Source organism: Sorex fumeus, unplaced genomic scaffold (assembly GCF_029834395.1).
Source record: "Sorex fumeus unplaced genomic scaffold, SorFum_2.1 ptg000051l, whole genome shotgun sequence".
Classification (NCBI taxonomy): Eukaryota; Metazoa; Chordata; class Mammalia; order Eulipotyphla; family Soricidae; genus Sorex; species Sorex fumeus.
Window position 1 is genome coordinate 17,255,313 of NW_026606108.1, and position 144,179 is coordinate 17,399,491.

Consider the following 144,179-nt stretch of genomic DNA (forward strand, 5'->3'; position numbering starts at 1 on the left):
ATACTCAGTACACAATTAGAACACAATCCTGCTTTCTGCTCCCTACATTGTTTCCTTAGTCTATAAAATTGAATGAACTCCTAAAATTGGCACCATTTATTTTCTTTTATCACATAAGCCCTAGCAGATAATATTATTATCTCTAACAATATTCTGCATCACTTTTTTTTAAGATGCAGAAAAAAATTTGGGATTGAAAAATCAAAGATGTAACTTTCTTGGACATGTTGAAAGCTTTCTCTCACCTGGATTTCCTCTGAAGAGCTTTGCTACTGAGGTAGTTTGAGTCAGGGAGGTGGGTATTTGCCCAGTGGCATGTGTCTGTAAACACCTCAATGCCCACCTTGTGTATTGGTAAGAGTCAGGGTTCTGCTGTCAGAATATGCTGGATAGGTGGGAACCGGCAGCCTGAAAGGGGAGTGTGTATGAAAATGAGTCCCCATCCTCCGCTTCTTGCTGTCCAAATGCCATGGAAACTGACCTGGGAGAGTTTCCTAAATCTGGCCAAGCAGTTAACGTTCTTGTCTTCTTAGGCCCTTGGAGAGGGTGTTTGGAGACAAAAGGAAGTGGTGGAAATGGCTCAGTTTACAGGAGTACTAGAAAGGTTGTTAGATTGTTCAGGGCTACAAAGATACACTATAAACTCCATCCAACCCCTGCTGTCCTCAGCTCTGTTTGCAAATTCTGTTCCTTGGAAAAAACAAGGTAGATCAGATTCAGTTGAACACTGGGTGAAGGAGAAGGAAACTATTCTGCATGTGAATTTTCAATGAACAGTCTAAATTCCCATACCTGAATTGTGCCTATAATCAATTTGTGGGTTATTCTGGTCACACTATTTTCACCTTAAATGCACATTAGGCAGAGTCTCCTGCCCCCGCGCCTGGCTGTCTTCACGGGGCCCCCTTGGAGAGGGTTGGATTGAGTTTCCCTCCCCGCCCTGAGCAGAGGTCAGGTCGCTGAAGACCTCCAGAACCACTCACAACCATGCTGAGACTACTCTCCACACACATGAAGGTACTGGCAGAGGAACAAAGGCATGCAGGTCCCGGGGCTGAGATCTCTAAACCTGCTTGGATCAGGGCTGAGCATTCTCCACCCAGGTCCTCCATCTTCCAGTAGGCAGGGGTCACAGCCACCAATTGGCCCCATGGCGCCATGTAATTTCATCAATGGCCAAGACCTAGAGACTATAAAACCCAACTCCCAGAAGCACACGGCCATGAATGTGACATCTTATTATCTCATTCTTACTTTGGACAACCTGGCAGGCTACCATATGTAACCTGCCCACACGGCAAAGTCTGACAAACTCCCCGTGGTGTACCCAATATGCCAAATACCAGTAACAATGATGGGTCTCATTCTCCTAACCCTGAAAGAGCCTTGAATATGGCACTTTTTAAAATCCCAGGGCTAGGAAGAAGGAGACATTACTGGTGCCTGCTCGAGGCAATCTATGAACAACAGGATGATCATGATCGTGATGCACATTAATCTGATTTTCATGGGCATACAATCCTCCTTTCCCTCAATGCCTAGCTTTTCTCTGCCTAGCTTACCAACTTTCTTTGGGTTTGAACACTTTTGAGCAGAGAAGCTGTGCAAAACAATGCTTAGAAGGCCCAGGGCTCCTAAGCCAACTCCCAGCTACTTATACAGAACAGATAAATGTCAGAATTTGCAGTGTGAAAAGAAACAGGGCTATTTGGTGCCTGGGTTCCAGCAGGTAACCTCTTAAGGACCTACCCCCGTCAACGTGCTGGGGTTTGAACTACAGCATGTGCCACTGACCACTGAGTTATTAACCCATCCCTTGTTTGAAAACTCTTGTTTTATTTATCTTTGTTCACAGTCGACAGTGCTCAGGAATCATTCCTAGTGGGATTCAGCAGACCATAAGGGTTACTGGGGATTGAACCCAGATCAGCCTATAAGTAGGCAAGCATCCTACTTGCTGTATCATCACTTTGGTCCCCCCACCACCTCTTTATCTATTCTGTTTTGCTTTATCATGAAACTTCTTAAATAATTCTTTTAAACTTTGTTAAGATTTTATTTTCTGTAACTTCCCCATTTGTGCACATCCAGCTCTTTATAGGTTATCACATTTATTTATTTTGCATCAAGCTACAATTAAGTCTTTGCTAATCTGATTCACTCTTGGATTTTAAATTCGCAAGGACAAGAACCATCTCTCTTATATTTTAATCCCTGTAATTATAGGATTTGTTTTCTAACAGCACTGACTAACATTTGCAATAATTTACTGGACTCAAACTTTGAAAAAAAATACTCTTAAAATTTAAATACGAATGGGAAGGTCTTCCATAATATGCAATATGACATTTATATAGTTACTCTCTTAAATATGAATTTTAATTTAGAGAAAAATTTGAGAACTTTTTTAAGCTTTATCTGTGAAAATAAAGTAAAAATAAAGTTGTATCTGTGGCATGTTGCCAGTTCATAAATATCAGCTTTACGGATTAAAGTGTGTTGGACAAAAAGAAAGACTTTATATCCTTAAGATACCTGAGAGCAACATGTCATTTAGATTCAATTTGCAAGTTACTTTGAAGAGATAAGTGGTTTCTTCAAAGGTTTATTATTATTATTATTATTACTTGTACAATCCCTACTACTAATGAATTTTGATAGGTGCCACCAGAAATTAACCTTTATTTTGCTGTCTCCAGGATGAACCAAAACTATTTACTTTTTTTAACCTGCAGAGAATGAAAGTCAGTAGCATTATTCATTATAGTGATTAACAAAGCTTACTGTCAAGACAATTTTATTTATTATTAAGCTACTCAATGTAAATATACTTTTTTTGGCTCCTGACTTCAGAAAAGAAGGAAAACTAGAAGATTACTATTCTCTGCAAATAAAATTGACATTGATTTGAAGACTATCTATAAGACTTCCTTCAAGTTTGACAGCTCAGTCCTTTTAGCCTCTAAAATGACTCATGTCATCTAATTCTTAAATTATCTTTGTAGCTGGTATCTGAAAATTATCTTGATTCTTCTATGTTATGGATTTAATGGTACTTTTTATTTTTTATTTATGAGAGGTTGTTGGTTTTCGTTTTGAGGCCACATCCAGCAATGCTCAGAGCTGACTCATTTCTGAGCTCAGGCATCATTCCTGGAGGGCCTAGGGGGACCATCTGACATTCCAGAAATAGAACCCTGCTTGGCTGATTGCAAGCCAAATTCCTTGCCTGCCACCTGATTGCTTCTGCCCTGTAATACATTTTAAAAAAATTTTATTAGTGAAACACCATGAGGTACAGTTGTAAGTAAAGTAAGTAAAGTAAAGGCCCTCCCGTTGATCGTCAATTTGCTCGAGCAGGCCCAGTAACGTCTCCATTGGAGACTTTGTTGTTACTGTGTCTGGCATATTGAATACTCTCGGTAGCTTGCCGGGCTCTCCGAGAGGGGCGGAGGAATCGAATTCGGGTCGGCCATGTTGGCCGCTTGTAAGGCGAACGCCCTACCCGGGTAGACTTACAAATTTTTGTGCTTGGGTTTCAGTTATACAATGATTGAACACCCATCCCTCCACCAGTGCCCATACTTCTCCACCACTGATCCCAGTATCCCTCCCACCCCCCATACCCCCCTCCCCACGCTGCCTCTGTGGCAGGGCATTCCCTTTTGTTCTCTCTCTCCTTTTGGGTGCTGTGGTTTGCAACAGTGGCATTGAGTGGCAATCATGTTTGGTCTATGGACTACTTTCAGTCTCCTCCCAACACCCTTTATTTGGTGCTCCCTTCTCTATCTGAGCTGCCTTTTCCCTAGCGTGTGTGGCTAGCCTCCAAGCAATGGAGTAAACCTCCTGGTATTTATCTCGGCTATTCTTGGGTGTTAGTCTCCTTTTTTGTTACTTTATGTTCCCCAGATGAATGCAATCTTTCTATGTCTGTCCCTCTCTTTCTGACTTATTTCGCTTAGAATGATAATTTCCATGTGGTACCACTTGTATATAAATTTCATGACTTCATGTTTTCTAACAGCTACATAGTACTCCATTGTGTAATTTCCAGGTGTTTGACTTGGTTCTCCGTGTCTGTGTGTGATTCACTTCTATTCTCAGTGCATTGTGCTCTGAAAAGAAGAAATCCGAATGGCTAAAAGACACATGAGAAAATGTTCCACATCATTAATCATCAGGGAGATGCATATCAAAACCACAATGATGTATCACCTCACACCACAGAGACTGGCCCATATCCACAAGAACAAAAGCAACCGGTGCTGGCGCGGATGTGGTGAGAAAGGGACACTCCTTCACTGTTGGTGGGAATGCTGACTGGTTCAGCCCTTCTGGAAAGCAGTATGGATGATTCTCAAAAAACTAGAAATTGAGCTCCCATTTGACCCAGCAATATCACTCCTGGGAATATATCCCAGAGAGTCAAAAAAGTATAGCCGAAGTGACATCTGCAATTGTCTGTTTATTGCAGCACTATTTACAATAGCCAGAATCTGGAAAAAACCTGAGTGCCCGAGAACAGATGACTGGTTGAAGAAACTCTGGCACATTTACACAATGGAGTACTATGTAGCTGTTAGGAAAGACGAAGTCATGAAGTTTACATACAAGTGGTACTACATGGAAAGTATCATGTTAAGTGAAATGACTCAGAAAGAAAGGGATAGACATAGAAAGATTGCATTCATCTGGGGAACATAAAGTAACAAAATAGGAAACTAACACCCAAGTATGGCAGAGATTAGTACCAGGAATTTTACTCAATGACCCGGAGGACAACCACACATGTTAGGGGAAGGGTGAGCTCAGAAAGAGAAGGGAACACCAAATAAAGGGTGTTGGGAGGATCCGCCCAATGATGGAAGAGCATGCTGAGGGTAGACTGACGACCAAGCATGATTGCCACTCAATGCCTCTTTTGCTGACCATGGCACTCAAAAGGAGAGAGAGGGAAATGCCCTGCCACAGAGGCAGGGTGGGATAGGGGCTGGGGGGGGAGGGGATGCTTGGATCCGAGGTGGTGGGAAATGCGCACTGGTGGAGGGATGGGTGTTTGATCATTGTATAATCGAAACCCAAGCACAATAATGTGTAAGTCTACAACTGTACCTCATGGTGCCTCACTATTAAAAAATAAATAAATAAATAAATAAGTAAATTTAAAAAAAAATCTGTTAGCAGTTGTTTAAAATATTTAGCTGTTCCCTCATTAGATCCATACACATTTAACAGTGTCATTTCTTCCTGTTGTACACATCCCTTGATGAATAGAAAATAGCCTTCGCTGTCCCTTCTAGTCTTTTTCAACTTGAAATTGATTTTTTCAAATACTAGTATGGCCACCCCAGCTTTTTTGAGGGAGCTGTTTGCTTGCAGTATTGTTTTCCACGCTTTAACTTTGAGTCTGTGTTTGCTGTGACTGTTGAGATGAGTTTCTTGTAGGCAGCAGAACGTTGGGTTCTGTCTCTGAATCACTTTGCCACTTTGTGTCTCTTTAATTGGTGAATTTAGACCGTTGACATTGAGAGAGATTATTGTTATGGGGTTTTGTGTCATCTTTTTGTAAGGGTCTGTTGTGCTTGTAGGGTTTATCTAATCTTATAGCAGCCCTTTTAGCCCTTGTTTTAGGTTTGGTTTTGATTCTGTGAAGTTCCTGCGCTGCTGTTTATCTAGAAAATGTGTATCGTTCCTTCGAGTTTGAGTGAGATTTTAGCCGGATAGAGTATTCTTGGTGAAGCACTCATTTCAGTGAGTTTTTTCACTATATCCCACTATTGCCTTGAGGCTTGAAGGGTTTCCTCTGATAGGTCTGCTGTGAATCTAAGGGGTGCTCCTTTGATTGTGATTTCCTTCTTTGCCCTTGGTCTTTGCAATATTGTGTCTATATCAGCAGCATCAATCATTCTAACCATGATGTGTCTTGGAGTGTTTTTGTTAGTGTCTCTTTTAGCTGGCACCCTTCGGGTTCCTTGAATCTGAATGGCTGCATTTTGGAGCTCTGGGAATTTTTCAGCAATGATTTGTTTAACCGTGGCTTTTCCATTGGGATTGTTTCCCTGAGCTTCTGGTACTCCTATAATTCCAATGTTGTTCCTCTTGCAATCAACTCCTAGGACTCTGATTCGCTCTCGAGCTATTTTGAGGTTTCTTGCCATTGCTTGTTGTTGCCTGTTGGCTTGGTGCAGCTGATCTTCCAGCTCACTGATTCTGTCTTCAGCTGTGGTCATTCTACTGTTGAGGGCACAGACTGGGTTTTTTATTTCATCTATGAAATCTTTCATTCAAGACATTTCTGTGCGTAGCTTTCCAATTTGTGCTCTCATTTCTTCCTGTATTTTCTTGATTGTGTGATCCATTGTTTCTTTCAAGTCCTCTTTCAATTTACTGGTTATCTGTTTGACTGTTTCATTGAGTTCATTGAACAACTTCATGACTTTATATCTGAATTCTTTGTCAGAGAGGTCCCTGAGGTGAGTAGCACCTACTGAGCCTTCTGTACTCTTTTCATTATCCTCCCCACATGGTGGGGATGTGCATTGTTTCTTCATGTTGGGGTATAGGTATGGGAACTATGATGTTACACTAGATTTCTTGGTACAGTAAACTACCTGAGGCTGCGTGAGCATTTGCAGGTTTAAAATCAGGCCACGCCCATCTCCAAGGAAGCCACGCCCATTTCAGGAGAGGCCACGCCCCCACAGGAACCTGGTGTGTGTGGGGGTAAAGGCTGGGTGGGGAAGAAGACCCGAGCAGAGTTGGGGGTGACGAGGAAGAGACTCACGTCTGCTTTTGTCCCAGGGTCCTAGAGGTCGCCTGGGGCTGTGCAGCTGTAATACTTTTTAAGTGAAGATTTCGGCACTTATTGCTTACAAAGAAAATAGCATTTTACTATTGGCAGCTTCAAGAACTTCAAAATTAACTTTATAAAGCTTTCTCCACTGGAAACTTTCATTTGTGCCAAAGATGATTAACATAAATTTGATATAAGATAATGTTTTCTGATTTCCCTTTATAAATTTATTTTTATTGTATAAAAATTAAAATGATTTTTCCACATTGACTTATATGCTGAAATTTTACTGTATTTTGGCACTATCAGTTTATTTGGTTGGAAATCTTTAGGGTTTTATGTTTATAATACCATGCCATGTGTAAAAAGCATAATTTTACTACTGTTCTGATTTTAATGTTTTCTATTACTCAAAAATTAAAAATATTTTTAATAAATTAAGATAAAGCAACATAAAGCTACAAAATACTGATAAAAATTTAATAAGACACAAAATAGTAATGTATCCTGGGTTTACGGACACATTAACATTAGGACACACTAATTGTTAAAATGTCCATATTAAAGGGTAAAGGCCCTCCCGTTGATCGTCGATTTTCTCGAGCGGGCCCAGTAACGTCTCCATTGGAGACTTTGTTGTTACTGTGTTTGGCATATCGAATACTCTCGGTAGCTTGCCGGGCTCTCCGAGAGGGGCGGAGGAATCGAACTCGGGTCGGCCATGTTGGCCGCGTGTAAGGCGAACGCCTTACACGCTGTGCTATCGCTCCAGCCCAAAATGTCCATATTACTTTAAGTAATCTATGATCTACAGATTCAGTCAGTCTTGATGAAATTTCCAGAGATAAAGAAATAGTAAGAAATAGTAATACAGAAATAGTAAGAAAAATAATGGTTCAAAATTTCATATGAGATCATGCAGGATAAAAGATAACCAAAGAGATTATGAGGAACTGAAACAACAACAACAACAAAAACCAGAAACGCAGACCATTAAAATAGAATAGCGAATCCAGAAATAAGCCTATATATATTATCAACTCATCTTTGACAAGGGTGCTAAGAACTTGCATTGATGGAGGAGTAGAGTCTTCAAATGGTGATATAGAAGTCTGCAGTCCAAATGCAAAAACTGAAAATGGACTCTCACATTAGAGACAAAAATACATATATGTCAGCTCAAAACAGTCTTAAGACTGAAATGAAGAATGGAAAACTCTTATACTTCTAGAAGAAAAAATGGGAGAAATCTTTATGACGTTAGTCTTGGCAGTGATTTCTGGAATTGATGTTAAAAGCAAATGTGAACAAGTGAGATAGCAAACTTAATTCTCTACGGCAAATTAAGTGAGTGTTAGCACCCAATACATTTAAGTAAAATATAGCTCAATAGTGATAGCACAGTGGTAGGGCGTTTGCCTTATGTGTGGCCGGCTCTGCTGAGCCAGGTTCAATTCTTCCACCCCTCTCAAAGAGCCTGGCAAGCTACTGAGAATATCTCACCCACACGGCAAAGCCTGGCAAGCTACCCGTGATGTATTCAGTATGCCAAACACAGTAACAACAAGTCTCACAGTGGAAACGTTACTGGGCCTGCTCGAGCAAAATCGACAAACAATGTTGACGAGCAACAAACACTGTATAGTTACAGTGCTATAGCTCAATAGCAAAAAAAAAAAAAAAACCCTAACTAAATAAGAGTAAAGTTTGTGAATAGACACTTATAGGAATTTTTCATCACAGAAAATGTATAAATGGCGAACAGGATTATGACCATGTAAAAAGAATAGTACATCAAGACAATGGGAATCAAAACCACAATATTGCCCATACCTTGTTAGAATGGTGATTATGAAACAGTACCAGTATAGGGGGTAATTGTTAGCAAACATGTGAAGGAATCTGATCATGGTTAGGAATCAGAATGCAAAAACGTTACTAAGGGAACAATGTATAGATTTCTCAATAAAGAATGAAAAATCGCATTATCTAGCAATCAGCCCCTAGATATTTTACTGAGTCAAAATAAGAATATCAAAAGATACTGGTTTAATTTCTACAACATTATTTAACATTAGCCAAACATAAAAAAACCTAAATATTCATACATCTATAGAACAACAGACATAGAAAATGTATTTTATAACATATGTACAATTTTGCACATGTGTATTTTGCATATACATATAGTGTTGTATATACATTGAATTTCCCTCCTGACCCCGAGCAGACCCCTGGAAGCTGAAGACCTCCGGAACCAGCCATAGCCATGCTTAAGACCATTCTCCACACATTCGAACGAGCCTCATGCATGAAGGAACCAGCAGAGGAACCCAGGTGTGTAGGACCTAAGAACCTGGTGCTGAGATCTCCAAGCCTGCTCAAATCAGGTCTGGGCCTCCTCCACCCAGATCCCCCATCTTCCAGTAGCTAGGCGTTATACCCACCAACTGCCCCCGGCACCGTGTTATCCCATCAACAGCCAAGATCCAGGGCCTATAAAACCCAGCTCCAGGAAGCACGTGACTGCAAATGCTACAGCACGACCTCTTACTGTCTAGTTCTCAATCTTGGAGAACCCGGCAGGCTACTGAGTGTGTCCTACATGCACGGCAGAATCTGGCAAGCTTCCTGTGGCATATTCGATATGCCAAAACCCAGTAACAATGATGGGTCTCATTCTCCTGACCCTGAAGGAGCCTCCAATGTGGCAGTTGCTAAAGTCTCAGGACTAGACGAATGGAGACGTTACTGGTGCCTGCTTGAGGAAATCGATGAGCAACGGGATGACAGTGATACAGTGATGTCATAATACAATTACAATGAGAGATTATTCAGTTTCAGAATGTAAGCAGATTCTTCCATGTGCAACAACATGGATGAGTCTTAAGAATATTATGTGAAGTGAAATAAGACAATTACAGAGGTAAAAAGTGCTGTTATCATTTCACTTACATAACTAACATTGTAAAACTTTGAATTTGATAGTAGAATGGTAACTGAAGTATAGCTGACCAGCAAAGAGGAAATGGGATGTTGCTAATCAACAGAATTTCAATCATGCAAGATTTGTAAATTAAGTACAAAATTGGGCCTGTGGTTAATGTTTACATTATTTGGCCTTACTGATACACCACCCGACCAGGTTAACCAAATTATTAAGAATGGTCTCTGAATTCCCTGATCATTTCTTGAGAGATGAACTCCTTCAAAAATAAGTATTGTACACTTAAAAATATATTTGATTCCAGAGGTCTGATGTTAGGTGGTCTTACAAGAGTTTTTACAAAGTACAATGAAGATTAGCCTATATGTAGTTGAGTATATCCCATTTTTGAGTGCATACGTCAATTCAGTCAATTTAACATCAGGGCTTTTATTTCCACTGTGTCTCTATGTCTTAATTCCAATGATAAGCTATTAAAACCCATCTCATTGAGTTAAGTATAATAATCAATTTGAGCTTACAAATCCAAGGATCTTGTTATAATCCAGATGTGTGGGGGAACCAACCAACCTAACTGGCTATGAAGAAGTTACTTGTTTTAGGAATGAAAATACTACAGCATAGATAACATACCAGTATCAATTTTTTTACTAACTGTCTCTGATAACCAGATCACTCTAAATCTGTACTGTGGCTCTGCCATAACCTATCACCAAGAAAACATGGCATGTAAATAGAGGGGAGTGAAGAAGTTCTACACAGTACAGGCATTACAATCATTAGATTCCCCCTTTAGAATCATACAAAAGTTGGAACTGGGTGGAGCAATAGCACAGTGGGTAACGCTTGTCTTGTACAACCTGGATTTGATTTTGATTCTTGCTACCACATTTGATTCCTGGGCCTATCAGGAGTGATTCCTAGGTGCAGAGCCTGGAGAAAGCCCTGAACATACTGTTATGACATGAGACAAAACAACAACAGCAAAAGGAATTATATTAAAGTGTATCCATTTTATTTTAACAGTTTCATTTTGCTTTCTGCGCAAACTGGTACTTGGCCAGAAAATTTCTCATCCTAGAGCACAATCACTAAAAAAGGCATTTCATTAACATTGATGTTTTACAAATGGTGCTACTCCTGCATAGTGCTTCTTAGATTTTTTCCCTCTTCCTTCTTTGTTCCTCAGAGATCACACTCCCCTCACAAAACAAGCAGTAGTTCCTTCGGTTTAATGGCATGAGGTAAATTATATGGAAAATGAAAACACCTCTATGCCTGTATGTCCCACAACCTGCACCAGCTCCAAGACCGTGATCTTATGCGAAAGGCCAAAAGTAGATAGGGGAAAGTGGAAATTAGATTGAAAAAGTAGACTAATACAATATTTTTCTCATTTTTATTCATGGAACAATGCATTAGCTCATGTGGCTCAGGTGTATATCATTATAAATCAGCATCTGTATCAATTGGAGTCATCTGTTGGCTTTTACTTGTTAGCGTCTGTTACTTGGTCTTTTTATTAGTATAGCTTCTCTTCCTTATTGTCTCAATTACACTTTCATTAGCTGGGAGTGCTACCCTGGGGCCTTACATTGTTATGAAAGAAACACTTGCCAGAAACAGATGACTTGGGAAACTGGAGGAGAAAGAAAAAAGTATTTTCAAGGCATCTTAAAAATGCCTTGTCTGTGTAAAAGGAAATTAGTCATTATTTTAGATATTTATATAGAATCTACCGATCTCTGCTACCTATTATAATATACCAATTACAAAAATAGGCTGTGAATGATTATGGGATACTTAAATAGACTGAAGCCCACAGGAAGTCAAAGAGATGCAAATACTGTTACCCCATCCCACACTAGAGTAGGGTATCTTAAACCATTTCTACTCATAACCTCTTTTTTTGCCCAAGATACTTTACATAACCCTGGGTATATAGAACTGGCATACAAATAAAAAAATTGCTAATAATCATAAATTCACTGTAAAACAAAATTTTCCCAACATCCATCTCACAGTTTCTTGATCCCAAGTCGGGTCATGACTCACAGTTTCAACATCCAGGCACTAGATGAAGCATTTCCTAACTAATGGAAGGTAGCATTGTTCCTAGTAGTTCTTCTATATTCTAGAAGTGATAATATATCATTCTAAATCTGGACAATTATTATTTCTATGGGCAATATGGAATTTCAACTGATGCTCCCTCTAACAGATGAGATTCTAGTTGATTTTACTCATACATGTGATTTATTATCCAACCATAGATTCTTTATGACTATTCCCAAATAAAAAATAAAACTCCTTTAAAAATAAAAACTACAGAAGGTGAAAAGATAGTTCAGCAGGGAGGGTGTTTGCAATGCATATGGCTAACCAGCGTTCAATCTCTGGAACCACACATGGTTCCCCAAGCTTGCCAGGACTGATCTTTGAGTTCAGAGTTAGGAAAAAGCTCTGAGCATCACTCTGTGTCGCCTCTCCACAAAAAGGAATTAAGACTACAGGACCCCAGGATGTGGAGAGTGGTAGTAGGATGGAAAGAACAATACACAAAAAGATCAGTAATCAAGGAAGAGAGGAAAAGGGTTATATAAATGCAGTATGAAAGGGACTGGAGAGGTAGTACGTACCTTTCACACGTCTGACCCTAGTTTGATCCAGGCACTTTATATGGTCCCTGATCACCACCAGGTATGGCTCAAAAAATAAATAAATAAATAAATAAATGCTGAAAGAAAAGCACAATTTTAAAAATAACTTTGTTATAATTTATATATAAAATGTAGCCATTTATAGCAGATAACTTAATGACTTTTAGTATTTATGGAATCATTTAATCATCATCTAATTTTAGAATGTTAATTACCTCAAAACAACCGCTGTAACACCTGAGAGTCATCTCAGTCACTCTGCCTGCCTAGTTCAAAGTAATTTACAGATCTCCTTTCTGTTGCTGTAGATTTGTTTATCTGGACATTTTAATGGAATCAATAAAATATCCCATCTTTTGAAACTGACTTCTTTCACCAAGTATCATGTCTGTTGAATGTATTATAAATTTTCTTGTATTTATTAAAACTTTATTCCTCTGAAATAGATGTTTTTTTCATTTCATATATATGTATATATATATATATTACATATTGTCTATCTAATCATCAGCTGATGAGTGTTAGCGTGTTTACACTTCCAGTATGCTATGAAAAATGTTGGGATCAATACTTATCTTTCTATTTTTGGTGAGCATTATTTTTATCTAGTTGAAAATGCTTACCTAAAAGTTGAATTATTTTTCCCAAGCTAATTCTAAGTTTAACAGTAAGAGAACCCACAGAAGTTTCTTTGGAGAAATACCTATTCAGGACTTTTTAATTCATTTTTATGTTGTGTGATTTGATTTTTCAATCCTTTTGCTGAGTTTTTTATATAGGCTCAGTAGTAATCCTTATCAGTGTGATGTGCTTTGCAAATGTTTTGTTACTTTGCTGATGACGATATTCCTAATTCATAAGGAATATATTTCTGCTAAAAGTGGTGACAGCTTTAAAAATATTGACATGAAATAAAAGTGGTAAATGAGAGAAAGATATATTCTGGCATAAAATCAAAAATCATTTGATATATAAGTGAGACAGGTAGAGGATATAGTGTTCAATGGTTATATCTTGATCAAAGACCATTAAAATGATTAGTTTGTGTTCTATTTTTTTAAAAAAATTAATGTTTATGCATTATACATTCGGATAATCTTTTTTATTTTCAGTTAAAATAGTTTCAGATAATGGATATAGGGAAGTTTAAGGTAAAGCATTTGAACATTATCCCAGTCTTAGTTTATAGATGTAATAAGATTCTGCCTACAATCTTTTGTTTTTCTAATGAGATTTGGTTAGCCCATTCCCTGGCAAACTAGGACAAATGTCTGTAATTAGTATCATAAATATTTATAAAAGTCTACAGTAGACACAATTATGTTTTTGAATTTTGCATAAATGCTACCTTATTCACTCTGTCAAGTATTTCCCTTGCAAATGAATTTTTTTCACGCTAGTATATTCGGAATATTGTCTCTGGAGATTTCTTCCACCTATTAAACTAGAGAAGACAAAATGCTGTCAAAATAAAATAGAAGCAGATTCCTAGTGTCAACATTTGTCTACATTTTATATAGGTTCACAGAAAAAAAGAGTCTCATCATAAAACTCTCATAAATAATGTTGGTGCAATCTGCCCTATTCTTTTATCCTGCTAGAAATGACTTACTCATTCAATTACTTTAAACAACCACAACTTTAAACTCATATCTGGTTTTAATCATCTTAATGTATAATTACATTAATTAATGTATAATTACTGACAGATAATTATTTCATTTGTGTTCTTTACATTCAGGGTGGGGGACAATTTCTCTATTGTACAAATCTCACAGTTTTTAAATATTATAAGAAGTCCTTTAGCAATCAGCCAAAAAGCATTTTATTTCATTACCTGGTTAAATATGTGGACAAATACCATAGGTTTTTTACTTCATGAAAATAATGCATGAATTCTCTTAGAATTCTAATAGTAGAGGTAATGGAGATAAGCTAGAAATAGTGCCATTTACTACTTAGAGAAACCAAGGCAACATAAATAATATTTAAGTGATTCCATTGCATACAATTACTAATTGGTCTCTTGAATTACTGTCTTTTCCCATTTAGCTAGCTTGTCTCCTACATAATTAGTCATTGTGAAGTAGATTATAAATGGTAGCGTTAAAAATATTGAGACACACTTCCATGATCTGTTATCCTTCTAGCAACAGCATTAAAGAGACTGATACATTCTAAAGAGTGACCAAAAAGAGAGAACAATAAAATAAACTGTGAATAATGTCAGTTGCCACAAGGTCATAGTAGATGAGCCTGGATGAGGCTTTGTCACAAATAAGAGTGCTAAAGAAATAAATAGATGTCAGCTTCATAGAAAGCGTGTTTCCCTCTCAAGAGAAAGCCTGCTTATTACACGAAGCTTCTAATTTAACTTAATGGGATTTGAGTCCTGCTCAGTGGAGTGCTTTGGCACATGCTTCTTTCATTGTCTTGGACCCAGCCCCTGCTGGGAGAAATCTGCTGTGGGAGATTGGCATTCCCTCCTTCTCTTCAGTTGCAGCTGCCCAGGCTCTGTGTCTCAGGCCCATGTTCATCAAAACATGATTATTTTGGACACTTGCAAAATTGTAGAAATCTCATTTGCACCTAATACGGTCTATGTGTATAATGATAATTGCTCATCTTTTAGGTAAATTGTGTAAACAGAGTCTCAGGCCCATTTGTAGGCAGGTTGGTGAAGCATTTTCAAAGTGTGCTGCATCAAGTTCTTTTTTTGTTTTTAAGATTTTGCATGGGGAGGTCTATCCACCTCCTCCAGTGCCAACCTTTTCTTCTCATTGCATACTATTCTACATAGCAAGCCAAAATTGCCCTTCTCAACTGAGTTCATTGAATATAGTTTTAATATAGGGAATTTCTGTGTTGGAGACTTACCATCAGGGAGAATATTTAGTATAATAATAGATGAGGGCATGGTACGGTAATAAAACAGTGTATGCATGTTGTATTTACGTACTTTAAGTTCAATCCATGACCAGGTTTCAGGCTAGCAAACCTTTCTAAGGTCCAGTTTCTGAAAACAAGGAGAATAATTATAACTTAAAGAATGTAATTGTCCTATGGGGGTAAACACAGCCAGTCTTGTGGAGAGTCAGCATTCAAACTGAGTCAGCCTTCAAACCCAGTGCTGGGGTCTCTGTTCTTTAGCATGTTTTACTATCATCATTCTCTTACAGCTTTTTCTGTTTCATTAGTTAGATCCTTCAGGATATAGTAAAACACAGCTATTCTCAGAGTAAATCAGGTAAAGTGTGTGGCCTGACATAATCTTGTCTGCCTGAAAAATTTTAACCCTACCATGTGTACAAAGTCTTAAAACTTTTCTGTACTATTTCACACTATTATCTTTCCCTTTGTTTTCCTTACCCCAACTCAGAAATTCTGGTGTGCAGTATGTATTGTGTGCATGGGACTGGGGAGAGAGCGGAGTAGAAGTGGGGGAAGTGGATATAAAGAATGGATCAAAAGAAATAAGATTGGACTTTTTTCTAAGTTCAAGTGTTGCTCCACATACTCTTTGAATATGAATACATGATTTTTTACAGTATTGGTGCCTCTCTCACACATTAGATCTTTTTTACTCTAATAATTGTTAGTTTAATGAAAGAGCACAATTGGAAGTACAAGTTAATGGGACGGGTTGAAGAAGAGATGGTGCAGTGCTATATAATGTCACTGAAAACTAAGCAAAAACAAGAGAGGGTTATGCAAATGGATGGAAATCTCCAGATCTGTGGGATATATTTTCTAAAATTTCCATGTGTTTTATTTTATTAAGAACTTGGAGTGAACTCTTGAACCCTGGTTGTTCTGTATACTTCATCCAAAACCATGTGATAGACTAGGTTGGCAGAAATACAATAGGTATAAACAAATCATTCTAAAAACTATACTTATATGGGGGAAGACATCAATTTTTGTATTTTGTACATACAGCACAAATGAACTTTGAAGCCTGTTGTGTCATGATAATCTGTAGATTATGACAGATAGTGGGTATCATTCACTCCATTATGACTTTTCTGCAGTGAAGAAGTGCTTGGTGGAACTCTATAGAAAAAATTTGTAGCTCTAAGAATCAGTGTTCTAGACCAGGAAACAAGAAGCAGTATTCATCAAAAGTAAAAAGGTTTTGCTAGAAGCATAAATGCCTTAGAAATTGACTTTAAAGATCACTTGCCATGCACACAATTATTTAGTAGTTGAAATTCATGCCAAGATCATAAAGAAAAATAATGGGAATTTCATTATTCAACTATGCACTGTAATTTATATACAACATAATACCAGTCACTCACTGGGGCAAGGCAAAAGTGACATAGAGAGAGAATTCTGTAGCAATATAATTGTCCTGTGCTATACAAAGGAGCTTTCATTGCAAATATTTCATTACAAATATTTATTTCCATTTTGAGGTCTACAGAGGCCTAATATTGTCAAAATGAGAATAGTGTCTGAACTGTATGGGCATTTATGGATATTTTCAAATATGTCTCTAGAGTAGTGAATGACTGGCACTCATTCCTTATTTTCATTTTTCCATGCATTTTACCAGTTCAGGAAGGATCTCATTTAATACCAATTCCATCACTGTCTGCAACTTCCTCTCAATTTTCACAGAAGTAACCTGAGCCCTGCTTCAAACACGGCTAAGCTAGTTTAAAAGTGTTGAAGACAAAGTTTTGTCATTTTTAAAAGACAGTTATTCCTTACAAAAGGAACAAGAGTCAGAGACTTAAGATGAAGTCTCTGCTACTCAGTCTCATGGGAAAATTAAATTAACCCAAAGAGGCTTTCTTTTTTCAAAGGCCAAACCATTTACCTGCCCCAGAGGTTTCAACATAAATTCATGAATACCTTTCATGAATTCAGAAATACCTTTCAATTCAAAGAAACAATGGGCCTTCTCTTAAAAGGAAAGAAAACGAGAAGCAAATAAAACCACTTATTTTTTTCCTTGTTGAAATAAGTAAACAAGTTGAAATAAATTGTTAAATTAAAAAATTTTATCAGCATGCTTGTTTCATTCAGACTCCAACCAAATATTTACTTCAGCAAACCTCTTCCAAGATAGGACTACTACCGAGAATTAGGAAATAGGTATAAATTGTCAAAGTAGTGTAAAATACACTTTCAGAAACGATCCTATAGATGAGGCAGGTAGTGCTTGTGAGATACAAATTTTACCCTAGTATTTGATCTTTGAAATTTGTATCTCATCACTTTGTGGAACTAATTCTGAGTGTCCAGAGCTTGGTTTCCAAGCTGGATGATGATAGATATTGTGCAGTTTTTTTCCCATTCAACAAAACTGTCGGTTCTTTAGAGTTTCAGTAGACAACTGCTAGTCTGTGCATATAGAAAGGTTTAAAAACACAGCCTATCCCTTGATTTTATGCACACACACATAAACGTATATAAGAAATGCCTTTATGTTAATATACAAAGCATTAATTTATACTAACTTTGCAGTAGTTGTATTCCCTCGCCCTGAGTGAGCAAATTGGTTTGTGTCATCTACAGTGTATTCTTGTCTTAATATACTTTTCATTCAATTATTAAGTAGCTATTAAACTACTTGTATATGTCAATATATTGTGTTCCACAAATGTTTTGTAAATGGCCATTATGTGCACGGAATTTTGTAATGAAATTGGGGTAGAGAAATACATGGTCTTCATTCTCTCATCTTCCTAGAGTTTATAAACTGAGAAGTAGTAAACCAAGTACTATTCACAACTAAATCTTTGTGTAATTTTAAGCCTTTCACTAGAGACACTAAAATTTATTACCAGGGAAATGCCAATCACTCATTGTAAACACTTTATTTTAGTAAATAGATGATAGCATTAAAAATATAGTTCTTACACATTTAAATTATAAACATTATGATTCCTAGTAACATTACTAATTTTTATTCCTAACATCAAAATATTTAAAAACATGTAATTAAAGTTTGTAAATTGGAGCTCTATGATGAATACCTGAATAAATGAAGAATTAATCAGCTAAAGGAAATAAATTACTGAGAATTGGAATAAATTTTGAAGTGCCTGTATTAAAGTATAATAATTAAAAACTCATATGGACTAGACAGGAGAGACAATGCAGGGGTTAAGGTGCTTGCATTGCACACAACATGCCAGATTTGATCCCAGGCACAACATACAGTTCCACAAGCACTGCCAGGAATGACACAGAGCTGGAGTAGTTCCTGAGCACCCCCATGTGCGACTCTAAAGAACAACAACAACAATAACAACAATAATAATAATAATAATAATAATTATTATTATTATTATTATAAAATTACCATGAATTTTGAGGACTTTTTCTCTTCCTTCAATCTTAACCAAAATTTTAGTTGTATTTTTTAGTGCATCTTATGGAAATAAGTCTATTTGGTTGCAATCTTGTGTTGCAATGAACAGTATAGCTACATTTGTCTCAGTCTCTCAGGTATAAAGAAGTGACTCAAGGTGTGCATGCAAGACACTTCCAATGCAAAGAGAAGCCTGGGTAAGGTCTCAATGCCCCCTACTGCAGCTCAGTAAACCCGAGAGTGTTAACTCTGTAGTTAAAGATCTAGGAGGGGGGCTGGAGCGATAGCACAGTAGGTAGGGTGTTTGCCTTGCATGCAGCCAACCTGAGTTTGATTCCCAGCATCCCATATGGTCCCCCGAGCACCGCCAAGAGTGATTCCTGAGTGAAGAGCCAGGAGTAACCCCTGTGCATCGCCAGGTATGACTCAAAAAGGCAAAAAAAAAAAAAAAATCTAGATGGGAATCTTACTACCAGTACAGTGTACATCTGACTTATTTATTTGGGATGAAGGCAATTTGGCCATATCCTGAAGTGCCAAGAAGAGTCCTAAAGAGTTGACTGCTCTTAATTCTTGCTCAAGGAGTCAGTCCTAAGGGACCTTAATTTTTATACTATCTCTCATGCTCCTATATGTATTATTTTAAAAACTATTATAGTTTAATTTAAGCTAAATTTTAAAAAATAACAAAAACTAAACAAAAAATAGTATATCTTTATCACCTACCACATGGAAATATAGAGAAAACTGAATTTATTTATTTATTTTTTTTAATTTTATTGAATCACTGTGAGAAAGTTACAAGCTTCCATAAACCTAATTTATTTTTTAAAAGGAACAACTTTTGCTCAAAGAATTTGATATCAAAATGCGAAGGGATTCACTGTGAATGGGAGAAGGACTTGCAACATCTTTAAGATAAGGGCTTACTGTCACTGTCACTGTCCTGCCGATTTTCTCAAGCGGGCCCAGGAACGTCTCCATCGGAGACTTTGTTGTTAGTGTGTCTGGCATATCGAATACATCACGGGTAGCTTGCCAGGCTCTGCGGTGCAGGCGAGATACTCTCGGTAGCTTGCTGGGCTCTCCGATGGGCTCTCCGAAAAGGGTGGAGGAATAGAACTCAGGTCGGCCATGTTGGTTGCATGCAAGGCAAACGTCCTACCGCTGTGCTATCGCTCCAGCCCAAGGGCTTACTATCCAGAATATATTAAGAATGTCAGCAACTCAATAACAAAAAGAGAGTCAACCCAATTAAAAAATTCAGTGAGACTGGATAGACATTTACAGAAAAAAAACTGCTTAAGTGACCAGTAAACATAGGGAAAATGTTCAATGTTCTTATTCATTAGTAGGTAATTAGAAATCAAAAACTGTAATGAGATAAATATTTAAACTGACTAGGAAGATGAGGAAGAGATGACAGTGTTCCATTTTGAACATACCAAGTTCTGGTGACAGAAAATAGATGAATTGGACTGAGCCATTACTAGGAGCCACCTTTTTTTTTTAAGTTTTTTTTTTTTAATTTTTATTAGGAGCCACCTTTAAGAAGGCCTAATGGTGGTGCTCCAAAAAGCAAACAGAATTTTCCACTCCTAAATATGTACTCACTGGACTACTGAAGATTCATACTTCAAAACCAGTTTTTTTTAATAGTGTTATTCACAGCATTAATGTTGGAGATAACTCAGTGTCTATCCATAAAGGAGTGGATGTACACACAATATAACATTATTCAACCATTCAGAGAAAGATGCTGTGATGTGCAGATACAGATGAATACGTAAGGGTGACTCCATAAGCCACTATACTAACTGAACTAGACCTGGCACAAAAGAACAAATACAGGATTCCATTGCTTGAAATTTCTGAAACATACAAATTTCTAGAAGCAAAGCACATTAGAAGTTACTAGGAACTAGAAGGAGAAATGGAAAATTATTGCCTAATGGTTATAGAGTCTGTCTGAAGTGATGAAAATATTTTGGAAATGATAGTTAGGTTGCACAAAGGTAGGACATAATTAATGTCACACTGATTCTCATACTTCAGTGGTAAAAAAAACTAGAATGTATATAATAACAATAATCTATTTTTTATTTCACTAAATTTATTTCATCTTAACAATCTACTTGGGTAAATATAATAACTATATAAGAAAAACAAGCTATTATCCATATTTTCCAGGATCAATTATGTCAAGACATTTTATTGAGTGTTACAATGTTCCAGGCGCTGATTTATGAACTTTATACTTATTAATTCACTTACTTCTCTAAGGACCTAATGAAGTAGACTTTGTTATTACTTTAGGCCTTTCACAGCTGAGGAAATGAAGGACAGACTCAGTCCCTCACTCAGCAAGTCCAGGCAATACTGATTCCAGAAATTTCCTAACCATTAGGTATCACTATAATGTTTTGGGTTTCATTCTTCTTTGCATTTTGGGCTCAGAATATTCATCTTAAAACGTACATTCTGGGGCCTGGAGATAGCACAGTGATAAAGTGCTTGCCTTGCTCACAGCTGAACCAGATTCCATCTCCACCACCCTAAATAGTTCCCCAAGGCAACAAGGAATGATCCCTAAATATAGACATAGATTAAGCACTGACAATAACAACAAAGGGAAGTTCTTTAAGCAGTTCCAGGTCCCAGAATGCCTACATATAAATGAAGTGAATTCTTTTCTATTGACCAATTCTCCCCAGAACAGATCTAATTGCTTCCACTGGTTAGTGATTATTAAAATGCAGCAAGTGTTTATCAGCTCTTGTTCACTGAAAATCTACATGGTACATCTCTTTTTCAGTCTGCCACTTGGAAATTGCTCTTTTGGCCCTTTCAGCTTGTACTGAGAGTGAGGGTGAAATGGGCTCTTAGAACTCAGTTTGTGTGGTTGAGTGGATTTCCCACTCTTCACTGAACTTTTTGCCACAGTGGTCTGTCAGTGTCACAGTGAAGGAGGGACCAAGTCACCTTCTTGAAATGAGACTCAAACTGTGCTCAATTCATCTGGATCCCTGGCACAGGGTGCTATGAAGTTAGGTGCTCCAGGTGCTAATGGTGCATAAGTGCATGCACAGCCTAGTGACGTTCTAGACTTGTTATTATCCCCCAATCTATTGTGTGACATCACAGACAGACGAAGAAGCTGTCTGATCCCATATACACATGTAAGTGCCCTGTTTGTGAGTGAGCTCTGTTTTGCTACAATGCAGGTGATGCTATTCTTGTACTTCATGGATTTTTCTCCATCTTGTATTCTTTTCATGGAGTATGAGTGGTCTTTTGAAGCAAAGTACAATCCTGGATGTGAGAAATAGTGAGCAGTGGGCAGCCTGGCAGAAGCACTTCCCATTTTGGTAGTATTATTGAGTGAACCTGGGCAGAGCTGACACTCAGCTTAGGACAGTGGCACCACCCCCTTTGGACACTGCACTGTAGAGGTATGACATTCTCAGATGCAATTAAAGGGGGCATTATCTGCTTAAAGAAGGTGGATTACAGGGAATTTCAAAGTAATTTTTTTCATGAAAAAGGCCAGTTAGGCCAACTATGTTTGGGCATCTTCAACATTGGGTGAAGCATGTGAAGTAGCTAAAGGTATGCATGTTGGGTTTATGTGTAGGCAGGGGACAAAATCATAACTGGACCCTGAGTGCCCCAAATATTTGTATCCTGGTGTCTCTGCTGCCCTGCATCTGAGAGAGAAAAATGGTGGTGAGGCCTGTGTGTGGATAACAGCCCTCAACACATTCTTCTCAATCCCTATGGGGCGCCAGTGCCAACTGCTCAATGCATGAAAGGATGGGGCTCACAGCCAGTGTTACCAGCATGTCCCTGAATGCCCTGGGATGTAGACCAGAAGAAAGAATGCAGCCCAGGGGCAGTCGAGTGAATGCTGAGAGGCTTAAGCTAATGCTGACTATTAAGGAGTCTTGAAATGTGAATGAATTAAGATTCTTAGGGAGCCCAAATTTCGATTATAAGCAAGCAGTGATCTGCTGTGACTGTGTTCTATGTATTCTGTACAATGAGGAAGTCAACTTCTAAAGGGTTTTGGTTCAGTATAAAGCATGACCACTAATTAAATGACACATTTATAAATTACAACAGAACAGAATTTGCTTGGTGGTGCCCACTGGTCTGATGAATGACTCACTTGGATTCCATGAGTTCCAAAGCACCAGGCAGTATCCATGCTTTCCCAGGGGCCTCTGAGCTAGCAGTCTACTGCCTATCAATCTCTCCCCACCCCAGCTTTGATGATCTTTCTATGAGTCTCAGTTGATTGGCAGAAGCTTGCAGGTGTCTCCCTGAGCCAGACTGGCTGGGCTTCTGGTGTCTGCCATGCCGTGCCCACTCTCCCAGTTGCTGAGGTGGGCTGGAGGTTCTTCCCCTTGCACTAGCAAACAGATGGAGTGGAAACCAGGTTCCAGAGCATGCACTCTGGGGCCTCAGGCTCTGGTGCTCTTTTCAGAACCTTCCACAAACTGTACTCTCCCCCTCTAGCCTGGCTATCCAGTATTTCACATAGCTCTAGCCCTGTTCCTTGTGTTTCTGAGCTAGAAATAGTCTCTTTGACTCCTTCTAAATCAGTTAATTCTGATATTTATGTGTTGGGAACCACACCTGGCAATACTCAGGGTTTACTCCTGATTTTGTACTTAGGATTCACTCCTAGTGGGATCATATAAGGTGCTGGGGATTGAACTGTGTACCAAGCAAGTACCCTGTCCGCTGTACTATCTCTATCACTTAATATTGACTATGCCTTGCAATTGCAGCTGAAAACAAATTTCCTTTTTGGAACTTTCCCTCATTTCCTAAGTTTATACTTATTAATGAACTTACTATTTTAAGGCATATCACACATGCAATGGATAGCTTGCCAGGCTCTGCTGTGCAGGCAGAATACTCTCGATAGCTTGCCAGGCTCTCCAAGATGGACAGAGGCTTTTGGGGCAGCCTCTAATCGCCCTTGTAAGCGCTCCCATGGTTCAAACCATATTTGAACCATATCAAGTATGGTCTGGCAATCCAGGAAGATGGGTATTATGTGTCTTATGATGTGTGCGGCCACGCGGTCCAGAAAGCGTCCTGGAGCATGGGGGTGGATGGGTAGTGGAGGTAGTGTAGATATGCCAGTGAGGTATCTGTCTGGTACCTGTAGAGTGGGTCTTCTGTGCATAATCCAATCCTTGGGTCACCAGTGGTTGGTGGAAACATACAGGGCAGGGTAGGGTGGGGCTCCTGGTTTTGATATGCCCAAACCGGTAATTACAACAGGTCTCATTCCCCTGACCCTGAAGGAGTCACCAACACGGCAGTGTTGAGAAGGATGAGGAAGGAGAGGCTGATAAAATCTCAAGGCCAAACTAGGCTGCTAAAATGAAGAAAGACAACAATGATTGTCTGTAGTTTCAATGCATATATGCTGGCATCAGATGCATCCATCGAGGACCTGATGGTACAAGCAGAAAGATCAAGTATGACATCATTGGTCTGACCGAGATGAGAAGGCATCAATCACATCAAGCCATTTTCGACACTGAAGAAGAACTGCGACAAAAGAGGCGTCAGTGATGTCGATGTCCTTGTCAACACAAACTTGGCCATGAACATTGGTTCATTCGAATGCCTAACAACCCAAATCAGATAATTACACTTGGATAGATGTGGCTCACTGCCAGTAGTTTCTATCTTTGTTGTCTATGCACCAACATCCAATTATGATGAAGGAGAAATTGAGAAGTTCTACACATAGCTGGAGAAGTTCTAAAGAGAAGACCACACCTTCTACAAGATCATTGTCGGTGATTTTAATGCCAAGATAGGACTGAGAAGATTAGCCCAAGAACTCCACATTGGGACCCATGGCCTAGAATGGAATGAACAGGGTGACAGACTGTCTGAGTTTAACATGTCAACCAAGACCTACCATGGTAACTCACAGTTCCAGAAGGCCAAATCTAAAAGTTGGACATGGGAGTCTCCCGGTGGACGGTTCCACAACAAAATTGACCACATCATATTCAATCACCAGTCTTGCCTGACCGAGTTGCTGTTGTCTCAAAATTCCAAACAGGATCAGACCATCATCTCCTTCGTGCAAAATTCTACTTCACAGAGTGGGGAGAAAGGAATGCAAAGTTTAAGGAAAGAACTCCCAGAACAACCCCCAACTGGTAGCTCTTTGGCACTATTGCTGCAACATGGGAAGAAGCCATTGTTGAAGACATTGACTAGGAATACGATTGACTGGTTCAGCACCTCCATGATTGTGTGAGGAAAGCCAAGAGAGAGATAGCCACAAAACAAAACAAAACAAAACAAATCAAAACAACAAAAAAACGCCTGTCTTGGAAAACTCTTGAGCTTATTCACCAACATGGTTTGGCACATGCCTCAGGCAACCGCAAGCAAATGTCCGAGCTTGCAAAGCAGTGCAGAGATGCAATCAAGGAAGACCTCAAAGAGAGAAGAGCAGCAGTGCTGGTAGATGCGGCAGAAGCCGAGAAAAGCATTCATAATGTCCTCCTGTCCTTCACCAACGACAAGACCAAGATGACAGCCCTCCAACGTCCTGATGGAAGTATCACATCTTCCAGAAGGGCAATGGAGAAAATTATCCATGATTTCTACTCAGATCTCTTTGATAGCCACGTCGACCTACCCACATACTAAATTCCGCTGGATGGATATTTTGTTCCCAACCTTCTCCGTTCCGAAATCTGACACGCCATTTCCTTGGTAAAGAAACGAAGAGCACCTGGCCCAGACAAGGTCAGACCCAAACACCTGAAGAACCTGCCGTCAGCACTTATCAATACACTGGATCGGCTCTTAACACACTACCTGTCTGAATGCAAGGTTCCATCCCAATGGGAAACCAGCAGGACTGGTACTACTGTACAAGAAGGGAGACATCCACGACATTGGCAACTATTGCCCAGTCTGCCTATTGTCTGTCATCTACAAGCTCTTCACTCTGTCATCCTGAATAGAATTGGCAGAACACTAGATGCTGGACAGCCATGCGAGCAAGCCAGGTTCTGCAAAGAATTCAGCACGATCGACCATATCCACATGATAAAAAAGCTCATTGAGGTTTCTCGGGAGTTCAAGATGTCGCCCTGTCTAATGTTCATTGATTTAAAGAAGGCCTTTGATTCTGTTGAGACTGAAGCGGTCATTGAAGCCCTAGCCAATCAGGGCGTACAAACTCAATATATCAGGATCCTCCGTGAGCTGTATTATGGATTCACTACCAGGATCTCACCATTCTACAAAGAAGTGACCATCCATGTCAAGAGAGGGAGTTCAGCAGGGTGATACCATTTCACTGAAACTCTTCAGTGTTACTCTCGAGAACGTCATGAGACAACTGGAATGGGAAGGAATGGGAGTGAAGGTAGATGGTCGGCAACTACACCACCTCCGCTTTGCTGATGACATCGTTCTAATAGCACCAAACATTAGCCAACCAGCACAAATGCTGGCCGACTTCGACCATGAGTGTGAAAAGGTCGGACTACAGCTGAATCTCACAAAGACAGTGTTTATGAGAAACAGTTTCATACTGATGTTCCATTCACTCTCAACTGAAGGACCATTTCCGAATGAAACAGTTATGTGTACCTAGGTCGAGAAGTCAACATGACAAATGATCTAGCACCTGAGTTGTGCAGGAGAAAGAGAGTGGCTTGAAACACCTTCAAGAATGTCCTACGAACAGCTAAGAGGACGAAGAACCTCCAGCTCTGGGCACATCTCTTCGATTCCATTGTTCTTCCTGTATTAACATACGCCTCAGAGACCTGGGCCCTACACAAACAGGATGAGAACTCTATTCGGGTCTCCCAAAGAGGAATAGAAAGAGCTATGCTTGGAGTATCACGTTTCACTCAAATGAGAGAAAGAATACGGAGTTTCGACCTGCGTCGACAGTCAATAATCAGGGACTGTCTCGTTTGCCAAGGCGTCAAAAATCAGATGGGCTGGACACGTAATGAGATTTGGAGACGACTGCTGGACTAGAGCCGTTACCGACTCGATTCCACGGGACATTAAAAGACTGCATGGCTGCCCACCTACAAGATGTTCAGAATTCTTCATCAAGATTCTGAACGTTTGGTTTGAGGCTCTTCTTTTTCCTAGAACAACAGACGCCATTGGGCTACACTAGCACGTGACAGTGACAAATGGAGACATTATTGGCGCCCACTCAAGCAAATCGATGATTAACGGGAAGTCAAGTGATCAGGTGACTATTTTAAGGACCTAATGAAGTAAACTTTGTTATTACTTTAGGCTTTTGACAGCTGAGAAGATGAAGGACAGGCTCAGTCCCTCACTCAGAAAGTTCAGGCAATATTGGTTCATTATTTGGGTGGTCATTATTCTTTTGCATTTTTGGTTCAGATTACTCACCTTAAAATGTATACTTTGGGTCCAGGGAGATAGCACAGTGGCAAGATGCTTGCCTTGTTCACAGATGATCCAGATTCTATCTTCACCACCCTATCTGGTTCCCTATGGTAACAAGAAGTGATTCCTAAATATAGAGCACTCATCACTCAGGTGAATTTAGGATAATTGATGCTTTCCTGATGAACTGCTGACCTCATTTGCTATTTGTGTTTGTTTCAGTTACTTTCCCACCTGTGAACAATGTGAGAGCAGTGAAAAGTTTTGACTCTATTATGGTAATCCAGGGGATAGCACAGTGCCTGAAATGTACTAAAGCACAAAGCATGTAAAGATGCAGGAGTAAGTAAATGAATCCATGGGATCAATTTAATTAACCTTTGTGGTTCACCATTGTAAATCACAAAAAATTTTCTTTATTCATATTCTTATTTGATCCTGTATCCACTAACTCTGGGAGGATTTTAAGTACTGTGTTCCATTGTAGCAACCCTTCAGCACAATAATAATATTTAAAAATAAATTCTTGTTGATTTTCTACAATAAATTCAATGACAAGGATTCAAAAGATAACCACAAACTCCTGCTTGTTCACAGAATGTATTTTCTAACCAGTTACTACTTGGCCACAAATAAGTAAGTTTGCCATCTACCTGCTTACAGCTGAAATGCAACTATTGGAGCACTTTAGAATTAGGGCTGGATATCACCATCATGCTCCTGGCTGATCTCCACAGGCTCAGATGAGCCTCATCCATAAGTAAGTCTGCTAGAAAAAAAAAAACAGGTATGTGGAACTTTTGACTGAAATCTCCAGGCTCTCCTGAGGTTGGGAATGGGTGATCTCTCCCCATCACCCTGTGTTTCTGATAGCCTGGTAATCAAGCCCAGGAACTGCCTCTGGCACCATATAAGCTCATTAACTGCCATGAACCAACCAGAACCTTATAAAAAAAATCTCTTGGAAGAAAGCAACTCAGAACCATATGCCATAGAGTTGCCTACAGACCCCAAAGTCACTGTTCAGTTAAAAAAAAATAAATTAATTAACCTCAGCTGTATATCAGTATTTAAAATATTAGAATTCCTAGAGTCTGCAGTCATAAATAGTGCTGCAAAAACATCTCATACTCTACACCACTGATGTACCAAGAGTAGCATACCACATTTGATACGGTGTAAAGTAGAAGAGTACTAGGCAAACCATTCCAGGGAGAAAAAAAATAATATATGTATGTACATAAGCACACAAGTCTCAACCTTTAACAACAATTAGTAATCTCTTTTACAAGGGTTTAATGGCTCTAGGGTAAAATACAACTATCTTCACACACTTTCCTCTAAGAAAAATTTTTTGGATCATTTTTAGTGAATTATTCATAATAAGCAATACAAAATAAAATATTTAGGTCCACTTTGTGGGCAGGGTTCAGGGGTTAGGATGGAAATATTTGAAATATGGTGGTGAATAGGTGTAGTGGTGGTGGGATTGGTGTTGAAATATTAGATATAGCAAATTATTTTGAACAATTTTATAAAAATAAAATTTAAAAAAAAATTAGGGCTGAGTAAGATTCTGAACCATAGATGCTCAACGAATATTCAGTAAACAAAGTCAGAGAGGCATTTTTTAGATATTTTTCTAAAATAGACTTTTCTAGTTAATATATCTCCAAAAAGAAGAGCCTAAGAAAAGTGTTTTTAAGGTAGCTGATTTTGGTATTCTATTCAAGTCCTGCTGCAAGGAAAGCCTTAGAGATTAAAGAGAGAATTGAGAAATAAAGAAGAGGAAATTCTTTTCCCTTGGGTTCCCTTGTGGGGACCCTGCAATAGGAGATTGCACTTGAGCTATATGAGGAGCTGTGCATATGCATCTTGGGACTGGCATGTCAGGGCAGAAATGGAGCCATTGTCAACTACTCTGCATGTTATACTGAGCAGGGATCTTCCTGTTTGCATTTCTAGGTACTCAGGCTTAGTGATTTTAATGCCTGTGACATGATGAAGAGTCAGACAAGTTCTCGGGCAGAAAGACTAAATCGATTTAGTGCTTCAGGGGGGTTGAGTTGGAGGAAGGTTAGATTTATTAAGATTCCTTGTGGAGGAACATTATATTACTGGTGTCTGGAGTAACCTTAAGTCTTAGAGATGGAAATCAGGGAGCAGAATTTCCCAACAGAGCTGGCTTATGGAATAAATACCTCACAGATAATAATAAATACCTCACCTTTAATTTTGTCTTCATAGAACCTGATTTTTCCCCCAACTCACAGCCCATGGTTCAAAATAAGAATTCACATCCTAATGTCACTTGCCCAAATTGAAATGAAAACCATTCTCAACGTGTTTTTGTTTGATCTTCATGAAGTTGAATTCTTTTCCCGAATGAGTGACCAAACTGGAGAACAAGGGTGTGGAAGTCATATGAACTTTGCTTCAGTTCCAAAACTGGACCCCTGAATGATATGGAGCCCACTCGGCTGCAGGCTGGAGGGAGGGTACCTGAGTGAGGGCTACATGTTTTACAAAGACACAAACTCCAAGTTCTATTGTTCTGTTGTGCTGAAGCAACCATTTACATAACTGTCCATTGCCAGGGAGGCCTACATTTGATGCTACTGTTCTCAAGACTTAGTCATTTAATGAAGCATAGAGACAACATTTCTGCCTACTACTCAGAGCCTTGTTTTGTGTGCCGAGTAGCTGATCTGCACAGAAGATGTCAAACGAAACCCATTTTCCAAGATGTTCCCCCATGGAAAGCATTGGGGAAAGATTGGAAGGCAAGAGGAAAATAGTTGAGTTATTTTTTGGCTACTCTGTGCCCTTTGCAGCATCCTGTTCTTAAACTCCCAGCCGGTACCATTTTCTTCCCTTAACCCATGGAGGCTGTGACTCTGAGCACAGCTCTGGCTCACTGAGCATTACCTCCATGAACTTTTAGGACTGCTCTTGCTTCTGTGAATTATCTATTATCGTCTTCTGTGAAACCATTTGATGGGAATTCTGTTTAATGTCAGGAGCATGGATAATTCAATAAGTATCAGATTATGGTGGTTGTTCATGAAGCTGCTCCCTTCATTCTTTTTACCAACCCTTTCCAGTTCAAAGAACCAGACGAGCATTCTATTCTGAGCTGCCCTTACTTATCACTGCTGATTTTGTTCCAGCCCTGTTTTTGTACTTAGCTGACCATGAGCACTACTGGAACCTAACTGCTGCCTTGCTATGGTCTATACAGTCTCTGTCCTAGCCCAGCACAGATTGACTGCTGGCCAGAAGTTTTCTGGCTGGGCTCTCAGGTTACATGCACTATTTGCCAAGGCTTCAACTGGCCATGATGAGTTTCCCATGCATGGCTGCAGCCCAACCCCTCTTACTGGCAATAAACAAAGGTAGTCAAGTCCCTTATCATTCCTTCCTCCTTTGGAGCATTGATTGGGTTTTTAGGCTCTTTACTTTCTTGGTTACAATTTGTGTGAGACCGTGAAGATCCAGTATTTACCTTCATATTGCAGGGCAAAGCTTCTTGCAGTAGGGGACACAGGAGGCTTCAGGAGACTGGGACGCTGCATTTTGTAAATCTTAGAATAAGTGTCAGCTTTGCATCACTACTTACTTGGTCCAGTCTGTAGGAGATCAGGGTGCTCAGAACTCTGGGCCCTTGAAGGCTCCAAGACACTGCCAGCCTGCTCAGTAGCTCAGGAAACCCCACCAGCCCAATTTCAAGTTCATGCTTTGTCTATTCTAAAATATCCTGCCCCTCCCACTACAATACAGTACTGCGGTGAGACCATTTTGAGTGTGGATGACTCCTGTGTCAACTTGAGTAAGTTACTTAACAACTCTCAATACAATTTTTTCATTTTTTAAATAAAATGGGGTTAATAATTTCATTTAGGGGGACAGAAGTAAATGAGTGGTGATGGTACTGCAATATCTAGCATAGAATGAACATTTGAAGAATGTTAGTTTCTCTCATATAGGAAACAATCCAAATGCTACATCTCTAGTAACTGCAGAATGCTTGTAGCACTGCTAATTCTACTCAGTCAACAGATAAAATAGTACTTCTTTTTTTTTAAAAAAAAAATTACATTTAATCACAGTGAGTTATACAATACAGGGTTGTTCATGAGAGGATTTCAATCATATAATGTTCCAACAACCATCCCTTCACCAGTGTACATTTCCCACCAAAATGTCCCGAACTTCCCTCCCCCCACCTCTATGGCAGGTACTTTTCTTCTCTCATTCTCTGTATCTCTGTCTCTCCATGTCTCTCTGTCTCTGTCCCTGTCTCTCTCTCTCCGCCACCCCACTTTTGGGGCATTGTGGTTTGCAATGCAGATAGTGAAAGGCCATCATCTATATCCCTTTACCTACTTTCAACACTCAGTTCTTGTTCAGAGTGATATTTTTCAACTATTGTCATACTGGTTCCTTCTCTATCCTAACTGAACTTTGTCCTCCACACACTTGTGGCAGCTTTCAACCATTAATCAGTTTTCCTGGCCTCTGTTTTCCCAGTCTTGGATATTAGTCTCAAACTATTTTTTTATATCACATAAATAAATGCAGTCATTCTACTTCTGTCCCTCTCTTTCTGACTCATTTCAAACCTCTTCTTGTTCATCCATTTATAAACACATTTCATGGCTTCATTTTTTATAATGGCTGCATAATATTCCATTATATAGATGCTGCATAATTTCTTTATCCAGTCCTCTTTTCTTGGCACTTGGGTTGTTTCCTATTCTGGCTACCATGAACAGTGTGACAATGCATGTAGGAGTGCTTATGGTGTTTCTGCTGTGTGGTTTTATGCCCTCAGGAAATATTCACAGATGTGGTACCACTGGCTCAAACAAAAGCTCAATTTCTAGTATTTGGAGGAATGTCCAGACTGTTTTCCAAAAAGGCTGGAGCAATCAACATTACCACTAACAATGAGTGAGAGTCCTTTTCTCCTTAGATCTGCACCAGTGCTGATTGTTCTTGTTATTTTGGATATGTGCCAGTCTATGGTATGAGATGATATCTCCTTGTTTTGGTTTGCAACTCCCTGATGATTAGTGATGTAGAACATTTTTTTTTCACGTGGCATTCAGGCCTTTGAATTTCTTCTTTGAGGAAATTTCTGTTCATTTCTTCTCCCTATTTTTTTTATGGGATGTAGGATAACACTGTTTTGTCCTTCCTGCATAGCCTTAGGTAGCTTAGGTTTATTGGGATGATCCTATCACAGTACTCCCATTCCTCTGTGTTTATTTGTAACTTATTTCTTTGTGCTCTGTTGACTTGTAAATATTGTTTTTCTCTTCTCCCTAAGACCTTTGCATAGTTTATTCAGAGCAATGTCCTTTTGGTATGGACAAGAAGACTGTATGTGCTATGCTTTTGTAAAGTGACTCTCAGTGATATTTTCCTCCTGAGCATCTATTCTCTCACCTAAACCTCAGCTACCCTTTCTTCCTAGTGCACCCAAAAGCAGGGTGCCAACCAGGGACTGGATAGAACCAGGGCAAGCGGTAAGCTATGTGCTACCCTGGCATCGAGATGGGCCTGGCCAAAGCATTATAATGCTTAACTATAAGTTAACAGCTTGGTCATGGACAAATGCTGTCATGATCCAAAATCTAATAGCTAGATTTGGACCCTGCTAGGGTTAGGAATGATTAATCTGGCCTGAGTGCTGTTGTCTGAGTCTGTGGCAAAATGTTCCCAGGAGAACTGCCCTACAAGCTTCAAATGTCATCTCTTACTGTGTCCATGCAAAAATAACTAGTATTGAGATATTGATAGAGTTTTTGGACTAGGGAAAGGAAAAAAACACCTTAAGGGGTATTTTGCAGTCAGGAAGGGCTTTGGAATGCCTCTAAAGTGGTGTTTCTTTTGAAACAGGTGGGCCCTCAGAAAGGGCTTTCTTATGTTGATTTTGCTACCAGACTGGGTGTAGCATGGGCCCAGAGGGCAAATGGAGGAGAGATAAATAGGGGTGGGGAGACTAGTGAGGGGGAGGCAGAGGCAGAATCCAGAGAGCTGGGATTGAGGGATGAAGAATTATGAAGGAGTGCATTAGATGGGAGCGAGAAGAGGTTGAATAAACGGCAACTAATCCTCAACTGCCTTGGCCCTCATTCTTCCTTCACCTGCCCATCGCCAACAACCATCCAGGTCCAGTCCATACACAGAGGCTTGAGAACACCAGACGCGGGCTGTGAGAGAGAGCCACCTGGAGAGCCTGCAAACACAGATCCTTCAGTGTGCTAAATTCTTACAATGGGGGATAGTGCTCCCAAACATATCATCAAGTATTTGGATTGAAAAAGTCACCTGACCTTTCAACTTCTTAGCATATTGTGTCAGAATTCATAGTTCTTTGGTTCAAAATGAGCTTCTTAGCTAGGTGACCTTGAGTGATGCATTTAGTTTTTTGGCTTTCTTTGACTTGGCTTTCTCATCTCTATTTTTGATCCTAACATTGGATGGCCTCCTTTCAACTGGGTCTTTGAGATAATTAAAGGGATCAATTCTTATTAGGTCCTTTACAGCCATACTTAATAACAATTGAAAGTTAGTAGAAACTAGTTTCTTTATAAAACTGTTGTGATGTTTATTCATAGTTATTGTGACTACTAAATGAAACAACAAATTATGCAGAACTAAGTGAAATTGCCAGGATCTGGCCATATGGAAATTTCAATATTTCAGCAACACATAAAGCTGTTAGCATAATGGCTGATACATATGAAGTGCTCAATAAATGTTGCCTGTCACCATTTCATCATATGTTAAGATAAACTATAATAAATCACACTGACTTTTGGGAGATGTAACTAATCCAGTTAAGACTCTATATTCTTCTCAGTAAAGTCCCTCCATGTTGTCCAACCTTGGGTATTAGTTTCATAGGTATAAGCTTTTGGAACTGAGTAGTCTAACTTTCTTTGGACATATAGATAGGAGCATTCTTTCTTTATCCAATGTATTTTTTAATTCAATAATAAATTCTAAAGAAACCAAACAAACAAATGATCAAAAAACACCTTCCTTAATAGAGTTTTGTGGAGTCCCAGCCAAGAAAGTGTCGAAAAGATATAGTGGTGTTCTCCTTCAAACCCCAGAGCTCTGTGAGGCTGTGTGTTGACTAAAATTCCTTCTGGTTTTGGGTCAATGCCAACATGTGGCAAGTTAGAATTCTAAGGTCAGCATCAAGGTTGGAGCTTAAAAATTTCCTCCCTTCATTGTCCTGATTGGCTTCTCACCAATTTTACCTGCTTCTTCAAGAGATAGTTTTTTCAATAAAAAATGCACATCCAGCAGGGGGAAAACATAGGTCTACAGACTCTTTCATTGAGCCCAGCTAAGCAGTGCCCCTGAGATTTTCCTTACAAAAGGTGAGTGGTGCCTTACCTAGGGAACAGAGCAACTTTTACAAAAGCCAACGGGAGAAAGGTGAAAGGGTATGGGGAAACAATAACATGCTCTCCTTGGGGTCATTCCTGAGATGATCAAGAAATGTGCTGAAAAGCTGAAAAAATAGTACAGCATAGATAGCACTTGCCTTGCATACCGTCAATCTGGATGCAATCCCTGCATTCCTTATAGTCCTTTGGACAATTAATAACCATTAAAAGTTATTAATTGTTAATAATTAAGAGTGGTCCCTGAGCACAGCTGGGTGTTAGGCTGCAAAACAAACAAACAAAAAGAATGAAATGTGCTGAAAGAGATTTGGAATAGATATTTTGCTCATGAGTATGTATATAGAACTACACTAATAATTAAGTTTATAAAATCAGTATTTAAAAGAGAATTCTGTATTTAGGTCAATCGTTCCTGATGATGAGCAGGGAGGGAGATCTCCACATAAGGTGCTTTTAAACTCTTTTGAACAAAATTGACTAGATGAGGTAATGGCCAGTTTGGTAAAAGTGTGCTCGGAAAGGATGAGGAAAAATCCTAGCAATAAAAATATTTTTATTTAATAATTATAAAAATGAAATGAAACACCTGCAGTTTATAAATCAAAGTTACCATATGGCATATACCATTTACTAATAAATTCTTATAAGTACAAACCTACAAGTGAAGGCTTTATAAAAGGTTTTCTGAAGTGAAGGCTTTATGAAAAGTTTTCTGTGGTACAGGAACATTTTGTATGCTTCATCCTGTGGATTGTTTTTCCCCCCAAAATTTAAATTAATAGATTGTAAAACTGTATATTAAAGTGTATTTCCAATTCTTATTAGTGATAAAAAGAACACTCAGCAGAACAAATTACCGAGGCATAAATAGTGCTGATAGGTTAATGGCTGTGATGTTAGAACAATCTTAGGGAATTTTTTCCTCAACTTTGTGCTGATGTTCAATGTTAAGGGGATTCTTTGAGACTGATTTATTCAATAGCCTGTCAATGGGAAGGTAGCCTTAGCAAGTCTCTTCATTCGAACACTGCTGGTGACAGTTCTAAGTTTTTCCAAACCCTTCTTCATATTCTTGGTGCTAAAAGCAGAAATAATGACAACATGATCATCTTGTAAGCCCCTATTTTAATTATTTCTGGATGTAGAAAGAACTGTTAAAAAAATACATCTCAAGAATACTTCCTAGATGCAAGCTGGCATAGATTCTAGTATCTTAGTGCCCATTTTCTTCCTAAGTATTTCATGCTGATAATTCTCACACTCAATCTTAATGCATTTTTTAACAACTCTATTTCTACATTGCATCGTTATTATTTATGTGTACACTTCTGAGAGAATAATGCTGCTCAATAAGTATTATTCCAAGTAATACCAATTTCTAAGGTTCCTAAATATATTTTGAACTGCCTCTGGTGTTTTGGCATACATTTTGGAATATTTAATGTTTCCAATTCTTTGCCCTCTGATGATAGATTTAATACATTCAATTGTCCAAAGGACTCTGGAAGCCAACTCCAGTGCAAAAGGAGCACAAATGAGCTTTATTAGAAATAACTGCACTTATAAAATATTCAGTCCACTTAAATAAGTAAATTCATGAGTCATCAACTATTAAACAGCAGAGTGTAATGATTCTCTGTTAGGGTAAAAGAAAACATCTATAGTTCTATGGGTGAATGTTGACATATAAATATGACTTGTCAAAAAGTACGGATATAATTTAAGTGAAGATTCTTTCAATCTGCTGGGATTCCAACAGCCATTTTATAACCTTATTCTATATGAAATATTTATAAAAACTTCTAAAAATAAGTGTTAAGAAAACACATATTGTATAAAAGGTGATCTATATTGAAAAACTAGTTACCAGTGATATAATACATAATTATTCAGTATCTTGCGGTAGCACAGTGGTAGGAAGTTTGCCTTGCGCACAGCCAGCCCGGCTGAGCTGGGTTCGATTTCTCCGCCCCTCTCAGAGAGCCTGGCAATCTACCGAGAGTATTCAATATTCCAAACACAGTAACAAGAAGTCTCACAATGGAGAGGTTTTCTGGGCTCCGCTAGAGCAAATCGATGAACAACGGGAGGACAGTGCTTGTTTGTTGACAGTATTCAGTGTCTTACAAAAATAACTATATCTGAAATTTTGATGTGATTGAAATAGTTATAGGTAAACACAGTTATCAATTTACACACATGTCTATGTGTGTTTTTGTGTATTTAATCACTTAATCACTTAACTTCCTGTTAGTCATCAATTTGCTCGAGCGGGCGCCAGTAACGTCTCCATTTGTCCCTGTCGTGTGCTAGTGTAGCCCAATGGCATCTCTTTGCTCCGGGAACATGAAGGACCTCAAACCGATCATTCATGATCTTGACGAAGAAGTCTGACCATCTGGTAGGTGGGAGGCCACGCAGTCTTTTGACATCCCGTGGAATCCAGTCAGTAACAGCTCTAGTCCAACGGTCCTCTCTAAATCTCATTACGTGACCAGCCCATCTGATTTTCGACACCTTGGCATATGAGACAGCGTCCCTGATCCTTGATCATCGACGGATGTCAGAACTCCGGATTCGTTCTCTCATTTGAGTGAAACGTGATATTCCAAGCATAGCTCTTTCAGTTCCTCTTTGGGAGATCCGAATAGCATTCTCATCCTGTTTACGTAGGCCCCAGGTCTCTGAGGCATATGTTAATGCAGGAAGAACAGTGGAATCAAAGAGATGTGCCCGGAGCCGGAGGTTCTTCGTCCTCTTAGCTATTTCTTCGACGTTCTTGAAGGCATTCCAAGCCACTCTCTTCCTCCTGCGCAGCTCGGGTGCCAGGTCATTTGTCATGTTGACCTCTCGACCTAGGTACACATAGCTGTTGCATTCGGAGATGGTTGTTCCATTGAGAGCGAATGGGGCGTCAGGAACAGGCTGTTTCTCATAAACATTGTCTTCGTAAGATTCAGCTGTAGTCCTACCTTTCCACACTCACGGTCAAAGTCGGCCAGCATTTGTGCCGCTTGGCTGATGTTTGCTGTTATTAAAACAATGTCATCAGCAAAGCGGAGGTGGTGTAGTTGCCGACCATCTATCTTCACTCCCATTCCTTCCCATTCCAGTCGTCGCATGATGTTCTCTAGGGTGGCACTCAAGAGTTTTGGTGAAATGGTATCACCCTGCCGCACCCTTCTCTTGACATCAACGATCACTTCTTTGTAGAATGGTGAGATCCTGGTAGTGAATCCGCAATACAGCTCATGAAGGATCCTGATGTATTGGGCTTGAATGCCTTGATTGGCTAGGGCTTCAATGACCGCTTCTGTCTCAACAGAATCAAAGGCCTTCTTTAAATCAATGAACGTTAAGCAGAGCGGCATCTTGAACTCCCGAGAAACCTCAATGAGCTTGGTTACCGTGTGGATATGGTCGATGGTGCTGAATCCTTTGCGGAACCCTGCTTGCTCGCATGGTTGTCCTTCATCTAGTGTTCTGCCAATCCTATTCAGGATGACTCGAGTGAACAACTTGTAGATGACAGACAATAGGCAGATCGGGCGATAGTTGCCAATGTCATGGAAGTCTCCCTTCTTGAACAGTAGTACGGTCCTGCTGGTTTTCCATTGGGACGGAACCTTGCATTCAGACAGGTAGCGAGTGAAGAGCCGAGCCAGTGTATTGATGAGTACTTGATGGCAGGTTCTTCAGGTGTTCAGGTCTGACCTTGTCTGGGCCGGGTGCTGTTTGTTTCTTTACTGACGAAATGGTGTGTCGGATTTCGGAAGGGAGAACGTTGGGAATGACATATCCATCCTGTGGAATTTGGTATTTCGGCAAGTGGACATGGCTATCGAAGAGATTTGAGTAGAAGTCATGGATAATCTTCTCCATTGCCGTTCTGGAGGATGTGATGGATCCATCAGGATGTCGGAGGGCAGTCATCTTGGTCTTATAGTTGGCGAAGGACAGGTGGGCGTTACGAATACTTATCCCGGCTTCTGCCTCATCTACCACTACTTCTGCTCTTCTCTCTTTGAGGTCTTCCTTGATCGCATCTCTGCACTGCTTTGCGAGCTCGGACGTTAGCTTGAGGTTGCCTGAGGCATGCGCCAAACCAAGCTGGCGAATTAGCTCAAGAGTTTTCAAGAGAAAACGAGAAGTTCTACATGGAGCTAGAGAAGTTCTATAAAGAAGACCACACCTTCTACAAGATCATTGTGGGTGATTTTAATGCCAAGATAGGACCGAGAAGATCATCTGAAGAACTTCACATCGGGACCAATGGCCTAGAATGGAACGAACAGGGTGAGAGACTGTCTGAGTTCATCATGTCGACCAAGACCATTCATGGTAACTCACAGTTCCAGAAGGCAGAATCTAATCAATGGACATGGGAGTCTCCCGGTGGATGATTCCACAATGAAATAGACCACATCTTATTCAATCGACGGTTTTGCCTGACTGATGTCGCTGTTGTCCCAAAATTTCGAACAGGATCGGACCACCGTCTCCTTCGTGCAAATTTGTGTATTTAGTGTGATTATATGTGGATATATTCATATATGTAAAATAGACATTATGTAAATGTACTGCATATAACTTCAAATACATTTTGGTAGAATTAGTTATGAATTAGAGAAAATATTTACAAAGCTAGAAATGAGGCTTTTTAACATTTTTATATTTTCTTGCCTATATATTATTCAAATTTCACAAGGTTATTTTTCCTTTTATTTTTTAAATTTAGTTATGTAGCTTTGGCTGGAGTGATAGCACAGCAGGTAGGGCATTTGCCTTGCATGTGGCCAACCCGGCCGATCCGGGTTCGATTTCTCTCCCCCTCTCTGAGAGCCTGGCAAGCTACAAGAGTATCTTGCCTGTACAGCAAAGCCTGGCAAGCTCCCCGTGACGTATTCTATATGCCAAACACAGTAACAAGAAGTCTCACAATGGAGAGGTTACTGGGCCTGCTCGAGCTAATTGATGAACAACGGGAAAACAGTGCTACAGTGCTACAGTGCTACAGTTATATAGTTTATATCACATTTATAGTAGTGTTAACATATATGGTTTTGATGTACTCTGCTTCTCACTTCATCACCACCAAAGTACCCAAGATCCTGGACCATTAGAATTTGTTATCATTATTTTCTCTATATAAACCACCAGTGAATGAGATAATTCAGTATTTTTCCTTCTCCCTCTGACTTTGTTTATCATGATACCCTTCAATTTCATCCACACTGAAACTGCATGAATTCATTTTTTTCCTTATGGCCAAAAGATATTACATTGAGTATATTTACCATAACTAATAAGTTTTCTATTCATCTGTCAATGGATGTTTGAGTTGTTTTCACACACACACACACACACACACACACAGCAGCATGGCAATGGATGTGATGCCAAGTGCTACATAGAACAAAGAGCTATACATTTCTCTTTTTATTAATTTTATTTTATTTTTGCATGTTTTATTTATGTCTCAGCCCTCATAGCTGCTGACCAACAAAATAATATTGCTTTAGAGAATCACTCTCTCCTTTTGATTTGTGCTATACAGTTGCAGTTTCCTTGTAGTGTTTTTAATTTAATTTAATATTTAATGTTTTTTTGTTGAATCACCATGAGATACAAAGCTTTCATAATTGAGTTCCACTCATACAATGTTGCAACATCCATATCTCCACCAGTGTACTTTGTAAGAACTTTAGAACACATGAAGTTCCAGACTTTAGAACTGGTAGAACTTTATAAGAAAAAAATATTCCAACCCCCATCAAAAAATGGGGAGAACAGAAACTTTCTCAAGGAAGAAATACAAATAGTCAAAAGGTAATGAAAATATCCTCTACATCACTAATCATCAGGGAGATTCAATTAAAACAACAATAAGATATCACCTTACACCACAGAGTTTGGCATACATCAAAAAGTATAAAATCAAACAGTGCTGGCGTGGACGTGGGGAGAAAGGGACCGCTTTCATTGTTGGTGGGAATGCCTATTGGTCAGCCTTTTTTGGAAAACAATATGGGCATTCCTCAAAAAAACCTAGAAATCGAGTTTCCATATGACCAAGTGATACCACATCTGGGAATATGCTCCTGGGGTATGAAAACACACAGAAAGTGGGCAAAGGACCAAACAAAAATGGTCTCTTGGTATCTGTATTGCAAACAATAATGCCCATAAGGGGGGGGGGAGAGAGAGAGAGAGAGAGAGAGAGAGAGAGAGAGAGAGAGAGAGAGGGAGGAAGAAGAATAAACAAGAAGAAAGAAGAAAGAAAGGAGAAAGGGAAGGTAGGAAGGTAGGTGTCTGTCATACAGGCAGACTGGTGGGGATTTTGGCAGGAGGGATATAGGTGATATTGGTGGTGGGGAATGTACATTTTTCTTTTTAAATGAATGATTTTTGTTATTTGGACATAGATGTCAAGAAACAGAAATGAAGGATAATTTTCAGGTCATTTAGTTTTCAGCTAAAATAGATCTGAGTTATACTTGTCATTTTCTGTATCATGAAAGAGCAAATAAAATTAAAATTTAAGTTCGAAAAATATTCTTTGACCTTTCATATCCCTTTATTAACTATTTCCGTTTTAGTCAAAGCAATACTTTTATGATCTTAAAGATTTCCCTGTATTTTCTATTTGTCTTATGAGTCGTGATTTCCTAGCAGGTTGATCAAGTATAAATTCATGATGAGTTCATAATATTTAACGTTTGTTTTACATTAAGGTAATAGTAATAGAAAAATTATTTAATGATAGGTCATTTTTCATATACAACTTCAAAATATTACAAGAAGTTGTTCTCTAACCACTTTAAAAATATACAAATACCAGATTTTTAGTTGAAATGTAATATAAGCTCTGAATAGGAATATGGGAATATAAGCTCTGAATAGGCAAATGGCTTAATCCTGAAATATTTTTTTTTCTGTTTTCTTTTTTTTTAAAATAATTTATTTATTTATTGAATCACTGTGGGAAAAGTTACAAAGCTTTCAGGTTTAGGTCTCAGTCATGCAAATATCAAACACATTTCCCTTTACCAAAACTTATTTTTTTACCATGAAGAACCCCAATAAAACCCCACCCCCCACCCCTCCCAGTCCCTGTGGGGCAGATGAATTCTAGTTAACACTCTATCTGCTTTGATTAGATTCATTGTTTCAATAAAAGATGCACCACTATTATTTAGAGTTTACCCCCCCCCCCCCCCAAATGAGACATGCTGAAAAAGCACTGTGAAATGATTTGCTTTCTACAGCTGGGTTCAAGAATTAAATGTTGGTTTTAGATTTCTGCTATTTTACTTATTAACCCTGGAAGTATTTCTACTGAAAGTCAAATAATTAAGAGATTGGTTTCTGTGCTCTGGAGTCGTGGCCTTGCCGGAGAGCCGCTTGTGGGGGGCAACTGGTGACCTCGGTAGGGCGTGAAGGACGGACCAGAACGCCCCCCTTCCCAAGAGGTTTTAGTCGCCCCCACTCCCCTGGAACCTTGAACTATTTAAAAGAAAAACAAATTTTAAAGTGTAGTAGGTCAATTTTTTAAAACTTTTAGTAGTGATAACAGTACCTGTGTAGAAATAATTAAATGAAACACTTAAGGAACAACAAAAAACATTGAAGTGGCTCAATTATGAGTTTCATCGGAATGATGTTTACAAAGGGAAAAGAGAATATCCTGACTTCAAAGGAAGTCAGATTACCAAAAAAATCCTCTTCACTGAATGGGCAGCAAAATTGTACAAAAATGTTGAAAACAGCTGTTTAACTCCATCGGAGATATATAAGACATATGGAACAAACCAAAGGAATGTTTATTTATGAAACTGCAAAACTCTGAATAAGAACAATGGGAGCATGAGGTTTTCTTGATTGACAAGGCTCCTATCCCATAGCTTTTTCCTTTAAGCAACTAATTCTTTCAGGATGGAGCTGACCATACAAGTCAACAGTCTGAAGAATTCTGCGGGGAAGGGGGTATATGGGACAATGTAAGTGATCTCGGAGTCAAATAAATGACAGCCAAGAGCTTTTCCAAAGAGTTCTAGGGGTAAGTAAAGTTTAGTGGGTTTGATAAGCAATCTAGATGTCGTATGTTGTTGCCCCAAGGCTGAATTCATACACAGCAACAACTGAAGGGTTCCCAGGATTCCCAAACATAATTGGCACAGCCAACCTGTGAGAAGTGAAATGGAGGCATGAAAGGACAGGGCACAAAATAAAAGTCAGAAAAAATATGAAAACGGCATGCATTTTGAATGTGTTCCCAAACCATCACAGAAAGTACAAGAGATACTGTTTGAAAGTTTTTGATCCAAAGTACAGATTTGTTATCCTTTGGTTGAACATCAAGTTGTTGAGCTTTAGAAGAAACTCCTAAGCACATACATTTAAAATAAAATTACAATAATAAAAGAAAACATCAAATTTATATACTTAAGAGAAAACAGAACAACACTTTAGCTCAGAGAACTTATCAAGCAAATAAAATTAAATGACAGTCCTCAGTTAACCTCAAAGTCTAGATGAAAATATATAAAATGTTCAATAAGGAAATATTCAATAAGGAAAATATATAAAATGTTCAACAAGGAAATATTATAAGGAAATTAAAATATAATTCAGATATTAAAAAACAACAGAGATTACCGTTATGGCCACAACCCAGCTATTGGTAACATTTTTCAGATTACAAAGGCAATCATTATAAAGATTTAAAGAGAAGTACAATTATGACTCAACTTGATTATTCATTTGATATATAATTTCTATCCCTTGTTTGTCAGTGCAGGCATTGAGATTATATATATAAAATGAATGCTTGCATTGTAGTTAACAAACTTAATCTCAGAATAGCTTTTGAGTTGAAAGTGGGGAAAGACATTTATTTCTAAGATCTGTAAGCTATCATATAAGATCAGTTTAAAGACATATATTTTTCTCAGCATGTATATTATTAAATAAATGTTTTATCATGATCATTATAGTAATTGGCACTTTCTGGAAAAATAGATCCTGGGATTTTCGGCTCTAATTTTCTTCCTGTTCTCATAAATACATAGTCAAATGCAGTTAGAAATCTACCCACAACATTTTACAAAAAAGAAAATAACCCAAAATATATTTTATATGTGTGTGAAAATAAAAATTATTTAGTTCACTACTTTTTTCAGAACAAGTGAGCTGAAATTTCACTGAAAGAACAAAAGAATTAAGATTTTATTTTATTTATTTATATTTGATATGCCAAAAATGGTAACAACAAGTCTCATAATTTTACTGGGCCTGCTCGAGCAGATCGATGAACAACGGGAGGACAGTGACAGTGATATATATATATTATATATATATATATTATATATATATTATGTGTATATATATGTATCCTGGCTTTGCGCTCAGGAATTACTCCTGGAAGTGCTTGGGGGACTATATGGGATGCTGGGAATTGAACCCAGGTTGCCCACATGCAAGGCAAATACCCTACCCACTGTGCTATCGCTCCAGCCCCTAAGATTTTATTTTAAAATCAGTCTTATATGTCAGTATAATCAGCTTTATTTTAGTTAATATAATGTGAGTGAAAGTAAAGGAAATATTAAATATAAAATAATTCACTTCTTGAAGAGTCAGAGTAGATATAAAAGGCTACCTTAAAAAAAATTTCAGAGCAAAGCAGCATGGAAGATGTACTGATGAATGAGAGCAATCCAGGTTGTGAGTTAGCCACAGAACCTTCTAAGATAATATGAGTGGGTTCTATAATTTCTCCTCCACTCTCCCAGGGAAATAGTGAACTGAAGAACTACACGGTACACTGATGAAAGACCTGAAAGCTAGTTTAAGAAACTGTGTAATTTCTCTCAGTTACACAAAGAGAGAACCTAAAAGGTCAGTGTCATACCTGTAAATAGATGGTCTATAAAGGGGATAATGGAGGTAGAAAGATTTAAGACTTAGGTATTTTCAGAACAGAATGACAGAGGTGTCATTAGAGGTGCCCTTGATCATTTCCAGACCCTTCAAATCAAATGTTAATTTTCATTTATATGTACATGAATATTCTAGACTCTGACAAGTTTACATGCGTAATTGAAAAGTCCATGACCCCTAACTCAACTCCAGCATTCTTCAGTGACTTGCATTTTTTCTCACATCTTACACACAAGTTTTGTGAATCATGTAGTTTCAAAAAATTTGCCTTCCTATATATCTCCTAACAATGTAATGAAACTTGCAGTTCTGCCATAATATATTTTTTAACTACTACATACTACCATAAATATGTTAAGTAGCACACCATCTGTTGGCTAAGGTATCTTTAACAGATGAAAAATAAATATTTGATGCAAATTAGAATATTAAGAAGTCTGAACAAAACAGGAGAAAACAGCTTCAATTTAGATGGGAAATAATGAACTCTGTACTCTTAGTAGAATGAAAACTTATATTTCATTATTATTTTAGTCTTGGAAAATGTAATAGCATCAGGCAAGATAAATAGAGCAATGATTTATCTTACAGATGATTTAAAAAAATAACCAAAAGATACCCTTCATACAGTTTAGGCACTCATCTATATGTAAGCAGACATAGAAGTAAATGTTGCCAGATTAAAATTGGAAGTATATTTAAAAATCATATGAAGGGCTGAGCAGTCAGTACAAAGTGCTAAGGCACTTTCTTTGCACATGGCCAACACCTGTTCTATTACAGGACAGCACATGGTCCCCTAAACACCATGGGATCCCTTAGAAGAGTGAGTGTGCCCCAAACACAAAAACAAAACAAAAAATTCACAACTATACCAAGAATTAGTTAGGTTATGAAATTAATCAATGAATGTGAATCTTAAATAGTCCACCTTGATTCATTTTTTTAAATTATCAGCATGCAGTAAATTAGTAAGTGGGGTGGAGCTAGGTGTAATGAGATGGATTTAAGTTAAAGTTATTTACATATACTCTTTGTAAATATTCTCTTTGTAAATAAAGTTATTTACAAATCCAAAAATGAGAAGGATCTGCTCTTATCTCAATAGTTACCCCTTTGCTTGTATTTGTGGCAAGAATGTACACAAAATGTGCCTCAGATTTTTTTTCTTTTAATTTTCTGAGGCTTTTATCTATTGCTATTAAAAATGCCAACAACTGAAAATAAAGAAAAGTTAATTTTTGCCGTCTACTTTATCAGCAAACAAGCATGTGTCAATTGGGTGCCAGGGTTAAAAGCTAGACTATGCATGTTTGAGGAGTTTGTGTGTATATGAATATGTACATGCACAAATATATATATATGTATACACACATATATACATATATTACATATAACATATATTTAATATAAAAAGTATAACCAAGACACTCACATATAGAACAACAGAGAATAAGGTAGTATTATTTTAATATATAATAAATATGTCAATAAACAATCACAGTGCTTAAAGAAGAGTTCTTTGATATCTTAGGTGGCAGGTAAGATTTCAACCTTTACTGATTGTTTGGCCCATTATTATTCATTTTTAATTATGAAACTCCAGCCCATTGCCCTAATAACTTTTCTCTAAATCAGGTGCTCACTATGAAGTAAGTTCTGTGTCTTTTATCAGCATATCTTGTTATAAATGCTTGTTACATTTATGCTTGTTACAAACTTTAGCATAAAAACATAGGCTATATTTCAAACAAATATACCCTGGCACACTGATAATGATGTAAACAAAAAGGAGGGAGATGAGAATTGTTATTGTAACCCTGAAGATCTTGTTTCACTGTACCCTCATGGTCCCAATCAATAAAGGATAAAATGACTGTAAAAAATGCTTCATTATCAACAGCCATGCATGTAGGAAAATGGTACACTCAAAATAGTTTTACATATTCCTCATATGAAAATTACCATACAACCCTTATTCAAAACTATTGTTCTCTCATAACACTTATACCTAAATATCTGCTCTTTTTTTCTTGGAAGATAGTGTGACATGTGATTTGTATTGAAAATAAATAACTGAGACTTTCAGTTATTATGATTCAAATGAATTTATATTAATTGACAATGAAAATGATTTTAAACGACATAAACACTTTGAACTGGTATGCACTGAAGTTTTAGTTTTATTAGAAACCTAAACATGCATTTTTTTCTTTCAAAATCTTGAGTAAGTCTTTATGTTCTGAAAAAAAAATGCAAATACCCAGTTGCTGGAAGGTTGAATTAGATTCCATATTCATATATCTATGTTTGTATAAATTACCTAGCTAGTGAAAACCAGGAATTGGCCATAAATTTAGTAGCTTAGAGTTCCACTTTAGGGAGAGGTTAAAGTTACAATTACATTAAGTAAGTATTAAGTCTTGGTAGGAGTCTAGAGTTCTTTTATAACTAGGAGAAAAATAACTTTCTCCTTCTGGTTCTTGGTTGAGATATCAGCTGTATGTAATAAAATACAGATTAACAGGAGAAAAGCAAATGAGATGTTTAGTAGTTTGTACACTTCTTATAAACATGAGTATTACTCACGATGGCAAAGCCATCAACATGAATATCATCACTAGCTCAAAGCAACATACAGTGAGTGGACTTAGAGAGTTGTGAGGGGAGATTAAGTTCCCAGGAAACGCACTCTAGGCAATGGTGTTGTTAGGCAGATTTAAATCAAAACTTTCTCCACTTATAAGAGATTGTCTCTTCCTGGCTACAACTAGAGAGAAATTCAGGTGGAGATTTTCATACTAGGTGTCAATATTCCTTACCAAATATTTATTTATTTATTTTTGTTTGGGGGCCATACCCAGTGGTGATCAAGGCTTACTCCTGGCTGTGAAGCTAAGGAATCACTTCTGGTAAAGTTTGGGGCACCTTATGTGGTGTTGGAGATCAAAAAGGCAAGTGTCCTCCCTACCCAATGTACTATTGCTTTAGCCCTCAGAATAGTAACTTCTATTTTGTTTTCAGAGCTTCTCTTAGGTCTGTTTTCTTTACAGTAACGAGCATGAGATAGTTCTTATACCAAAGAGGCGTATTTGGGGCAAACTCTGCTCCCCTTTATTGTAAAATAAAAACAGACTTAAAATAGTAACCAAACAACCTTTTATTACAAATTTACTTTCTTTTTTTCCCCCTCAGGCATAAAAAAGTATGTCCCCTGAAGGTACCCTCAGACTGAGCAGCCTGGTGGGTTGAAAGGAGTCACAGGGGAAGAACTTCTTCCCAGAATATAATTCTTGGTAATGCAATAACAGCTTAGGAAGACCTGTTGGCCTGATTTGAGAATTTTCACTGGTCTGTGCTGCCTTCTCTCTTTCATGACAAGAATGATTTTAAAATAAAACACATTGCGTAAAATCAGGACACTAAGACCCACAGAGACCATTATGTAAGGCAAGTCCATTTTTCAAGTTCATTTTTCACCTGGAAAAGATTCCTTTCAGCAGGAAGTTTTAGAATGGAAGAAATAGCACCATTATTGTGCTCTTTCTTTAAGAATAAAAATTATCCTTTTAATAAAACAGTTAGCACTAGCTCATGGGATAGCATGCAGCTCTTTGAGAAGGAATGCAAGATTGTAGGTCTAACTTGAAATGTTTGTATGTGGTCATCTAAATCCCTGACTAAACTTTAAAAGTTCTGGCCAGGGCTGCTGCTATTTATAATAATAAGTATGTTTTCAGAAACCTGGAGCAACAGTGAATGAAATAATTCACCTATCTCTCCTTTGAAAACCTTTAGTCTTTCTACTGGGAGCATAACTTTGAGCTCTTCTTTGACTATCAATTTTGAGGTGGATCAGAATAGGTGTTCAGGTGAGGGGTGGAGAATTGAATAGCTATATAGGTTTACTTTGACTTGTTTTTCCCCAGTGCATTTGGGGTTAATGTACTCAAGGGTTTGGAGAAGAGAATTTTTATTATCTGCAGTAAAACAAGTTAGAAACAAAATAGATATTGAATTATGAGATACTTATAGTTCATATAGAGAAATATTCATATTTCTTTTTACCACTGTAATTAGTAGGGTGAAGAGCTAACTGGTATAAACATTTAGTTTCATGATATCAGCTTTGCAACTTGAGTTGCAACTTAGCTTAGTTTTTTCAACTCTGTGCATATTAAAACAGACATTGTCCAAAGAAAATCCAATTGTGGAAATTTATAAACACACATACACATTGTATGTAGGATTTAAAAATATTTCAAATGCATAATCATTATTGCAATCTTAGAGATTCATATAAATGTATATATGGTCTAAGAACTATGTTAAATATTTTATATATTTTTCACACCTATAATTAAAAATAACATTAACTATTTTATGGTCATATTTTGTGGATGACCAGCAAGGAAGCATAGAAAATTTATGGTATCTTTTTAAATTTTGACCACAGTTAGCAATATTCAAGGCTTACTCCTGGCTTGGTGCTCAGGAATTACTCCGGGTTGTGTTCTGAGACTATATGGGAAGCTGGGGATTGAACACAGATTGGCTGTGTGAAAGGCAAGTGCCTGACCCACTGTTATTATTCAGCCCCAGTGTGTCTTGTTTTTTATTTGGGGGTCTACAACCAGAATTTCTCAAGGTTATTCCTGGCTTTGCTCTCAGGAACCATTCCTTGCAGGCTTGGGAAATCATATGAGGTAATGGGGATTAAGCCTGGTTCAGGCACATGGAAGGCAATTGCCCTACCCTCTGTATTATCTCTCTGGCCCCCAAAAGTTTAAATAACCCCAAGCTCACTCAAAACATTTCCAAGTTGGGGGTTGGAGCAATAGTACAGCAGGTAGGATGTTTGCCTTGCACACGGCTGACCCAGGTTTGATTCCAGCATCCCATATGGCCCCCTGAGCACTACCAAGAGTAATTACTGAGAGCAAAGCCAGGAGTAACCCTGTGCATCACCGGGTGTGATACAAAAATACAAAAACAAAAAAACAAAAACAAAACAAAAAAAACATTTCCAAGTCGATCAAAAGGTAAATTTCTGTATTCCTTAGTTAAGCAGTAAATTAAATGCAAGATATAGAATAGGAAAATTTGGTCCTCTTTTATGAATACTCCCAGTGTCTCTTGATAATCCTCAATTCTCTTATCTGACAAAAAAACCAATTTGATGAATAAGTAAAGACATGTTCTCTACTACACATTCATGGTTTAGAATTACTTGTTTTGTTTGGTTTTATCGGAAGAGTCTATTGAGAGCACTTCAGTTAGTGGGATGTGCACTATAGTAGTTTTTTTTTTTTCCTCATCAGGGGTATAACAAGATGACCTTCTTCTCTCTAATCCAAATGGAAAAACACCATCAGAACAAAGTATCAGCAATATACTTCACTAATTCTGAATCTTCACACCATAGGCCCAAAGTGACTGATGGGATCTTGCCAACTCCACAAAGAACAAAAAAGTGAGCCCAATATATAGAAAGTCCCACTTGAACTCCTGATCTAAGTACAGGGTTGGCATGGCAAGTCAGTGCAGTCACTAGACTTTCAGACGAACTTCAGAGAGGTGCTCAGTCTTCTTGGAGCTTGTATGTAAAGACAGAATTCCACTTCACATAATTCAAGAGAAGTATCAGGGAGATGGTCCTGTAACATCAAAATGAGGTCTATGAAATGATTGCTGGATAAGGTCTTCCCCAGATGTTTTAAGTATTTTCTTAGAAATAAATACTATATATATAACATATGAATGCATACATGTGCTTTAGTTTTGTACTTCTAATAACTTCCTCAATGGCGCTCTCGAATTCAAAGTACTGCATTCTATTTCCAAGAATAATTCTCCTTGGAGTTCTGAACATAGTGGTTAATCTATAGCTATATCACTTAGTATTGAGAATGAATTTGATATTATGAAAATAAAAATTACAAATATTTTTTTACATCTACTATGCATATGCATATCACAGTTAGATACTCTCATTACAAAATGCATCTTTTTAATCAAAGTGTATTGGATCATGAGCCAATAAGAACTTCACAAAGGTTCAGCATCTTGTGGTAAAATAGGGCTAAGCAAGAATACTGGTGTACTGGGACAAAAAATATTCACAAGGCTATAAAGAGTTGTGTCGTGGTACAAATTCACATTTAAACATGCTAGAAATTTAAAAATTAGGCTACTTCTGAAGGCTATTATGATTGAGATTGATGCTTCTAGACTTAGGAAATCAATACTGTGTCATCTGTATTGTACATCTTGGTTTATAATTCACACAGTGTTATGGAATTCCATAAGTCTCAAAGAAAAACAGAGGCTCATAGCATAAAGAGTTCATGCAAGAGAAACTAAAATTAGAGAAAAATGATGACTATTCCAGTTATTATACTGATTTCCTTCTCTTTCACCTAGTGAATTTTAACTTTTTGTTTAAAAGTCAAGATAGTTACCAGTTCTCACTGATGTTAAAACCATATTTGTTAAACCCAAGCACAAATGGTGTTTCACTAATAAAAAAATGTAATTATGTATAAACAGTAAAATGAAAAAAAACATATTTGTTTCTTAGTTTTTGAAAGCCTAAATTACAAGTTAGTACATCACTTAATCACTTAATCACTTAATCCCCGTTATTCATCGATTTATTCGAGCGGGTGCCAGTAACGTCTCCATTCATCACGGTTGCGTGCTAGCGTAGCCCAATGGTATCTGTTCGTTTTAGGAACATGTAGAGCCTCAAACCGATCATTTAGGGTCTTGACGAAGAAGTCTGACCATCTTATAGGTGGGCGTCCACGTGATCTTTTGATGTCTCGTGGAATCCAATCAGTAATGGCTCTAGTCCAGCGGTTGTCTGTAAACCTCATTACATGTCCAGCCCATCTGATTTTTGATGTCTTGGCAAATGAGACAGCGTCCCTGATTCTTGAGCGTTGACGAAGATCAGAACTCCGGATTCTATCTCTCATTTGAGTGAATCGTGATATTCCAAGCATAGTTCTTTCGATTCCTCTTTGAGAGACCCGAATAGTGTTCTCATCCTGTTTTCGTAGGGTCCAGGTCTCTGAGGCATATGTTAATGCAGGAAGAATAGTGGAATCAAAGAGATGTGCTCGTAGTTGGAGGTTCTTTGTCCTTTTAGTTATTTCTTCAATGCTCTTGAAGGCATTCCAAGCCGCTCTCTTCCTCCTGCGTAACTCAGGTGCCAGGTCATTCATCATGTTGATTTCTCGACCTAAGTATATATAACTGTTGCATTCGGAGATGGTGGTTCCGTTGAGAGCGAATGGAGCGTCAGGAACAAGGCTGTTTCTCATAAACATTGTCTTCGTAAGATTCAGCTGTAGTCCAACCTTTCCACACTCACGGTCAAAGTCCGCAAGCATTTGTGCTGCTTGGCTGATGTTTGGTGTTATTAGAACGATGTCATCAGCAAAGCGGAGGTGGTGTAGTTGCCGACCATCTATCTTCACTCCCATGTTTTCCCATTCTAGTCGTCGCATGATGTTCTCGAGGGTGGCACTGAAGAGTTTTGGTGAAATGGTATCACCCTGCCGAACCCCTCTCTTGATATGGATGATTACTTCTTTGTAGAATGGTGAGATCTTGGTAGTGAATCCGCAATAGAGCTCACGAAGGATCCTGATGTATTGAGTTTGTACGCCCTGATTGGCTAGGGCTTCCATGACCGCTTCCGTCTCAACAGAATCAAAGGCCTTCTTTAAATCAATGAACGTTAGACAGAGCGGCATCTTGAACTCCCGAGATACCTCAATGAGCTTGGTTATTGTGTGGATATGGTCGATGGTACTGAATCCTTTTCGGAATCCAGCTTGTTCACATGGTTGTCCTTCATCTAGTGTTCTGCTAATCCTATTCAGGATGACTCGAGTGAATAGTTTGTAGATGACAGACAATAGGCAGATTGGGCGATAGTTGCCAATGTCGTGGATGTCTCCTTTCTTGTATAGTAGTACAGTCTTGCTGGTTTTCCATTGGGATGGAACCTTGCATTCAGACAGGTAGCGTGTGAAGAGTCGAGCTAATGTATTGATGAGTACTGATGGTAAGTTCTTCAGGTGTTCAGGTCTGATCTTGTCTGGGCCAGGTGCTTTTTGTTTCTTTACCGACGAGATGGCATGTTGGATTTCGGAAGGGAGAACATTGGGAACGACATATCCATCATGTGGTATGTGGTATGTGGGCAAGTGGATGTGGCTATTAAAGAGATCTGAGTAGAATTCATGAATAATCTTCTCCATTGCCCTTCTGGAAGATGTGATAGATCCATCATGATGTCGGAGGGCAGTCATCTTGGTTTTGTAGTTGGTGAAGGACAGGCGGGCATTACGAATGTTTTTCCCAGCTTCTGCTGCATCTACCAGTACTGCTGCTCTCCTGTTTTTGAGGTCATCCTTGATGGCTTTTCTGCACTGTTTTGCCAGTTCGGACGTTTGCTTGTGGTTGCCTGAGGCACGTGCCACGCCACGTTGGCGAATAAGTTCAAGAGTGTTCGAAGAAAGACGGTTTTTTGTGGTTATCTCTCTCTTGGCATTCCTTGCACAATCATGGAGGTGCTGAATCATTCGATCGTATTCCTCATCAATGTTGTCAATGACGGCATCTTCCCATGTTGCTGCAACAGAGCCAAAGAGTTCCCAGTTGGTGGTTGTTCTGGGAGTCTTCTTCTTAAACCTTGCATTCTTTTCTCCTCGTTCTGTGAGGTAGAATTTTGCACGAAGAAGACGGTGGTCTGATCCCGTTTGGAATTTTGGGACAACAGCAACATCGGTTAGGCAAAACCGCCGATTGAATATGATGTGGTCTATTTCATTGTGGAACCGTCCATCGGGAGACTCCCATGTCCAACGTTTAGATTCAGCCTTTTGGAATTGTGAGTTACCATGGAAGGTTTTGGTTGACATGATGAACTCAGACAGTCTGTCACCTTGTTCGTTCCATTCCAGGCCATGGGTTCCGATGTGGAGTTCATCGACTGATCTTCTTGGTCCTATCTTGGCATTAAAATCACCGACAATGATCTTGTAGAAGGTGTGATCTTCTTTATAGAATTTCTCCAGCTCCATGTAGAATTTCTCAGTTTCTTTTTCACCATAACTGGATGTTGGTGCGTAGACAACAAAGATAGAAACTGCCGGTAGTGAGCCACATTTATTCAAGTGTAATCGTCCGATTCGGGTTGTTAGGCATTCAAATGAATCAATGCTTGTGACTAAGTTTGTGTTGACAAGGATACCGACACCACCGACGCCTCTTTTATCACATGTTCCAAGGAACAGTTCTTCTCCAGTGTCGAAAACAGCATGATGGGATTGATGTCTTCTCGTTTCGGTCAGACCAATGATGTCGTACTTGATCTTTCGTGCTTGTACCATAAGGTCTTCAATGGATGCAGCAGATGCCAGTGTACGAGCATTAAAAGTACAGACAATCATTTTTGTTTTTCTGCGTTTTGGCAGCCCATGTCTGCCTTGGTGTTTTATCAGCTTCTCCTTCCATATCCTTCTCGACTCTGCATAATCAGGGCTAGGGGAATGAGATCCATTTATTACTGGATTTGGCATATCAATTTGGTCTATTTGGCATAGATCACGGATAGCTTGCCAGGCTCTGCCGTGTGGGTTGGATATTTAAGGATATTTAAGGTATCCGGAAAATTATTAAATAAATAGTCGCGCGGCCGCAAATGCGGCCGCGCACTCCCGGGAGCTTGTTGTGATAATCTTTGGATCCTGGCCTTTGTTGGGGTTACACAGCAGTTGGAGGGTGTAACTGTTTAGCTACTGACAGGTCCAGTCCCAAACCGTGCAGGCTTAGAGATCTCAGTCCCGGGTCCCACACACCTGGGTTCCTCTGCCAGTTCGGTTATGTCTGAGGCTTATCCAAGTGTGTGGAGAGTGGCTCCAGTATGGCCTTGGTTGGGGCCTGGAAGTCTTCAGCTGTTGGGCCCTGGCGAGGATAGGGATGGGACCCGGGACTGAGATCTCTAAGCCTGCACGGTTTGGGACTGGACCTGTCAGTAGCTAAACAGTTGCACCCTCCAACTGCCGTGTAACCCCAACAAAGGCCAGGATCCAAAGATTATCACAACAAGCTCCCGGGAGAGCACAAGGCAGAGTCTCCTACCCTGTGTCTGACTATCCTCGCCAGGGCCCAACAGCTGAAGACTTCCAGGCCCCAACCAAGGCCTTACTGGAGCCACTCTCCACACACTTGGATAAGCCTCAGACATAACCGAACTGGCAGAGGAACCCAGGTGTGTGGGACCCGGGACTGAGATCTCTAAGCCTGCACGGTTTGGGACTGGACCTGTCAGTAGCTAAACAGTTACACCCTCCAACTGCCGTGTAACCCCAACAAAGGCCAGGATCCAAAGATTATCACAACAAGCTCCCGGGAGAGCACAAGGCAGAGTCTCCTACCCTGTGTCTGACTATCCTCGCAAGTTAGTACATATAACTAAGAAATAAACATCAGACCTAGTAAAAGAATATAAATAGGTCATAATATGTTAAAAATTATAGAACTATCCTAGTTCTTTAACCTTGTATTTAACTTTATACCTTATTTGTTAAGCTTATAGATAGGTACTAGATGATTATCACTTTTTTTCACTTAATCCCCGTTATTCATCGATTCATTCGAGCGGGTGCCAGTAACGTCTCCATTCATCCCGGTTGCGTGCTAGCGTAGCCCAATGGTATCTGTTCGTTCTAGGAACATGCAGAGCCTCAAACCGATCATTTAGGGTCTTGGCGAAGAAGTCTGACCATCTTATAGGTGGGTGTCCACGTGATCTTTTGATGTCCCATGGAATCCAATCAGTAATGGCTCTAGTCCAGCGGTTGTCTGTAAACCTCATTACGTGTCCAGCCCATCTGATTTTTGATGTCTTGGCAAATGAGACAGCGTCCCTGATTCTTGAGTGTTGACGAAGATCAGAACTCCTGATTTTATCTCTCATTTGAGTGAATCGTGATATTCCAAGCATAGTTCTTTCGATTCCTCTTTGAGAGACCCGAATAGCGTTCTCATCCTGTTTTCGTAGGGTCCAGGTCTCTGAGGCATATGTTAATGCAGGAAGAATAGTGGAATCAAAGAGATGTGCTCGTAGCTAGATGATGATAGTAATTACTAGATGATAGTAATCAGAATAAAATTTTATTTAGCAGTTAGTACCTTATATATTTTACTATTAAATGAAAACTATTTGATAATAACCCGAAAGATGAAACTCATTTGCACGTCTTAGGAAACTATGTATCTTAAAAGAGGTGACAAAAAACACCAATTTTTGAAAAATTTTAGTCTGATTTTTAGTCTATACCTAATAACAAAATAATAACTAATACTATTTCTCACTAGTATGCAATTTGTAATAATTAAGAAGATGCTACATTTTTAGACAAAATAGTATGTTACTTCTGTTTTATCTCTCCATGCTAGAATAGAAAAATTAAGAATACTTAAGGTGAGCTGGAGCAATAGTACAGCAAGGAGGGCGTTTGCATTGCACGTGGTCAACACAGGTTCGATCCCCGACATCCCATGTAGTCCCCCAAGAAATGCTAGGAGTAATTCCTGAGTATAGAGCCACCACTGAGCATCTCCAGGTGTGTCCCAAAAAACAAACTAAAAACTTTACTACTTGTATTACAGAAATCAAACAAAAAACCTCTACTACTTTACTACTTGCATTGAAATCTAACAAATATATGTATAAATATATATTTAAATAATAAATATATACAAATAAATATATATACACATATATAATATATAATACATACACATGACAGCTATAAATGTTCACAATATCAGTCAATATAAACTGAAGTTTGTGTACTTATTTTGAAAATGAGATTTTTTAGTTTCTGATCATTTGCAATAATTACAAGCAAAAGAAGAAAACTAGCTACAATTTATTATCACAAATCTACATTTTAACAAATTGTATTTCCATACTTATGGTTTGAAGACTCTTACAGCCTCTGATAATTAAAAATTTAGGAAACATTTCTTCATACCATTGATCTGCTTCATAGAAGACTTAATTCTATTTCTGACATTCTCTTCCTGCTAATTTGTACCTTTGGAACTGTCTTCAAACAGTAGTAAATGAATTGAAAATTCATAATTAGAATAAAAATATTAACAAATAGCATTTTTTTCTTTATGTTATTTTCTTTGTGTGCCTAAAAATTATATGGGATTTTCTCTCATCTTCAACCTAAATTGAATTACACAATAAGTATGGAATTCACATGGGGATGTTTTCCATTTGTTACATTATATATGTCAGAGTGTATATGATTTATACTATTCTCCTTAAGTCAAACAACATTAGTTTTCTTTGAACATCTGGCTGGCATCTGGGAGATCTACTCCATGCTCTATTAATCAGAATATCATTGTGAAGTTTGGGTAATGACCGATGTGAACAGAATATATTTATATGTAGAAAAGTTCACTTTATTGATTTAATACCGTGTGGTGTCCTGAAGTGCTTTGGTTTTTAGCACAATTTAAATACACTGCCAAAGCTTTATTTATTTAGTGAATTCACACAATATTTTTCTTCCAAAGTGCTAGAGACTAATGGCAACCAGACAAGATCCATAAGGAACTTTTTCTTCGGTCTTCAGTTGCTTTCATGACGCATGCTCTGACAAGCCCACACCAGCATCCTATTGCTGATTGGTTGAAGATTAGAGGTGTCTTCCTTCTAGACTCGCCTATCCAAGTCCCGACACTTGTTTGTGTGTCTGTTTAGCCAGGAGTTCCCCACATCACCTCTTTCTTTACATCTGTTAGAAAAATTAAAACTGAAAAATAAGATGTCTCATCTTTTAATGTCTCAATTAGACTTCTACTTAAATTGCAGGTGACTTTTCATTTCTACGCTATGTGAACAATGTGCTTTCTTGTGGATCTCTATGAATCCAATTCTTATCAGACTTAAACAGTCCAGATAACAAAGGGTTATTTATTGTTCTTTGGGAATCAGAGCACCCTCTCCATTTACTGTTGCAGAATAAAAGGCTTAAGGATTGAAAACTTAAAATGTGAGTGAGAATTTAAACACAGCTAATAGCTTTTTGTGTGTCCAAATCACTTAATGTTTATTTTTAAGTACAGACCTAAAACTTCTAATTAAATAATTATATAACATATACATTTTCTACTCTTGATTATCAGTGCTTGTATGTATTTCAATGTCTATTTGTTTGCTCATTGTTAATTCATAGATAAGGACTATATTTAAATCAATGTGTGAGGAACATTGTGCCAACAGTCACTAAAGATACACTCTTCTAGCATTTAAAACAGGAATTAAATGTTAAGTTTTATTTTTCTCTTTCCGAATGGTAAGACCATGAGAGGTGGAAGAAGAATCCACTCTTTGAAACTTTTGTTTCTTGGGATGGATCTGCAGCCATGAGGCACACATTTGCCTGTGACAGTGATAGTGCTGGAAATAGCTAGTGGACATATGCCTCTATATTAGTTCTTCCTGACAACCGAGGAGCACTGGAAATCTCTGCTCTTTTTAAAAATCTCATCAGATCTTCTTCAGGAAACCAGAGTTAAGTTATTGATTCTTAGTTGCTCAGGCAGTATTATGGAGAGTGACCCTAGTTTTAAACCACAGAGCATACTTTTCATTTCTATGAAAATAGGAAATCTGATATTTCTCACTGGTTCCTCTCCCAACTTCCAAATGACTTTGCCCTGTGATGATTATGTGCTATTAAACTCTGGCTGAGGTCTTCTCCAGATGTGGTTATATGAGTCACTGGTGAAGGAATTCCTTTACAGATGTTTGGAGAGTGCTTTGGGAATTAGTGTAATGGAAGGTGTTTACTTAAATGCTGCCCTAGTAAATCAGAGTGAGATCGCACAGAGAGGAAGACAAATGAGCCAATGGTGACATAGAAATAAAAGCAACATAGGAGGGGGAGGGCAGGCATAAACTACAGTGTGTGAGTTGCTTGCCTTGAATGCAGCCAATCTGAGTTTCATCCCCATAACCACATATGGTCCCCTGAGCACCACTGGTTGTGCCCCCATGCAAAAAATTAAAAAAAAAAAAAACAGAGACCTGGATGTTTTTCATTGCACTCTTAATTAATAGGAAGAAGGCAAATCAGTGCCGAAAAGCAGAATCACCAATTTCATTTTTCTTATGCCAACTTAAACAATTCAGTAAAACTCTATAAGAATATCAATTTGAAAGGATTTCTGGACACCTGTCTCATTACCACACTTAGCCCAAAAGCCAATATCTGGAAAAAACTCAAATTCCTAACTGAAGATGAATGGATAAAGAATGTGTAGTATATACACACAGTGGAATACTATGCAACTCTAAGAAAGAACAAAACCATGAATTTTGCAAAATCATGGGTGGAACAAAAGGATATCACGCAATGTGAAATCAGAAGACAGATGAAAAATGATTTTTTCTATGTATAGGACTTCAAGATAAACAGTAACCATAATGGGAGGACTGAATAATCAAATTGAGTTAGGATAGGAGATGAGAGGGAGGGCATTTGGGATCCTTGGGAGATGGGAACATTGGTGATCAATGTGGTGTTGGAATTACATTCATGAGAAACCGTTATCAATAGCATTATAAGGAAAAAAGTTTAAAAACTGAGTATAGCACTTGAGGTACCAAAGAAGTTCTAATCATTGCCATGTATTGAAACAATTTAAAGATGTCTCTTTTTTTTAAGCAAAAATAAGCTCCCTAGCTGATACCCACTCTGAGACAATCAAGAGAGGATAGTGGTATGATGGCAGACAACTTCTGAGGCTCACCCTACTCCCTCAGCACCAAGACCCAGGAGCCATTTTAATCATGCTATAAGGGATCTTATTCCTGAAATCTGAGACATATAGCCTTTTAAATTATTTACTTATAGCCACAACCCTTCTTACAATGTTATTGTGAAATGTTCACTTGTGAAAGGAGACTACTGAGAGGCAGCACAGAGGAAAGAACCATCATGAACTTCTCAGTAAGGGGAATACCTTTCTGCTCTGCCCCAGTGGCATGAAACTCCACTCACAGTGGGGAAGCAAGGTTTAGTATGGTGAACTGACTAGAAGTAGAAACATGTTGCTGAGCTGGAGATGGGAAAAAAGACACAAACCCGAGAGGAAATGACAAAAGCACAGTGCAAATAAAAATGTTCTCTGTTCTTTTTTAGAAAGAAAATGTGATGGAAAAGTGGTAAATGAAACTATTCCACCAATCCATTATAATAAGGTGGTTTGAGGTCATGTGTGTGGTATACCTGTACCTGTACCTGTACACACTCCCCCCCCCCCCACACACACACTCACACTAAAAAGTTGTCAGTTGGTTGTGTTTTCTTCTGTTAAGAACCAAATCATTAAAGTTAACAGGACATTGATATTCAATTAAAAGAAAAAGTAGGAATGATTCCCTTGCTGAATTGTGCATTTTGCTTCCAAGTTCATTCCTTCACTTAGAAATCCCTCCACCCACCCTCTGGCCCAGACTTGGATTTGAAATTCTGTGGGACTGAGTACAGGGGTGTACCTTTCCTTAATCCTGGTGGTTCTGAGTTCGTGGACAGTCATGAACTTTACATTTTATGTGATCTCATGGGTGAGAGAAATAACTGCACACCTGCTTGGCTCTCGCTACAATACATTTTTTAAAATCTAAATACATAACAGATGCATTGGAGGATTTCATTCTGAGAGGAACTTACTTGTAAATGCAGACAGTTAACACATCTTTCCCAGGTCACACTCCTCTCCCGGGCTGTAATGATGCTGTGGACTGTGAAAGTTGGCGTGGTGTGTTCCTCATGGAAATGAAGCTAATATTTTTTCCACATACTTGTTAGATATGCTCAATAAAACATACTTCACATCCATTTAAAATATGAGACAGCTTTATACATGTTATTGGAAATATAACCTAGTTAACCATTTTAAGTGACAGCAATAGTGGACAGGTAACATTCTATTTCCAAATTTTTCTCAACCATATGGGGGGGGGGGGTCACCTTAGCTTTCAGACTCATTTTGAAAATTGCTTCCTCTGGATACCAACACTCAGCTAATTAGGAAGTGATGCTGAAAAACTCTGACAAGAAAGTTCCACTGCTCCTTTGCCCTCAAAGCCTACCTTTGAATGCACTTGGCTTTACACAGTTAAAAGCTTTGTGGCCTCCCCCTGATTTTCCATTAGACTATGTCCTTGTTCTGATTTAAGAGACTGAGAATTCTGATTGGAGTATCTCAAAATTCCTTTATTAGTTTACTTTGAAAAACCACGTAACATCTGCAGACATAAACTATCAAATTTCCTAAGATGCATGCAATATTTATGATGCAGGGGCTCTCAGAGGTTCCTTCCTACTAGACTGACCTAACAGCAGTTGAATGCAAGGGCAGAAAAATGTGGTCCTGTTTGGGTCCTGCAGTGCCAGGGATTTGCCAAACCACCCCAATGAGTTTGAAGTATTCCTGTACCAGATAGTATACCACATGATACCAGTGATTTAACCGGCACTTGGCAACATTAAGGCATGGACCATAACCCTAGTACTATCTTCTTGCTGATGAATTTTTTAATACATGGCTATTTACTTGAAAGTAAAAATTATACTATTCTATTAAATGTGAAGTGTTGCTTTTCATGAATCAAAAATATAAAGGCAATTGTATAAAAAGCAATACTCATTTAATGACTCCATGAGAGATTGGCCAGCTGAGCTGAAGCTGTTTTGAAACATGGTTTCTCCTGGCCAAAAGAGGAGAGAAGCAAATGTTGGTGAAAGGCTAAAAATACAACCATCTCCAAATGAAAAGGATTGCTAATATAATCAGAGAGAATAAAAGGACTTAGATATTTGTTTGAAAAATAAGAAATAAAAGGAGTCACTTTCTCACCATGACTTAATCACCAAACTAGAATCATCTCACAAAACAATATTCTGGGTCTCCTTGCCAAGGGCCGCCTATCTTCTTGAGGTGCAGTATTACCTTAATCTGGGAAGTCTATTTTATACAAATAAAGTATGTATAATTGCACATGTGAAGTGCAAATCCTCTGATGGTGAAGAGTCAAATTCAGGATTACTTTGGGAAATTAGGCTAAGCAAGATTACTTTTGGGGCTGTCCATATTGTATGTGTCAATTAGAGTTATAGGGATACCAGGTCAGTTTGCTCTGTGAAAGGGAAAGGGCTTGAGTGTTGGGAATATTTTCTCTTTGTTAAAAAGAGAGAGTGGCAAATGCTGAAATGATGTTAAGGTAATGTAAGACCTTTCTCCCCATTGACAATCAGAAGGAATAAGGACAAATGAAAACAGATTTAGATTTGTGTTCACTACTACACATTCATTAGCCCTCAATCAGAAGCTAACTTTAAAACTATAGAGAAAGGAAATGCACTTGCTTACCTAAGTAAAACAAAAGACTTGTGTTAAATTTCAAGACTGGTAGGTACAGTGACTTCAACAATCTTATTAAGGAGTCACTATCTGTTATATGGCCAAATGGTTGGATTTTTTCCACATCCTGTCTTTGTGGCAGTTGTTTCTTTCTTTCTTTTTTTTTTAATTTTATTGAATCACCATGAGAAAGTTACAAGCTTTCATGTTTGAATTACAATCACACAATAATCAAACACCCATCCTTCCGCCAGTGCACATTCCCCACCACTAATCTCCCCAGAACACCCCCCTTCCCCCACCCTCCCCCTGCCTCCAAGGCAGACAATATTCCACATACTCTCTACTTTTGGGCATTATGGTTTGCAATACAGACACTGAGAGGTCATCATGTTTGATCCATTATCTACTTTTGGCACACATCTCCCATCCCAACTGATTCCTCCAGCCATCATTTTCTTAGTGATCCCTTCTCTATTCCATCTGCGTTTTCCCCTCTGCTCATGAGGGGGCAGTTATTTCATTGCCTGAATTAATGGATGCATCTTCTTTGTTGAAATCTGGCACAAGAAAAGGAGAGAGTTCTTGACTTTCTATTTAATAAGGGAAAAATAAGTGTTTTAATTAATACTATTTAATAAGTGTTGCCTCACTGCTACCACAATTTTGCCTTTTCGTGCTTTTATTCAGAAATTGTTCATATATTTTTTTCTTGGGGCTGGAATGAGAGCCCTGTGGGTAGGGCATTTGCCTTGCATGCGGCTGACCCGGCAGACCCAGTTCGATTACTCCGCCCCTCTTGGAGAACCTGGCAAGCTACCGAGAGTATCTTGCCCGCACGACAAAGCCTGGCAAGCTACCCATGACGTATTCAATATGCCAAACACAGTAGCAACAAGTTTCACAATGGAGATGTTACTAGACCCACTTGAGCAAATTGATGGACAACAAAAGGATAGTTCTACAGTGCTACATTTTTTCTTTTTTTTTTTTTTTTTTTTTTTTTTTTTTTTTTATAATTTATTTATTTATTGAATCACTGTGGGAAAAGTTACAGAGCTTTCGGGTTTAGGTCTCAGTCATGTAGATACCGAACACATTTCCCTTTACCGATACTCATTTTTAACCCCGAACCCCAATAGACCCCCACCTCCCACCCCTCCCAATTCTTGTGAGGTAGATGAGTTCTAGTTAATACTCTATCTACTTTGACTAGATAGATTATTTCGATAAAAGATGCACAATTATTGTTAAGAGTTTACGACCCACCCCCCCCCCCCAATCAGACATGCTGAAACAGCGTTGTGAAATGATTTGCTTTCTACAACTTGGTTTAAGAATAAAATGATGTTAAGAATAAAATGGTTTTGAATTTCTGCTATTTTACTTATTGACCCTGGAAGAATTTCTATTAAAAGTTAGCTAGTTAAGAGATTGGTTTCTGTGTCCTGGAGTCGTGGCCGTGCCGGAGAGCCGCTTGTGGGGGGCAGCTGGCGACCCCGGTGGGGCGTGGGGGACGGCCCACAAAGCCCCCCTTCCCATGAGGTCCCCGCTGCTCCCCCCCCCCGAGCCCGGCTCAAACCCGCTTTCCACAAGGCTCCCGTGCGGCCGCCATCTTTCTTTCCAGAGAGGAACGGGCGGGCTGGTCAACGCCCTTCCCCCTCCGGGCAGGCTTGGTGGCGCGGATCAACACGAGTCCATTTGCTTTTCTGCTCCAAGCGGCTGGTTCTCTGTGCTAAGTCCTTGTGCCTCCGGGGCCGTGGCCGTGCCGGAGAGCCGCTCGTGGGGGGCAGCTGGCGACCCCGGTGGGGCGTGGGGGACGGCCCACAAAGCCCCCCTTCCCATGAGGTCCCCGCTGCTCCCCCCCCCCCGAGCCCGGCTCAAACCCGCTTTCCACAAGGCTCCCGTGCGGCCGCCATCTTTCTTTCCAGAGAGGAACGGGCGGGCTGGTCAACGCCCTTCCCCCTCCGGGCAGGCTTGGTGGCGCGGATCAACACAAGTCCATTTGCTTTTCTGCTCCAAGCGGCTGGTTCTCTGTGCTAAGTCCTTGTGCCTCCGGGGCCGTGGCCGTGCCGGAGAGCCGCTCGTGGGGGGCAGCTGGCGACCCCGGTGGGGCGTGGGGGACGGCCCACAAAGCCCCCCTTCCCATGAGGTCCCCGCTGCTCCCCCCCCCGAGCCCGGCTCAAACCCGCTTTCCACAAGGCTCCCGTGCGGCCGCCATCTTTCTTTCCAGAGAGGAACGGGCGGGCTGGTCAACGCCCTTCCCCCTCCGGGCAGGCTTGGTGGCGCGGATCAACACAAGTCCATTTGCTTTTCTGCTCCAAGCGGCTGGTTCTCTGTGCTAAGTCCTTGTGCCTCCGGGGCCGTGGCCGTGCCGGAGAGCCGCTCGTGGGGGGCAGCTGGCGACCCCGGTGGGGCGTGGGGGACGGCCCACAAAGCCCCCCTTCCCATGAGGTCCCCGCTGCTCCCCCCCCCGAGCCCGGCTCAAACCCGCTTTCCACAAGGCTCCCGTGCGGCCGCCATCTTTCTTTCCAGAGAGGAACGGGCGGGCTGGTCAACGCCCTTCCCCCTCCGGGCAGGCTTGGTGGCGCGGATCAACACGAGTCCATTTGCTTTTCTGCTCCAAGCGGCTGGTTCTCTGTGCTAAGTCCTTGTGCCTCCGGGGCCGTGGCCGTGCCGGAGAGCCGCTCGTGGGGGGCAGCTGGCGACCCCAGTGGGGCGTGGGGGACGGCCCACAAAGCCCCCCTTCCCATGAGGTCCCCGCTGCTCCCCCCCCCGAGCCCGGCTCAAACCCGCTTTCCACAAGGCTCCCATGCGGCCGCCATCTTTCTTTCCAGAGAGGAACGGGCGGGCTGGTCAACGCCCTTCCCCCTCCGGGCAGGCTTGGTGGCGCGGATCAACACGAGTCCATTTGCTTTTCTGCTCCAAGCGGCTGGTTCTCTGTGCTAAGTCCTTGTGCCTCCGGGGCCGTGGCCGTGCCGGAGAGCCGCTCGTGGGGGGCAGCTGGCGACCCCGGTGGGGCGTGGGGGACGGCCCACAAAGCCCCCCTTCCCATGAGGTCCCCGCTGCTCCCCCCCCGAGCCCGGCTCAAACCCGCTTTCCACAAGGCTCCCGTGCGGCCGCCATCTTTCTTTCCAGAGAGGAACGGGCGGGCTGGTCAACGCCCTTCCCCCTCCGGGCAGGCTTGGTGGCGCGGATCAACACGAGTCCATTTGCTTTTCTGCTCCAAGCGGCTGGTTCTCTGTGCTAAGTCCTTGTGCCTCCGGGGCCGTGGCCGTGCCGGAGAGCCGCTCGTGGGGGGCAGCTGGCGACCCCGGTGGGGCGTGGGGGACGGCCCACAAAGCCCCCCTTCCCATGAGGTCCCCGCTGCTCCCCCCCCCGAGCCCGGCTCAAACCCGCTTTCCACAAGGCTCCCGTGCGGCCGCCATCTTTCTTTCCAGAGAGGAACGGGCGGGCTGGTCAACGCCCTTCCCCCTCCGGGCAGGCTTGGTGGCGCGGATCAACACGAGTCCATTTGCTTTTCTGCTCCAAGCGGCTGGTTCTCTGTGCTAAGTCCTTGTGCCTCCGGGGCCGTGGCCGTGCCGGAGAGCCGCTCGTGGGGGGCAGCTGGCGACCCCAGTGGGGCGTGGGGGACGGCCCACAAAGCCCCCCTTCCCATGAGGTCCCCGCTGCTCCCCCCCCCCGAGCCCGGCTCAAACCCGCTTTCCACAAGGCTCCCGTGCGGCCGCCATCTTTCTTTCCAGAGAGGAACGGGCGGGCTGGTCAACGCCCTTCCCCCTCCGGGCAGGCTTGGTGGCGCGGATCAACACAAGTCCATTTGCTTTTCTGCTCCAAGCGGCTGGTTCTCTGTGCTAAGTCCTTGTGCCTCCGGGGCCGTGGCCGTGCCGGAGAGCCGCTCGTGGGGGGCAGCTGGCGACCCCGGTCATTTTTTCTTTAGTCAGTTGCCAATAGAGAAATTATGTTCACTTAATTTTAGTTCTAGAAATTGGCCTGACTGCTGTGACATCCTCAGACTACTAGCTATTCAATAACCCAAGGTACATTTGTTAAAACATAACTCCAAATATCTAAGCACTTTAATGCTGACTTGTGGACACTTCTGAATTTGCGTTCCACTGAAAGTTCATCATTCAAATTTGGCCATTTCTCAGAACAGACTATACAAACTTTTATTGTTTTCTAAAGCACAGATTCTCAATATGTCATAAATCAATGGTTCTTTAAATGCCTTAAATGAGCTTCACACTGTTTTAATCCACTTCCATATATCAGATTAAGTTTTCCATTAAACTGATTAATAACAGTATAAAAAAGATGTTATAATTAATATGTTTCATTACTAAAATATGTAGGATTGGCAATCTTAGTTGACATAATGCTGAAGCCTGATGCTTGCAAATGTTTTGTGATGAATAAAGTGGTATTTCAGGGAAGAAAAATAATAATCAGCAGGGAATTTTGATGTGTTTTCTTTATACTTGACATTTTAATGTGAGGACCAAACAAGCACATGTCTATGTCAGATACAGTTGCAGGCAGATACAGGAAACTTAAATGATTCTGGCAATTTAAATACCATGAGCAATACTGTCATGAGTGAAAAGATTTTTGAAATTGGGACTAGGTCTTGGGCTATTTCCAAACAAAACAAGTTCTAATCTCCTCCTGATTTACACAGAAGTTGCAATTCTGAAACATCATATATATACATATCAAAATGTTAAAAGAATCTTTCTGTTTACATGTAGAGTTGAATTTAGTTGTATAAAAATCTGTAATTGTGTTTTTTTTCTAGAGTAATCACTAGGAGATCTTTAAGTCACACAGGTAATGGCTATTTCTTTGTTGTATAAGATGCTTAATACTGGAGGGTATCCAAACACTCTGCTATGATACCGTGCATTCAGTTCTAGGACTGATTTTCATTGCAATAATTCTGACAATGGAAAAATGTTCCTACAAATTTCAAAGATACCCCTAGAGTGTGTTGTTCACTAACAACAGGTTTATAAAATCCCTCCAAAAATGCAATTAATGCGAATCCTTAAGTTCAAGAGACCCGACTTCAGTTCCTTGTACTATCCCTCACTGTATAAGTTTGACAATGGTAATTCAGGGCTTTAGTTTGCTTTTCAGCAAAACAGAAATAACATCGCAGCCTTATTTATAGGACAAATGAAGTTACTAGGCATGGGATAAATGTGTTCCACAAGTTATTTTTGCTCTTCACTCCTTTTATTTCTTTCTTTCCATATTACTCTAGATTATGCTTTTTGACATTTTTATTTGCTAAGAGCTACTGACCAAGAGAGGAGAGGATAAATCAAAACTCGACTCTAGTGTGGTGCAGAGCACATTTGCAATCATATGGGAAAGCAGGAAAGAAAATAATGGGTAATACTGTTTTTCTTAAAAGGGTATAGTTAAGAGAGTTCGTGTGTTCACTCCTTTGGCTAAATTATTAATTTTCTTTAGATCTTAACACTTCCAAAATTATCTCAAAGTAAGTTTCATCTAAAAAAAATAGCGTGATTTTCCTATTGTACTTTGATCCAAAGTTCAGACTACGTAAATTTCACTTCTCTATATAACAGACTAACCACCTTTATAGCAAAACTTTACAGAACAATAATTGACTGAGACAACTACACTCTCCCTGCAAGGTTCTCATTGAGCTGGTTTTGGTGTGTGTATAGTGAAGTAGGAAAGGAATTCTTAAGTCAGTTGTCCTTGGTGAAAGGTCACAAAGGGAGCACTGTTGATGTTAGTAGGATCATTTCTTTTCTTCATTAGTGAATAAGGAAACCTGATTGGTTGCCTAAAAAATGACTGCCGGTTATTTTTAAGAAAGTTACAAAAGTTTCTTTCTATGCCCTCAGATGGTAACAACAACAATAGTCTTGATTCCTGAACTTGAGATTGGTTCACCACCTGGATTTCTGTATACGTTCAGGGACTAGAAGGATGCCAGGATAATACACCTAATTATTCTAAAGTTACCACCAAGCCCCAAACCACCCACATCCCTAAGTAAAAGCTTATGTTGTCAACATATTCACAGTTTCCACATCAGAAATGTTACTGCTATTGTTTCCTTCCCTATCTCTGTCAATAAAATACTGAAAATTTAATGTTATAATCCTCTGTGAAAGATTATAGCCTCATTTTATAAGGGTCGCATTTCTAATTATGGTAGCCCTAATCTTGTTAAATTAACCTCTAACCATTGGAGGGATGATGAACGTGTTCAAGCAAATGCTATTATGTTGTTTCTCAGTAAATCAAATGCGCTCCTTATTTCCTCCTGCCCTATTTTTCTGGTGGAGTAGTACACAGGTTTATGTTTTCTTTTGGTGAAATATATACAAATTGTAAATTATCCTGTTCTCTATATGTGATACATATCGAAAATGAAGCAGGTCCCGTAGAAAAACAATCCATATAAAGTTCCAATAATTAAAGAGTAAGAATTTTTGTGGGGGAATAAATAACCTAAAGATCTCCTTGAGGGGCTGGAGAGATTGCACAGTGGGTAGTGCATTTGCCTTGCATGCAGCCGACCCAGGTTCAATTCCCAGCATCCCATATGGTCCCCTGAGCACTGCCAGGCATAATTCCTGAGTGCAGAGCCAGGAGTAACCCCTGTGCATCGCCGGGTGTGACTCAAAAAGCAAAAAATAAATAAATAAATAAATAAATAAATAAATATAAAGATCTCCTTGAAAAGTCAAAAATCTCAGTACGTCCATAATGAAAAGGAAGCTATAGTATTTTCACTGATGAGAAAACTCACTGTCTTGGAGGTATTAATTAGTCTTGCAGGCAAGTTCCAGCAAAGTTAACAAATGATTAAGAAATAGATTAACTGCACTGTAGCACTGTCCTCCCGTTGTTCATCGATTTGCTCTACCAGGTCTCCATTGTGACACTTATTACTGTGTTTGGCATATCGAATACATCACGGGTAGCTTGCCAGGCTCTGCTGTGCGGGCGAGATACTCTCAGTATCTCGCCCGCACAGTACCAGTTTGCCGGGCTCTCTGACAGGGGTGGAGGAATCCAAACCGGCTTGGCCAGTCCGAATGTGCGCAAGGCAAACACCTTACAGTTGTGCTATCGCTCCACCTAAATAAAACAATTTGAAGTTAATAAATTATTTATAAAATGTATAGAGAAAGCAGCATATTAAAATATCAATAATATATTTAAAAAAGGGAGGAAACACTGATCTCCAGATCAGTGCAACTTTTTTTTTTTTATAAAGCTAGATAGTTAAAGTTGTGTCAGAATCAAGGCATGCAAAGGCAAACATCTCAATGCTGCTGTGACTCTAGAAGCATTGCTATGTAGATCAGGAAATCATGGAACCAAGATAGTTGGAGTTTCTTTTCTTTTATAAATTGAAAAATGTTGAGCTACATGGTTCTGGCTGCCATGACTTCAGGTAAGCAATCTATTGTCATCCAAATTTTCAATCCCCACAGGTCCTATCCAGGTGGTTTTGTCTTTTAACATTCTAGCAATTTAAATGAATACACTAATTAGTGTGATTTATCAGTTTGAGTAGTTTGAAAAACAGTGCTGACAGGAAAAGAAAATCAAGTGGTGGGATAAAATACACAATGTAATGAATTTGCATAATATGCTTGGAACACTCACACAATATTGAATAAATATACATGTAAGTATGTGTATATATATATTAGTACATATATATGGGAGAGCTATAAAATGTAAATAGTCTAATAAGTTTTTGGACATAATCTATTACTGTGGCATCTCTTAGAGAAGGATCTACATAGAAGTGATGAATATTCCTGAACTGAAAATATTTATTCTCCAAAATATTACCTGAAACTAGGATATAATTCCAATGATAGGAGAGTAAAGCCATGAGTTTGGTCTCTGGCATCCAATGCTCTTCCCCGTATCCCCAAGACTTCCCCAAGACTTATACTGAAGGAATAAAGCACCTAATGATTGGGTCAAGTCCAGCCAAAAGTATTCCCAGGATCTCCTGTGGCCTGCTGAGTACAGCCCCCCCACAAAAAAAATTAAAATAAAAGAAAATAAAAAACCCCACTGTATAAAAACTTTTAGGGGCGACCAGGGACTAGGGAGAGACCCCAGTGGCTCTTCCCCTAGCTGCCCTAGTTCGGGGTGCCCCAGGCCCCTCGCCCAGCCAGGGCAGCCCAGGACATGGGTCAGATGGTGGAGGAGACTAGGGCCAGTTGATTATCAGATGCCGTTTATTCCATTCTCCCACGCGCCAGCCCCAGTCTCTCTGAGCTTCCCATTCTAGTCTCACACTGCTTCTCATTCCCATCTTTTCTATGGGAGTGCTCATCTCTCCACACTCCAGCTTGCAGCCTCGGCTCTCTCTCTCTCTCCACGTGCTTGCTCCTGTTTTCTTCTTCTACATTCTTCTCTCTCTATTCCTCTTGCTAGTTTCTCTGTGGTCCATCTTGTCGCCCTGCTCTTTCTCTCCTTCTCACCAGCTCTCGTTCTCCAGCAGTCTTGCCTCTCCAACTTGCCACACTCTGGGCTGACACTGCACCCAGTCAGGTAGCAAAATCAACATAAGAAAGCCCTTCCTCAAGGCTCCCGTGCAGCCGCCATCTTTCTTTCCAGAGAGGAGCGGGCGGGCCGGTCAACGCCCTTCCCCCTCCGGGCAGGCTTGGTGGCGCGGATCAACACAAGTCCATTTGCTTTTCTGCTCCAAGCGGCTGGTTCTCTGTGCTAAGTCCTTGTGCCTCCGGGGGCGTGGCCGTGCCGGAGAGCCGCTCGTGGGGGGCAGCTGGCGACCTCGGTGGGGCGTGGGGGACGGCCCACAAAGCCTCCCTTCCCAAAGCGGGTTTGAGCCGGGCTCGGGGAAGCGGCGGGGACCTCATGGGAAGGGGGGCTTTGTGGGCCGTCCCCCACGCCCCACCGAGGTCGCCAGCTGCCCCCCACGAGCGGCTCTCCAGCACGGCCACGACTCCAGGGCACAGAAATCAATCTCTTAACTAGCTAACTTTTAATAGAAATTCTTCCAGGGTCAATAAGTAAAATAGCAGAAATTCAAAACCATTTTATTCTTAACATCATTTTATTCTTAAACCAAGTTGTAGAAAGCAAATCATTTCACAACGCTGTTTCAGCATGTCTGATTGGGGGGGGTGGGTGGGTCGTAAACTCTAAACAATAATTGTGCATCTTCTATCGAAATAATCTATCTAGTCAAAGTAGATAGAGTATTAACTAGAACTCATCTGCCTCATAAGAATTGGGAGGGGTGGGAGGTGGGGGTCTATTGGGGTTCGGGGTTAAAAATGAGTATTGGTAAAGGGAAATGTGTTCGGTATCTACATGACTGAGACCTAAACCCGAAAGCTCTGTAACTTTTCCCACAGTGATTCAATAAATAAATAAATTATAAAAAAAAAAAAAAAAAAAAAAAAAAAAAAGCCCTTCCTGAAGGTCCACCTAAAAGGTATTCTAAAGCCTTTCTTGAAAGCCTCAGGCAAAATACCTCCTAAGGTGTTTTTCTCCTTTCCTCAGTCCAATAACTATCAACATCTTAATTCCGGTCAGGGTCCTCCCTTGTTCATCGATTTGCTCTAGCGGGCCCAGTAACATCTCTATCATGAGACTTGTTGTTACTGTGTTTGGCATATCGAATACCTCACGGGTAGCTTGCCAGGCTCTGCCGTGCAGGCGAGATACTCTCGGTAGCTTGCCGGGCTCTCTGAGAGGGGCGGAGGAATTGAACTTGGGTCGGCCATGTTGGCCACTTGTAAGGCAAACGCCCTACCACTGTCCTATTTTGTATGGACATAGTAAGAGTTGCCATTGAGGCTTATAGGGCAGCTCTCCTGGGAACATCTTGCCACAGACTCAGACAACAGCACTCAGGCCAGATTAATCATTCCTAACCCTAGCAGGGTCCAAATCTAGTTATTACTTTTTGGATCATGACAGCATTTGTCCATGACCAAGCTCTTAACTTATAGTTAAGCATTATGATGCTTTGGCCAGGCCCATCTCGATGCCAGGATAGCACATAGCTTACTGCTTGCCCTGGATCCATCCAGTATCTTGTCGGGACCCTGCTTTTGGGGGCACTAGGAAGAAAGGGCAGCTGAGGCTTAAGTGAGAGAACAGATGCCCAGGAGGAAAATATCACAGAGTCACATTACAAAAGCATAGCATATACTGTCTTCTTGTATCCATACAAAAAGGTCATTGCTCTGAATAAACTATGCAATGGACAGGAAGAAGAGAAATACAATATTTACAAGTCAATAGAGCACAAAGAAAGAAGTTACAAATAAACACACAGGAATGGGAGTATTGTGATGAGAGCAACCCTATAAACCTAAGCTATCTCAGGCTATGCAGGAAGGAAAAACAGTGTTATCCTACACTCCACCTGTCACTGTCACTGTCCTCCCATTGTTCATCGATTTGCTCAAGGGGGCCCAGTAATGTCTCCATTGTGAGACTTGTTGTTACTGTGTTTGGCATATCGAATACATCACGGGTAGCTTGCCAGGCTTTGCCATGTGTGCATACACCCCACCATATTTGAAAATCTAGTGAACAGTCTTTTATTCTGATGAGATGCAGTCTTCATCTCCTCCTTCTCCTTCCCCTTTTCTTTTTCCCTTTTGTTGATTACTGCCACTTCAGACTGTTCTATTAATGGTGATCTTGTTAGTAATAAATTCTATGTGTTAGGGGGAGGATCGAAATCTCCCTTTGATGACAAAGAGACTCCAGAGACTGCAAACAGCAAGCAGGGTTTATTGCAAGACTGGCTAGCCAGGGTCCCACCTCCTACACAGACACGCAGGTCCATTAGGTTGGGTAAAGACCCCGTCTTCAAAGGGGATCTTATATAGGCCTTCACTGGCCCTTACAGGAAAACCCGCGCATTTCATAGCCAATAGATTTGTAACAACATTTACTTTCTTAACCAATCCATTTAAAAGTACATCACTCCTTAGTCTATAGATTCAAAGATCAGCATTTACATAGGCATTTACATAGGCATTGTGGTTAGTGGGCATCTGCTAACTTGGACATTTGGTTATCACCTGGCTTCCTTTGATTCTCAGCCCTGCATTCAGGTGGAGGTGGATAAGGGAAAAGTTCCTAACAGAGGTAATATATTAGGAAGGCCCAACAAATGGTTCCTGAATTTACATCCCAACCGGGAAGAGTCAACAAATGGTTTCAGAATTTGCATTCCAATAAGGAATGGTTTCACTCTAAAGCTCTGCTAGGGAGGGGGCAGGAAAGGGAGAGTTATTAATTTGTAGAGTTTTAACTCTGGAATCTCCCTCAGGGTCCCTAGGGACCTTACATATGTATGGTATAGAGAGCTTGTTGCAGCTTGAGGCCCACATGTGGCAAGTCAAGGAGTTCACACTGCAGAAGTGGGGTGTGGCCCCTGCACAAGCTGGTTAAAAGAGAGAACTTGGGATCCTGTGCTGAAATTATTTCTTGTTTTTTCAGATTTATCATTTAGTTCTTGGTATCTCTTGGTTTGGGCTGGAGTGATAGCACAGCTGTAGGGCTTTTGCTTTGCACGAAGCCAGTGCGACCGAGCTGGGTTTGATTCCTCTGTCTCTCTCAGAGGGCCTAGCAAGCTACCGTGAATATCTCACCCCCATGACAAAGCCTGGCAAGCTACCCATGTTGTATTCAATATGCCAAACACAGTAATAAGTCTCAAAATGGAGATGTTACTGGGCCCACTCAAACAAATCGATGAAAAATGGGAGGACCGTGACAGTGACAGTGATCTCTTGGTTTGCCTAGATTCAAAAGGGAAGTCATATGAGAGTCATTCTCTCACTATGACTTGCAGAAGCAACTCCTAAATATGTTATTTCTCCACATTAATTATAGTAGGCAGTATTTTAAAAATATAATAATCTATGATAAAGCAGTGAATTCTAGGGTTCATGAAGCTATTAGTCATCATAAAACTCTATATTAATGCAACTGTAGTTACCCAAAGTTAAAATACATATTTAGGTGTTGAAAAATTTATATAAATGCTTCTCTGACAGACCATAACATTCAGGTATTGACATTTTGATTCAGGCATATAGGAATTTCTCCTTATTAGATATTTCTAATAAAGTAAGAAGAAAAACCTTGCTGGAGGAGAAAGTTTCATTTTTGAGACTTCTAATAGTTGTAAATCTCAGCAAACTTTACTTTAGAAATCTACTATACACACGGAATTTCATTTGTCAAGTGTAGAAGGTTTTATTTAATGCCCCCAAAGCAAATGTGTGGTGTTCTTGCATGCATCCGATCTAGTTTGCTTTGTAAAGTAAATATATCTCTACCCTGTCAGAGTAACTGAAGGCCAACTAGTCTTTGACATGTTTCATCATGAGGTACAATGTTCTTAGCAAACAACAACAACAAAAAACTAAAGATCTTATATTTCTACAGATTTTAGAATGATGGGATTACACGGGACCAGGGGGCCAGTTGGTGGGTGTGACCTCCGCCTACTGGAATTTGGAGGATCTGGGTGGAGGATGCTCGGCCCCAATCCGAGTAGGCTTGGAGATCTCGGCCCCGGAACCCACGTGGCTTTGTCCCTCTGCCTGTACCTTCATGTGTGTGGAGAGTGGTCTCAGCATGGTGGTGGCTGGTCCTGGAGGTCTTCGGCTGCCGGAGCCCTGGTCGGGGCAGGGAGGAAAGCTCAACCCGCTCCCCTCCAGTCTTGGCCGTTGATGGGCTGTTGTAATCCCATCAACGGCCAAGACTCAGAGACTATAAAAACCAGCTCCCAGAAGAGAACAGTGCAGTCTCCTGCCCCCACGCCTGGCTGTCCTCGCTGGGGCCCCTTGGAGGGGAGCGGGTTGAGCTTTCCTCCCCGCCCCGACCAGGGGTCCGGCAGTCGAAGACCTCCAGGACCAGCCACCACCATGCTGAGACCACTCTCCGCACACATGAAGGTACTGGCAGAGGGACACAGCCACGCGGGTTCCGGGGCCGAGATCTCCAAGCTTACTCAGATTGGGGTGAGCATCCTCCACCCAGATCCTCCAAATTCCAGTAGGCGGGGGTCACACCCACCAACTGGCCCCCTGGCGCCGTGTAATCCCATCAACGGCCAAGACTCAGAGACTATAAAAACAAGCTCCCAGAACCGCGCAACATCTTATTATGACATCTTATTATCTCACTCCTACTTTGGACAAACTGGCAGGCTACCGAATGTAGCCTGCCCACACGACAGAGTCTGGCAAACTCCCCGTGCCGTACCCAATATGCCAAATATCAGTAACAATGATGGGTCTCATTCTCCTAAAGAGCCTTGAATATAATCTCAGGGCTAGGATGAAAGAGACGTTACTGGGGCCTGCTCGAGGCAATCGACGAATAACAGGATGATTTGTGATTTGTGATTTTGTGATTTAGAATGGTAAAAATACTGTAAGCTCTTTAGAAGTTTAGCTTCTTTAATTTTTACAGCTATTTCTTAATTAATTTGTTGTTCCTATTTTGCTATGAGGAAAATACAGTTGCAGAGAAGTTCAGTGACTTGCCCAAGGTCACCAAAGTTGTAGGCAGTGGAGATGGGATTTGAATCTAGGCCTGCTGAATCCAGTCTGTTTTCTCAGCTACTATGCCACAATGCTAATTAAAAGTGTACATGGAGATGTAACATAGGTGAAAAAGAAAATCCATAAGGATTGTGTTTTCAGGTGGCCAGAGAGAGAACTAGTCCAGAATCTAAGGCCACTTTGGCCAGCAAACCTTGGTTCAGTCCACAGAACCAAACGTTCCCTGAGCACTGCGAGGAATGGCCAAAAAGCAAAAAATGACATTTCAGGTGAATATTGTTTTAGAGTCTGAAATATTTTATGATTTTCTCCTCTAAAATTGGTTTCTATTTCTCATCGTCTCTCTTATCTTACTACACAAGCTATAACTTGGACCCATTCTGGAGGCTTTCACTCTGTAACATTGTAGCATTGTCCTCCTGTTGTTCATCCATTTGCTCAAGCCGGCCCAGTAATGTCTTCATTGTGAGACTTGTTGTTACTGTGTTTGGCATATGGAATAGGTCACAGGTAGCTTGCCAGGCTTTGCCGTGCAGGCGAGATACTCTTGGTAGCTTGCGGGGCTCTCTGAGAGGGGCGGAGTAGTAGAACCTGGCTCTGCAGGGCCCACCACTGTGCTATCACTCCAGCTCTCTGTATCTTTCTATATTTAATCAGTGACTAATTCTTATAGTTTGTGTAAACAAAAGGTTCAGACAACTGTCCTTGGCTGAGTTTGTCACCTTTGTTAATAAACTTCCCAAGTTCCTTTCTATGAACCTAATGTCACCAAGTAGGTTGGTATTATTTTCCCTAACTGAGATTCATGGAATTTTGAGGCATGAAACATTTTATACCCCTTTATGTTTTTTCAAACTAAATATCTATTAGAAATATTGATGAGGAAAAAATAAGAAAAAATGAATGTACAGCCCCAATGCACATGGGAGAGAACCCATAAAAACTGAATCAAAAACCAAATAACTAATATGATCTTAGACATGATCTTAAAGAAACTTAGCCTTGGTGCTGGAGCAATAGCACAGTGGGTAGGGCGTTTGCCTTGCACGTGGCCGACCTGGCTTCAATTCCCAGCATCCCATATAGTCCCCTAAGCACCACCAGGAGTAATTCCTGAGTGCCAAGCCAGGAGTAACTCCTGAGCATGGCGGGTGAGACCCAAAAAGCAAAAATAAATAAATAAATAAATAAATAAAAATAAAGCCTTTCTGAAACCATCACAATCACCCCCTCAACAAGTGACCTATTCGTTATTTTAAATGTCCTTTGCTTTAGCTAATTAAACAAAGGTATTCTATGTAACTGCCATCTTCTACACTAATAAGATATTCCCCAGGGCAGTGAAGGAGATGTCCTTCAGGGAGATGTTTACAAACAACTATGGAAGGTTATCTTAATCCTGCCTTCAGGTTTCCTCCCAAGAAATGAATATTTTGCCCAAAACATATTTGATGACAGAGTTTTGCTCCCTTACAATCATTTTTTAATCAGTGACTGAATTGGAATTAAATCTATGTCTGTATTCTAAAATCCATGATTCCCAATGGAAACACACCAGATTAACTCTTAAACATTACTTCACTATAGCTCATCCTTTACATCCTGGCTCCACAAGCTCTAAGTCATAATCATCTTCTTATCTCATTCTCACTACCAGCACCTCTTAACAGGTTTCCCTGTTTTCAGTGTTGTTAAAATTCACACACTCCTAACCACCTGAATCCAGATGGACTACAGTTAACTAACTAGAGGACATATTTAATCATGCACGTATATGAGAGGAATCATCCTCATTTTCTGCAAGACAAAATTTTCTACATTCAGAAGGCCCTTCTAAATAAGATCTGTCTACCCAACCAGCTTATTTACCCAGACGATGACCACTGACTACACACAGTCTCTCCATTCTCCAGTAAATTAAATTCTGAACAGTTCTTTGAGCTGCAATTCAGTGCTTTATGTTTATACATGCATCTGTTTCTTCCCCTTTGTTGTCATTTCCCTTGCATTTTTTCTTAAACAATTCAAGCACTACTGTTTCAAGATATAATTCATGTATTCCTTTTTTCCTTTTTCCAGTTAAAGTGATCTCCCTTTCCTCTCTGCACAAATTTTTGTGATAGTTGTGATAAGGCTGGTTCACTTATTCATTTAATTATATATTTATATTTATATACACAGAACCACAGCTTAAAAACTTTAAGTACAGAATTGGCAAGAAAACATGATACCATTAACTCTTTAGATTTTAATCAAAGAATAAACATCTACATTTCAGAAAAGGTTTATATGTGTGTATAAATAGACATGTATTTGCATATATATTGATATATCTATGTGAATATGTATATTTATGCCCATATATAGTATATATGTATACATATAGTCATGTATAGTTAAGCTAATACGTATTTCCAAAAAATAGTGAATTATATTATCATTAAAAAAGTTGTTTACCAATGAAAATATACACTAATGTTGAATAGAAAATAGTCTGGATAAAGCATGAGTGAACATTTTGCTTCCAGTAAATAAATTTGGATTAAAAAATGTTTCAGTATGAAGCTCTGATTAAGCAGATATACTATTCAAGTTGATAGGGAGTTTATGTTCATTTACTCAAAAGATACATATAGGATAACATTTGTGGGGCCCTTGGAGATGTGACACACGTAGAACAATATTCCAGACAAAGGGAGAGCAGAGAACCACAGACACAGTGGGAACACACTGGCACCGTGAACCTGAAGAACCTTGGGGCCATCCTTAGAAGACTTGATATTATCTGAAAGCAATGTGATTCTATGTCAGTCACAAGTGGATTGATTTTAGGACCATTACTCTACACCATTCAGCAGGAATGAGATTCAGTGACTTGGAATGCTGCCGAATAAAGTCATTTTAAGAAGACAAGATAAAATGTTATTCAAATAGGCCTGGAGATGGAGTATAAAAACAGGAACCGTGGATAAGAAACAATTATTAGGATCGAGCTTCAATAGAAGGTGGCTACTTTCCAATCACTGCTATGACAAATAAATTATCTCAAAGTCCTAGAAGTCAAAATCTGAAATTAGTTTCTGAGGATGAAATTGATAGAGCTATATATCCAAACTACAGAGTCAACAACACTGAAATTTGGAGACTCAAACTTTAATAACCAAATTTAAAAGGTGCCTGTCAAGATGGCAGGCTGTGCTGGGGGTGGGGGTAGGAGACAGACTGAAGGAACACTGGTAACAATGATGGAAGGTTGGTGATAGAACATTGTATGCCAAAAACCCAACTGTGAATAACTTTGTATTGCACAGTGTTTAAAAAACATAAAATAGGGGTGAAAACTACAGTGAGTGAAGGTTGTATTCCTCCTAGGGGCTCTCAGGGTTCATTTGTTTTCTGGCCTTCTCCATTTTTTAGAGAACTCTTTTACTCAGTGGCCTTGCCCCATCTAATAGAATGAAACATTAAAATAACAATAACAACAAAAATCCCTCTTTCTATCCTTCCTGCCCTGCTTCAACTTTGTGATTCTGCTCCTCTGTTACAAGGATTCAACTGATTATACTGTACCCATCAAGATAATCAAATATTTTCATTTTGAAGCTCTTACCTTATCCTAAGTCAAGTTCCCTTTACCACATATAGTAGCATGTTCAAAGGTTTTAGGGATTATGATGTGGATATTTGGGAGAGCATTTTCTTATAGTTGCATATTTGTCTTGGAAATGTGAACAGTTGTTGATACTGTTTTCTGATATCAAGACTAATGGGGAAGGCTGATAAGGGAGTTTGAGGATTCAAACTCCAAATTTTCAGCTAACTCAATGTAATAGATACTGTAGTTAAACCGTGGAAAGTTAGTCATACATATTAATAACTTCAGAGCGATAGCGCAGCGGTAGGGCGTTTGCCTTGCATGCAGCCAACATGGCCAACCCGAGTTCGATTCCTCCGCCCCTCTCCAAGAGCCCGGCAAGCGACCGAGAGTATCTCACCCGCGGGACAGAGCCCCGTGATGTATTCGATATGCCAAACACAGTAACAACAAAGTCTCCAATGAAGACGTTACTGGGCCCGCTTGAGCAAATCGAAGATCAACGGGAGGGCCTTTACTGTACTTATTAATAACTTAGAGGAGAGCATTTGGTAATATATATTGATTTCAAAGCCACTAATATGCAAATTAATGGTGGGAATATTACTTTAAGTCATTAAGGACTAATTGATTATGAACAAGTTCTTCCATAAAAGGCAATAAAATTTGACATATACTCAAGACCGAGATTTTTGGCATTAAACAATAAAACCTTGGATTTCAGTGAATTAATTTTGAAATCCAGGACAGGCAGTGAACACTAAGTAGGATAAACAGAAAAACACAGCTCAGTACAGTCAGAACACTAGGAAGAAATATTGTTGACATTTTTATGTATATATTTATTTATTTTAACAAAAATATAAGGATTCTAGATCAGAGAAGATACTTACTTAGGAATCATCTAAGCAAAGATTCCTCATGCCTCAGTCCCACAGGAAGTGACGCATGAGGCTGAATGAAGCTCGTATCCATATAAGGTGTAAGCAACACAAGTCCAGATCTCAAAACATTAAGAAACTGAAGCTTATATGATATAGCAAGTGTTTCAGCTGATCCTCCTCTTAAAAAGGTACAATGACCTCAGTTCTGAATATTAAATAAATCCTATTAGGAAGAGGTGGAAAACCCCTCAGTTCTTTACCCTTTGAATGCAGGAAAGTGAGTGTAGGAGAGATAAAACTGTGACAGTTTCCGTAGGTCTCTCCCTGTTATAAATAATTACTAAAGATTGTTTGCACTAGGCTCATTCTTTCACTCAACTTGCCAACTTTTAACTCAGAAGACCCTGCCAAAACATGGAAAGGGTATTTGTTTCCCAACCACTTTGTCAGTCAATTTGACAGTTAAAATAAAACTGACACATTTCTTGAAAATGAGAACATAAAATACACACAGACTAGAAATCTAAATAGACTTATAGTAATAATCATCCATCCAAAGAAAGCTAGGATATTGAATTGAGAAAAATATTATGCCCACCCTATATAAGGACAGAAAATGAAGGAGGAATAAATGATTTCTAGCATAGTGAGACTGACAAAACACTGCAACCAAACCAGATATGAACAGGATGATATAAAAACTTCGAAGTCAAAATAGTTGGTAGAAAGGAATGAAAGCCATCTTCAAAATATCAGTAAATTTAAATTGCATTATATTATAAATGAGAGTATCTTAAATAAAATTACAAAATTATCAAATTTATCCCATCAACAAAATTAAAAATTAGAAATCATATTATCACCTGGGGTGTACTCGTGATGATATTTTTCCACTGATTGGGCTCAATATGAGGGCCTGATGTAGTAGTGCTGAGAATTATCCAGATCACCCAACAGTAATTGGGGGACCAACTGGCAAACTAGAGTCATCTGCAGATGCTTTAAGTCCCATGCTCTCTCCATTTCATGTTATCTTGATGCAGAAAAAATCATTTGACAAAATTCATCACATAATAAAAAGAATAGGTGGCATATAAAGGACATTTGCAACATATTTTTTTTCAAGTATAGGTATCTGAAAATGTTAACAATGACACGATAGAAAATTATAGTTGTGCTGTGTGTGGTAAGCATCCATCCCTTTTTATTTTTTTGCCAAGAATCCTGTGACTATTCTGCACTACACCGATGCCTGAGAAAATCTGGCCCTTTTATGTTTGGGTTTGGCCCTTTGACTCAGTAGCTGAGGTGATGGAGTCATTGCAGCAGCAGAAAAATGTTGCAAACAAGAACATATTTGGAGGAAGAAACAAAATTGGAGGACACCTGATGAATGTATGAATAGAAAGAATCTGCTTTTATCTTCCATAACAAGTAGATTTTAGGAAAATCATTGAGTATATGGGAACTACCATTGGTATCTGAGTTACACATCTGAAGTTTTCCACAAAAGTAAAATGAAATAGCATCTGCATTTTAAATCCTATATACTTCTGATTTAGTAAGGAGTAGGAAAAGTATTTTCAACAGAATAATGCAGTTTGACTGAAGACTGCCTCTTCTTTCTCTCTGTAGGCCAGTTATAACACACAGCTGCAATTTGGTGGCAGATGTGCTTTCCAAAACTATGGTTGCTTTCTTGATGATTTACATTGGCAATTGTATTTAAGGACTAGGACAGTAGATACTAAATTTCTCTGATGAAAAATCAAGCCTGAGACAAAATGCAAACCAATCTGAATTGAGCAGGACAATTTAACAGGGATGGGTACTGCATTATCTGATGTCAAAAATCCTGCCCTAATTCTACATTGTACTGGTCTTTGAAATTTCAAATATCACCATTGACTCTTTCCCACATTGGATGGTATGAAGTACTTTATTGCAATTTTTTTTATCTAGAAATATCCCCCTTGAAAAATGTAGAAAATAAGAGTAAGAAATCATGGAGTCACATAACATTCCTAACTGTATGACTATAATTCTAGGAAGCATCCAACATATTAAGAAGGTTAAAACAGTAAGACTGAATTACTAAGATTCTCTTCAACAATGATTCTCATCTTTTCCCTTTAACAATGTAACAGATTCTATCTCAGGCTCTGGTACTTATAAACAGATGAAAATCCAGAATGACAGGATTGAGAAAAGAAGACAAACTAGTCAGAGGAAATGAAGGATCACAGGGTGGAAAGAAACAATATCTATGCAGATAGGTGCAGGGTGACAAAAATCTTTGAAAAACTGAAGAAAATAGTGACATAAGGCAAATGTAGAAACAAATTTCATAGGAAACTGGATTATACACGATTTGAATGGTGATAATAATTGTTTCATAAACCAAACAAGAATGATATTTTTCATGAACCTCTTCCTAGATCTAGTATTTAGGACATGTCAATTTGATGGTGTTCAATCAGGTACCACATATTGTTTTTTCTAGTAAATGTTTCTAACAAGTTACTATGATATAAAATGGCTTCAACTATGAAAATTTTAAGAGTGGTGGTAGGGTGCATTGCAATCGTTTAGTTTCCTTTTTCTGTCAGTACCTTAGGAATATTTTAAGGCTTATACATGCTCATTGCTTGCAATGCTCTAGGCATGAGAGGCAATGACTTCTGAGTGAGGGCTACTGCTCACAGAGTGATACCAAGGACTGTGCGGATGAATCTGTCTCTGCTTCACCATCTGATGCAACAAAGAAATGACTATCGGCAAAGCAGTAGGAGAAAACAGACAAATTACATATGTGTGGTGAATTTACATAGTTATAAATTCCAGTGTATTGGAGGTGGACTGAGGATTTCTATTCTTTTTTTCTGGGGAATGGTCGTTTAGGCCATTCCAGATAGTGCTCAGGGAGTGGTGCTAGTGACTAAACAGGGGTTGGCTTTGTGTAATGCAAGGAACTTAACTACTGTACTAGTTCTCCAGTCTGAGTTTCTATTCTTGAGCTAAGGATTGACAGTGGTTGGGAGCAGCCAGGAGAAAGGAAGAGAACTAATAGGAAGAAAGAAGTTGATAGATCTGACAGGACAGAAACTTGCCTGGCCCTCACATGGATAACCTCTTATAGAATCTCTTGAAGCCCACAGGGCATAATTAATCTTAGCTCCACAGATCAAAGTAATACGTGTTGGGAAAAGCCTTCACCATACATCGTGAGGTACTAATTTCACCCTGATATTTTAACGATATCAGTACCTAAATTGAAGGTTTTAATAACTTTGTTTTAGACTTGAACTTGTAATGAGAAGAAGTTTTGCTCTGCTGGGTCTCTCTATAAAGTCACTGTGTCACTCTCTCTTTTTCCTTGAGTTGACTTTCCATTTCCTTTATTGATTTTTTTTTTCTTTTTCAGTCACTCCCGGCAATGCATAGGGTTACTCCTGGCTCTGCACTCAGGAATTACTCCTGGTGGTGCTCAGAGGACCATATGGGATACAAAGAATCAAACCTAGGTCAGTTGAATGCAAAGCAAAAGCCCTACCTGTTATGCTATCATTCCAGCCTCTCCTGTATCTATTGTTTTTGCCTTTATCCTTTTTTGACCTTTTCCATCTTCCTTTCAGTTATATGGAAGACAAAACACAAACAAAACTTGTCATGTCTGCTTTTCTCATTTGTAGATATCTGAATCTGGGTGTGTTTACATGGATGGGGGAAACAAGGACGTGGCAAGAAAGTTGATGGTAAGAAGAAAAATATAAAATCTCTGCAAAAACTTACTTGGGCTATTGTTTGGGCAAGAAACCCAGCCAAGCAAGCATTCTAATAGGGGGGAAAATTATCTTCACTGCTTCATGGAGACATTTGTATGTTTTATTAAATGTAGATTACACTTCAGACATACAAGAATGTTTACAGTTTTCAATAAATATACAAAAGATACTAATATACTAAAGTAAACAATGCAAGGTGTTGGTAGCTTTGTAGAGGAGGTAATAATGCGACAGAGCTGCTAAAGGATGAAGAAAGGTGAGTTAAAAGAATTAGAATTCATATAAAGAGATTTCAAAATGTATAGTTTCTAATGTTTGCTGAAAAAAAGTGAGGGGAGTTCAAATAAATGGAAGGAAGTCCTAATCAAATTAAGGATCTCTTTTGAAAAGGAAATGAAAAAAGAATCTTGGGAGGAGACTGAAAAGTTTAGTGGAAAAGTCCGGGAGGATTTAGAAGCTCTCAGATTGAAGGATGGGAAGATAAGAGATGACAGAAAATGGTTGATTTTTTTCCCACTTAGTGTAAACATGTAAGTAGCCTGACCTCCACCTGACGTTCTACAGCTTAGAGGATCCTGTGAATAAAACTCTGCTGGGGTATCTGTAATAGGAGTAAAAATCCAACATCACTAGTCTAAGGTTCAACACAAGGGTCATGCCAGCAATTTCGCATAACTTCATTTATAGACACAGGCTTGGCTATATTGAGCTATGTTCAAGTACTATAGAAGAGAAGCAGGTAGAGGCCTTCCACTTGAGGTGGTTGATAGTTCAGAGAGACAATAGAGGATTTTGTGTGGGTGATAGTTCAGAGAGACAATAGAGGATTTTTAAACAGAGAAGGAATACATCAATCTTAAAAGCTATTAGTGAGTTGAAAAAGGCTGAAGAAGGATTGAAAGTTCAGAAAAGAAGGTCAGATATTGCTGGTGGATGTCAATAGGCACTGGTTTGGTGCGAAGGGTAATGGTCATTTCAAATTTAGCCAGACTTATAGCCTCTTTTTTTTTTAAATTTTATTGAATCACCATGAAATACTTATAAGCTTTCATGTTTGGGTTACAATCACACAATGATCAAACACCCATCCCTCCACCAGTGCACATTCCCCACCACCAATATCCCTGGTATAACCCCCATTTCCCAAACTCCCTCTGTCTCCATGACAGACATGATTCCCCATAATCTCTCTCTACTTTTGTGCATTACGGTTTGCAATACAGACCCTGACAGGCCATCATGTTTGGTCCTTTATCTACTTTCTGCACACATCTCTCATCCCAATCAATTCCTCCAGCCATCTTTTTCTTAGTGATCCCTTCTTCATTCCAGCTGCCTTTCCCCCTTTGCTCACAAGGCAGGCTTCCAGCTATAGAGCAATCTATCTATTCAGTGTATCTACTGTCCTTAGGTGTCAGCCTCATGTTATGTTGTTTTATACTCCATAAATGAGTGCAGTCCCTCTATGTCTGTCTCTCTCTTTCTGACTCATTTCACTTAGCATGATACTCTTCATGTCTATCCCTTTATAAGTAAAGTTCATGACTTCATCTCTCCTGAAAGCTGCATAGTATTCCATTGTGTAGATGTACCAAAATTTCTTTAATTTTGGTACAGTCATCTGTTCTAGGGCATTTTGGTTGTTTTCAGATTTTGGCTATTCTGAACAGTGCTGCAATGAACATATAAATACACATGTCATTTCTACTGTGCTTTTTTGTATCCTCGGGATATATTCCCAGAAGTGGTATTGCAGGGTCATATGGAAGCTCAATTATTAGTTTTTGAAGGACTGTCCATATTTTTTCCAGAAAGGCTAGACTAGTGGGCATTCCCACCAACAGTGAAAGAGTGCTCCTTTTCCCCCACATCCACACCAGCACTGGTTGCTTTTGTTCTTTTGAATGTGTGCCAGTCTCCGTGGTGTGAGATGATATCTCAATGTTGTTTTGATTTGCATCTCCCTCATGGCTAGCGATGTGGAGCAGTTTTTCATGTGCCTTTTGGCCATTTGTATTTCTTTTTTGAGGAAACATCTGTTCATTTCTTCTCCCCATTTTTTGATGGGGTTGGAGTTTTTTTTTCTTGTATAATTCTACTAGTGTTGTATATCTTGGATATTAATCCCTTATCAGATGGATATTGGGTAAATATTCTTTCACATTCTGTAGGCTCTTTCTGTATTTTGGCCTCTGTTTCTTTTGAAATTCAGAAGCCTTTTAGTTTGATGTAGTCCTGTTTATTTATTTTTGCTTCCACTTGCATGGTCAGTGCTGTTTCATCCTTAAAGATGTTTTTAGCTTCAATGTCATGGAGAGTTCTGCCTACATTTTCTCTATGTACCTTATGGGTTCATGTCTGATATTGAGGTCTTAAATCCACTTTGATCTGACTTTTGTGCCTGACATTAGACAGAGGTCAGAATTCTTCTTCTTTTTTTTTTTCAGGTAGCTGTCCTGTTTACCCAGCACCACGTGTTGAAGAGGCTTTCCTTGTTCCACTTCATATTTTTTGCTCCTTTGTCAAAGATTAAGTAGTCATATATTTGGGAGTCTGTGACAGAATATTCGACTCTGTTCCATTGGTCTGTAGGTCTATTTCTAGCCCAATACCGTGCTGTCTTAATTACTAGTGCTTTGTGGTACAGTTTGAAGTTGTGGAAGGTGAAGCAACCCATCTTCTTTTTCCCAAGAATTGTTTTAGCTATTCGTGGGGGGTTATTGTTCCATTATGAATTTCTGGAATGTTTTGTCCATTTCTTTGAAAAATGTTATGGTTATCCTAATAGGGACTGCATTGAATTTTGTAGTGCTTTGGGCAGTATTGCCATTTTGATAATGTTAACCCTCCCTATCCATGAACAGGGGATGTGTCTCCATTTCCTAATGTCCTCTTTTATTTCTTGTTAGTAGTGTTTTGTAATTTTCCTTGTATAGGTCCTTCACCTCTTTGGTTAAGCTGATTCCTAGGTACTTGATTTTCTGAAGTACTATTGTGAATGGGTTGTTTTTTAAATGTCTATTTCTTCTCTTTCGTTATTTGTATATAAAAAAAGCCATGAACTTTTTGGTGTTGATTTTGTAGCCTGCCACTTTACTAAACTGACCTATTGTTCCTAGTAGCTTTTCTGTAGAATCTTTAGGGTTCTCTCAGTATAGTATCATATTGTCTTCAAATAGTGATACTTTGACCTCTTCTTTCCTATCTGTATTCCCTTGATACCTTTCTCTTGCGTAACTTCAACAGCCAGAAGGACTTCCAATACTATATTGAATAGAAGTGGCAAAAGTGGGCAACCTTGTACCCTAACATAGAGGGAAGACTTTTAGTTTTTCCCCAATGAGAATGATATTTGCCATGGACTTGTGGTAGATGGCTTTGACTATATTGAGGAAAGTTCCTTCAATGCCTATTTTACTGATAGTTTTCATCATAAATGGGTGCTGGATCTTGTCAAATGCTTTCTCTGCATCTATTGATATGATCATATGGTATTTATCTTTTATTTTGTTGATATGATGGTTTATGTTGATTGATTTCCGAATGTTAAGCCATCCTTGCATCCTGGGATGAATCCTACTTGGTCATGGTGTATGATCTTTTTTATGAGTCCTTGGACTCTATTTGATAATAATTTGTTGAGGATCTTTGTGTCTGTGTTCATCTGGGATTACTCCTGGATGTTCTTGGGGGACCATATGGGATGCTGGGAATCTAACCCTGGTCGCCTGCGTGCAAGACAAATGCCGTACCCGCAGTGCTATCGCTCCAGCCCTGGTTTTGGTCATTTTGATCAGGATGTGTCTTGGGGTATTTTCTTTCGGATTTCTTCTAGAATGTGGTTGCATATTTTCTTCAGCTCTGAAAACGTCATAGCAATGATGTCTTTGACAGTTTCTTCTTCATCAGGGTTTTCTTCCTGTCCCTCTGGGACTCCAATAACTCTTACATTACTTCTCTTGGCTTCATCACGATCTTCTATTGCCGAATTGTGAGTTTCTTTTCCATATTCTGCTCTTTTCTAGAGAGCCTCTGGACTTAATCTTAGAGCTCACTCATTCTGTCCTCAGCAGCTGTTACTCTGCTGCTGAGGCCTTCCACTGAATTTTTCAATTCGCCTACCAGGTTTTTTAGGTCTGACATTTCCGTTTGTAATTTTGTTTGCATTTTCTTCATTTCTCCCTTCAAATCGTCTTGTCTTTTATTGGCATTGCTTTCTATTGTTTATTTTAGCTCCTTAAGCATCCTCAGGAGCTCTCTTCTAAATTCCTTGTCAGAGAGGTTGTCTGGCACTTCATTACTGTTGTCTTCTGGGCAGACTCATAGCCTCTTGAATCTTGTTTAAAAGCTTGAGTTTAATCCAGCACAGTGGTCTATAGGTTAAAAAGATTGAAGGGCTCTGGTCTAGCAAATTCTTCTATTCTGAAAATTTCATTGTTCTTGAACATTTTCTAAAAATATCTGCTTGTTTGATGGGTGGATGGGAAGGAATGGGCCCAGTCAACAATTGGAGAAAGAACAGGGGTTCCATTTCCTCAAAGAGAAGGAAACGCTCTGGCACACTTAAGAAGTTTTACTCAACAGATTCCATGCACACCACGCTGTCTCTTTCAACCAAGAGAGAGTAGCTGTCACACTTTTTGACTGTACAGAGTCTATGAGGTTTGCAACAAGCTGCCGTTTGAAAATGTTAATCATGATAAGACCATTAAATGAAACATCTAGAAGTATTTTACTTCCCCCAGGACTCTAGTAAGGTAATTGTGAACAACAAAATTTAATGACAATTAAATATAACATTTAATTGTTATAACAAATATAGCAAATTAAATAATGTTATAACAATGCTTAATTTGCACAGCAATTTTCTTGGAGGCTACCCAACGTCTGGACCAAGAAACAATGACCTGAAGTCATATCTCTAAATTTTAATTTTTTTATGTGAAGCAAGATTGTTTTTAGTTTAAACTTTATTTAGAAAGATGCAAGGAGATGGAGAACTGTGTTTTCAAGAGAGAACACAGGCTTCTACAGAGTAAAACTGCGCAAGCAAAGAAACATGGAGGTGGCGTGTCCCTTTCCCACTCCCTGCATGCATGCACCTTTTATTGAGGTGCCGGACCCCCACCACCGGGCAGTGGAAGACTTTGGGGAATACCTGCCGGGGTTCCGCTGGACCTCAAACCCATGTCTTCAGGGCCCAGTTTTTGCAGGTTTGCCAGGGAACTGGGGAGCATGTCTCTTTCCCACACCCTGCTTGCGTGCCCCCTTTACTGTGGCGTCAGACCCCCACTGTGAGACTTTGAGGAAAACTTGCCGGAGTTCCGCCAGACCTCCCACCCACCTCTGCATGTTCCTAGGTCAGCGTGTCCCTGGGACTGCTGGGGGCATGGCCTCTACATAGGGGGAGTGCCCTAATAAAAGCGTCGTCTTCTGTGAGGTGGGCGGCCACTCATGCGGCTACAGTTACATTTCCTACTCCCAACACTCTCGACTCACATCCCAGCCTTTATCACCTATTCTGTGGAAAAAATCCTGGCCACCTCAACTATAATACAACAATAATTCACTGGCCTACTCCAATTCTAACAAAAGACCAGTAAACAAGAAGCTATACAAGCTCAATATTAAAGAGCACCTCCTCCAATGCTTCACTAGATGCCCATCATAAGCCAGAGAATAATGCCTGAGAGAAAGGTCAGATTCTAGAAAGGGAGAAGGGTGACCACCATTGACTGACCTTATCCAGAATCTTTTCCCATGATAAGAGGGAACAGTGCTAGTGAATTCCAAGTTTTACCTCTAGACAACCAAAACAGCACGAAGAAACAGCACAAATCTCCACTACAAGTAGAGGACAAAGAAAAGAGTTTCAAATCCTCAACCAGCATTATCCACAAATATGTTCTCTCTGATAAAGAATTCCGAGACAATATGCAGAGGATGGTCAAGTATCTACTCAAAGAATCAATGGAGGAAATAAACAGGCAACTAAAGGAAGAAATTAAAGAAACATTAGAATGGATAGTCAGTCAAAAAAATACAGGAAGAAATGAGAGCAGAAATATAAAAGCTACAAAAAGAAGTGTCACAAATAAAGGAACTGGTAGATGAAGTTAAAAACTCAGTAGGTGCCCTTAGCAGTAGGATGAATACAATTGAAAACAGGGAAGATGAGCAACAGAAATAGCAGAGGGAACAACAAGCAATGGGAAAAGACCTCAAAATAGCTCTAAGGAGAATCAGAGACCTAGGGGATGACACCAAGAGGAACAACATTAGAATCATTGGAGTACCAGAAGGACAGGGAGGCTACCCCAGTGAAAAAGCCACGGTCAAAGAAATCATTGCTGAAAAGTTTCCAGAGTTAAAGAATGCAGACATTCAGATCCAAGGAGCCAGAAGGGTGCGAGCTACAAGAACCCCAAATAAAAACATGCCAAGGCATATCATAGTCAGAATGACGGATACTGTGGACAGAGACACAATACTGCAAGCAGCAAGGTCAAAGAAGGAAATCACATACAAAGGAGCACCCCTTAGATTCACAGCCTACCTATCAGAGGAAGCACTCTAAGCCCAAAGACAATGGTGGGATACAGTGAACAAACTCAATGAAATGAACACCTCACCAAGATACTTTATCCAGCTAAACTCTCACTCAAACTCGATGGAACAATACATCATTTTCTAGATAAACAACAGCTCAGGAACTTAATAGACTCAAAACCAAACCTAAAAGAAGGATTAAAGGGGCTCCTGTAAGAGAAGAAGGAAAACACTTATAAACACAATCAACTCCTACAGAAAGGTGCACAAAACCCCATGACAATAATCTCTCTCAATGTCAATGGTCTAAATGCACCAATCAAGAGACAAAGAGTGGCAAAATGGATCCAGAAACTGAAACCAACATTCTGCTTTCTAGAAGAAACTCATCTGAACAATCAGAGCAAACACAGACTCAAAGTGAAAGGATATAAAACAATCCTGCAAGCAAACAGCCCCCTCAAAAAAGCTGGGGTGGCCATAGTAATATCCAACAACATAAATTTCAGGTAGAAAAAGATTGTAAGGGACAGAGAAGGCCATTTTCTATTTATCAAGGAATATATACAACAGGAAGAAATCACACTCTTAAATGTATACACACCTAATGAGGAACCAGCTAAATACTTAAAACAAGTGCTAACAGATTTTAAGGAGGACATTGTTAGCAATACAATTGTAGTTGGAGACTTTAACATTGCCTTATCACTTCTGGAGAGATCAACAAGAACAAAACTCAGCAAAGAAACATTGGCTTTGAAGGAAGAAATAGAATAGAGAGGGCTAATAGACCTATGCAGGGCTTTACACCCCAAAAAGAAAGAATACACATTTTTCTCCAGTGTACACTGAACATTTTCCAAAAAAGAACAAGTGCTAGGCCACAAAACATACCTAAATACAATCAGGAAGATAGAAGTAGTATCAACAATATTTTCAGACCATGATGCGTTGAAAATAGAAGTGAATCACACAAAGACACTGAGAAACAAATCAAAGACCTGGAAATTAAATAACTCAATGTTGAAAAATGAGTGGGTCAGGAAGGAAGTCAGGGACAAAATCTGGAAACAAAGATATCTGGAAACAAATTAGAATGAAGACACGATCTACCAGAACCTATGGGACACTGCTAAAGGCACTGTAAGAAGAAAATTTATAGCTTTGGAAGCATTCCTAAGAAAAGAAAAAGGGCCTACAAAGATAACCTAACCACATATCTCAATGTCTTAAACGACCAATGAAAGGAACCCAAATTTGACCGAAGGACAGAAATAATAAAACTTAGAGTAGAAATTAACGACATGGAAACCCAAAAAAAGTCCGAAAGGTCAATGAAACCAAGAGATGGTTCCTTGAGAAAATAAACAAGATTGATAAACACTAGTAAGAATCAAAAAGAAAGAGAGAGAGAGAACCCTAATAAACCAAACCAGAAATTAAAAAGGGGACATAACAACAGACATCAATGAAATTCAAAAGATCATCAGAGACTACTTTGAGAGTCCTTATGCCACAGTACTAGAGAACTTAGAACAAATGGATAAATTCCTGGATTCCTATAAGCTCCCAAGATGGAATCAGAAGACTTGGGATACCTGAAAAGACCCAATCATATCAAGGAAATTGAAGCAGTAATTAAAATTTTTCCCCAAAACAAAAGCCCAGGTCCAGATGGATTCACTAGTGTATTCTTGCAAACATTCAAAGAAGACCTTTTGCCAGTTCTCTTCAAGCTTTTTCAGGAAATTGAAAGAACAGGAACAGCTCCTAAACAGCTAAACAGCTTCTCTGAGGCATATATCTCCCTAATACAAAAAGAAAACAAAGACACCACAAGAAAAAAATATACAGGCTGATATCCCTGATGAACACAGATACAAAGATTCTCAACAAAATACTAGCAAGTAGAATTCGACAACTCATCAAAAAGATCATACACTATGACCAAGTAGGATTCATCCCTGGGATGCAAGGATGGTTTAACATTTGGTAATCAATCAATATAATCCATCATATCAACAAAAGCCAAGATAAAAACCATGTTATCATATCAATAGATGCAGAGAAAGCATTTGACAAGATCCAGCACCCATTAAAATGGGGTTTGAAGGAACTTTCCTCAAGATAGTTAAAGCCATCTATGACAAACCCATGGCAAGCATTATCCTCAATTGGGAAAAACTAAGGGCCTTCCCTTTAAGATCAGGGACAAGACAAGGACGCCCACTATCACCACTTATGTCCAATATAGTACTGGAAGTACTTGCAATAGCGATCAGGCAAGAAAAAGACATTTAAGGCATCCAAAGGAAAGGAAGAAATCAAGCTCTCACTATTCGCAGATGATATGATACTATATCTCGAGACCCCTAAATCCTCTACCAAGAAACTCCTAGAAACAAAAGGCTTGTACAGTAAAGTTGCAGGCTATCAAATTAATGCCCAAAATACATAGACTTCATATATGCAAATAATGAGACAAAAGATAGTGACAGGAAAAAAAAATCCCGTTCACAATTGTGCCCCAGAAAATCTAATTCCTCGGTATTAGCCTAACTAAAAAGATAAAGGACCTCTACTATGAAAACTACAAAACGCTACTCCATGAAATAAAAGAGGACATGAGAAAAAGAAACATACCCCTATCATGCGTAGGAAGAATTAACATTGTCAAAATGGCAATACTCCCCAAAGCATTATACAGATTCGATGCGATCCCTATAAGGATACCCACGATTTTCTTCAAAGAAATAGATCAAGACTCTTGAAATTCATATGGAACAACAAACACCCATGAATAGCTAAAGCAATTCTTTGAAAAAATAAGTGGGGAGGCATTACCCTCCCCAACCTCAAACTCTACTACAAAGTGGTAATATTTAAATCAGCTTGGTACTAGAAAAAAGGCAGGGCCGCAGACCAATGGAACTAGGTTAAATATCTGTACACAAATCCCCAAACGTATGAACATCTAATCTTGAATATGGGAGCAAGAAATGTGAAGTGAAGCAAGGAAAGCTTCTTCAACAAATGTTGCTGGAATAACTGGACAACCACATGCAAAAAAATAGGCTTAGACCTCGACCTAACACCATGCACAGAAGTCAAATCAAAATGGATCAAAGATCTCAACATCAGGCAAAAATCCATAAGGTACATTGAAGACAAGGTCGGCAAAACCCTGCATGATATTGAGGCTAATGGAATCTTCAAAGACAATACTTACCAACACTTACCAACCAAGTGGAAACAGAGATAAACAAATGGGACTATCTTAAGTTTAGAAGCTTCTGCACCTCAAAAGATACAGTGATCAGAATACAAAGACAATCTACAGAATGGGAAAGGATATTCACCCAATACCCATCTGACAAGGGGTTGATATCAAGGATATACAAAGTTTTGGTTGAACTCCACAAGAAAAAAACATCCAACCCCATCAAAAAATGGGGTAATGAAATAAACAGAAAGGTTCTCAAAGAAGAAATCTGAATGATTAAAAGGCACATGAGAAAATGCTCTACATCACTAATGGTCAGGGAGAAAGCAGATCAAAACAACAATGAGATATCATCTCACACCACAGAGAGTGGCCCACAACGAAAAGAACAAAGGTAACTGGAGTTGGCATGGATGTGGCGAGAAAGGAACTCCCCTTCACTGCTGGTGGGAATGCCGACTGGTTCAGCCATTTTGGAAATCAGTATGGACAATACTCAGAAAATTAGAAATTGAGCTTCCATTGATCCAGCAATACCACTTCCGGGAATATATTATGAAGAGGCAGAAAAATGTAGCCAAAATGACATCTGCACTTCTATGTTCATTGCTGCACTGTTTACAATAGCCAAAATCTGGAAAAAAACTCTAGTGCCCTAAAACAGATGATTGGTTAAAGAAATTTTGGTACATCTATACAACCGAGTACTATACAGCTGTTAGAAAAGATGAAGTCATGAAATTTACAAACAAGTTGTACTACATGGAAAGTATCATGCTAAGTGAAATGCATCAGAAAGAGAGGGACAGACATAGAAAGATTTCATTTATCTGGGGAATATAAAGTAACAAAATAGGAGATTATCATCCAAGAATAGTCTAGATAAGTACTAGGAGGTTCATGGTTTGAAGGCCACACACACATGCTAGTGGAAAGGGCAGCACAGATAGAGAAGGGAACACCAAGTAAAGGGTGTTGTGAGGATCCTCCCAGGATGGGAGATGCATGCTGAAAGTAGACTATAGATCGAACATGATTGCCACTCATTGTTTCTTTTGCAAACCTCAACAACCACAGGAAAGAGAGAACAAAAGGGAATGCCCTGCCACAGAGGCAGGATGGGATGAGGGGGAGTGTGGGGGGAGGAATTATGGGATCATTGGGGGTGGAGAATGGGTACTGGTGGAGGGATGGGTACTTGATCATTGTATATCTGAAACCCAGGCACAAAAACTTGTAATGTCCACATGTATCTCATTGTGTTTCACTAATAAAAATTTATAAAAAAAGAAACATGGAGGCAAGAGAGATACATGTTTAGTGGAGAACTTGACGCTTTAAGACTAAGCCTTCAATGGCTTTCGGGAGGAGATTTTATACGATTCTTCAAAGTGTTCCCCACTTCTCCTTGGAGTTTTTCATACATAAATGTTAACCTGGGTGTTGTCACAAGAAAGACTAGCACTATTGATGATGATGATGATGATGATTTCCTTTGTATCTCTTGTTTCCTGAGGGGTTCATACTTTTCTGGGTGGGGTCTTAGATGTCTGCATCTGGGTGTAGCCTCAGTTCCTCTTCAAAAATTTCAGAATTTATATCTTAAAGGGACACCCCTCTTACATTTTTTGGGGGGAGGTTCACACCCGATGATGCTCACAGGTTACTCCTGGCTCTGTACTCAGGAATTACTAATGGTGGTATTTGAGGGACTATACGGGATGCTTGGGGATCGAACCCAGATCAGTTGCCTGCAAGGCAAATGCCATATCCTCTGTACTATCACTTCATCCCTCTTCTTACCTTTTTTCATTCCCAAAAGTACATTACTAGCATCCCCTTGCCTGTTTGCATCAAAACCTCCACCCTCCCCAAACTCCACACTGAGATTTCACCTCTTTAAGTCTTTAAGGCCAAATATTGGCCTTAATTCCTAACACCAAAAAAAAAAAATGGGGCCCCTATAAAAAGCCTCAGACCCGGGGCAGGCTTTGTGTCACCCAGGTCCACCCCCACTATATCTGTGACATGAAAGTACATTGGTATAAGGGTAATGTCTGAAAGAGACAGCCTCTAACTAGAAGAAAATGGTGGAAATGGTGTTTCTGCTTCTTCCAAGACCTACAAGGACCCTTTGGGTTTAGGTAAAGTTAAACAGAATGGCTTGATCTGAGGTCTACAGTAGGATGACTAAATGCTTCCAGGGAGAAACCATCTTGCTCTCATAGAAATAAATCTAAAGTTACAAGTTACTTTAAAGTTACCCAGCTCTCACTGAGCCCGTGAAAAATAACTACCACTTTTACTGAGGATAAACTATACATTAAGGTCATTGTAAAGGTGGAGAGAAATTTCATTTCTGGGGTATACTTTTTGTGTAAAACAAAGTTCTAGTTCTATGGAAGTGTTAAATTTCCTTTTTCTCTTTCTTTCTTTCTTTCTTTCTTTCTTTCTTTCTTTCTTTCTTTCTTTCTTTCTTTCTTTCTTTCTTTTGGCATTTGAGGTCACATCCAGCGATGTACAGGGGTTACTCCTGGCTCTGTACTCAGGAATTAGCCCTGAGCACTATCATATGAGATGCTGGGGATAGAACCTGGGTCAGCCACATGCAAGACATCTTACCCACTGTGCTGTTGCTCCAGCCCTGGAAGTGTTAAACTTTCTGAGAGAAGCAGGCATGAGGACATAAAATCTCTCCATTAAAGGCACAAATTGCCATGGAGAAAGCTCAATATTTAGGATAGGTACTTACTATCCTTAAACTCACAATATCTCAAACTAGAAAACAATTGAGGTCCTTCTTGATATGACAGGATTCTTTAGATTCTGGATCTCTAAATATTTCTATTTTTTTGGTTATTTTCTTAAATCCTCTGCCCCCTTTGGGCCAGGGCAAGCTTTTCTTCTCCAGGCTCTATTTTAAGTTGCATAAATGTATCTTATTTTTCTTTCAGACAAACAACTTTAATACCCATAAACCATTACCTGGGCTCCATTAGTTCTAAGTTGGTGTTATGTTTTCAGGGTCTATACCTATTTATCAGCATGGAGACTCTGAAGTCCTATTACTTTCTATGGTTATCTCTTTGGTGGTTCTGAGGGAGGACACATTGGGGACTTGAGGATAAGGAATTTAAATTTAAATATGACAGAAAAGAACAAAATTAATTCTCTATTTCAGGTGACATACATCTCAAAGATGTGGAAAAACTCCAAGGTGATTATTCCCCAATCTTGCCTAAATTTACATGACCACTATCAATTTCCAACGCTTAGAGTTTTATAAGAGGTATTTTAAATAGACTTTTATTAAATATAGATATTTTGACTGTTTTCCTTTAAACTGTGTATAGACTGATTTTTAAAAAGGTCTTTTTTTGGATGGAGCAATAGAACAGTGAATAATGGCACTTGCCTTACAAATGGCCGACCCAGATTCAATCCCTGGCATCCCAGGAATAATTCCTGAGTGTAGAGACAGGAATAGTCCCTGAGCACCACCAAGTGAGCCCACAATTCTCCCCCCCTCAAAAAAAAGTTTGGGGTCATTATTTTTAATCTTATCATCTTAATAAATTTATATATGCATATAATAACATATACATGTTCAATATTATTTCTTTATATCTTCAAGTAATATTCACTGTTAGGGATTCTTAAGAAAAAAGAACTAGTTGGTGTTTAAGAGGTGTTCCATGTACTGATTGCCTCAGATTTGATCACAGTTGATTTTTTAGCTTTAGATCAAGCTAATAATAAAAGTGAATTATTATATAACACTTAATGTAGGAGCAGAGCAGGAGAGACAAAGGGGAAGAGATGGTAGGACTAGGGCAGAGAATGCAGAAAGTAATATAGTTAAGAGTATGGAATAAATAAAGCAGAAATGTAAAGCAAGGGATTTAAGAGATTCTTTAGCTCAGAATATTGTGTCTCCATCACATAATGCAGAGAAATCAATTTCCATCTGTTCTGAAGTAATAATGTGCCAGGTAGCTGAACTCCACCCTCAACTAAATTCCAACCCTCAGCTATACATTGAGTTTACATCACTCCCTGTATGTTTTGTTTACCTTTCACAAGCACTAAAATAAATCAGTGCCAAAGCGGAGAGAAAGGGCATTTACTGACTAAAGACAATTTCACACAGATCTATTGTTTTTTCAGAATATCCTGTCCTGTAACCTGAGCCCTAATTATGTTCATAATCACACTTATTTAAGAAATCAAGAGAGAAGGTAAAACATTATTCCAAGTTTGTCCCTGTAATTCATCAACTTTTATATTTTAAAGGCACACTTGAGGGTTAAAATATCTTTGACATCTTGTAGATTTGAAAAATAGGTTATAGTACCTTTTAAATATTACTTTCTGACATAGATGGAACTATTTCTGGTGCACAACATAAATGTCAAATGGTTAGAGTTTTCTAATAAGCTTGTTCTTGACTAAGTAAATAAAAGCAACCCTAGGGTAAATACATCAGTCTCTATTGAAGTGGTCCTGGCAATGCTGGGATCCCTCCATTCACCTTTGCCAAAACTGATTAATGATTGACAAATTAGATAAATATTTTATTTTCCTTATAGGCAGCCAACTAAAAACTTTTGTGTGAACTAATGGCAGAACAGTTTTAGGTACTATTTGTCTCTGATCTTATTCAAAAGCTCTACAGATGAAACTGAAAGTCAGACACCCAAGTTAAGTCTACAGAAAAAAGTCATTTAAAAAGATTTTAAAATTATACTGTTGTTTGTTTCAGAAAGAAACCCACTTACAGCCACCATTCAAAAGGAAGCAGAGCACATTTTCCCTTAAAAAGGCAGTGGGAGTCTTGTAACAATTCCTTTGTGTTCTTTGTATTATCAAGTATTGCCATTTTTGCATTCAAGCCATGTAGGCAGGTGATCAAATGCAGAGCACAAAATGATTTCTTCACATTAGAAAAAAGCTGAGGGGATTTATGGGCATGGTTTGGCAAGGAATTTAATATGCTGTGGTGACTACTTTCTACCTAATTTTCTTTTAGAACTCTTAAATTGTTAAAAGCAAGATTCCTACTCTCCTTCAGTAAATAGACACATACCCATCCATTTAAGTTCAAAACAAAAAATATAAATTGTAAATCACATGTACATGACAAACAAACACCCTTGTTTATTAATGTACTGTCCATAATATCAATAGCATTTAAATCCATGGGGATATTAAAATTGAAAAGTGAACAATGGTTTCCCTCATTTGCCTTTATAAAACAAACTTGTACTATGTGGGGTGAGGCTAAGTGAAAATTTTAGATATTGTCTGTTAATAGTTAGAGAGCAGATGGAAAAGAAAGTGACTATTCTGAGGTGAGACTTAACAAATTCCATTTTCCTTCTTAGTAACAAGAATTATAATAATATAGTAACATCATAAAATGTGTATAAGTATGGTACAATTCTATATCATAATAAGTTATTATTTCATACTCAATGGATATTGAAGAACTGAATATTTATTACTCAGGGTTTAAATATTTTTCTTTACTAATCCCTTCAACAAATATTGTTTTAGACATAAGGCAAGTGATTATCAAGATAATTTATATGATTGATTTGTTTCTATATGGTTTAAGAAATGATAGAGTTGGGGGGAAATATTAGTTCTATTTTCTTCTCCTGTGCTTTTTTCTCTTTTTTTGTGGAAAATTAATTTCTAGTTGCCAATTATTCGAAGCAAATCTTCCCCCTGTAGAAATAAGGTCATGACCCAAATTTAGGTGGAGGATGTTACGTCACTTTCCTCGTACCTTTATTTGATTGTCCTTCCTTCCTATTTAAAATCACTCCTAGGCCTCTGGAAATCTCTGGCCTCTATCAGCAAAGATTACTGTGGGCTAGAAGACAATTCCCAATTACCCAGGTCAGAGAGCAAGGGGATGAAAGCATATTTACTTTATCTTCCCACATTTTAAGAAAGCGACTTCTAGGTGAGAGGGCAGACACATCTTTATATTTTTAACACGCTAATGAAATTAGCTTCCATGGGTGGCAATGTGGGTAGCAATGCTAGTAATCTACTCAAAAAGAAACAGTATCATGTTTTTTGGAAGTCAATTTATTGACCAGTTGAACCAAGTCTGTTGAGTGTCTAGCTGTGATAACTATATCAACTATTAAATGTAATGGGAAACAGATTCCCTGCATGTGACCTGTATATTTGGGGGGAGAGGAGGAATCTGCCATATAATCTGCCACCCACAATCAGAAAGTGTGCAGTAAAGAAATTATGAGATGAGAGTGGGTTCATCCAGAAGAATCCAAGCACAATCCAAGTACAATTTTACAGGTGGAACATGTAGTGGGCAGCACACCTGGCTTTCAAAGGAGCTGACAATTTCTATATTGAAAACAGAATTAGGGGTTTCTCCTACTTTACTAAACCCAGTAACACTCAATGGTGCAATGTTTCCTGCATAGCAGAAACCAATCCCGTCTTACAAATTAAATGCCTAACTGGAATGGAGCCGACTTCAACTTTCATACTGATTGTTGCCACTGCACATTATTGGTTTAGTCAGCAAAATGCCAGTAGGAAAAAATGAAACTTCAGACCATTGTGACAAATAACGGTTTATGGAAGAGCAAAGAATAAAAATTAGTGAATCTCTCTTCCCCAGAGAAATAAATTAAGGAGAAACAATTCATTTTGCGCTTAATTGGATTAAATGCCTTTCATATAATGATGTGAGTTGTACATCCCATGGGCAGAGAGAGATTTCATAAACTTACCATGAAATCAGAAGGTTATAGAAAACAAAAGCATTTCTTCCACTTTGCTTTTTTTATGCATTCTACATTTTAGTAATTAACTCAGAAATAAAATAAACCATTTTTAATTAATCTGAAGATAAAACCTTTTAGAGTCCCGTTTTTTCTATAAAATTTTAAATGTTTATGAATTGACTTATTTTAATTGAACAAAAATAAAATCCTACAGTGAGGTTGAGTCACATAGTAATATCCTCAAAATTAATTAATGTTATTTAGTACTAGAAGATGCATTTGCAAAATATACTTCCAAGTCTTGTGTGTGGTGAATTTTCAACCTTATTATTATAGCAACAATAGAATAGTGACAACAATCAGCAGTTTAATTTTGTATTGGAAGATTTCTACTTACCAATTAATTTATTTTATATGCTTAGAAACTAGATATATGGAAGCCCTGTTTGGAGACCCCCCTAAGCACAGCCAGGTGTGGCCCCAAACATATCAGCCAAAGAGACGCTGCATGAGGCTGGAGCTATAGTACAGCCTATATCAGGAAGGGCACTTCCCTTGCATGTATCCAACCTGAGTTTGATTCCCAGTACCCCATATGATCCCCTAAACCCCTCCAGGAGTAATCCTTGAGTGCCAGATCTGGCCCCCATACCTGGTCCATACCAGTGGTACTGCGATTTATTACTGGCTCTGTGTTTGGAGATCCCTTCTAAAAGACCATATGTGGTGCCCAGGATCAAATTCAGGTAGGATGTGTGTATGGCAAGCACTGTTCCTGCTGTACTATCACCCTAGCATTCACATATGCCTTTTATGTTATAATTTTCTATGTTAGGATACTGATTCATCTGATAGTAACATCTGTACCTGATCACTCAGAATTGACCAGAAAACATGAACACAATTTTGTTAGGGTAGGATTAGAAAGGGAGAATGAGCAGAGGGGGGAAGAAGAGATCATAAACAAGTATTTGAAAGGTAAATGAGAGGAAGTAGAAAAGAAGTGATGTGAAAAGGCATCAGGCAAAGAAAGAGAAGGGCAGTGGAAATGCTCTTTTCAGATCAATGGCTGAACTGGAGAAGTGGAATTTACCTTTGCTCTTCTCCTAAATGGAAAAAGGAGTAAGGAGTTCCTTTCTAGCCATTCTGGCAAAAGGTTGCACTGGAGGTAGGGTGTTTGCCTTGCATGTGACCGACCCGGGTTCTTTTCCTCCATCCCTCTTGGAGAGCCCGGCAAGCTACCTAGAATATCCCATCCCTACGGCAGAGTCTGGCAAGCAACCCGTGTCATGTCCAATATGCCAAAAGCAGTAACAAGTCTCACAATGGAGACATTACTGGTGCCCGCTCAAACAAATCAATCAACAACAGGGAGGACAGTGCAGTGCTACAGTGCAGTGCTACTGTCTGAGTTTAATTCCTGGCCATCATGTGAACCATTGAGTGTGTGTGTGTGTGTGTGTGTGTGTGTGTGTGTGTGTATCAAAGTAGCAAGCCTTTGTTTATAAAATATAATTTCCCACATTGTCGACCAGGTTATTTCACATGTAAGATAAAGTGCTTTTTTTTAAATTATATTTATTTATTTTTTAATAGTGAGGCACCATGAGGTACAGTTGTAGACTTACACATTTTTGTGCTTGGGTTTCGATTATACAATGATCAAACACCCAAAAGTGCTTTTTAAAAGATTAATTTTTTTTAAAGTGGTGATACTGGGAGGGAAATTTACATTACTTGGGATACTGCGTGTGTGTGTGTGTGTGTGTGTGTGTGTGTGTGTTTTGTGTAGGAGAAAAAGGCTCATGCAAGTTATTTTCACAACAGCATAGTTAATGTAAGATAAATCAGGACTATCTGGGTCTCCAAGGAAGGAAAGTAGCTCCAGGCTAACACCACTAGATAGTTTCTCAGAGTTCTTCCAAGTTCTGCTGAAGAGATTAGTTTGTCAACTTCTCAGGAGCAGAACACTTTGCTCTTCATCTGACCTGTCAGTATCGGTTAGTTTATCTTGTTTACTTTCTAACTTAAACTAAGTTATTCATTTCCTCTGAATCTTCCTTTTGGAGAAGAACCTTGGCATTATACCACTCTATCACTGGAGAACCTGTACGAGTTTCTTTGTTGAGCTTTGTTGAGTTTTGTGAATTTTCTGAGCTTAAATGGAAAAGGGTTTGCTCTGGGGTGATATGTTGATGAGGTGCTACTCTGGCAAAAATCTTAAAAAGGAGAGGGAAACAGCTAAAAGACATTTTAGCTTCAGTATCCAGTAATGGAACAAGGATTGAAAGAGATACTTTTCAACATCAGGTTTTACCTGACTCAATTCTTAGGACAACAATCGGTTCCAATGGCATGCGGTAAACTTCTTCCCTTCTTAGATCTGTATTGCTACAGAGCTATAGGTATAATAGGCCACTCATTATATTTCTTGAAATGTTACCATAATTTGGTAAAGAGAATAGGAATTACCACCTGGAAGGGAATATTTTTTCCGGAATGATAGGCTAGCATGTACCATGAAATTGGAGTAATAGCAGCAAAACATTTATCCATCTGGAAACTTTAAACAATGCATCTGGCAATTTACAGGTAATAACTTGCCACATTTGACATAAAGGGGCATAAATATTTCTTATTACTACCAAACAAGACACGTTTGTGAGTTCAGAGCCAATACTTATAAATCTAGGGGTCATATTGGCTGCCTGTCTTCAAATAAATAGCACCTTAGCTAATCTTTCAGATTTGAAAATGCCATGAACATAAACAGAAGTCCTTAGATTTGTGAATTAAAGTGAACTGTCTGATGGTATAATATGGTTGGAATTTCAGTGTATGTCTTTGATTCTTAGTCATAATATACCCAAGCTCCAATGGACAAAAATACATAAGGAATAAAGAACGGAACAAACACTTAAATGTCCAACTGTTGCCACAATGTGTAACAACAAAGAGATGTTTTTGTTACCAAAACCAGTAATGTGTGTCCCTTATCACAGTTTAGTTCATCTGATGAAATAAGAACATTTTATGGAAAAGCATGGGTGTCAGGCTAGCATTCTGAGGTAAACAAACACAATAGGTATGGTTGGCTAAACTCCGGACTCCTCATTGCAACTTCCCCAAAGCACTTTTGAAAAGTAATACTAGACTACACATTTTCAATACCCCAGCAATACAACACTGTTTTGAAAATCAGTAGATGTTTTATAATACTCCAAAACCCTGAGAAACAGGAAAACCATTCCTTTTATAGACATTGGGACTTTTTATACTGTGAGAAATTCAAACTTGTAACTATATAAGAATCCTGATAGATATAATCATGTTCCCAACAATAGTTTGAAACATAGGGCATTTAAATAAAATACCATAGATACAATTCAACTTCACTAATCTCTTTTGACAAGTGATACAATTACTGTGCTAGTTCTTTCCCTTTACAGACTAGTTTGTCTACTCTTTTTGGGTCATCATCCTTATGCCTTGAATTTCATTTTTTTTTGCCTCAAATAACTTATTCAATAGAGTGGCTAGCATTGAAAATAAAGTCATTTACTCCTAAGTAAACCATCCAGCAAGGACTAGAGTTATAGTACAGTAGGTAACATAAGGTACTTATGGTACTTAACCTTGCCCACAGCCAACCTGGTTTGGAGGCCTGACACCCCCATGGTCCCTAAAATTTCCAGGAGTGATTCCTGAGCACAACGTAAGCAGTAAGCTCTAAGCATTGCTTGTGTGACTCCCCAAACACCAAAGATTGATCATCATATGAAACTGAATTACACTAGCATTTTAGTGTATGTTTAGTGTATGTATCTCCTGATGTTGCATATACAAATGTTGCTGAGATCAGATCAAGGGTTAGACTATGATGGAGTTGGTGACTTTTAACAGTCTCTGACAGGCAAAAGTAGAACATTTTGCAATTGTATAGTTAAGTCTTTAAAGCACAAATACCATGTCTCAATGTCTATAATATTTTTATATATCATGGCTACATCTACCCAGGTGGTAAGAGGAGAAAAGATGAAAACTAATGGGTCAATTACCCTCTTACCCTGCCTAAAAATATGTGTTAATTAAGATAACCTATATCATTAACACTGAAGATAGTCATGAATAGCTAAATTTCACAAGTTTGTGGATTCCCCCCTTTAGGCCTTCCCTGATTAAAAAAAAATGAGCACCATTATGCTACTAATAATTAAAATTAGGGTTTGAGATATTTATAAGGTTTTCCTTGGCTGTCCTCCAAAAGGAGACAGAAGTACTTGATTAGTGAAATTAAAGACATTATTTTACTGTTAGCCACTAATTGCATCTATATTTATATCTTAAAACATATTTATCTCTGTATATATGTATATAACTTTTATGCTTATATTTTACTTGTTATAGAACTTTTATTCATCACCTGTACTCTATGCCCATTACTACCTAAGTGTTAAAATTTATTTTTTCTTGACCATCCTGTAAGATAAGTATTACCTCCATTGTATATATGAAGAAATCAGGACTCACAGAGGAAACATGGAGAAAAATCCTTAAAATAACTAATTTTAAAACAAATATTTATTATGGTTTGGGTCCCATGTTTACAGTAGAGTTGACTTTTATGATTTGGATGTGTCCAAGGGGGTCTGGTCATTTCAATGGCTTTGTCACTTTGTTGTTTTTAGTGAAGACACGATATATATTTTTCATCTATTCAACAGTCCCCACAGTGCATATTCAAGGGTACCAAGTGGCTTTAAGAAGCAGTAAGATAAAGTTACGCCACAATACTCTGAGCTTACAAAAACCTAAATCTCCTTAGTCTGTAACAAGATCACAGTAGACCCTGTTTAGTATAACTCCAACTCAACTTTCTAAGGTCTTCAGAATATTCTAGTCTAGGGATCACATTCAAAATACAGGTGTCTCCAACATGAATGCGCTGAGTTGCAGAGATGCCTCATCTCACTAAGTACCTCTTCTCTCTGATAAGGGACCCATGTGGACCTCTAAATAGATAGGACTTGCAGCATGTGACTCTTTTCCTTTCTATTTTTCTTCTTTTCTCTTTCTGATACCAAAGAAAGGTCATGAAAAGGTATCAGTGTCACGGATAAACTGAAGATATTTGTTAATTCCATGTGCAGATTCTTTAATGAGGTCCTCGTCCTAACTCTGAGAGTTGTGAAAGGCAGACATCTCTCCTAAAGCTTCCATATAATGGAGTTGGTGGAACAACTCTCTGAAAAGGACAGAGGACTCTTGCTTCCGAAATTCCCCCTGAAGCAAGCTACTGGTTAATTAAAAGATCTATTTCACTTTTTAAAATAATGTTGATTATTTTATCTTCAAGAGTTTAAAGTTTATGTAATATATAAAAAGGTGACAAATAAAATTCAGAAATTATAAAAATACACCTTTGGCATCACTTGCCCTTTGATGATTTGGTGGTGCACAGCATATCTTGTCTTTCCAATGTCCATCTGCCCTGAATGACCCTGCAGATCTCAGGTATAGTGAGACTAACCCACATACCTACAAGTGAAAAACATGGAAGTCATGGAAAGAATCTAAGAATCTATCCAGATACCTATTGTGCCAGTTCTGGAACATTCACTAGGTAGTTTTGTTTCTTTAATACTAAGTTCCTCTAACACTATCTTTTAAGCTTGAGAAAGTTAAAGACCATTTAAGTTTTTAAACAACCTTTGTGTCAAGCACACAGTAGGCACGTACTTCTGTTCTAAGAGCTAACACTTATTTGTTAATAAAATGTTTCATGATATCATTGTATCCTTAATGCATTAGCTGTATTTCTTGTGGGACATGAAAATTATCAAAAACCAGAGGTTGTTAGTCTTAGTGCTCCTTTCAGAAAAACAACAACAGCAACTACCACTGCTGAGTACTTCTTGGAAATCATTCTTTAAGAAACAATGCACTCCACTTGCACTGGAGAAGGTGGGTGCAGCAGCACCTACTTTGGGAAAAAGTGGTCTAAAATGTTACAGAAGCCAGAATTCACTATGATATTACATATTTCTCAAAAGAATTTAGTCTTACTTTTTTCATTTCACAGATGGTAGAATGTATATAGAAAATATGCCTGCATAATTATGTATTATTGCTTTAAATTTTCAAATTATTCCCTTCAATTGGTCTTCATAATCTCCTAATTGTTGCAGTCCTGGTTGCATAATAGCCTCATTGACCGCAATTGAACCTTTTAGAAAATGTCCAGAATTTACAACAAACAATGTTGCTGTAAACAACTTGTTTCATATAACTTGTTTTCAAGAATTCCAAGCAGTGAAATAACTCTAGCAGTCTAGCTAATCACAATCTTTTAAGTGGCTTATTAAAGTTACAAGTGAAAGAAAGTGGTTTTAGAGGGTACTCCTTTGTCCTTTAAAGAAAATGTGTTAATAGCAGAGTCTGATGGAAATGTTTTCCTACAGCAGAGCATGATGTGAGTTCCTTTGAATCTATGCACAATTCACCTAACAGGATCAACTGTTTTATTCAGGAAACTCCAAGTAAACCACCATAGACACCTGGGATAACACCACAGAGAGGTATCTCTGTACCCTCAAGAGCTACAATTGTCCAAAATGATGCCTGTATAAAAAGTTTTTTAATGTATTATCAGCAGTAATGCTTAAATAATGCATATATATATTTATATATATATATATCCCAGATTGACCATGTAGAAGGCAGATGCCCTATCTGCTGTACTAACTCCCCAGCCTCCTGTTGTTCTACAGTTTAAACAAAATTATCTTTCAGGGTAAGTCAGATAGTACAAGGGTTCAAACTTGCCTGTGCAAACCTGGCTTGGGTTTTGTCATGGTATTGCATAAGGTCTCCTGAGTCTTGTGAGGACTGATCCCTGAACACAGAGCCAGGAGTAAGCTTTGAGCACTCCACTGGGTACTCGTACAGAACTGTTAGGTCAAGATTATCCAAAGTAAATGGGTGTGAATCCATATTCCCAAAGCTCATTGGTCCTTATGAAGTATTTTGTGGATTAAATGATTTTTTAAAGGGCCTGGAGCAATAATACTGTGGGTGGGGTGCTTGCTTTGTTTGTGTGTGGTCTATTGAGGTTCGAGACCCATATGTCCCCTTGAGCTCTACCAGAAGAGATCCGTGAGCACTGCCAGTTATGACCCTAAAACAAAAACAGATTTTAAAAGGAGAAGGAGGGGTGGGTGTTAATTAAAAAAAAGTATTAAGGTTTAGTTATTTATTTATTAAGTATTGAGCTTTTTTGGTTCAGTATTTGTATTGTGTGTTAGGATAATAGTCCAAGCTAGGCTTTCTGCTTTTGTTTTAATATATATATTTTCCTTTTAATAAATTTATAAATGGCAGAGCCTGGCAAGCTACCCGTGGCATACTCTATTTGCCAAAAACAGTAACAATGATGGTCCTCATTCCCCTGATCTGAAAGAACCCCTAATATTCCATCGGGTTACACTAGCACATGTTAGGGATGAATGGCGATGTTACTGGTGCCCGCTCAAGCAACTCGCTGAACAATGGGAGGACAGTGATACAGTGATGAATGATTATATAGAAAAAAAAACATAATTGTGAAGGGGATCCTAATCTTTCTGGCATCGGGAGTCTACTAATTTAATCATTTTCATCATTTGTCTATTTGGAGTCCCAGCTTTTACTTTTTAATTTTGAGAATGTGAAAATTTCTTTTGATACATGAAGTTCCTTCAGAACTTCCTCTTATTCAGGATATGGGCATTTTTTCCATTATCTTTTCCTGAAAAAATGAATTGCCCTTTAGTGCATTTTTTTCATTTCTTTGCTGTGAGTGTCTGTGTTCTACCTGGCAAGGATGTGCTTGACTTGATTTATGTTCCTTTCCTTTGCCTTCTCTTCTCAGCTCTTTTGCCTTCCAGCTTTCTCGATTCATTTGAGGACATGCAGGTTTAATGCAGGTGAACTGGCCTCCCTGAAGACATAGAGCTTGACACAGATTGCAGAAACTTTCCTATAAAAGTTGTATATCAGATGAAGAGTTGTTAAAAGGAATACTAGGTGCCGAGAGCATCTTATTTCACATTACACAGAGATGAAGCTTTTGTCAGGAACGTCATTCTGAATGGGGGAAACTGCACTGCCCAGCCAGCTACACATGACACATCCCACAGATTTCATATGATTCGTCTTCACTTAAGCAACATGATAGTAACTTCAGAAGGAAAAAATCACTCTGACTACTTTATAATAATTTTTGGCATTTAATGGTAGGTTATACCTTCATAGAGCAGGTCATTGAATTAATGAGTCCCAATGGATGGACCTGAAAGGGCATTTGATAGCCTGACACCCATTTTGTAAGTTTTCAAAAATAGAGGACTTTCCCTCAACATATCTCCGTGACTGTAACATTAGAAGGAAATGACATAAAATTGTTGCTTCCTATGCTGAGATTCCTCTCAGAAGACATTTAAACCGTGGTGTCAGGAAAAGGAAAACTAAGAGAAAAATGTACTACATGGAATTTCTTATCAAAATAAAAATGCAAATGCCCAAATTAAAATAGCACTAACTGGAACTTTAAGATACCTATTGAAAAGATTTGGGAGCTGGTATAAGGGCACAGGTGCTTGCCTTGCATGAAGTCCCCTCTGGATGGATCATTGGCACAGCATATAGTCCCCCAAGAACCACTGGGTGTGTTCTTTCCCTGTACCAACCTTTCACCCTGCAATAATTGCAATAATGCAAATACCACATTGGGACTGGAGAGATGGTACTTGCCTTGCTTGTTGCCAACTCTCACATTTGATCCCTAGTACCATATACAGTTGTCAGAACTCTCCTCCCACAACCCCCACCTCAGGCAAGGAGTAATCCCTGAGAATAGCAGAGTGTGGCCTAAATTCACTCCCCCAGCCAAATATACAATACATATATGTGTGTGTGTGTATCTATCTATCTATATATACATATATATGTATGTATGTATCAAAAGACATATGTATGAAGCAAAAGACACTATATATGTATGAAGCAAAAGACACTAGCTTCCTGAATATGTAAATCTATTCAGTGCTAAAGCCAAAGGTAGGTGTTAGTCATACAAGAGACCTTTAAAGTACAGGTGGATTTAAGGTAAACTTCTTTGAGATTCAAGTCAGGACTCTACTTACTCAAGAAGCAGTTGTCCAAACTGATTGGAGGGCTTGCAGCAATTCACGGAATTACTTGTTTTCCTAAGGGCCTAATTTCAAAGCACTTTGTAACTTGTCATGAGCAATTCAATGCCAAATGATACAATGTCGCTAGGAATGCCAAACAATTAACAACAACACTAATTACCAAAAACTAACCTAGCAAGTATGGCCATTTTCTAAGATTATTTCCAGTTTATCACTTCTAATGGGATGGGGGGGATCTGACATATATACATCATATATATTATATATTTTATATATATGGGCTGGAGCGATAGCACAGCGGGTAAGGCGTTTGCCTTGCACACAGCCAACATGGCTGACCTGAGTTCAATTCGTCTGCTCCTCTCAGAGAGCCCAGCAAGCTGCCGAGAGTATCTCGCCTGCACGGCAAAGCCTGGCAAGCTACCCATGACGTATTTAATATGCCAAACACAGTTGCAACAAGTCTCACAAAGGAGATGTTACTGGGCTCGCTTGAGCAAATTGATGAACAATGGGAGGACAGTACTACAGTGCTACAGTATTTTAATGTAAATTATGAATTTAGGCTGATGAATCACAATAAATGTAAGAGCTATTGAAGAAAAACTATAGAACATTGATTGTATAAAACAGTTCATAGTTAAAATGTAAAATGTGATGTCTAAGTCAAAACTTCATCAATAAAAACTGAATAGAATGCAAAACTCTCAAACCTATATTTCTAAGAAAAACTGGGCCTATTTTTGAACTAGGTCCTTAAATTTCTAAAATTACTTCTTACAAATATCATAACAGAAAGTTGTTTATAAAACACTGGAGTGCAAAAAAATAAGATTTCAAAACAAAAAGTATTTACAGGAACCAAGAGATTATACACCTAACCCCCCATTTATAAAGGTTAATATTAGGGTTCAGATTGATATCATTCAGCGTCCCCAAAACAATGAGCAGAATAGAGAGACATAGTTTTCAATCATTTTTTTGTATTCTACTCCCTTTTTTTTTTTATCATCTTTCTTTTGATAGGAAATGGCAGCAAATTGAGAGTTGTGTATCCATCATCTCTTAGTTACCTACCCTATAATTTTAGCAGTTTTTATTTTTTGTTGAACACAGAATTACATTCCTTTATTTTATTTTTATGTCTACCAAACTCTTATTTATTTCTATTTTATATAGATTTGATTTTCATGGCCAAACTTATTTTCTCACCAACGTGGATTCTTGATCTACTCTTCCTTTTCTGTTCTAATTTCCCTGGTTTTGTTTATGCTCTTCTCATTGCGCTAAACTCTGTTTATTCTATCTTCACCCAGTCTGAATATTCTCAGTAGTGAAGCGAATATTAAATTCCATATTTTCCATAAAGTCTTTGAATCACAGAGCTGGGTGTGAGCTTCCTCTTCTGGTAGCTCTCTGAGGTCTCTGGAGTGTAGCCCTTTGCAATCATGTTAAGTGTAACTGGCATTAAAAGTCTTTTACAGATGGAGTTTTAAGCGACTGATTTTCATATCATTCATTCCTTCACTTAATCAGTCTTATAAACTTTAATATGCTAAGGAACACCTTGTTATTAAGTACCATATAATTTGAGGGGATGGGGGAGGGCATTCTAGCTGGTGAGCAATGTAAGGGCCTGAGAATAGGGTGATGTTTGGGCCTATGCTTATCTGAACATACTGGGGATTGGAGCCCTGGCCTGCTTACATATAAGGAATGCACCTTGACTTGGGCACTCTCTCATCAGCCCCAACATTTTAAATATGTGAGGAAAAGTTTTGGGCACATTGTTGGTTGTGAAGGAGCAGTAACTTTGCACATCAAAATTACAGCTGTTAAAATAATGTTAGCTAAACTACTGTATCACTGTAACACTATCATTCCGTTATTTGTTGATTTACTTGAGTGGGCGCCAATAACGTGTCTATTCCTCCCAGCCCTGAGATTTTAGCAGCTTCTCCTTACTCATCTTTCCCAATGATAGGAAGATCTTTCAGGGTCAGGGGAATGAGAACTGTTATTGCTACTGTTTTTGGCATAGCAAATATACCCCTGGGAGCTTGCCAGACCACCTGTGTGGGCAGGATACTCTCAGTAGCTTGCCTGGCTCTCTGATATATAAAATATATATATTATATAAACATATATATAATATTTCTCTATTATTTGTTGCGTACATCAAATATGGTGTGGTAATTATGGAAAATGGGTAGAAAGTGTCTTATGATGTGTCTGGAGCATGGCGGCAGTTGGGTAGTGAAGGTGGCTGCCGGGGCTGGATCCCTTGGGGTGGGCAGGGCTCTCACCTGCCCCACTCTGGAGCGCCCCAAGTGAAAACAACTTGTCGCGAAGTCCGGTGGCATGGTTATGGGAGCCTCATTTTATGACCTTCCAAGCAGTGTTGAGGGTCGAACATAGCATAAAATGAGCTAAAGTACAGTTAAAAGTATTTTTTAAGAGTTTTAAAGGGTCTATCGCTCTATAGACTATCTGCAACAAAGATAAAATGGACAATGATTTAGTGTGGGATTAGAGCTCAAAGGGCTTGTGCACATCCTTTGCAGGTGCAAGGTACTGAGTTTGACCCTCAACACTTCTTGGAAGGTCCCAATCTAAAAGCGAACTCTCAGTTATTAGAATGTCATGTAGATTAGTACCATGATAGAATAAATCCCATTTAAGACAATTTATTGACAACTTCTAGCAATTATAACAAGGAAGAGAATATTTGTAGTATTATGTATGTAATAGAGATCATTTTTTCTTTCCTACCCTCAATATACGAGAAAAAAATCTAGTTTTGTGGTTCAGAATGAACTTTGAAAGCTAACATTTATGTGAGTTCTGAAGGGCTGATTTCTACTCCCCTCAATACTTATCTCTTCCATACATAAAACAGCTTCCTTTGAAGTAAATAAGAATTCACATACAGCATAGATAAAAATATTAATAATATTTCTTAAAATTCACCACACTACAGAAAAATATTTTTATGGGTGCAGCCAAAAATAGCTTATAAAAATAAATTAAAATCACATTTCAAGATTTTTAAAGCAGAGTATAAAATAAATATATTTATATATTTGAATTACCTTGATCTATAACTCATGGACGTATATATGCCAAATAAAGGAAAATTTTGAATATAAAAATGAAATTTGTTAAATTATCTTTAAAAAGTAATTTGTACGTAAATGTTTCTCTATAAAAATAAAAAGAAATGGACGCTTGCCTACATTGTAATCCTTGATACCTTTCAAAAGCCTGTTTAGAGAGTGATAAGAATTTTTCATGGCACATATCTTATTAGCAAAGTGTAGCCCGGTATATGAGGGAAGAGCCTGGGGGATTGTGCAATCACTGATGTAAATAAAAAAAGGAATTAAAGACATTATCTTAGTTACACACTTGCTGTCAGCTTAAATGTAAACAGAACTTATGCTGTTAAATAGTTTATTTGCATTTACCCCTCTCTGTGAGCTGAATCATGTTAATAGAAGTCACACTTTAGCACTAAGGACAGTTTTGGAAGGAAAAACTGACAGTTTTTCCCCAATGGACTGATCATAGGCTCTGACAATTTGGATCATATTATTTAGCCTGTTGGAGAGTATTATCTAACACTTTCGCAAAATTAAATACAATATACATGTGTATGTATAATATATGTAGGTAAAATATATATACTTATAATAGTGCAGCAAAAATAGCTTTCATATAAGGATTTATCGCAGAATCTCCTGCCCCCAACACAGGCTGTCTTCACTGGGGCCCCTCGGACGGGAGAGGGTTGAGTCTTCCGCCCCGCCCCAAGGAGGACCCCGGCAGCCGAAAACCTACAGAACCCAGTCACAGTCATGCTCAAGGCCACTCTCCACACACTCTGATGAGCCTCACAATGATGGCAGAGTAACCCAGGTATGCGGGACTTGGGGCTGAGATCTATAAGCCTGCTTGGATCAGGACTGGGCCTCCTCTACCCAGATCCCCCATTTTCCAGTAGCTTGGCAGTCACACCCACAAACTGACACCAGTGCCATCTAATTGCATCAACAACCAAGATCTGAGACTATAAAAAAAAGCTCCTTGAAGAGAGCAATGACACAGAATCTCCCACAGAATATTCTGCCCCCTCTCTTCTAGTCCAGCAGCACACATGTGTTTGGTTTTTAAATACTTCCTTGTATTCTCTTATATACATTCTCCATCCCTCTTGGAGAGCCTGGCAAGCTACTGAGAGTATCCCACCCACACGGCAGAGCCTGGCAATCTCCCCATGTCATATTTGATATGTCAAAAAGAATAACTATGCTTTGGGGAGTATTGCCATTTTGACAATGTTGATTCTCCCGATCCATGAGGAGGGGATATCTTTCCATTTCCTCATGTCCTCTTTTTATTTCCTGAAGTAGCGTTTTGTAGTTTTCTTTGTACAGGTCTTTTACATCCTTAGTTATACTGATTCCTAGGTACTTGATTTTCTGGGGCACAATTGTGAACGGGATTGGTTTTTTCATGTCACTTTCTTCTCTTTCATTATTTGCGTATAAGAAAGCCATGGACTTTTGGGTATTGATTTTATAGCCTGTGTCTTTATTATACAAGTCTATTGTTTCTAGGAGTTTCTTGGTAGAGGTTTTAGGGATCTCTAAGTATAGTATCATATCATCTGCTAATGCTGAGAGCTTGATTTTTCCCTTTCCTACCTGAATGCACTTTATATATTTTTTCTTGCCTAATGGCTATCGCAAGTACTTCCACTACTATGTTGAACAGCAGTGGAGATAGTGGGCATCCTTGTCTCGTCCCTGATCTTAGAGGGAAGGCTCTCAGTTTTTCCCCATTGAGGATAATGCTTGCCATAGGCCTGTGGTAGATGGCTTTAACTATATTGAGGAAAGTCCCTTCTATACCCATTTTGGCAAGGGTTTTCATGATAAACGGGTGCTGGATACTCCTGCAATCCCTATAATGATACCCATGACATTCTTAAAAGAAATGGAATAAACACTCCTGAAATTCATATGTAACAATAAGCACCCAGGAATAGCTAAAGTAATTTTGGGTAAAAATAAATTGGGAGGAATCAACATCCCCAACCTCAAACTCTACTACAAAGGAGTAATAATTAAAACAGCAAGGTACTGGAACAAAGGTAGAACTGCAAACCAATGGAACAGGGTTGAATATACTGACATCTCCCCCCAAACATACAGTCATCTAATCTTTGATAAAGTAGCAAGAAATGTGAAGTGAAGCAGGGAAAACCTCTTTAAAAATTCTGCTGGCAAAACTGGACAACCACATACAAAAAATGGGCTCAGATTGTGACCCAACACTGTGTACAAAAGTAAGATCAAAATGGATTAAAGACCTCAACATCACACCAGAATCCATAAGGTACATTAAAGACAAGGTTGGCAAAACCCTCCATGACATTGAAGTTAACGGTATCTTCAAAGATGACATGCCACTGGCCAAGCAAGTAAAAACAGAGATAGACAAATAGAACTATCTTAAACTAAGAAGCTTCTGCACCTCAAAAGAAACAGTGACCAAAATACAAAGACAGTCTACAGAATGGGAAAGGATATTCACCCAATATCCATTCAACAAGGGGTTGATATCAAAACAAACAAACAAACAAACAAACACTATCCTTCCATTGTTCATCGATTTGCTCGAGTGGGCCCAGTAACGTCTCCATTTTTTGAGACTTGTTGTTACTGTGTTTGGCATATTCAATATGTCATGGGTAGCTTGCCAGGCCTTGCTTGCAGGTGAGATACTCTTGGTAGCTTGCCGGGCTCTCTGAGAGGAGCAGAGGAATTGAACCCGGCTCGACCAGGCGGGCTACGTGCAAGGCAAACACCATACCACTGTGCTATCGCTCCAGTTCCATCCAACAAGGGGTTGATATCAAGGATATATAAAGTATTGGTTGAACTCCACAAGAAGAAATCATCCAATCTCATCAAAAAATGGGGCGACCAAATGAACAGAAACTTTCTCAAAGAAGAAATCCGAATGTCAAAAAGGCACATGAGAAAATGCTCTACATCATTAATTATCAGGGAGATGCAGATCAAAGCAACAAAGAGATATCATCTCACATCACAGAGACTGGCCCACATCCAAAAGAACAAAAGCAACCTGTGTTGGCGCAGATGTGGCAAAAAAGGGATCCTCCTTCACTGCTGGTGGGAATGCCAACTGGTTCAGCCCTTTTGGAAAACAATATGGACGATTCTCAAAAAATTAGAAATTGAGCTCCCATTTGACCCAGCTATGCCACTCCTGGGAATATATCCCAGAGAGGAAAAAAAGTACAGTCGAAATGATATCTGCACTTCTATGTTCATTGCTGCGCTGTTCACAATAGCTAAATTTTGGGAAAAAATCCAAGTGCCTGAGAAGAGATGACTGGTTAAAGAAACCTTGGTACATCTACATAATGGAATATTATGCAGCTGTTAGAAAAGATGAAGTTATGAAATTTACACACAAGTGGTTCTACATGGAAAGTATCATGCCAATTGAAATGAACCAGAAAGAGAGGGACAGACAAAGAAAGACTCTTCTGGGGAATATGAAGTAACAGAATGGGAGTCGAACACCCAAGAATAGTTGAGATAACTACCAGGAGGTCTGCTCAAGTGCTCGGAAGCTGGCAGCACATTCTGGGGGAAAAGGCAACTTAGTTAGAGAAGGGAACACCAAGTAAAGGATATTTGGAGGACTTGTTTGGGATGCGAGGTGAGTGTTGAAAGTAAACTACAGACAGAACACAATGGCCACTCATTACCTCTATTGCAAACTACAAGACCCTGAAGGAAAGAGTGAACACAAGGGAATGCCTTGTCTAGAGGCAGGGTGGGTGGGGGAATGAGGTGTGGGGGTGGGAGGGCTACTAGGATCAATGGTGGTGGAGAATGGACACTGGTGGAGGGATGGGTACTCGATCATCGTATAACTGAAACCCAAGCATGAAAGTTTGTAAGTCTACAACTGTAGAAACATGATCCTTTAAAAAGTTTATTGTATTATGTACAAATCCTCAGTCACTCAAAATCTTGACTCCTGAACATTTCTGTCCTGAGTTATTTTTGCTGCCATTTACTCCAAGAAATTTCTAGAGGTAAGGTTACAAAAAAAAATGGAAAGGAAAATAAAAAAGAATAACACTGAGAATTCTATTCATTCTCTTTGAGCTCTAGAGTCAGATTTAGGATTCTTTCTCTGCATGCAGGATAGTGATTAGTTCTACTTTATAGATTATGCTGCATTCACATTAGGAGATGTTAGAAGGGTAAATTGGTAAACCCATCACATTCTATGCAAAAGAGAGAATTCTGTATTGAGTAGACTTCTAATATTCTTCCTTTATATGCCTACTAACATATTTAATTTTCAGAATTCTTGAGAAACTCCATGCAACTTTCTGGATTCCTGTGGTAAATTTTATGTGTGAGAGGGAGACGTTTACTCATCTAACTTAGAACCACAAATCCTTACCCTCAATAATTGTTTCATTATCTAGAAAGTAGTAGTCATAGTTATTTTTTATTTTAGTAACCACATTCTCTGTTTATACTGTTTCTATCTGTTTTGCTGCATTATTGTTACTGAGTTTTCATAGAACATATCTCCTAAGCACAAAGTAGAAATAACAGATAATATTAATTCGACATTAAGTTAGGAATTAACTGAGGTATAAGAGGTCAAAGTTTACATTTCATTTACCCTAACTGCTAAAATTACAATTTTTATAATTCCAAATCATCATTGTTTCCTTTGACTATTACTTGCATTTTAATTTTGTTAAAAAAACCATCTCTTTGGATATTCTTAGTTTGTGCCATAAAAACAAGGTCCTTGGTGATTCCTATTATTATTCTTGGATGAATATATGAATATAATTGCTATTTGTTTCAGATACTGATTCACAGAAACACAGCTTTTAAGAAAAATATAAGAAACTAGGGTAGGAAGTACTTACCCTTGAATTCACTTTAGTCTGTGAAAGAAGTTAATTCAGAATATTAACCAAAAAATTGACTTATAGATGAGAATAATAAGCTAAAAAATTATTAAGTCCTAGACTATATGCTAAAAATGTTTTTTAAATAATTGTTATTCATTAGAAGTCTGAAGTTTCTTATAGAATTTCTTCAGATTTGCACATCCTACCTAAACAGTAGTCTTTCTTACATGTCTTCATTCCATACATATTTACAAATTCTTAATATATTTCAGGAATTCTGACAATTAGTAATAAACAGGCCATTCTCACATGGAGCATATTTGTTTGATAAAACAGAAGTCATGAGTGTCTTGAAGAAGCTATTAAGTAACTTATTATATAGTTGTGTCAATTATCACATAAATTGTGAAAACTATAGCAAGTACTATTTTTATTTTGGTTTTAGAAATGTGATTGTATTTTTATCTGTATATACTGAGCTCATCACACATTTTAAAGACTCAGTTTAATATTTTTAATAGACAGTGATACAGTGATACACATATTTAAATAAAATTCTTAGACAATTTTAGAATAAGTAATATAAATAGTCTAACATCATATGGGGCGTTTGCCTTGCATGCAGCCAACATGGCCGACCCGAGTTCGATTCCTCCGCCCCTCTCGGAGAGCCCAGCAAGCTACCGAGAGTATCTCACCCCCATGGCAGAGCCTGGCAAGCTACCCGTGACACTCGATATGCCAAACACAGTAACAACAAAGTCTCCAATGGAGACGTTACTGGGTCCGCTCGAGCAAATAGATGATCAACGGGAGGGACCTTTTTAACATCATATAACACATTGTGGATGCCCACAACTGATTAAGCAATGACTTCACTTCAATTTTACACCAACTGCTTCACTAGAAACATCTAAATTGAATTCAATCATAAAACAGTTACACATATCTGAAATCAAAGCATTCTCTTTCTTGACCTGCACTGTTTACAGAAGAAATTGGAGAGGCAATTCTGTGAGAAACCCAATCTCTTAACTTCTCCATCTTTTAGTTATATGCATTGAATCCCTTCACTTAAGCCTCCTCAAGCACTGCATGAATGTTGGAGCTGTCAGGAAAGTCACTGCCTTCTTGAAGCAAAGGTTTCATTTCTATTCAGGAGATGCAAGTTTTACTTCATGTAAGGATAGATCAATGCAACTACATCTGAACCAACCACTGGCAGTGGCTCTTAGTAAAGGGAGACACTTCCGCCTCCATCTTGTATTAACCCAAGGATGTATTTGAGGACTAATTCTGATATCTCTTTTGTCTAAATACTAGGTTCATAAGAAAATATGATAATAAAATCTATCCTTTATCTTGTCATTGAATATCAAGGGAGAGTTATGATGAATTTTTCAGGTCCTTTTTCAAAGTGCCATATACAAAAGTCTGGTGTGACTTCTCAGAAGACCATTAGGAAGAGAGACCTCTGTCCTGCCGCCAAGGGCAGGCAAAGAAAACTCTGAGTGTTATTAGATCAAAATTGAGCAAGGGTAAGTCTGATTCCAAGGGGACCAAACTGGAATGTGATCTAAAATTTTTTTCTCAAATGTCACATTTTCTCTTGGAAGATGAACAGTGCTTCAAAATTGTTAAAATGTTCAAAATTGTACTTAAATCTTGGAATCACCTGAAATTTGTATGGATTCTTTCACAAAGAAGTAATAGAAGAATAATTTTTCATTATAGTTTCTAAAAAAATACAAATCACAGTTGCAAAATGATATCCTCTGTGCCTAAATTATCTATATACAGCAGTATTTATTCTGTCAGAAGCCCAAATAAATCGGTACATTAACATTAACTGCCTATTAAGTCAGATCAGATGTAAGGAGAACTTCTAAGAAACTATTAAAATGATTCCTGAAACTGTGGTCTGAAAAAAAAATTCTAAACAAGAAGTGTAATACTGTTTTTTTTATTTTTCAGAATTAAACTTTTAGTGACATTTCTAAGGGAAAAATAAATTACCTATTGTGGTTCTACAGCACTACCTCTTAAGTGTTTTGTCATACTAAAATAATTGTTTTCATTGTACTATCTTTGAAATGCAGGGTTTTAATAGTATAATTGTTTCATACCAGAAAAAAGTGGGAAACATATTTGAAAATTTTCAGAATGCATGTGCTTCTCCTCCACCTATCCCCACCTTATTGTTTTATTCCTTTTTTGGGCATTTTTCATTTAGGTTTGTTTTATTTAAGTTTAATGCTAATTCCTACCGGACTGGAGCGATAGCACAGCAGTAGGGCGTTTGCCTTGCACGCAGCCAACATGGCCGACCCGAGTTCTATTCCTCCGCCCCTCTTGGAGAGCATGGCAAGCTACCGAGAGTATCTCGCCCACACAGCAGAGCCTGGCAAGCTACCCGTGATGTATTCAATATGCCAAACACGGTAACAACAAAGACTCCAATGGAGACGTTACTGGGCCCGTTTGAGCAAATCGATGAACAACGGGAGGACAGTGTCAGTGTCAGTGTTAATTCCATGCTGTGTTTCAGTAAGAACAATTCAGATTCTTTATCTGTGGCTCCAGTCAGATATTCAGTAGTACAAATTAGCTTCAAGTGACACATACAGAACAAAAAGAGGTTGAGCAAGGAAGGAGGGTAAGGGGAGTGGGGTTTGGGAGAGGGAAGGAGAAGAAACAAAAAATTAAACATGCATGCAGGCTTTTACATACCACCTTCAGTGCTAACCTGCTTCAGAGGGAGAGTAAAAGTAGGCAAGAATGAGCAGCCACGGATTATTGAACTGTTGCCAGCACCAAGGTTTTCAGCAACATTTCAGCTACATCACCAACCTAAAATTCAATATCCCTTTACCTCTATTCCACTATCCCTTCTCAAAATAAAGTTTTTTTATTCAAGGTGAAAAGGAAAATCACACAGCACAGTAGAATGCTTTGTAATTATTGGTAATTCAGAGTCCCAGTTTAGAAAAAAGATTACACTTTGGCTTCAAATTAAAAAATAGTGTCCTTTAAAATATAATCTATATTATATATTCAATTACCAAACAAATCTATTTAAAGAATGATATGTTTATAAGTCCTTACAACCAGGAGACTTCTTTTTCTTCTGTTATCTAAATGGTTTTTTCCACAATATTTATTTTTGTTTGTTTCTTTTTTTAAATTTTTATGAGTGAAACACCATGAGGTACAGTTGTAGACTTACAAAGTTTTGTGCTTGGGTTTCAGGTATACAATGATTGAGTACCCATCCCTCCACCAATGCCCATTCTCCATCACCACTGATCCCAGTATCCCTCCCACCCCCCCATTCCCCCACCACCCTGCCTCTGTGGCAGGGCATTCCCTTTTGTCCTCTCTCTCCTTTTGGGTTCTGTGATTTGCAAAAGAGGCATTGAGTTGCAATCATATTCGGTCTATAGTCTACTTTTAGCATGTATCTTTTATCCTGGGAGGCTCCATCCAACACCCTTTATTTGTTGCTCCCTTCTCTATCTGAGCTGCCTTTTCCCCTAGCATGTGTGTTTGGCCTCCAAGCCATGGAGTGAATTTCTTGGTACTTATCTCAGCTCTTCTTGGGTGTTAGTCTCCCATTTTGTTTTTTATATTCCCCAGATGAATGCAATCTTTCTATGTGTGTCCTTCTCTTTCTGACTTATTTCACTTAGCATGGTACTTTCCACATAGTACCACTTGTATGTAAATTTCATGACTTCATATTTTCTAACATCTGCATAGTACTCCATTGTATAGATGAACCAAAGTTTCTTTATCCAGTCATTTGTTCTCAGGCACTAGGGTTTTTTTCCAAATTTTGGCTGTTGTGAAGAGTGCAGCAATGAACATAGAAGTGCAAATGTCAATTCAATTGTACTTTTTTTTCCTCTCTGGGAAATGTTCCCATGAGTGGCATAGCTGGGTCAAATGGGAGCTCAATTTCTAATTTTTTGAGAATCGTCCATACTGTTTTCCAAAAGGGCTGAACAAGCCGGCATTCCCACCAGCAGTGAAGGGGAGTTCCTTTCTTGTTACATCCACACCAACACAGGTTGCTTTTGTTCTTTTGGATGTGGACCAGTCTCTGTGGTGTGAGATGATATCTCATTGTTGTTTTGATCTATGTCCCCCTGATGATAGTGATGTAAAGCATTTTCTCATGTGCCTTTTAGCCATTCAAATTTCTTCTTTGGAAAAGTTTTTGTTCATTTCATCACCCCATTTTTTGATGGGGTTAGATGTTTTCTTCTTGTAGCGTTCAACAGTGTTTTGTATAGCCTTTATATTAACCCCTTATCATATGGGTCACGGTCATGGTCATGGTCCTCCCATTGTTCATCGATTTACTCTAGTGGGCCCAGTAATATTCCATCATGAGCCTTGTTGTTACTGTGTTTGGCATATCGAATATGTCACGGGTAGCTTGCCAGGCTCTGCTGTGCAGGCAAGGTACTCTCGGTAGCTTGTTGGCTCTCCAAGAGGGGCGGAGGAATCAAACTCAGGTCGGCCATGTTGGCCGCTTGTAAGGCAAACGCCCTACCACTGTGCTATCGCTCCAGCCCCATCATATGGGTATTGGGTAAATATCCTTTCCCATTCTGTAGATTGTCTTTGTATTCTGGTCACTGTATCTTTTGAGGTGCAGAGGCTTCTAAACTTAAGATAGTCCCATTTGTTTATCTCTGTTTCCACTTGGTTGGTCAATGGAGTGTTGTCTTTGAAGATACCATTAGCCTCAATATCATGGAGGGTTTTACCGACCTTGTCTTCAATGTACCTTATGTATTTTGGCCTGATGTTGAGATTTTTAATCCATTTTGATTTGACTTTTGTGCATGGTGTTAATTCAAGGTCTAAGCCCATTTTTTTTCCATGTGGTTGTCCAGTTTTGCCAGCAACATTTGTTAAAGAGGCTTTCCTTGCTCTACTTGACATTTCTTGCTCTCTTATCAAAGATTAGATGTTTCTACATTTGGGGTCGTGTGTACGGATATTACACCCTGTTCCATAGGTCTGCAGCCCTGTCTTTGTTCCAGTACCATGCTGTTTTAATTATTACCACTTTGTAGTAGAGTTTGAGGTTGGGGAGGGTAATGCCTCCCCACGTCTTTTTCCCAAGAATTGCTTTAGCTATTGGTGGGCGCTTGTTGTTCCATATGACTTTCAGGAGTGCTTGATCTATTTCTTTGAAGAATTTCATGGGTATCCTTATAGGGATCACATTGAATCTGTATAATGCTTTGGGGAGTATTGCCATTTTGACAATGTTAGTTCTTTCTACCCATGAGCAGCGAATATGTTTCCATTTACTCATGTCCTCTTTTATTTCATAGAGTAGTGTTTTGTAGTTTTCATTGTAGAGGCCCTTTACCTCTTTAGTTAGGCTGATTCTGAGGTATTTGATTTTCTGGGGCATGATCGTGAATGGGATTATTTTATTCATGTCACTTTCCTCTCTTTCCTTATTTGCATATAGGAACACCATGTATTTTTGGGCATTAATTTTATAACCCATGACTTTACTGTACAATTCTATTGATTCTAGGAGTTACTTAGAAGAGGATTTAGGATTCCCGAGATATAGTATCATATCATCTGCAAATAGTGAGATCTTGATTTCTTCCTTTCCTATCTGGATGCCTTTAATGTCTTTTTCTTGCCTAATTGCTAGTGCAAGTATTTCCAGCACTTCAAGCATGTTAAACAGAAGTGGTGATAGTGGGCATTCTTGCCTTGTCCCTGATCTTAGAGAAAAGGCCCTTTGTTTTTCTCATTGAGGATAATGTTTGCCATGGTTTTGTCATAGATGGCTTTGACTATCTTGAGGAAAGTTCCTTCAAAAGCCATTTTGGTGAGAGTTTTCATCATAAACAGGGGTTGTATCTTGTTAAAAGCTTTCTCTGCATCTATTGATATGATCATATGATTTTCATCTTTGCTTTTGTTGATATGGTGGATTATGTTGATTGATTTTTGAATGTTAAACGATCCTTACAACCCTGGGATGAATCTCACTTGGTCGTAGTGTATGATCTTTTTGATGAGTTGTTGGATTCTATTTGCTAATATTTTGTTGAGGATCTTTGCATCTGTGTTTATCAGGAATATTGGCCTATAGTTTTCTTTGTTGGTTGTGTCTTTGTTTTCTTTTGATATTAGGGAGATATGTGCCTCATAGAAACTGTTTGGGAGTTCCTACAAACAGGGACTTTTAAAATCCATTGACGCCCTTAAACAGACAGTAACATCTCAGAGGAGAGTAACAAGAATTCTGGGTAGTCAGGACACTTTTGGTCCCAACAAAGTAATCTTATACCATTATGAAGCAAAGGATCAACTCATAGAAGATGGCAGGGACAAGGACATCCCACTCTGCCTGAAGAAAATGGATGTAGCCTAGCAACTGACGCTGTCAGGGAGGATAAGTGTAGCCCTTGCAAATGAGAGCCTTCCAAACTGGACACATCTAGGTGGAACTGTGTGTCTATGCATAAAGCACAACAGCATTTCCTATTTTGAAAATTATGACTTTATGCAAAATAATAGAATGAAACTAGGTCCTTGGATAGCGTTGTTGGAATCAATACATGTTTTACAAAATGGCATTATTTGAGGACCTGCTGTAGCCCGGTTAGGATAGATGGATAAGAGAACAGGATAAACAATTTTCAGTTAATACTATTTTAGAAAAAGAACCTCATCCCTCTCCTACTGAGCACCCTAAGCACTTTCTGCCCAGAACAAATGACTATAAAAGGCATATATGTGGGTTCGTTGAAGAGAATTCACATTCATTATTTATCCAGAGCCTAGCATCACTATGATTCTCTTAAAGCAAATGATTTTTCCATACCTATAACCTATGGGAATGCGTAATTATTCACCTAAAACTACAGGGAGCTTTTTGAATGAATGAAACTCATCTAACATACTACCTCTGCCTCATATTGCCTGAGTAATTAGAAGATAATCAAAACTTAGGAAATTATGTTATTTTTATGCTCATCAATTATTTCCTCATCATCATCCATTTCTAAGTTCAGTTAAGTAATTTCAAAAAAAAATAAATAAAGAGCAGAACAGTACTACGAGACCATGGCTCAACGAATGACAAAATCCACTTGATTTAACCACACAGAGAGATGGGAAAGCTTTATTAATAGGTGGTCAGTCAATGAGAAAATATGATAAAACTCCTTGGTTTCTTAAATAATAAAAATAACTCCTAATTGTCTGATTTAAATGGTTTTTGTACAATCACTATTCCGCATCAATCCTCTTAAATATTCTTGCTTGATCCAGCTCAGAGCAAAATAAATTTTTTTCTAGCATTAAGTCTAGAACATGAGCCAATATAAACCCATTTAAACTGCATCTACTGATTAAGTAAAAAATAAAAAGAAGAAAAAAGAAAGAAAATGCAATTGAAAACTTAGTGCCTTTCCCTGGATGGCATTTTAATCTATTACAATTACCTTAGAGAAAAAAGGATCAAGGAAAGTCTGTCTATACTGATTATTCTTACAATAATAGAACTTCAGGGATGGGAAGAGCCTGAAACTTCTAACCAATTACCTTCATTACAAGTGAAAATAACAAGAGCCAGAGGAATTTGCCGAGACCACACAGCTTTCTACAAAATGTATGCTAGAACTTAGAATCCTATCTTGTAATTCAATATGCAATATTGTTATCCCCATCCTTTCCTATATGTATAATCAGTATCTGACACCATTGTTAGAATTATAATTTTGATGTGGGTAAGAGAGATTGAATATTATACTACACATACTCTTGTTGTCTAAATATGTGAAATCAAAAGTTACTATTTCCCAAATTAAACTTATGTGTGTGGTCTTATTAAAATGCCATTAAAAAGTTCAAGCCCCGGGGAGCATTATATTATGTGTTCATTTTAAGTAGACTCATTTCTAAATTTCAGTTGTGAAGCAGAGGGAACATCCAAGACAATGATTCACTTGTGATTTTTGGCCAGATTTTTGTTAACCTTGAGTTTTATGAACTCAATTGTAATACTGTGGGAAAAGACTGTAAGTAAAGAAAATTATTATAGAAGAGATGCGAGATATTTGCAAGGAAAGAGATTACAAAGGAAAAGGTGTAACAAAAATTTTAGCTTTAACTTGGGAATAAATGTTCAAGACTGTAGTTGTTATTAATAATAACATGTGGCTGGTTTCTAAGGAATTTTCTCCCATGTGACCATAGTTCTATACAAGTACTACTCTCAATTCCTTAAGAATAAGATGGTATAGACACACTGTCTTTCTATAGCTACATGACATTCACTCTATTACTATATCACTGTCATCCAGTTGTTCATCGATTTACTCGAGCGGGCAGCAGTGATGTCTCCATTCGTCTCAGCCCTGAGATTTTAGCAGTCTCTCCTTACTTGTCTTTCCCAACACTGCCTTATTGGAGGCGCTTTCAGGGTCAGAGGAATGAGACTGCTATTGTTACTGTTTTTGGCATATCGAATACACCACAGGTAGCTTGCCAGGCTCTGCCATACGGGCGAAATACTTTTTGTAGCTTCCCAGGCTCTCCGAGATAAATAAATAAATAGATAGATAAATATATATATATATATAATTTCCCTCTAAGATTTGTCGCCTACTGACTGAACCCCATCAAATATGGTGTGGTAATTATGGAAAATGGGTAGGGAGTGTCTTATGATGTGCGTAGCCATGCAGTCCAGGAATATGTTCACTCATATGTGAGGCTTTGCCTGAGTGTGTGAAAAGTGGCCTAGAGCATGGTGGAGGTTGGGTAGTGGAGGTCAGTGGTGGTACTGTGCCCCTTGGTGCAGGAAGGGCTCTCACTCACCACCCCACCCCTGGGCACACCAAGCGAAAATAGCCTGGTGCGAAGTCCTTACATGACATTAAGTAATACTATAACATGTAATCTGCAAATATATATATATATATATATATATGTGACATTTTCTTGAAACTTTTTGTTTAACACAGCTAAGTGACAGGTTCATAGCATAAAGTTACTTTTATATCATATCAACTGAAGAGAAGGATGAGGTAGATAATTAGTTTCTTTGTGTAGATATTTCCTCCAATTAAAAACTGCTTCTTAGATTTCAACTTGAAAATTATTTGCAAAATTGGTCAAATGAAATAATTGCATTCCCAGATATCCATTGTGAGAACATTTTTACATATTTTTTGTTTGTTGTGGGCTGTGCTGGCTGTGTGGCAGGCAAAAAAAAGATTTACCTGCTATCCTGTCTCTCCAGACACAGGATTTATTTTTTCTAAATGAGAGGCCATTGATCATCTATTCATAGTTCTGTGACAGTGATTCAAAATGCTCAATATATATTTTGCTAAATGCAGATTGAATAAGTTATAAATAAAAATACTTCATAACTCATTAAATTCTGTACTTCAAATTTATGCATTTTATAGTAAGTGAATCACTCCAAATACATTTGCATCTGTATGTATACATACATGTATATATGTATATATGTATACATGTTTATTTACCTCATGCATGCTGAAGCATTTAGAAGAAAAATGTCCTTTTATAAAAAAATTTTAATGAATCACCATGAGGTACATTTACAGATTTAAAAATTTTCGTGATTATGTTTCAGTCATAAATTATCAAGTACCCATCCCTCCACCAGTTCCCATTCTCTACTACCAATGTTCCCAGTATCCCTACCACCACCACCACACTCCATCCCCTCCCTCCCCATCTCTGTGGCAGGCACATTCCCTTTTACTCTCTCTCTCTCCTTTTAGATATTATGGTTCACAGTACGGGTACTAAGTGGCCATCATGTTCGGTCCATAGACTACTATCAGCACACATCTAAGTAAAATGTTCTTAAAGTATAACTTAAAGTTACTTTGAACTACATTAAAATAAACAAATAAACATGAATAGTGTCAGAGCTGCACAGAAGCAAATTATTAATTGTAGAATCAATTACGTGAGTACATAGGTTTTACTACCGTTTGAAATATTTCTACCCTCATCCCTAGTTTACAGAAATGATAATGTCAGTGGAAAGGCAGAAGAGCAGACTGGTCTACTATAGAAGTATATAGGTAACTATATAGATGAAAAGTGCAAGAGTCGATGTTATTGTAAACATATGACACAAACTATAATAATAAAATCAAAACAATGAGTTGCTAATAGACAGGATGGGAACCACACTGAACCTGGTTATGGGTATGGAGTTGGAAAATTGTTTGCCCCAATTACTAAAATTTGGTAACAGGCACCAATCAATGTGTCTAAATAAAAGTATGCACTTATGTGTATTTTTAATTTTATAAAATTATGAAAAATTTAGATCTGCTCTAAATATTTACAATTTCAGGAAGATATTCAATATTCACCCTTTCTAAGTGACTATTTAAAGGTGCACCAGGTAGATATTACATAAATGTAATCATTTGGTCTCATTAATAGGACTACAGAGTACAAGCAACTCACTCAGATCGAGTTCACGGCATCCTGGACTGGGGCTGCCTTTCTTGAACACTATGTCTGCAGCCGTATGGAACACTGGCATTGTAATTGGCACTGGTGAAAATTCTTGAACAGATCTGATGTCATATTCTGGCAACTTCTTCTTTCTTCAAGTGCGGTGATCTTTCACCTGAATGAAAACATTTGTCAAATCATTAGAACCTCTTAGAGTGATTTGACAGCAAACACATTTCTAGACTACAAATATTTATTGAACTGTGGTGCTTACTATTAGTTGCTTAGAACACTATTTAAGTTTCAGGTAGATAGCATTATGACTGTTCCCCTGTGAACACTCTCATCACTACCAACAGTCTTCTTTTTGTCACACTGTAATTGACATAGTTTACCGACTATTGTTCATTGTAAGTTTCTTATCATTTTGTTTTATATAATCATCTTCTTTGCATATATTCTATATTTTCATGGAATCACACAGTATCTGTTATTTTCCATTGAACTTCTTTTGGTTAGTTTACTTAATCACTCTGTGCCTCAGTTATTTTTGCGTGTGTAAAATTAATGCCAACATGTGAGAATAAAATAAACTCACAGATGGAATATACATGGAAGGTAGCTAGTATGTAATCTGTATTTTAGGCATGTTTGTCTAGTACAAGTATAATAAAACCTTTGAATCAATAGTTTCCCTTAAGCATATACTCTGAAAGATTTTAATGGGTTTTACTGCTGCCCAAATATAGTCAATCTCACAATTTAGCTGAAATCAAATATGATACTGCGTATTGCAATGGACAAAGTTATAGTCACTGGGGTGAGACTAGTGTGATTTTTCATTTCATATCTATGTAACTCAGTGTAAATTACTACTCTGGTTATCTGTATACTGAATTTAATGTTGAGCTCTTGGGTTTAATCAAAAGAAATAAAATGATGAAAAAACTGTTTTTGTTTTTCCACAAAAAATTGATTCAAAGGTATGCTATATGTTCCCTATAAGTTTACAATAATAAAATAAATTAAATATCAGCAAGTTTTGGCTTTTTTCAGGTCAGAACACATTAAATGATCTACAGTGCAAACCATGTAATCTGCTTTCGTTTGGTCTTCCAAGACATTCAAAGTGAAATTAAATGTAAAAATGAAGAACTGAACTGTTGTTATTTTTTCAGTTTAACAATATACAAAGTTTTTAATATGATAATAAAAAGATATTGCTCATGTGTATTAAATGCATGTGAATTTCCAAATACATGCTAAAATTTTTAGATTAATTTTTGATTTATGTTTTCAGACTGAGATAAATACATGTTCACATTATTTAAAAGTTGGGGGGGATGCACATGAAAATCAAATTTCTTAAAATAAATTATTATAATCATTTTACAATAATGAGAATTCTCAAGTCACTTTATTTACATCTGGAGGGTGGTGGCTATGCTATCATATTAAATTTCTCTGCCCTGTGTGTATCTTAAGGACTTTTCAAAACTTAGCTACTTCACTTCTGATACAGGGATTGAGATTTGAAAAGGATCTAGAAGTTCCTGCATAAAAATAGATCTTTTAGTGGAGCCAAAATTATAGCAAAGCAGGTAGGGCATTTGCCTTGTATTCAGTTGACCCTGGTTATATCCCTAGCATCCTGTATGGTCCCTGAGCCCAGCAGGATTTATCCATAAGATCACAGTCAGAACTAAGAGCTGAGCACTGCTGAGTGTGGCCAACAAACAAAAATATCTATCAAATGAACTTATCAGCACCTTAATTACCCATCTTAGATTTTTCAAATATGGATCAGAGGAGAAAGGAAATATAAAAAGAAGAGATTTTTGTATGGATTTTTTTCTTACAATTAAAAAATTTCTATTGCCTATTCCAAAATATATTGTTGGCTAAAATCAATGAGAATGGCAACCTCTGAAAATATTCTTCTTTGTTTTTATTGTGAAGTAGTCCCTCTCCTAGTTAAATTTTGTACATCTCAAAAATTTGTTTTATAATGGTACCAAAATGTCTCTGTACTAATATTCTGTTGTTTAAATACTATTGAGACAGTCCTTACAAGTTTGGGGAATGAAAGCTAATATAATTCTCCATTAAAATTATATAATTGATCTATATAATTATGCAATTATAAGTAGCTTAAATTTTCATCTATATTTTCTACCCCGGAAAACATGGGAGACAGAGGTCACAAGTTTTATTTTGTAATAAATATCTTATATTTCCAGGTAAAAAGCTAAAATTCTTTATATGCAATCACACAGATGAACATGGTATCTTATATGCGATCTCATTTATAGATGAAGAAACACTGATCACACAAATAGGAGTGAATAGCAACTGTATTATTAGTTTACAAAATTGAGTATTATATACTTAATGATATAATGAGTCTCCTGCCCCCGTGCCTGACTGTCCTCATTGGGGCCCCTTGGAAGGGGGAGGGTTTAGTTTCCCCCCCCCACCCCCAGCAGAACCCCAGCAGCTGAGGACCTCCGGAGTCAGGCACGGCTATGCTGGGACCACTCTCCACACATCTGGATGGGCCTCATGCATGAAAGAACTGGCAGGGGAACTCAGGCATGTGGGGCCTGGGGCTGAGGTCTCCAAGTCTACTCGGATTGGGACTGGGCCTTCTCCACCTAGACCCTCCATTTTCCAGTAGGTAGGCGTCACACCCACCAGCTGCCACCAGCGCCAGGTTGGCCCCATCAACGGCCAAGATGCAGAGACTATAAAACCCAGCTCCCAGAAGCATGCAGCCGCATTTGCGGCCGTGCGACATCTTATTATCTTATTTTTCCTTTGGAGAAACTGGCAGGCTACCAAAAGTATCCTGCCCGCACGGCAGAGTCTGGCAAACTTCCCGTGTCGTATTTAATATGCTAAATACCAGTAACAATGATGGGTCTCATTGTCCTAATCCTGAAAGAGCATTGAAATGGCTCTTTTAAAATCTCAGAGCTAGGAAGAAGCAGACATTACTGGTGTCTGCTCGAGGAAATCGACGGACAATGGGATGATCGTGATTGTGATATTTAATGATATCTGTTGCCTGGGGCTGAAGCAATAGCACAGCAGGTAGGGTGTTTGCCTTCCACGCCTTCCAGACTTGGGTTCAATCCCTGGCATTCCAATCATGATCACATGAGCCCACTAGGAGTGATCCCTGAGCACAGACCAAGCAATGGCATCACCAGGTGTGTCCCCGAAACAAACAAACAAACAAAAAAGCGAAGAAATTAAATCAGGAACAAGAAAAGAAATTGGAGTTTTCCTCCTGTTCAGTACATTATTGGAAGTCTGAGCGATATTAACTTTTTGTTTGTTTGTTTGTTTTTGCTTTTTGGAGTTCACGCACAGCAATCTAAGGGGTTTTTCCTGGTTCTGCACTCAGGAATCACTCCTGGTGGTGCTCGGGGGACTATATGGGATGCTGGAAATCGAACCCAGGTCGGCTGCGTGAAAGGCAAATGCCCTACTGCTGTACTATCATTCCCACCCCGACAATAACTTTTTAAAAATTATTATTAACCCATTATAACTCCAGCTTTCACTACTTTAAAATAAAAATAAAATCTCTGTAATTCAGGAGAAAAAGTTTACTCTTCATACATAATATAAAACACAGAAAAATGAAAATATTGAATAAAAATGCTAATATCAATAACGTAATATATAAAACACAGAAAAAATGTTTTTTGTTAATAGAGATATATCAAAAATTAATACAAGTAAATTCTCAATCATTTCAGAAAAAATCCCATACCTAAACATAAATTTAATCTAACAGGTGAAAGATATGTAAACTGAAACTACAGGATATTACTGAAAGATATTAAAGAACACACAATAAAAGATTTCATGTTCATGATTGCAAGAAGCAATAACATCAAAATGCTTATGTCCAAATAAATCCATATATTTAGTGTATTTTCTATTGACGTATTTATCACAGACATAGTAAAAATTAATTTAAAAATTAATTTGAATCCTCAAAAAGAATACTGCATATTCAAGGGAAACCTGGAAAACAAAATGGAAGCATCTCCTTCCCTCAAAATGTACTACAAAGCTATAGTATTCAAACAGTTTAGAATTGGAATTAAAACAAACACAAAAATATGGAAGAATTGAAAGTCTAGAAATAAATCATACATACAGTACAATATGTGACAAGTCTGTAATGTTCAATAAGAAAAAGTCTCTTCTGTACATGATACAAGGGACTCTGGACATCCACAGACAAAAGAATAAAACTGAAGTCCGTACGCAATGATTTGTTAAAACAGGTTAAAAATTTAATTGCTGGTACCCTATTTGGTCCTCTAAGCTCTCCAGGACTGATGCCTAAGTGCACAACCAGGTGTAAACCCTGAGCACTGACCAGTACAGGCCCCTCTGAACAAAAAAACAAACAAACAAACAAACAAAAAAAAAAAACCACAAATACTAAAATGATAAAGTTGCTGAGAAAATAGCATTATCTTTTCTTTAATTTTAAAATAGAATTATTACCTGTTTAGGATCTGCCACAAGGAGCTTAGGTTTACTAAGTAACACCCATCACAATGCTCCTGAAGCACTCCCATTTCCTTGGCATTCATCTTTAACTTTTCTGTGCTCTGCTTCTCCAACCAGTTAATCACCATTTTTCTCTAAGCAGTACCTGTGACTTGTAAAGTCAAATTTCTCACAAATTTCTGATTTTGTATTTGTAAGTGAAATATTGCTTTTCTCCTTCTCTCATGTCCTTCTGCATAATTTACTTCAGAGAAATGTCCTTTTTGTATAGACACAGGAAGACAGTTAATGGTATGCTTTTGTAACTTGAGAGATAATTGACTCCAAATAATATTCATTCTTGGGCATCTGTTTTCTCACCTTAAGCCTCAATTGCCCTTAGTTCCTAATACCCAAAAAACAGATTCCGGGGGGAGGGGGGGCTGGATGGACCCAGGACAAACTGTGAGCTACCCTGGCATCAAAACAGGCCAGGCCAAGTGACAGAATATTTAACTATAAGTTAAGAGCATGTTCATGGACAAATTCTGCATGATCCAAAGAGTAACAACTTTATTAGGATCCTGCTAGGGTTAGCAAAGACTAATCTGGCCTGAGCAGTGTAGTCTGGGATCTATAGCGAAATGTCTCCAGGAGAGCCACCCTACAAACTTAATGTATCTCTTACTGTGTCCATGCAAAATGGCTAATATTAAGAAATAGAATTAAGATAAATGTTTAAATGGTTATTGGACTAAGGAAAGGAGAAACACACCCCTAGGTGTTATTTCACCTTTGAGCAGATCTCCAGGCCACAGGAGATCAGAATGAAGGGCTTTCATATGTTGATTGTGTTAACAGACATGGGTGTAGCTGCTTCCCCAAATGTTTGGAGGTGGGGCAGGAGACCAAGGCTGTGAGGAGTGCAGAGAGACCAGCATGAAATGTGGAGCTGAGACTGGAACAGGCATATGGGCAGAATGGAATAAAAGGCAATGGATAAACAAACAGCCTGGTTCCCATTTTATCCTCTTTTGTCAGTCATCCAGGTTGGGAAAACGGCCTAGCCAACGAACACACGTAGAGAGGGAGTGTGTGGCCTTTTTATTTTGTGATTATGCAACCTCATTTTTTTTAAAAGTGTTTATGTGTGTATCAGAATTAAAAAGAAATTGTGTCTAATCCCTCCATGTTCATAGCAGTGTATTCACAATATCCCTAAGGTGGCAGTAGCCAATGCCCATCAACCAATAAGCAAAATGTGGCACATACAGACTGCTGACAGTCTTGAATGAAATTCTGCTGTAACCTGGCACAGTATGCTGAGTGAATAAGCTGACCACTAAGTAAAAATTATGCTCTGATTTATGTATGGTTCCTTAACTACTGAAATTCGTAAAGATAACAAGATGAAGGATAGTTGATAGGGTACTAGAAGAGAAGCGGATCCCAGTATTTAAAGGAGAAATGGGGAATTTCTGGCCTGTGAGCAGCATAGGACCAGCAAAAATCTCTGATATATCCCTGAAATATAACAGAGTAGAAATGTAGGTTCTCATTAGCTACCCACAGCTCATTATCTGCATTGTGTGGCCCATGAATGTAGTTATAAATATCCAAATGTCTCTTGTTTAAAATAGGGGGGCTTCTACATCTAATAGGGTACTGAGTTCCAGTGTGGGAAGATAAAAAGTTCTGGAGAGAGTGGCTAATGTTTCACATCATCATATCTACATTCCATGCTTCTGAACAATGATATACTCAAAACGCAAAGTTATAAATTTCAAAACAAATATGTAGTCTCTCTCTTTTTTTCGTGAGCATATAATCTACAGGGAAAAAATACAAGACGCAAGACCTTTAGTAATTAAGTTCACATTGTAAAGTAGTTGCTCACAATGATAAAAATTAGCAAGGACATGATTACAACCTCTAGCTCCATGTAGAACTTCTTGATTTCTCTTTCATCATAATGAGATGTTGGTGTGTAGACAACGAAGATAGAAACTGCAGGCAGTGAGTCACATCTATTCAAATGTAAACGTCCGATTCAGGTTGTTAGGTATTCGAATGAATCAATGCTCTTGGCCAAGTTTGTGTTGACAAGGACACCAACGCCTCCAACACCTCTTTTATCACATGTTCTGAGGAACAATTCTTCTCCAGTGTCGAAAACGGCATGGTGAGATTCGTGCCTTCTTGTCTCGGTCAGACCAATGATATCGTACTTGATCATTCGCGCTTGTACCATCAGGTCCTCGATGGATGCATCTGATGCTAGCGTACGTGCATTGAAAGTACAGACGATCATTTTTGTCTTCCGTCGTTGTGGCAGCCTACGTCGGCCTTGAGATTTTGTCGGCCTCTCCTTTCTCATCCTTCTCAGTGCTGCCACGTCGGTGAAGCCTTCAGGGTCAGGTGAATGAGACCAGTTGTAGGTACTGGTTTTGGCATATCGAATACACAGCGGATAGCTTGCCAGGCTCTTCAGTGCGGGTGGAATACTCTCGGAAGCTTGCCAGTCTTTCCGAGAGGGATAGTGGCTTTTGGGGCGACCTCTAATCATCCTTGTAGGTGTTACCATATTTGAACCCTATCAAATATTGTACGACAATTCCGGAAGATGGGTATTTAGTGTCTTATGATGGGTCCAGAAAGCGTCCTGGAGTGTGGCGACGGCTGGGTAGTGGAAGTAGTGTCCAGAGCCAGAGAAGTGCTATAAAGAAGACCACACCTTCTACAAGATCATTGTGGGTGATTTTAATGCCAAGATAGGACCGAGAAGATCAGCCGAAGAACTTCACATCGGGACTCATGGCCTAGAATGGAACGAACAGGGTGAGAGACTGTCTGAGTTCATCATGTCGACCAAGACCATTCATGGTAACTCACAGTTCCAGAAGGCAGAATCTAAACGATGGACATGGGAGTCTCCCGGTGGACGATTCCACAACGAAATAGACCACATCATATTCAATCGACAGTTTTGCCTGACTGATGTCGCTGTTGTCCCAAAATTTCGAACGGGATCGGACCACCGTCTCCTTTGTGCAAAATTCTACTTCACAGAGCGGGGATAAAGGGCTGCAAAGTTCAAAAAGAGAACTCCCAGAATGACCACCAACTGGGAACTCTTTGGTACTATTGCGGCAACATGGGAAGATGCCATTGTTGACAGCATTGACAAGGAATACGATCGACTGGTTCAGCACCTCCATGAATGTGCGAGGAACGCCAAGAGAGAGATAGCCACAAAAAGTCGCCTATCTTCGAAAACTCTTGAGCTAATTCGCCAGCGTGGTTTGGCGCATGCCTCAGGCAACCGCAAGCTAACGTCCGAGCTCGCAAAGCAATGCAGAGATGCGATCAAGGAAGACCTCAAAGAGAGAAGAGCAGAAGTACTGGTAGATGTGGCAGAAGCCGGGAAAAGGATTCGTAACGTCCGCCTGTCCTTCGCCAACTATAAGACCAAGATGACTGCCCTCCGACGTCCTGATGGATCCATCACATCCTCCAGAAGAGCAATGGAGAAGATTATCCATGATTTCTACTCAAATCTCTTCGATAGCCATGTCCACTTGCTGACATACCAAATTCCACAGGATGGATATGTTGTTCCCAACGTTCTCCCTTCCGAAATCCGACACGCCATTTCGTCGGTAAAGAAACAAACAGCACCTGGCCCAGACAAGGTCAGACCTGAACATCTGAAGAACCTGCCGTCAGTACTCATCAATACACTGGTTCGGCTCTTCACTCGCTACCTGTCTGAATGCAAGGTTCCGTCCCAATGGAAAACCAGCAGGACCGTACTACTGTTCAAGAAGGGAGACATCCATGACATTGGCAACTATCACCCGATGTGCCTATTATCTGTCATCTACAAGTTGTTCACTCGAGTCATCCTAAATAGGATTGGCAGAACACTAGATGAAGGACAACCATGTGAGCAAGCCGGGTTCCGCAAAGGATTAAGCACCATTGACCATATCCACACGATAACCAAGCTCATTGAGGTTTCTTGGGAGTTCAAGATGCCGCTCTGTTTAACGTTCATTGATTTAAAGAAGGCCTTTGATTCTGTTGAGATGGAAGCGGTCATTGAAGCCCTAGCCAATCAGGGCATTCAAGCCCAATATATCAGGATCCTCCGTGAGCTGTATTGCGGATTCACTACCAGGATCTCACCATTCTACAAAGAAGTGATCGTTGATGTCAAGAGAGGGGTGCGGCAGGGTGACACCATTTCACCAAAACTCTTCAGTGCCACCCTCGAGAACATCATGCGATGACTGGAATGGGAAGGAATGGGAGTGAAGATAGATGGTCGGCAACTACACCACCTCCGCTTTGCTGATGACATTGTTTTAATAACACCAAACATCAGCCAAGAGGCACAAATGCTGGCCGACTTTGACTGTGAGTGTGGAAAGGTAGGACTACAGCTGAATCTTACGAAGACAATGTTTAACAGAAACAGCCTTGTTCCTGACGCCCCATTCGCTCTCAATGGAACTACCATCTCTGAATGCAACAGCTATGTGTACCTAGGTCGAGAGGTCAACATGACAAATGACCTGACACCCGAGCTGCACAGGAGGAAGAGAGCGGCTTGGAATGCCTTCAAGAACATCGAAGAAATAGCTAAGAGGACGAAGAACCTCCTGCTCCGGGCACATCTCTTTGATTCCACTGTTCTTCCTGCATTAACATATGCCTCAGAGACCTGGGCCCTACGCAAACAGGACGAGAACGCTATTCAGGTCTCCCAAAGAAGAATAGAAAGAGCTATGCTTGGAATATCACGTTTCACTCAAATGAGAGAGAGAATCCAGAGTTCTGACATCCGTCGACGATCAAGAATCACGGACACTGTCTCATATGCCAAGGTGTCGAAAATCAGATGGGCTAGTCACGTAATGAGATTTAAAGACGACCGCTGGACTAGAGCTGTTACCAACTTGATTCCACGGGATGTCAAAAGACCGCATGGCCGCCCACCTTCCAGATGGTCAGACTTCTTCGTCAAGATCATGAACGATCGGTTTGAGGCCCTTCATGTTCCCGGAGCGAACAGATGCCATTGGGCTACACTAGCATGCGACAGGGATAAATGGAGACGTTACTGGCGCCCGCTCGAGCAAATCGACGACTAACGGGAAGTTAAGTGATTAAGTGATGATTACAACCTCATGTTACATAAACTGTTGGTTTTAATCAATGAACTAAAACAAACGTTTTGGAGGTTCAGTAGGGCTGGTTCCTAATAACAGTAGAACTTGATGTGCCATGCTATAAATATTTTTAAATTTCAGTCAGGGACTGAAGAGAAATTATAATTGAGAGGGTGCTTGCCTTACAAGCAGCCCTACATGTACTGTAATGTACAGTACACCCCATGTACTGTAATGCCCAGCACTAGTTTCCTGGGCATCATCAGGAATGATCCCTGAGCACAGAGTTGGGACTAAATTCTGAAAACCTCCAATGTGGCTCTCAAACAAACAAAAATCTGTGTATTTGGAAGGAACTGAATAGAAGGGGCATACAAAGGCAGTCCTCAGAAATCTATCTACTTATCAAAAGACAGCCATCAGTCTGTATGTGTCCCTTTCATTGGGACTGACCCCACTCAGCATGGTATCTTCTAGTTCCATCCATCCATGTTGCTGCAAATCACATGATTTTCCCCCCCCATGCCAAAAATCTATGGAATAAAAACCCACCCTAAATATCCATCATGGAAAATCCTATTCTAGTGAGATTTAAATATGTCAGAACACAGTTCCTGGAGAACTAGAACAGAACACTATGTGCCTAGCGTTTCACAAAAAATTTTTTTAAATATATTTTAGAAAAAATATTGTGTGTTCTATTATTTGGGTATATTGGACAAGCTTAATTGTAGACTTGATATTATCCTTTACTGATGTTATCTACTTTATGAATTTTGAGTGTTCAATGTTTGTAGCAAAAATGATTATCAACTTTAATTCTATTCATAGATGTACTTTTTTTTTAATTGAATCACCATGAGATACACAGTTACAAGGTTGTTCAGGATTAGGTTTCAGTCATACCATGTTCCAACATCCATCCCTTCTCCACCAACAGTGTATATTTCCCACCACCAATGTCCCCAGTTTCCCTCCCACCACTCCCACCCCGCCTCTATGATGGACACTTTTCTTCTCTCCTTTGCCTCCCTCTGTCTCACCCTCCCTCTCTCCTTCCCTCTCTCCCTCCCTCTCTCCCTCCCTTCCTCCTTCCCTCCCCCCTTCTCTCTCTTTGCTCCCCTCCTCTGCTTCTCCCTCTCTTCTGCCCCTTCCTCCACTTTCCTTTTGAGCATTCTGTAAAAGATGTACTTTTAACAGACTAGCATATTATTAGAATATATATATATATATTAGCTTAGTTTTATATTTACTATGTCTCATTTTAAAAAATTGTTTTATTTGGTCCGCCATGTTGGCTGCATGCAAGGCAAATGCCCTACCGCTGTGCTATCACTCCATTCATCATGACATACACAGTTACAAATTTATTCATGATTCGTTTCAGTCATAGAATGATCCAATACCTATTCCTTCACCAGTGGACATTTTCCACCACATATGTCTCCAGTTGCCCTCCCCACTTGCCCCTCACCCGAGCCCCAGCATGCCTCTATGGCAGGCTCTTTTTTTCCTCTCTCTTCTTCTCCCCCCTCATCCCATTCTCTCTCCCTCTATCCCTTTTCCTCTCTCTCTCTCTCTCTCTCTCTCCTCCCCCCCCCCCGCTCCTTCTGGGCATTATGGCTTGCAATACAGATACTAAGATGTAATATGCATATCCCTTTACCTACTTTTCAGTACTCTGTTCTTGTCCAGAGTGATCATTTCCAATTATCATTGTCATACGTCCCTTCTCTATCCTAACTGCCTCCCCCCCCCCCCGCCGATTTTGTTGTTTCTTATATCTGCATAGTATTCCATTATGTGTATCTGTGTTTTTGTATCTGTGTATCACAACATATTCATCTGTAGTTGGATATTTGGATTGTTTGCATATCTTGGTTATTGTAAAAAGTGCACCAATTAACACAGAGGTGCACATATCCTTTGAAATTCATGCTTTGGGCATATAGATGTCAAGAAGTGTTATTGCTGGATCATATGGAAGTTATATTCCTTTCTGTTTGTTTGAGAAATCTCCATATTTCTTTCCATAGAGGCTAAACCAGTTGGATTTCCAACAACAGTTCATGAGGGCTTTTCACCATGACTCTACCAGCACTAGAAATTTTCAGATTTTTTTGATATGTATCTTTCTCACAGGTTTGAAATGATATCTCACTGTTATTCTGATTTATAAGGGATGCTGAGTACTTTCCATGAATGAAATTATTCATAATGAAAGGGACAGATGCAGAATGATCTCTCTAATATGTAGAACTTAAGTTTACACACAAGGTAGCAGCAAAGATAGAAGGGCAACATAATGGGGAAACTGACCCACACAATTGAGTTGGGGTTTGAGAGGGAGGGAGTGAAGTTGGATTCCTTGGGGCAGAGACACTGGTAAAAGGTGTGGTGGTGGAATTATGTCAATGGAAAACTATTATTATAAACCAAAAAAATGTTTTTAAATAGAAGTAAAAGGATAAACCAAAATTATTGCATACAAATTAATAACAAAGAAAGGTTAAATATTTGCATCTTTAACTATTCAATCATGCACGCAGAATAATGTATTTGCATTTTCTATATGATTTTAATTCTGTAGAGTCTCTTATTTTTTAGATATTTTTAATGATGGTATCATAATTTACAAAATTACTCATAGTTAAAATCAGGTATACAATTTTCCAATACCATTGCCATCACCAGAAAAACTAGTGACATTGGTGAAAGGAAGGTAACCTTGATGATGAAATTGATGTTAGAAAAATCTTTCAAATGCTTATTTTAGTAATATTAAATTTTTAAAGAAAAAAGGTAAATATAATTATTGTACTCCTTGAAAAAATAAACAACAAAAAAAAACAAAACAAAGAGAGCCATCAAAAATTCACTAAGTTCATATATTCTTGGATACACTGGAGAAAAATTTAAATTTTACAAAATGACATTATTCTGTGCTGGAATAGTGCTGAGTCTGGTACCAGAATCTAAGAGGAGAAAGCATGGCTCAGGAGTCCACAAGCGCTAAGCTGTCAAATCTACAAACTATAGAGAAGTGAATAGCATACTTTAGGTGTATGGATGAGGTAAAGGAAGTGTGAGGCAGGGAAAGAGCTAAAGAATGTTATTATTCAGAACATGTTGATATGTTTTTCTGTAGTCATGGAAAGATAAGCGTAATAAGCAACTGTGTCAAACTAAACATATACAAGTGTAGAAAATAACAATGTAAATTGGGAAACAAGGAAAAATTAAAATAGAAGAACATTTAATTCAAGGCACAAAAGACACTTTATAATATTCCTATGTCATTTCCCTTGCAGATTATTTTTATAAAAGCACAAAAGAGGTAAAGAAACAAAATATGAGAAGATAAAAAACAGATTGATATATTTAGTTAATAAAATAAATTGAAACTCAAAATAGCTTCATTGTAGAATTAGAAGGAAAGGAAATAAAATAGGAGAAGAAACACTATTGAAATCAAGTTACTATCACAGTGAAAGGCTATTGTTACTCACAGTATAAGTAGAGAAAAATGTTGAGAGATTTAATAAAAGAAAGTTGACAAATATGGTAACAGTCAAAGCTGACCCTAAATCATTATAATTGTGCCGCTCTGAATAAATGAAACTTCTTTGAAATGAAGATTATTTTTCTGGTATCAAAGGACTTAATGTGTATTTCAAAGTAGTGCATTTAATTACTGGAAGAATGATAACCATAATCAACACTGAGAATAGGACCTAGTAATGTTATTTAAGTTCAAAGATTAAAAAAATTTAGACCTCTTAACAGAAAAATTTTAATTTCAGGATGGTATCTAGAACAATACCGAGTTTCATGAAACAATGCAATTTGTTTGAAGAGTGGAGGGAAAGGCAAGCTTAGCTTATCTATGCTCAGCCAAACTGTTACCCTGCTTCATAAGAACAGCAAACATTATCTTACATATGAAATCAGTTGACTGCTGTTGCCTTTGATGTGCTAATGTGTGTGCATCTGACTAAAAGATTAAATGTAGGAAGATGCTGCAATCATACCCAGATAGGTGAGAACAGGGGATACAGAATTAGAAACCAGGTGCATTCAGAACATTATCGCACAATAGTTTTTAAAAGTGTGGTTTCTTTGCTCAGAATTGTATGAATTACTTAGAAACTTGGTAGAAAAGAAAAAATCTGATATTATACCACATCTACTGAGTGAAAAGATCCCCAGGGTGTGGCCAAAACTCTTGGCTTTACTGTATCTACCAGGTACCAGGTTTTACTAAACCATACCCACCCCCCACCCCCTGCCCCCCACCCACACCGTGTAAATTGGGAAGGGGAGTGGGGGTTCGGTATGGTTTACCTGGTCATGCTCAGAGCTTATTTCTGACTCTTTACTCAAGGATCAATGCTGGTTGGGGTTCAGAGACTATACAAGTGTTGGGGATCAAATCTGGGTCAGTCATATGCAATGCAAGTACCTTACCCACTGCTCTATCACTAAGTCCCCTTTCCAGATAATTTTGATGTTCATCATACTTTGAAAACCACAATACTGTATTTGTTGTGTGGATAGGTATTAATCAAATACCAGGGGGAGTCTAAATTCTCCAAGTTAAAGATTCCAGTGACTAAATTCTAAGGACTAAAATCTAAATGTAATTTACATGACCCTAGGGCTAAGGTTATACTTAATTCTATATTCCTTTCATGAGTAAATAAATCAATAAAACGGAACAGGTGATCTTAAAAATAGTACCATGACAGTTCATTTCAACAACTTCATGAAAACCAGCTGACAGGAATAGAATAGCAGAAAATAGAAAATATTCCCAGAGTTACAACAAAACTTCTATGGACACAATGGCTACACTATCTTAAAATGTTAGTGCTTTGAAATACACCCATACTACATATTAGTACCAATCTCCAAAATTGGAGGTATTTTCTCTTAGAAAACACATTGTGTGTAGAAAGGAAACATTACAATGCATATTTCTATTTTATTAAGGCTTTAAAAATGCACCACGTGAGTATGCCAGCTTTAAACTCCACATTAGCACATAATATAACATACACAGGCAATACCCCCAAATATTTGGAGATAATTCTTAATTATTAGAACTATATATAGCTAATAGCGAAATGGAGAATTTAAAGAAAACATAGGAGACTAAAATATTTAAATTGTGGGCTAAGAGCAATAGCTGAGAATAATGATTTGATAATGTATATTTTCCTTAAGATAGAAAATATTGACCATAAAAACAACACAAATTTGGTGGTTAAAAGAATTATTGTTGCCACAGAATGTCACTCCAGGGAGAGCCATTATTTAAAACATGAAAGTCATACTCTGTAATGAGCACATTAGAGGAACTTGAGGGAAAGTGGTTGAAAATAAGTATACAACTATGATCCTTCTCAGATTGCATATTGGGTTATTTTTTAGTTTAAAACTCAAAGCACATTCAATTTTTAAAATCTTTCCCAAATGTAATTTTACTTATTGCTATTTTGTAAAAATAATATGCTTATCTAAATGCCTTGAGCTTTAATTCACTTTTCTTCTACTGAATTCAAGGGGAAAAATCAATATTTTAATAGTTTGCATAATACAAATCCCACTGTAATCCATCAGTAACTTCTTACATGTTCTTATTTTGCTGGATTTTTACGCATTTTTCTTAGAATTATTTTTTAAAGCAAAGAATGGTCTTTATAGTCTGATCTGTCCTTCCAATGGCCCACTGTTCTCTTTCACAGCAAAGGCATTTTAATTATCTTTTGCCAGTCAATGAACACTTTGTTATAAAGCCCCAAGGTTGTTTTCAGTTAAAACCACAAAGTCATACTTTCAATACTTTCTCTCCATATTTGGTTTATAGAGCTTCCTAGAAGAATGACAAAAAGAGTACTGAAAAGTACCACTGGAGTCCTCTCACTAACAGATCTTATTGAAGGCACAGATTTTATATTATTAAACTTTCTCATTGATCCTATGAAGCAACATATGTACAAACACATACTTTTTTTTTTTTTTAGTGAAAAACCATGAGGTACAGTTATAGGCTTACAAATTTTGTGCTTGGGTTTCAGTTATACAATGATCAAGTGCCCATCCCTCCACCAGTGCCCGTCATCCATCCCCATGGGTCCCAACATCCCCCCCCCCAAACCCTCATCCCCCCCCGTCCCATCCTGCCTCTGTGGCAGGGTATTCCCCCTTGTTCTCTCTCTCTTCTTTTGGGTACTGTGTTTTGCAAGAGAGGCTTTGAGTGGCAATCATGTTTGGTCTATCGACTACTTTTAGCATGCTTCTCCCACCCTGGGAGGGCCCTCACAACACCCTTCATTTGGTACTCTCTTCTCTATCTGAGCTTCCTTTTCACCTAGAGCCCAAACACATACTTTTTGACCCTGATAATAGTTCTGAAAAACAT